Source organism: Rhinolophus hipposideros (assembly GCF_964194185.1).
Source record: "Rhinolophus hipposideros genome assembly, chromosome: 7".
NCBI classification, from domain to species: Eukaryota; Metazoa; Chordata; class Mammalia; order Chiroptera; family Rhinolophidae; genus Rhinolophus; species Rhinolophus hipposideros.
Window position 1 is genome coordinate 71,355,817 of NC_138053.1, and position 144,179 is coordinate 71,499,995.

Consider the following 144,179-nt stretch of genomic DNA (forward strand, 5'->3'; position numbering starts at 1 on the left):
TCTACCATCACTCACTGGATAATTTCAAACTATACATTACAGCACATCTCATTCTCGGTGAATTACTTCAAGGCAGAGTTATATTTCCACCGTATCTTTTCCTTTGGATTTTTCTTCCTTTCTCTTTTGTGTTTACCATGATACTTTTCAACCTTTATCAATTCTCCCTGCCCACCCACTCATCCCCCATACACTGAATATTTTAAGGGAAGATATTTTGACATGTTCATTTGGCACAATGGAAGCTAAACAAATATTCTGAATAGATAAATGAGCCCAGAATTTCTTCAACCCTCTCTCTATTCATTAAGAAATCCTTTCTCTTTCTCATCAGTGTGTCTAGATACTCTATGGATCCATTTGTAGTTATTCTACTTTATAGTTCAAAGGCCAACTTTTTTGCTATTTTGTTTTAATCAGACAATTCGTTGTCTTCAAAGTTGATATTTATTTAAAAGCTACGGAAAGAACACGTTAGAAACATATTTTTAAGGTCCTGTTGGCCAGGATTCATAATTTTTTTTAAAACATTCAATGCAGAAAATCAGTAGGCAAGGGAATAAAGTAAAACGGTTTCATCCTATCAAATGTCTTCCCAACAGAGACCTTTGGTTTAGAGTCTAATACCAAACTGTACCTCACAGTAGTGGACAACACTTGCAGTTTCAAATGAGATTCAATAACCACACAATGTTCTTGGCTAGAAGTACATTGCTGTAGAAGACATATTGACATATTTGAGAAGGAGAGACAGGTTGTCACATTTGAGAATGAGAATAAAATCGTCCCATGTAGCATTGCATTTAATATTTGTTTAGTAAATATTTGCTTTAGAAAATATAAGCGTGACAGGTAATAGGCACAATTCTGGACATAAGTAATATTTTTTCCTTAGAAAGAATTTCAATGTAATTATAATTTCACTTGCCAAATTTTTCTGCATTGAATATCTCAATTGATTATACTGGATTTTAATATTCTACTCAGTGTTTAATATGGATCATAGAATTTTAAGTCAGAAAAGAGAACACAGCTTATCTAGTTAAAATTCTAGTCTTTAGATTACATTGCTAAGGCCCAGACAGGCTAAATAACTTGTTCAAGTTTATGTAGCTATTGGGTGGATGGAGAAAGATTAGAACCCAGATTTCCTGCCTTCATGTGAAGTATTCTTTCTATTTTACTGTATTATCCCTGTTGAAAGGAAAATCCAATAATGACAACAATTAAGGGTAAATATGCTCAGCCCTTATCACACAAAGTACACCAGTGCACCATAAACTATTTATTTTACATAAAAATGTAAGCTCCATATTCTACATGTCACTAATCTAAAATGATATTAGCTGTAATAAACAGTGTACATACATTTGAGAAATATGGTTTGCTTGGTTCATGTCTGTTTTAAAAAGTTATTTAAAGTAGTTTGAAGTACAGTGTTTCCCTCTCAATGTTCATATAGAAAGTAGATGCTGCAAAATCATTTCACTGACTATACTTTTATAAAACAATCATTGTGGAATATAAATATGTGAAGGCAGTTCCATATCTGTCACTGACAAACTATATTAATAAACTATACCCTTTGGGGTACAATCAATAAAATTTCTTCCAATCTCTGCTTAGATCATCATTCCACATTGATTAATGATATTTTGATGAAATCCCTTGCCTCCTAGGCTTTTATGTGATATAAAAAAAAGTGTTCCATTCTGGTCACTAAGATTCATTTTTCTATTACAAAATTTAGTCTGATCCACTTTATATGTTAATTCTCATCTCATTTCCAAATAAAAGTTTCTACCTGCCTGCCAAGTTCAGGCCTGAACCACGTTGTAGAGGAGAAAAGTGAGGTATGATCTTTGCTCTTTTACTTTTTCTAGATCTTTTATTCTTTGTTTCTGACTCATTTCCCTGCCTATAGACATCCCCCTTTATACTAGTGTTCTGGGGGAGAAAAAAAATGTTGGAGGAAATAAGTCTGATATATTTATCGTCTTGACAAGCAGTCATAAACTCCTATGAGCAGGTACCCAAATTCATGCTCAAGTATGTAGATTTTTTTAGAGGCCTGCATAGAAAATGTCCATACTATTCACCCACTGATGTCCTTTCTGGGTGACTATATCTGTCATATTTTACTAGGTTGTGCAGTGACAAACAAAGAATTCCATAATTTAGTGGTTTACAAACAAAAACTTATATCTAATTTACATTATATGCCCTCTGCTGATTAATGTCATCTTTTCTCCCAGTTTCTTCATTCTGTGACTCATAACAAAGAAATAGCCCTTATCTGGGACCCGTGGCTGCCATTACAAAAGAAACATAAGATGGCTCTTAAAGCTTTAATTGAGAACTATGACATGCCACTTCTGCTCAAATTCCATAAACAAAGTGAGTCACATAGTGAAGCATAGAGAAAATGGGGCAGAAAGTATACTCCTCTCATGGGTATGAAAAGAAATGTTTTAAACTACCTTCCACCGTCACCCCTTGTATCCCAATCCCATTGATCTTCAGTTCCAGGAAACACACTGCATAACCTACAACTGTTGATTGAGGCAAATTTACACTGTCAGTAGGAAGGAATACTGTTTTTCTGCTGCCATCTCTTCTACCTTGTTATAGAGAGTTTCTTTTTCACCTCATTCACACAATTAAAATTATCCAGGAATCATGGTATATGTTCTGTCTGCTCTTGATCTCAAATTGTCAGTTCTCCAAAGCATTTTCTTATCATGATCTACCTTGGTATACCAGAAGGTAGGCCTAAAAGTCTACTGCTTAGCAAACAAACAACTAGGGAACGAGATGCCAGAGTTCCCTTATTGAGGAAACTCTCACTTTATTATTAGGGATTGTCTTGAATCCTTTCTTGTGTGAGCAGGGAAGCAGCCGCTTTCTTTAGAAAGGAGAAAAGGTGAAATGGTACTACCCTCCCTACGAGGCTGAAAACTCATGAAATACAGAACTCCACTGTTCGTTAAGCTCTAGTCTTCTGTTTATATAGCCTGAGAGTCATCTTGAGGATGAGAGGTGAGGGACCCTACTGCCCACCTCTTCATTAGTCCTAGAGGTGATATCTGACATTTTCTTGAAATTCTTTAGAATATGAAGATTTCCAATGCCTATTATCCAGAACTTTGGGAATTTATCTGAAATGGAAAGACAAATACACACACATATGAGTATACACACACCTTTCACTATCCTTATTACATAACCATGGACAAGTAAATTAACCTATACGGGACATAGTCTTCTTATGTGGGAAAGCACAATGTTAACTGTAGAGTACGCTAAGTGGTATCAGAACCAACAGGAAGGGGATTAAGAGACACAAAGTAAGTCACGGAGATGTAATCTATAGCATAGGGATTATAGTTGAAAATACTGTAATATAATAGCTCAGTACAGGGACAGACGGTTACTAGACTGATTGTAATGATCAACTCATAAGTTACATAGATGTCCAATTACTGTGTTGCACACCTGAAACTAATGTAATATCATATAATTTTAACTATACATAGCTAGAATTTTAAAATAAAAAATATATATTTTTTAAATAGGAAAAGTGGAAAAACACTTTATATAGAAGTTGGGTCATTCTGATACTGAATTAATAAAATACTAGTAACTAAGGGTAGGTTTTTGCTGTTGTTGTTTGTTTTTTATTAAGTGTGTTTTCCCAGGACCCATCAGCTCCACGTTGTTTCAATCTAGTTGTGGAGGGTGCAGCTCACAGTGGCCCATGTGGGAATCGAACCAGGAACCTTGGTGTAATGAGCACCGCCCTCTAACTACTGAGCTAAACAGCCACCCCTAGAACTTGCTTTGTAAAGCACAAAACATATTTTTTGAACAATTGAACTTTTGCCTTCATTTTAGAATAACATTTCTTACTAAATGAAACAAGCCTCCAACTGTACCAATCAAATACGTAGGTCCCCATTAGGGCAATATTAAAGCATTTCCAATTTTGTGAAAACCATAGTGCTTATACTTCAGAATTTTCCATTCTCAACTTCTCCTTTCATGTCATAAGAAATTTACTTAAATTAAAATAAAGAAAAGATTTTAAATTAAGTCATAAAAGATGCAGAGAACTCAAAATTCAGTCCAGTTTTTTGAAACCGCAACTGATGAAAAAAAGTTCTTTTGCAAACTTCAGTCTGTGTTACATTCTTAATTTTACTTAAGTGTAGGTATTTTGTAATTTCTGTTTCCTTTCATATAAAAAGAGAACTGTCTGAGGGGAATTATGGATATAAAGCTTCATGAATTAAATGTATCCTGCAGAAGTTGGTTTGTGCATCATGCTTATTGATAATAAACAGCACAGGGTACATTTTATCTGACGCAGACACTCTGGAGCTATCATCTATTTTCAAGTTGTGTATATAGCACCCAACTTAAAGGACTTCATAGCTTACCTGTTACAAAGGCTTTCATAAAAGAAAGAGAAGAATCAACTTCTCTCTAGAAATTTACATACTTTGTAAAGCTTATTTAATGTATTGGCAATCTTATTTTTGATTTTATGGATTATTTTCTTTTTTTGAAAGAAAATATTACAGTAAATTAGTCTCTCAGTAAATATTTGTTGATTTTAACATGCCCCCATGGCACCTTCTGTACCATGTGAAATTCTCTTTAAAGTATCTGTCTTAAATTGAGAATATGCAATTTTCAACCACATAGTAGCTTAAGTGGTTCATAGACAGGAACCATACACTAGAAAGTAACACTCAAGAGTTGGGTGGAATTTTAGGAGTCAACTAAAAGTTCATGCAACAGGCATCAGCAAAGAAGAAAGAATAAAGCAAGAGGATGGAACTAGTATTTTTTTAAAGTTGATTAACTACCTCTATTTGCTGACTGCATTTAATATTTGATAGTTTAAAAGTTATCATACTAGTGGTAGGTACTGATCAAATTCACACAGGAAGTTCAGAAGGTAAGAAGGCAGTGGGATCACCGTAAAGAGCTTCACCTCCTATTCATTTGCTCATATAGCTTTCGTAGGAGTAAGGAAGATGGGTAATTGGTATAAAGACTGCTAGTCTTCTTTCTACAAGTAATAAAAAATTAGGTTGGTAGCTGCAAAGTGACAAAATTAAAATTAAATTAATGAAATTAAGAGACAAGAGTTAATGGATTTTTATCCTTTGCTATAGTGACTGAAAGAGAAAATTACTTCCTGGATAACATAAAGAAGCAGCCCAAGTAAGAATTGGAAAGGTAAGGGGTCTTGGGAAGGCAGAGGGGAATCAAACTAGATCAAGGACAATGGAAGAATTACACAAAAAAACAAGGGAAGAAGTAGGAAATTTGATCCACTGGAGGTATCCTTTGGGAAGAGATTTATAATTTCTGGAAAGAAAGCAATATACCACATTTCTTTGAAAAGACAGACGGGTCCTCTAGAATTAGGAAATGTGAAGAACTTAGCTATTAGATCTACAAAGAAGAAATATGAGAATGCAGATAGCTGTTTATATAACTCACATGGACAGTCAGTAGTTTTAAAATGAATATTATCATTTCAATGCCAAGTTACTGGGACTTACCAATTTGCTGGCCAGTAGTGTACCTGGAATAAGGATGAGTCAATAAATGTAATTTGAAGATGAATAAACAAACAAATAAATCCTCTGGTTCACCTTCACTTATAATGTTGAGTTACAAATGAAATAAACAGAAGAAATTTCAGAAATGGCTCTAGGTATTAGAGCTCTAAGCACAAAATTAAAGGATTTGCTTTCTATGTTTTTTCTATGCTTCCGTATTAGAAGAATTGAGGATTTTGTAGCTAGAAAGAAGATTGGAAAAATAATGGTTAGCTAAATAAATAGAGGTGTAGAACAGGATCTTGTTGCTGAACGAGCAGTTATTCTGCTAGATTGATGAACACCTAGCTATCGAGTCATCTGGAAGCCTGCCAGGTTTATATTAACTTTAAAATCAAAATCTAGGGGGAGGAAGAACATTATCAAATAAAACTATAAAACTGGATATAATGAAGGACATCAGCCATTACAATAAAACAAGTCATGTAATTGTAACAAAGTGAAATGCTCATTCTCTCTGACTTCATCTTGTTCAAACCTGCTTTTTTTCCATGGCCTTCAGGCTAATAGCTTCTGCTTAGTCTTGCATATAGACATCATAATCATTGGAGGAATTCTGCTTGCAGCTTGGAAAGATCAGGAAGTATGTATTATTTATCAAAAATTTGCAGCAATCTCGTGACTGAACTCATATCAACTAGCCCAATCTTCCTTGGACTCCTGCTGGTGACCAGATGTCTGGAGTGATCAATCACTCTTGCCCCTCCCCTTGACATAACAAAAGCCTGAGCTCTGTACTTTCTTAACATGGATTTGAGGTATAACTAAGGCTCCTATCTTCTTGTTTGGAGTCTTCTCAATCAATAAACCTTTCTGTACTCCAAACTCTGATGTTTTGAATTTTGGCCTTTCAAAGCATCAGGCACATATACTTTGGAATGGCAACACAATTGTTACAAATAAAATAATTAATAGTTAAAATGACTTTAAAAAGCATCAATGGTTCTACTGTTGTACTCAAAGCCTGGAGCTTTGAATATTTGGAATTTAATTCAAGATAGTAAAGCATTAAGATTTGTTGTTTGACAGAGGCAACCAATTAAATGGGACAGAATATTTGCACAACACCTCTGATAAGGGTCTAATATCCAAAATATATAAAGAACTCACAGCTGAACAACAACAAAAAAACAAACAATCCAATTAAAAAATGGGCAGAGGACCTGAACAGATACTTTTTCCAAGAAGACATACAAACGTCCAACAGATATATGAAAAGATGCTCAACTTTACTAGCTATTAGGGGAATGCAAATCAAAACCACAATGAGATGCCACCTCACATCTGTTAGAACCGCTATTATCAACAAGACAAGTAATAACAAATGTTGGAGAGATTGGGAGAAAAAAGAACCCTCTTACACTGCTGGTGGGAATGTAAATTGGCAAAGACTCTATGAAAAACAATATGGAGGTTCCTCAAAAAATTAAGAATAAAATTACTACATGACCCAGCAATACCTGTGCTAGGTATCTACCCCCCAAAAAATCTGAAAACATATATCTGTAAAGATATATGTACCCCGATGTTCATTGCAGCATTATACACAGTGGCCAAAACATGGAAAGAACCAAAGTGTCCTTTGAAAGATGATTGGATAATGGAGATGTGGTACATATATATAATGGAATATTATTCAGCCATAAGAAAAGATGAAATACTGCCATTTGCAACAACATGGATGGATCTTGAGATTATCATGCTAAGTGAAATAAGTCAGACAGAAAAAGTCGAGCACCATATGACTTCACACATGTGGCACATAAAACTGAAAGCCACAAATGAACAAGACAAAGAAACAAAAACTCATAGACAAAGACAACAGTTTAATGATTAGCAGATGTTACAGAGGTGGCCATAGTAAAATAGGGTAAAGGGTGTCACATATATGGTTTTGGAAGGAGAACTGACTCTGGGTGATGACAATACAATAAATAGATGATGTATTTTAGAATTGTATGCTTGAAACCTATATAATGTCACTAACCAATGTCACCCCAATAAATTTAATAGATAAAAAAATAAAAATAAAAGGATTTGTTGTTTGAAAACATGATTATAACAATGAAAAATTATACTTTGTTCTAGTAAAATCTTGGAAGAAGACTTAGAGGAATTCTACATGTCATGAAGATATAAGTTTGTGGGGAAACTCTTTAAGTCTGCTTTTGATAGTACGAAGAAAAAGAAAAAACATCTCAGTGAAGGTAAAAGAAGACAAGACAAAACAAAGTGTTAGAGAACGTGCTACAGTCTAAGAAAGATCTTGTTCCTACTCTTAGAACTAGAGTGATTTTGGGCTCTGGAATGGTTCCTACAGATGGCCCCAAGGCAGGAATCCAGGGCTGGTCATATCAGCAACGGTGTTTACCTAAGGAGTTAAAGGTCTTGTAACTGGAGGGAAAAACTGGATCTTAGTTGAAAGGAAAACAGTATTGAATAGCAGATTTAAAGATCAAGACAAGGCACAAAATAGGAGTGGTCAGAAGCCGGAAGGATTAAGGGTGAGCCAGTGTGTTATGGAAAAATTTGTGACAAGCAATTCACAAATAAAGCAATAGACAGAGAGCAAGAGAGTGTTTGGATTACCCTCACCGAGGATGTTTAGTGCATGAGAGGTGGGTGTGGGCAGGAATACTAACAGGTGGCAGAAGCAGCAGCTTGAAAAACTCAGAGAGCATGAACCTGGAAAGGAAGACAAATATTATGGTGTGGGGAATTTTCAGATTTTCTGCAATCTGTTAAAAGTCTTATTCTATCAAGAGGAAACGCAGTTTGACATCATCATGTAAAGCACAGATTTTATAATCAAATAGGCTTAATTTGAAAGCTAGCTCTCTTTGTAGGGCTCCGTGATATCAGGCAAGAAATTTATCTCAACATTGGCCTCAAATTCCTCATGTGTAAAATGGATATTATAATAATGGTATCTACATCACTGTGCTATCAGGAAGATAAATAAGATGATAAATTTAAAGAGGTGTACCATGTGCATAGTAATCCTTATACAAATGTTAGTCTACTCTTATTAATATCACGTTTCCCTGAAAATAAGACCCAGCTAGACCATCAGCTCTAATGCATCTTTTGGAACAAAAATTAATCTGAAACCCTGTATTATATTATGTTATATAAGACACAGGATTATATTATATTATATTATATTACATTATTATTATATTACATTATTATTATATTACATTATTATTATATTACATTATTATTATATTATATTATAAAGACCGGGTCTCATATTATATTAAAATAAGACTGGGTCTTATATTAATTTTTGCTCCAAAAGACGCATTAGAGCTGATGGTCCAGAAAGGGCTTATTTTCTGGGAAACACAGTATGTATCTAAAAGTAAACTATCTAATAAATTCTTTATTTACCATGAAGTAAAATTTTTCCTACCTGAAGTCCATCAGCCTAATTGTTGAAGTTTTGGTCAGAGGGGTGGGTGGAAATGAGAAGATCTTTGGAGGAAGTGATCTTGCTCTGTCATCAACAGTAATTTTTTAATTCAATATACTTATAAGTCACCTGAAATTTTTTTAATATGCCTATTCTGATTCAGCTGACCTAGCATGGGTGCCTGATCTTGAGATTACTTCTGATCACAACTTAAACTCTAGAAAGTAGAGATTAAAATTGGTACAAAGGACAAGACGCTGTTAGTAGTGGGACTAACAGATATCTAATCGAGGTCTAAAAATAAGATAGCTCAAATTTAAAACCAATGATATAAGATGTCGTTTTCAAAAATGATATTCTGACTCTATAATCTCAAATAATTCTAAAGGGGATTTCTATATAGCCACAAGTATCAATTAAAAAATAATATATACAGAAAGTGAAAGAAAAAAATAACTAAGGAATAAGTTTAGGCTTGCAAAAATAATATTAGTAAGTTGATGAATTCTAGAATTTATTGAGGTTTCTAAAGCCACCTAAAATTATTTTTTAAAGATATTTTTATAGTAAGAAGAAACAACAAAATAGGCCCTCTATAAAGATTAATCTGTCAACAGATTATGGAGAAAACACAAAATTCCACAGTTTTCAGCTTACTTCTGATCATAATCTAAACTCTAGAAAGTAGAGATTAAAATTAGTACAAAGGACAAGAAGCTAGTTAGAGGTGGGACTATCATATTACATTATAGGACACAATTTCACTAAATAAATTCAAATGTTTCTGCTTGAGTAGATTACACATTTCATACTAATTAGAGTGTGCTGAACAAAATCCTTGTGAAACCATGAGAAATATAAAAGTTCTAAAAGACCCTAAATGACCAAATGTTATCCTATTTTTTTAAACAATGGTTTCTGTGAAGCATTGTCTAATGAACAAGACACTAATCCTTGTCAGGATTTGAGATGTAGGTTTTAAACGATAATTAATAAAGACAAAGTACTTTTTTCCAATATTTTTCTTTTTTGTCCAATGAACTCCTATTTATTCTTTAAGAACCTATCCAAATGTAACTCCCTTGATGAAGTAAGTTCTCATTCTCTTACACAGAATTAGCTGCATTCTCTGTGTGCCCATTAATCTTAGAATAAACTTCTTACTTTACCTAACAACTTAACTGTACTTAACATTATATTTTGATATCTTATTTGCATGTCTGTTTTCCAACTTGACAGAGAATGTCTTATTTTTATCCTTAAAATCTTTAAGTTCTGCACCATGTTATGATATACAGTAGATGTTTAATAGAGGTCTCAAAATTGGAGTCTGCATACAGAATATATAACTTAATTCAATCTTAGGTTGTATTCACAGAAATTTAGAAGGGAGATATAAGTCCCAGTCAACTGAGTGGTGCATAAACTGTATCTCAAGTATAAATTTTAGAAAATGCAGCCTATCCCAGTTACTAGCAGCATGAACTCTGCAGCCCAGATAACCTGAATTCATTACATTACCAGCCATGTCATGTACTTGGTTGGGACAGTTGCTTAACCCTCTTGTTCAGTTTTCATGTAGATAATACTAGTACTACTGCATAATGCTGCTAGACTGATTAAGTATAATTATACATTATATAATTATATATATTATATATATATATGGACAGTGGCCAGCACATAACAAGCACCAGACGTTAGCTGTTGCTGTTATTTTTGTTATTTTTTCTGGTTGCCAAACTTTAAGAGCACCGTTTGTAAGTAACTCAGTCCAGAGACAAGTGACCAAGAGAGCGAAAGAGTCATAATCATCTCATAAGGAAAGTTAAAAATAGCTCAAGCTGTTAGGTTGAAACTGAGATTTGAGAAGGGTAGAAGGGACAAGAGACAGAATAGTTCTGTGCAAAAATGAGAGAATGGGTACCCTGGATCTAGGACACTAAAGAGGACAAAAATGGGACCAAAATTGGAAGCCACACAGAAGACAGGTTCAAATAAAGGAAAACTTTTCTTATACAGTGTAAGTAGAATGGGATGCCTCTAGAGGTATTTAAGCAGGATTTAAAGAATGTACTGGTAGAGATGATAAATATGAGATTGAGTCACTGAATGGCAGGGAGGGTTGAGCTAACTAGTTCATATGGTACTTGAACTCTATTTCCTTCATCTTACAGTTAAGAAACTGAGGCCCAGAAAAATGAAGAAATTTGGCCAGAGGCACAGAAATAATTAACTACAGATCCTGGGCTAGAACCCAGTTTACCAAATTTCCACTCTAGAGCTCTTTTTTATGAAGTCTTCTTGCTTACAAAAAGAAAGAATTTTCCAGAATAGGTAGGGATGTGCTCCCAAGTACAAGGACAATGTACAAGAGGAGCTAAGAATTCTTGAGAAAGAGTAAGTAGAGCAAGCCATGTAGAATAAAGTCACTGAGTCTGAGATTCGTAATGTCTGGGACATCTCTGGTCACTTTTCGTATGCTATTCCCAGACACAAGTTTATTTGTATATATATCTGACCATAGAGCATTCTAAAACGTGAAAGATAATGAGTATAAACTACATAAACCTGAGAATGTATTTGCTAATTTTGCTTCATATGTCCCAAAGTTTCATTTGAAATAAATGTATGTATGCTAGGCTTCAGTGCAATGATAATATAAGTGTATCAATTGATTTCTCTCTATTTATCTATATGTGTGATATTTAAGCCCTACAGGAAAAACATTTTGAAAAACATGAACTTTTAATACAGAGACTCCCTAACAGAGATGATAAGTCCTGATGATTGATCTCCAGCAACTGGGGGGTCGAACCTCCCTCATTCGTTCCCTGAATTTAGGAAAACTGCTGAACTCTCTCAGTTTTCACTCTTAAAATCTCTCAGCTTCCACCTCTGTAAAATGGAGATAACAACAATATCTATATCACAAAATTGTGAGGATTAATTAAAACAATTCATGCTGGAGTACTACTTAATTTTCAGTTTTGTTTTATTCTATTTTTTATGTTCAGTTTTCATGTGGAAAATGATTCAAAGACAAGAATATGCTACTAGGAAAACTTGACTTAAGCTAGAATGGAACGTGTAGTTCCTTTCCTGATGAAGTGTGTCGGGTCCAAGGGAAATATGAGCATAGATGGTTTTTCTATAGAAGAGGTTCTCTCTATGTATTACAGAAACTCATGATTGAAAGGAAGCTCACAGGCCATTCAGGCCACCTGCCTCTCTGATGCTCTAATCACCTCTATGACTCTCTCACCAGGACATCAACAAGTCTATCCTTGAATATCTCAAGAGATATCACATCATTTTAACTATATTTCACAATAATAACAAAACTGAGTGAGAGAAAAAAAGAAATTTCCTTTATATAAAACCCAATTCGTTTATAGAAGAGTTTATTCCACTTTTTGCAGGCATCAATCATATGAAGAACAAAATACAAGACTGATTCATGGGTTGATTGATAAAATATAATATTAGATAATTCAATTTTATTAGTAATAAAATATCTTATAAATTTTAACTGGGCAATAAATCACATGTTCCAAGTAAGTTTTGGAATCAGAGATATGTTTTTCAATGTGGGGTGTGGAAAAGATGAGAATGTTTTAGAGATTATTCTTATCCCCACCTTCTAAAAATGTTCAGTATTATGAATTCTCTACTTTGTCTTTCCTTTATAAGAATGTCATATAAGAGTAAAGTCATTATCTGTTAATAAATACACCCCCAAGTGCCTAGAACAATACTTGACATATAATTGGTACTCAATAAATATTAGTTAATACATGAATAAAAAGTGAATGAATTGACAAATAAATGGTAGTGGAAAGATAGCTCATGAAAGTGGCTTTAAGTTTGCCAGATTTAACAAATAAAATGGAACTTCTTATGATAATAAAAATAAATTGTTATTTACCTGAAATTCAAATTTGACCAAACATCCTATATTCTATCTAGCAAGTCTACACTTAGAGGAAAAAAACAAAACAAAACAAAACTAAGGGCAAACATATGTGAAATAATCAATATTTATGTATAATAAAGAAATACATTTTTCTCCCAAGACTGTTGATAAATATAAGAAAACTATACTACATACGTTTAAAAAAATTTCTTTTCAAACTTAAAAAGAATCAAAGGGGATAAAGGCAAAGCCTCTTTCAAAACACAGTTGTTGTTGTTTTTTCAATCATGTCAGGCTCAAAGAGACATTATAAGCTATTCTATCATGTGTGCATGTGGGTGTGTTTTGGGATAAATCCCAAAACAGCTTTTAAGTGTTCTCTGTACTTTGTCCTTCTCTACTTGGAGGTCATTAGGGATGAGTTGTTGCATATTGGTTGTAAGCATAGCCTTACACTTTGGGTTTCATAGTAAAGTCTTAACAGAATTATTACATTAAAACTAAAGTAAGTATCGATGCACAGTGCCAAAACCTCAAACAAAACTTTTATTCATTGACACTGAAAACTATACACTTGACAGCTTTCTAAGTATTAAGCAAAACCATGATTTCCTAGGCTGGAGACTCTTACTGTTCCTTCGAGACTCAATATAGAAATTAAAAAACGTGAAAAAAATATTAACTACTTGTAAAAATGATATATCTCTCCAATAATATCATAAATTCCAGGAATATTAGGAACCATATCTGAATTGTCCACCTTTTGTGAATCTGAAGTTTTTTCATGGATCTTGGTATATAACAAGTACTCATTTATTCCATGAATGAATCCAATTTTAGGACAAAATAAAACGTAAATAGGAGCGTCACCATTTTTTCTATCTTTTTTAGTTGACTTCTCATCAGTATGTTTTTCTGTTCTCTCACACTTTCTCAGTATTTATTTAATAATTTATTTAGTAAAATAATGAAATAATGTCTCAGTTTTAAAATCTGTAAAATGGAGGTAATAATGTACATATCCCACAGTATTTTTAAGAAGATTAAATGAGTTATTGTAGGTAAAGGGCTTAGAATAGCATGCAGCACATAATAAATGTTATCCTCCATCTTCATCAGTAGCAGCAGCAGCAGTTACAACTGGACCTTTTTCCAGTGAGCATTTCATACTCTTGTTTTTTTTTTTGTTTTGTTTTGTTTTGTTTTGTTTTTTGTCTTCACAATCTGGTTAGAAGCCTGGTCTCAAGCTACATAGACTCCTTTAGAGTTTTAAGAGAAATATCATCCCTTCTGGAAGAGCCTGGCCTAAAGGTTTCCTTGAAAAGCAAAGTCTCTGATGGAAGGAGAACTGATCCTGAGTGGTGAGCACACAATGTGATATACAGATGATGTATTATAGAAATGCACACTTGAGACCTATATAATTTTACTAATCATTGTCAACCCAATAAATTTAATTTTAAAAAAAAGCAATGTCTCCCCTCAGCAACCCATTTCTATAGAAGCTTCTCTTGGAAGTTGATTATAACAATTTAACTGTTTAACTGTGCTTCCTGCTCCCCACCCCCAATTTTTCCCCTTTTACTCTAAAAGTCTGCTGTGATGTCTCAGGTGCTCTTAATCAGACTACATCAATTCAAAAAGGAGAAAGATCTTACAAATTGTCTTTTACAGTCCAGATCTGTTTAACACAGAATAGCATGTTTTATATTATGTTGGCTATTTAACAGTTACATTAGAACTTCCTATCATTTATTGCTTGAACAGACGCAGATTAACAGACCCAAATTAAATTGTTTAGTATATGTTATGGCTTGAAATATCTAGTGCACCAAGCTATTGCTCTTTCTGTAATACAATATCTTTCAAACTCTCTTAGAACAGTTATAGTAATAAATGTAATTAACATAAAACTGCATAGCAACACTAATCTGTGGTTGCTATATGAAGTTGTTAAAATTGCCTTCCCCCACATTGCCAAAATTGCTATCCTGCATCACCTTGTATAGTGGTTAAAGATGTAAACTACTTCTATTGGGCCTTCTTGCTATAGGAACACAACTTTCTGATGAGATCATGTTCCAAATCTGGCAGAAACCAGTGTTCAATTCCCTCCTTGCTGCCTCCTGAAATCCAGCCGCCATTATGACTCACTCATTAGCCAACTTCATTTAATTCATTTACACTGTAATCTGTTTCACTTAGTATTATCTCTTGCAATGAATATGTAAACATATGTAATTCACTTTAAAAAATATTTTTCAGTGCTAATAAAATTTTCATTTTTACAAAAATATGTATCTGTACTCTTCCCTCTTTTTAATGATCCATACTCTAGATAATCTAACCCAGTGGCTCTCAACCTTGGCTGTGCAACATTTTAAAAATGCAGATGTTCTACCTGACTCCCAGAAAAGTGAATGAAAATTTTTCTGGGTGAAAAACAGGCATTATATTTTTAATATAAGCTTTATAGGACATCGTGATGATCAGCCATGAGATTCTTGTCATTCATCCTATTCAACAAATTAGTAATGTTATTGTTGTATTACTGACAGAAAATATTAAAGATAATTATAATAAATTAATAAAGAAGAAAACCAAAATCTAGAAATGAAAAGGATGCACATTCCAGCCTTATTCCTAAAGGACATCATCTTATAATTGGGAATATCTTCTTCTTGGAAAGTTGGTCTTTAGTGAGGAATGGTAGAATGGTAACGAAAAATTGCCTGTGGTGCTCTTTAAAATATCCTCTACGTGAATTACATTAGAATTCTTTGCTTTTCAAATACAGTCTTTTTTTTTTTTGGCATAAGTATTCCACTTGATGAAAAGGAACAACCAATGTACAGTCACATTATGTAAATTAAGTTCTTTGAGTTAATTATTAGTAATAATTTGCAATGTGATGAAAAGATGTATTAATTTGAATTTTAATGATCAGTTTTTATTTATACACTTAAAATAATTTGCAGCTTATAGGAAAATAGAATAAATAACTGTACTTTAGAATCTTTCTCTTAATCCCAAACATATTGCATACATTTTAAAACTGCTAGACAGATGATACCATATCATGATGCTTCAATTATTCATTTTAATCTTAATAAAGATTCAGAGAATTTGTTGATCAATATACATCATGATTAGACAGACAAATATCCAAGTAGTTTTAGAGCCAAACTTTCAGAAGAATCTTAGTAGGGGGGAATTATCTTTTCTTGGAAAGGTTGTACTCCTAAGTTTAAATAACTGTGACTTAGTCTCTGAGTCATATAATGTACATTAATATCTATGTGGCTTGTTGAGAACTCAAAATGAAAAGTGGTCTGTTGATTTCTAATATCTATTCAAATATGAGTTATTAACTCAATTATTTAGGGTCCTATTTTCCAGTTTATGAATTATTTATTTCCTTTGTTTAGAAAAGGTTATTATAGCTGTCAGGGCCAGGACAATCTTAAAGATCCAGAACTTGATGAGAATGCTTATGAGATGTTTAAGCATGGAAGGGAAGCACTGATTACCAGAGCAAATGATTTTTAATTGAATGAAGAGCATAAGCAAAATGTTTCAGAATTTCGAAGACTCATTCTCCATGGATTATTGAACAACAGCATAAAGTAAACTATCCAAGAATCCCCATGTGCTTTTAGTTTGAAGTGAAATACAACAGATATGATTTTTGCCATTACATATAGGAAAGGAGCTGATATCAAAAATTATAGCCACAACTTTTATTTGGTACAATTAACAAACCAAACCAAAGTTCTGGTCATTTATTGGGCTTGGCTACCCTAAGTCCACCAAATTCCAGGATGATTTAGTTTTTTCCAAACAAAGAATATTCTATTTGTTACTTCCCATGGATTAAAATGGGGAATAAGCAACAGATGTAATAAGATTTAATCCATTATGGGATAGATAATTTTGAACTTGGTGTCAAAATAAGTTTCTAAAATGTAAGAAACTCATATCACCAAAAATAATGACCAAATCACTAACTATAGCCACTACTAACTGTCATTAAAATATAACATATTGCTTTATTGATATAAGGCAGTATACGGGGAGATATCATTAATGATATGTATCAACTGATTCAGGAAAATTCTATGTGACTGAAACTTCTCTAAACAATGTTCACCTAAAGCTATCATTAATATAACTTTAAATTTTTTGAGGTTAATGGATAAATTTTATTGCCAAAATGGCAAGTAATTGTCAAATAAAGAAACTGCCAGATTTGTAACTACCCAGAGTTTACATTTTTTTCATAAAGCCATTTTATAAATATCACCTCTGATTCTCTTTAAACATGAAGAGTGATTTAAAACCACACATTCCTAATGAAAATGAATTTTCTATTAGATAATAGATGTGATACATTCTTTATTGCAATACAATCCCATCATACTTATATAGTAGATGGGGTGTAAACTAATAGCTGACACAATCCTGTTTTGGAATATTCAACACCTTCTCCTTCATCATCATCAGAAAATATCTTTATGGCACTAATTTAAGTGTGCCAAATAGCTACTTTAAATGATCTTGCAATCCCTTGTATTTCAGTAAATTTGAAGTGACATATTTCATTGTGAATGATATAATGCTATTCTACCTCATACAATGCACTCCTTCATGAAAAATAGCACAATGACAATAACAATAGATTGCTCATGAGATGAAAGGAAGAGATCAGGTCACATACCAGCCACCTATATCATATTTTATTTCTGGACCAACTTAAACCTAGGAAACATCTGTGAAAACTGTCCAATGCAATCTGGACTCCTCATAAAGAGCTTGATTTTTAAAAAATTCTTATTCTGGTATTTCTTCTTTTAAAGTTCATGGACTGAAACTAGAGATGAGTTTTACTCCTTTTATGGTTCTATTGTCCCAACAAAAGTAGATACTTAAAGTCAAGAGTCAGCTATTATTTAAAAAAATAACTTAAGCAATAAAATGTCAATGACGTCATTGCTCAATCAAACAATTACCAAAGTTCTCTGAACATTGTTACTGGAGCATTTAGTAAACTATATTGTGACTATAAAGCTAAAAGTTCTTTCTTTCTCTCAAATTTCAAAAACAGTGAACACAGAAATATTTTGAAAGGGGAATTATAGATCCTTATGATAACAGAAGAATCAAATAAAAAATTAACACAGTCTAGACTAATTAAGATATTTAAATGTTAAGAAGAATCTACTAACCTATATTTCAAGACACCTAAACCATCACGTATCATTCTGTCTGCTCTTCTAACTCTGGAAGAGAAGAAATTTATTGTCATCATTTGGATGACAAATGATTCTGTTCGAAGTCTTGCCTTTCAAATCAAGTGTTTTCCTCAGTGCCACCCTGCCTGGATTTGGACATGTTCCTTGTGAACTGCTGCTGCCAAATGCACTTCCCAACTTTCATGTCCTTATTCTCAGTCCCTCCACTTAGAGTCTGAATATATATTTGATGATGACAGTTTATGGTATAGAATTCAGGGATCATGAACTCAAAAGCCATCAGAGATAGGGAAGGTAATGTTAATTTGTAAGGCAGCCAGGAGTAAAGTCATAGAAAGGAGCGGACCTACGGTGAACTGCACAACAGATACTCCAAAACATTCAAATTCAAATTATTTTTTTAAAATAAACCCAGAACTAGCCCAAAAAGACAGGTTAAGAGGCTGGGTTTAGCCCAATGGCTGTTTTGTCACAAATTTTAGTTTAGATCAGTGGTTCTCAAGACTGGCTGCACATTAGATTCATTGCGTGAGTAAAAATAAAACAGAATTGTACATGCCTAGGTCCCTCCCGCAGAAATCTGTATCAGTTGATCTGGGGCATGGCTCAGAGCACAATATCTCTTAACAAGTTCCCAACATGATACTAATCTGTGCCAAAGTTGAGAACTTCTGGTCTAATAGATTTTAGATCTAAGAAATAATTTTATTCAATCAGATGAAGAACATTTATATTTTTCTGTTGAGATGTTAATTCCTACCAGATTAGGCTGATAATTTACGTGTTTACAATAAAGTCAATTCACTGAGCTGTTTTTAAAATACCACTGAGAAGTTTTCCTACACCATATCTGGTCACATATAATTTGTAATCCTAGACTTCCCCCTTTCCTTCAATCAGCATAACAAATCTTGTTGAGTCTACCTCTAAAACATTCTTTGAATCCATTCACTTCTCTGCATCTCAACCATCTCCACTCTACGTCACCATCATTTTCTGTTTGGTTTATGGCAATAGCCTCCTAACTGGTTACTTCACTTTGTCTCAGATTATTTCACTGCTCTGCTGAAAACTTTCATTGTCTTCTCATTACCTTTAGAAAAGAAAAAAAAAAAAAACTCTTAAAACAAAAACAAAAAAAGCCCTCAGTATCCTCACCATGACCTATAAAGTTTTGATTGATCTGGCCCCAGCAACATTTGCAGTCTTATCCAAAGCAGCTCGACTGTTTATACACTATGTTCCAGCCATAGCAGCCTTTTCCAAGTTCCTTGAATTTTCCAAACTTTTTCCTGCTACAGTATTTTTGTGCTTGCTGTTCCCTTTGTTCAGAAGACTCTTCACATGTCTGACTCCTCCTCATTTTCATGTTTCCTGATATTCTATATTAAACAGCTATTTTTATGTCCCTCATACTGCTAATTTTGATATTTATCATCTCACTCATTAATTTTTATGCTGTCTATTTATCCTACTGGCAATTAAGACCTAGGCAGAAACGGAGATCCTGTCTGTCCTAATCTTCCATGTATTCCCAGTGCCTAGCAGTATGCCATATACAGAACAGATGCTCAACGAACATTTTTGAATATTTAAGTGATTGAATGAGTACTTCAAGTTCTGACACTTTACTACATCTGTAAATAATAGAATGATCTGTACGCCGAGATTTTACGAAGAGCCTGTTTCTATTGCACAGTGCTGATCTACTTAACTAGAGCACTCTCAATAAATGTTTTCAGTTGTCATCAATGCAGCTCTCATTCATCTATTGATTCAAGCATTTGTTAAACGTGCCTGATTATAGAATACCATAATACAATGCACATATGCCTCAGCAATCTATGACACATCCTAAGTCATATTAATATTAGTACTTGAATATTTCTATTTCTAACTTCCCACCTGCTTATTCCAGAATTCAAATGCCTTGACCCTTCCCTCCACTTCAGCAACAAGAAGGGTCTTCAATGAACTTCAGCGTCAGTTTGAACTGTAATTCCACAATGTACTCTGCTACTCCAAGCTCTACTTTTACCAAGCTGGTCTGATTGTCCCACACAAGCCTCTGATCTCATTAAAGTGCATATCTTTACATTTTTAAAACTTACAGCATTAATGCTCTCAACTGTAACAGTACAACAATACATCAGTAGCCTTTGCAACATTCCATCCCACTACATTAAGCTCAGCTGGAAGCGAGTATGGTTCTATAGCAGGATGGGTTGGGAATCTATACTACTAAGAGTAGACTCACAATTACACCAAGTAGATTCAACACTGTCACGCAGGGTGTCATGTGAGGTCTCTGGTCCCGCTCCCCACATAAGAAACACAGGACATGGTGAGGCCAAAAAGGAAGACCCATGGAGCCGTAGATAGGGGAGTCATACCACTATATTCTCGCTGGCGGCTGGGCTGGAGAACCAGGAAGCAGGAGCCACACTATCTGCAACCTGCTGTTCACTTCTCTATCAACCAACCCACCCCACTTGCTAACTGCAATCCGCGCTTGCTAGCTCAGCCACCATCTTCTTGCTAGCCCCCATTTCCTTCTGCTAGCATAGCCACAGCAGTTATATTAGTGGCCAATGGCTCTCTGGTTACAGCTGACGACCAACTAGCCACAGCTGATGGCCATACAATCACAGTGGATGGCCATTTACTACCTGAGCCAGCACCTTTCCACGTGAGGCTAAGAGTCTGGAAACTGCACTCCTGGCTCTGTCCCCACAAACACTGTATTAGGCTCCAAACAAGAGAAGTATATTTCTTGATCATGTGACAGTACTAGAAGGGATAACAGGTTGGTGTGGCATCTATCTCCCACAGAGTCATTCAGGACCTAGAGTGATGAAGTTTCTGCCATCTTCAGCATTTGGCTTCCAAAGTTCCCTGGGAGAAGTACGCATTATAGGTAGCAGGAAGGCAAAAAGGGCATGGAGGAGCACCATGTCGGAGTTTTATGAGCCAGGCCTGGAGGTAGCACTATCACTTCCTCTCATATTCCATGGGGTAGAACTCAGTCACATGGTGATAACTAATATCAAGGAGAAGTGTGATATTCACTTGGGACATCACTTTCTAGTAACAGTTCATAAACTTTTGAAGGATAATTTGTTATGCCAGCCACACCCCATAGTTTTTTTAGAATATAGTGGACAGATCATCTAGTCCACACAAAGAGCCCTACATGTCTCTAGGATCTACACATGCTTCTCGGGTGGTTAGATTTGAACTGCTTTCAGGATTTGGACACCATACTATACCCAGACCTATAATTCCACGTTGATCTTTAGTTCATGTTGCTGAATGTAAAAAATTATTCAAGGGTTCAAGATTTTTCTTGTACCTTTGTAGATTCTTCTATTGAAGCATAGGTTATATCTGTATGTTTAATATTTTGGACGAAGTACAATTTTCCACCCCCAAAGAAATTCCCCAACCCTCTAAAAATCAATGGGAGCAAATATATATGGTAATTATGTTGCTTAAAACTGTTCTCTAGTCATATCTTAAACCTTAAGTCCAACCTTTCTGGGATCCTTGTTAGGAATTTGAGATGAGACTTAGACTTGTTGGAATTTATGTAGCCATAGGAGCTAAAGAAATAATTCTTAATGAGAGATAAAATTTGAGCAAACATGGACAAACACAAGCAAATAAGTGAATAAGAATTCACTTATTCATTCATTCATTCTTTCATTCATTCAATATATATAGATCTGAAGCTCAGAGAAAGGGACTTTGTGATTTATAAACCAGATATAATATTTTTTGAGTAACTATAAACTGCCTTTTGGTAGGTCCTATTTGCTATTCTCTTGGTAATCTTCATAGATTTGACTACAAAGCCAATTTCACTAAAAATTTAAAAGTACATCTTAGAGTCAAAAATACTTGGAAGCTTTATACCCTGATTTCATTGATGAAGATCTTCTCTTAAAATCAAGATCAGAATTAAGATTGGAATTAATGAAAACAGATTAAAAGTATTTTCAAGATGAATTCAGGAAACAAACAACCAAAAATAAGGCTGAAAATAAGTATTTTTTATAATTGTAACCACAGGCAAGAGTCCATGCTTCATAAAACCCAGCCTTCAGAACACTGGTTAAATAATGACATCTGGGAAAGTCAATAAACCGCAACTCTCCGGTTCTCCCCTGAAAGAAAAACCTAGACAATCCCGGCCGAGCTGGTTGGAGTTTGAGGAGCCACCTCAGAAGGTAGAAGTACATGGCTCCTGAGTCCAAATACCACTTATGGTCCAAGAAGAGAAGCCAAGAGTCACTTTGCAGAAATGTATCCAAACATACTGTCAAACAAAAAAATTCTGAGAGCCAAAGCCATGACAGCCACGAATTCAGACGAGGCTACATCAAGAAACAATGGATCAGAATCAGGAACTGAGACGTAATAATCAGGATCTAATGCCTTTGGCTATCCCTGTTCTAGATGGGATATAAGGTGGGACAAACTCGTGTACTTAAAGGACCTAGGACAGAGCAGACAGCAAGTAAATTGGCTTTAAAAGTTAGCTAAAATTGAAATTAATTGTATCAGAAAAAATTTCTAGGAATGTGAAGTAAGTGGTAACAAATGTAACCTGATTTGATAAAAGCTGATAGATCTTGGCTCTTCCTAAACATATTCTCTATTGACTCAATTTTCAAACAGATTTTTAAGTTTTAACCACTAAAATCATTGGTGAAAATAGCAGTTAGCAGAAGATTTATATAAAATCTAAGAACCTCAGCAGAATGCTCAGTCATTAACCCCCTCTGAAACAATTAAATTTGTTATTACCTAACTAAGCAGCAGCCTAAAAAGTAAAGGTTTGCTTATGACCAAGTGAGAATTTAATAGAAGTATTTTTCTTAGTGTAACTTGCTTAGACTGGGTTTCCTTGAAACAGACTCATTGACAACAATTCATGTGAAAGTGATTTCTGAAAAAAGTGCTCCTAGGAAAAACAAGTAAGGGCATGGGAGAAGCAAGACAGGGAGGGGAAAAGCCAAATAAGAATGCAATTTCTGCAAAGCACCCTTCCCTTGGGGAAGCTGCAACTTGACTGCACCAGGCATCTCTGGAGTGTAGGCTACACCTCAGAGTTATACTGCCCAGGGCAACATATCTGCCTTTCACACCCGTGTATTGTACTAGACCAACATTAGCTAAGAGTCACCCTGAGCAAACACCAGGCACTTCTAGTTCTCTCCATAGGCAACTGAATATAGTCTCTCTTTTGAAAAGAAACATGGCTGTTGGAAACAGAATTACAACAAACCTAGAGTCAGGCTTCAGTGAAGGAGTAAAAGACATGTGAGGGAATCTAGGCATTGATAATTGTGGTGCTGTTAAAGGTGATTTTAGTTTCTGTATGTAAACTGTATTAAAAATACTTTCACATGATAATATGATTAAATATTTTGTAAGAAACAGCAAGTGTTTCTTATCACAACGGAAGCAGTCCAAGGATATAAAAAAGGGAAAAAATGGAAATCTCCCACAAATTCTCCTCCATTTCTACTCCCTCAAGTCACCAATATTACAGTTGCTAGTTGTTTATTCTTACCATCTTTACCCATATTTACATAAACATATGACATACACGTAAGTTTCTTAGTTCGCTAAAAATGGTAATATACACAATGCTTTTTATCTTTCTTTGCCCACTTAAAAATATATTGCACAGCCATCCTTCCAGATAAATAAATATGTAAACATTTAACTTGTTTTCATATAAAATAAAATATTCAAAACATGGATAATTTAAAATGTATTAAATTATTTCCCTATGAATGGTGAACATTAAAGATAATTCTTTTCCTTTGTTACTGTAAATAATGCTACCCTAAAATATGTTGTATGTATGTCCTTATATGTCACTGTTTTATTTCTATAGCATAGATACTGAAAAGTGGGACTTCTGGGTCAAATACATACTTGTAGATTTGTAATTTTAAAAGGTAAAGAGAAATTCAGTTGATGTTTTTGCTTTCTCTTTCACTGAGAAAATAGAGGCAATCCAAAGAGAACCTTCACAAACTGCCACAAAAAGATTTACCACTGGCCAGGATCGGTATCATGTACCATATCTTCCCTCCCAACATAAATGATCTACCCATTCTCCTCTCTCAATCAATCTCTCTCTTATCTGTATAATAGATCTCATTCCCTCCTTGCCTACTCAAGGACATTTTTTTTTCCAGCAATGTTCCCCTCTTTTTCCATCTCCTATATTAACTCAATTGCTCTATTTCCTCAAGACAAAAACATCTTAGTGCTGTCCCCAGCTAGACCCACTAAGGAAAAACAGAAAAGGCACAAAATAACAAAATCAGAAATTAAAGAGAAGAGGTTATAATGGATACCACAGAAATACAAAGGATCATACAAGAATACTATGAAAGACTATATGCCACCAAATTCAATAACCTAAAAGACATTGACAAGTTCATAAAAATATATAACCTTCCAACACTGAATCACGAAAAACTGGAAAATCTAAATAGACTGATCAACAGTAAGAAAGAAACAATCATCTAAAACCTCTCAAAAAGCCAAAGTACAGGACCAGATGAGTTCATTAGTGAGTTCTACCAAACCTTCAACGATGATTTAATACCTATCCTTCTCAAACTCTTCCAAAAAATTGAAGAAGAGGCCTTCCTAATTCATTTTATGAGGCCAACATTACCCTGATACCAAAACCTGGTAAAAATAACACAGAAAAAGAAACTACAGACCAATGTCTCTATGAATACAGATGCAAAAATTCTAAACAAAATACTAGCAAATCAAATATAATACATTAAAAAGATTATACATCACAGTCAAGTAGGATTCATTCCAGGGGTACAGGGATAGTTCAATGATTAATGTGATACACCAGGTAAACAAAATATAGGCTAAAAATCATATGATCATATAAATAGATGCAGAAAAAGCATTTAACAAGAAACAACATCAATTTATAATTAAAACAGTTAATAAAATGGGTATAGAAGGAAAGTACCTCAACATAGCAGAAGCCATATCCAACAAACTCACAGCTAACATTATATTCAATGGTAAAAATTGAAATCTTTTCCTCTATGATCAGGATCAAAACAGGAATGCCCTGTCTCACCACTGTTATTCAACATAGCACAGGAAGTCCTTGCCAGAGTGATCAGGCAAGCGAAAGAAATAAAAGACACCCAAATTGGGAATGAAGAAGCCAAATTGTCACTTTATGCAGGTGACATGATTGTTCATATAGAAAACCCTAAAGACTCCACCAAAAAACTATTAGAAACAATAAATAAATACAGTAAAGTTGCTGCATACAAAATCAATGTACAAAACTCCATTGTATTCCTGTATACTAACAATGAAAATTCAAAAAAAGAAATGAAAATTCATTTTGCAACTGCAACAAAAAGAATTAAATATCTAGGAATAAACTTAACAAAAGATATGAAGGACCTATACACTGAAAACAATAAGACATTATTAAAAGAAATTGAAGAAAACACAAAGAAATGGAAAGATATTCCATGCTCATGGATTGGAAGAATTGACATAATTAAAACGGTCATATCACCCAAAGCAATATACAGATTTAATGCAATCCCCATCAAAATCCCAATGGCATTTTTAAAAGAAATATAACAAAAAATCATCAGATTTGTATGGAATCACAAAAGACCCCAAATTGCCAGAGCAATCCTGAGAAAAAAACAATAGGGCCAGAGGTATCACACTCCCTGACTTCAATTTATACTACAAAGTGGCAATAATCAAAACATCATGGTGCTAGCAGAAAAACAGACACACAGACCAATGGAATAGAATTTAGAAACCAGAAATAAACCCACATATATATGAGGTGTGATCAAACAATGTGGTGAATATTTAAAGAAAAAAAATTACAGTACAAGACACATTGCTATTAATCCCCCTGAAAATACTCCTCTATGCTTCGAATATACTTATCCCAACATTCTTGCCAATTTCTGAAGCAGTCTGGAAGTCCTGTTTTATGAGTTGCACTGTCCTGGCTGCCTCAATGTCCTGAATCATTTTGACTTTGGGGAAGAACCAGAAGTTACATGGTGCCAGATCCAGTGAATAAGGTAGATGCAGACACATCAGAATATTTTTATTTGACAGAAATTGCCATACCAGAAGCGATGTGTGATACAGAGTATTGTCATGATGGAGGATGATTTATATCTTTAAAACATACCTTTCTCAACCGTAGCTCACACCCGACTGACTACCAAACAAGCTGAAACTTGTCACACACTGTTAGTAAGGTTCCATGAGCCACTTCCTATATTAAAAATCCCTACCTTTCGTTGGATGGCATTCGGCAGCAGCATTCACCATATGTTTTGATCACAACAGAAAGGCTCCATGTCACACATCACTTCTGGTACGGCAATTTCTGTCAAATAAAAATATTACAGTGTATCCTCATCTACCTCATTCACTGGATCTGGCACCATGAGACTTCTGGCTCTTCTCCGAAGTCAAAATGACATTGAAAGGAAAACATTTTGAATTGATTCAGGATATTGAGGCAGCCCCGACTGCACAACTGAAGACACTCACAAAAGAGGATTTCCAGAACTGCTTCAGAAAGTGGCAAGAACTATAGGATAAGTGTGTTAGAAGCAAGGGGAGTATTTTGAGGGGGATTAATAGCAATGTGTCCTTTTCTGTAACAAATTATTTAATTTAAACATTCACCATATTTTTTGATCCCAGCTCATATGCCCCTGCCTGGACTGCTGGCTTCACCATTCCTTCTTAGTTCCGAACTCTGCTGTACTAAGGTGAAATAGGATGGCTAGAGGGAGTCATATTTGAGTATTTCCCTTTCACTGCATGGAATGCTAGAGCTAGCTTGAGTTGAATATTTCCTTTCCCCTGTTTAGATTAGGTTGTGATAAAACCTAGTAGGTTGGGCTCTGCTAAAAGATTTTTCTGATGGAGGGTTTCATTAAGAAGACCAGAACGCTCTAGCATATTTTAAAATGGTTCCTTTTTTTCTCTCCCCCTGCAGAAACATGAGGAGATTTTCCCCCCCAGTATTCGCTGAGGACCTGTATTCACTGAGGCTCCTGCAAGTAAAATTCACAGAAGTGTTGGAGCCCTCCTATGACTGGGTCCCCACTGAGTTTTTAACTCTCTTAATTTTCTATACTGAGCCTCCTGCAATTTGACAATTACAATTCATATTTCTCTACCCTGGTACTGTTTCCTATGGATATTTTTGCTCATGTATTTCTGCTCTGGTAAGTTTCTGGTAAACTTACCACAGCAGTTATATTAGTGACCAATGGCTAACTGGTTACAGCTGACGGCCAACTAGCCACAGGATGAGTCTCTGTATCATCCTGTCTGTGTCTCCAATATTTGAGGTAGTCATTTGACCTGCGACCTGAATTCTCTAAGAAGAGATGTTGAGTTTTCAATTTGTTCAGCTTTTAACTTTCTAGAATGGAGTGGTGACTTCTAACCTGCTTGCATGCTGGACTTAAGACCCTCAATCCCAATAAAGTTACTTTTTTATTTTTTAATCTGGATACCCAGTTATTGCAACATAATTTGTTGAAAATATTTTCCATTACCACCATATTGCTTAGGCAACTTTGTTGAAAAACAAATCGTCAATCAAATATGGATCTATTTCTTAGATTTCTGTTTTGCTTCACTGTCAATTTTTCATCTGTCTTGATTACGCAGCATTATAGTACATCTTTAAATCCTCCAATTTTGTTCTTGAAGAGGGCTTTGAATATACACGATCTTTTTGCATTGCTATATACATGTTTTAATCATTTGTATATTTCTACTAATAAGTTTGCTAAGATTATAATTGGGATTGCATTGAATCTATAGATCAATTTTGGGATAATTAACATCTTAAAAATACTGAGTTTTCCAATGCATGAACATGGTATATCACGCCATTTACATAGATCTTCTCCATTTATCTCAAGAAAGTTTTGTTGTCAGTGCAGAGATTTCATATATCTACTGTTTAATTTATCCTAAAGTATTATATGTATTGTGATATGATTGTAAATGGGACTTTTTAGACTTATTTTCCAATTGTTTACTGCTAGTATATAAATGTACAATAGGTTTTTTACACATTAATTACACATTAATCTACACATTTTTTACACATTAATCTAATATACAGCATCTGTCAAATTTAGGTACTATTTCTAGTATTTTTGTAGATTCCCTAGTATTTTCTTTATAAATAATCAAATCACCTATGAATTTAAGGTAATTTCATTTCTTTCTGATTTTTATATCATAAATCTTTTATTTCTTGTCTTACTCCAATCACTAGGACTTCCAACTAATGTTGAAGAGAAGTGATGGTTGTTGGTATTTTGGGCTTGTTTCTATTACATGGGAAAAAATAGTCAATAATTTTACTAATGTGTATGAAATTAGCTGCAGATTTTCACATATGCCCTTAACAGATTAAGGAAATCCCCTTTTATTTCTACCTTGCTGAGAATATTGATCATAAATGGGTGCCGAATTTTCCCAAATGCTTTCTCTATATTTATTGCAATGATCATATTATTTTTCTCCTTTATTCCATTTATATATTTTCTCCTATATTCCATTTCTCCTTTATATCATTTATATTGTTTTCCTTTATTCCATTTAAATCTATAGATTTATAGATTTATTTTAAATGTTAAAACAAATGGGCATTTCTAATATAAACCTTGCTTAGTCAAGAATATACTTGTTATGCTAATATTTTGTTATGCTAATATTTTGCTAGCTATTTTTGTGTCTATATTCACAAGGGACATGGTCTTTAGTTTCTTTCTTTCTTTTTTTTCTTTTTTTTTTTTTTTGCAATGCCTTACTCTGACATTCTATTAGTCTCATAAAATGATTTGGGAGCAATATAGAATCCTCTTTTTCACAAAATGTTTAGTGTAACATTGGAATTATTTTTTTATTAATGTTTCTTAGAATTCACCAGTGGAACCATCTGTGCCTGTACTTTACATTGTTGTGAAAAATTTTTATAATAATTCTTTTTACTTAAGAGATATAGGGCTATTATTCATATAAGTTTGGGAGTTACTGAGCTTTTGTGACTCTATAAACTTATGTCTTTCACAATTTTGGCCACTTTTTTTCTCCTTCTCTTCCTCCTCTTTCTTTTTCTTGCCATATTTTCTTTCTTTTACCCTTTGGGACACAATTACACATGTACTATTGGTATTTGCTGATTGTCCTTTATCTTGAGAAAGGGTCACATGTTCCCGATTCTTCATATGTTGAGTGAATTTGGTTAATATACTAGACATTGTGAATGATATGCTGTGCATTCTGTTATATTCCTCTGACTTTAATTTGACTGGATTCAATGTGCAAATTCTTCGGTAGCTCAGTTATTTTATCTTAACTAGTGTGTGTTTCACGCATTCATTCCAGTGGCTAGCCAGATAATGTTGTGAAGCTTACATAGATAATTTGGAACTCCCATTTTCTGGTTTTCCACTTTCCGGTATTGTTCCTCAGTTTCCAATGGTCAAGGTCATCACTAGGCATTCTGGTGTGTCAGATCAGAAAGCCTATGTTTTATTAGTTTCAGGTGTACAAAATAATGTAACAGACATTTCAACTTAAAAAAAAAAAAAAAGAAGGAAAGACAGCCTGTGTTTTTCCATCAGAGTTTCAGTCATCCCACATGGCTGCTCACTGTAGTTTATTCCTCCCTTCATAAACGAAAACTGCCACAGTTTCAGTGACCACATCTGCATATGACAATGGCTGGCATAAGAAAAGAGTCATCTTTATTAGTAAAGTTGCCATAAGCCTTCCCCTATGCCAGTACTATGTCACATGCCCATCCTAAAACCAATCACCAGTAAAGACAATGGTATATTACTTTGTCTCAGGGAGGTATATGGCCAGGAGGGTGGGTTTACCAAATAAATTAGAGACAATGTCACAAAGCAATAGGCTGGTAATAGTTCTTGGATAGACAGCCAATAGTGCATGCTACATAAACCTCTGCATTGCAAAATACCAAGAGACAGTTTTCACATATACTAACACAGGAATGATGAGCCCCAGGATTTTGCAATGTGGTATTGTTAAAATTAATTACTAATTTTACAAAAACAGAATTGGGAAATATATAAAGTGAAATCAGTTTTAATTCCATCTAACTGCAGAGCCCCCTAAAAGGGAATGAGATATGTATTGGTTAAGAATTCAAGGTATGAACACCCTAAGTATGGACTTTAAGAAACAAGGAGAGCTTTCTAGGAGTATATAGAGTAATATATAATCACACTGAGAAAGTGTATGGACAAAAAGAAACTATTAGACTAAGACTTTCTAAAAAGTCTATGGTAAGTTTTCTAGAAAAAAAATAGCAAAGAAAGTGTATTAAAAATAAGAAGCACTAGGTGATAATAAAAGCAACATTCTTTGTTTAAAATGTATTCCTACAAGAAGACAGGTCCAAAATGGGCATGGATGAAGTCCAGTTAGTTGTAGAGTGAGACTGATATTTAAAATTAAGTCAGTTTTCCACCCAGAAGAAAGTAAAGCCAAAGATTATTTTCTTGGGATAAATTCCTACAAATTACCTGGTGAAAGGTACTGTTTTTCTGTTTATTCATGCAGTTTTTTGATAATTCCTTGTCAATTAATTCCTATTGGCATAGAATTTCCAACAGCCCACCATTCCAGTGTCACTGAGGATGCTCAATATTACAAATATAAATAATCAAATAGACTGGTCTCATCCCATCAAGACTGTCTCTTGATTTCTTATCTTTAACCAAGTACTGTAGACTTGACTTCCAACTTCTTCCCAGTCTAAAGTACCCATATTTATGCCAGTTTTCACAGAAACTTGTATAAGATTTTTAAAAATCCATTTAGTTGGAGTTTCCTTTATCTACGTTTGTATTTACTCACTATATTTCTCACTCTATTACTTACTATCTTTTTAAAACAACAATTTTACATTCTGTTTGCTGTAACAGATTGGTATAATGAAAAACAATATTGGAAAATTGTGCACACGGCTTCTATAGGTTCTGTAACTAATTAGCTGTGTAATCCTGAGCAAGGGATTTTCTCTTTATGGACTATACTTGCCAGAGTTGCAACTGTAGGGGAAAAAAATGAAAATAGAGTTTGGTATTAGATGGACCTTTCAGTTCCACCTTCCACAAATCTACAATTATCCCACGAAATAGTTTAAGTGATAAGAACAGACTTTCAATGCTAAGTACCATCTAGTTCTACTACTGCCATAGTACAATGCTAGTAAAATACATTTTTCATTATTCTGGGCCTCATAGTTGGAATATTTTAGAACCAAAGCTATCTAAATATTTTTGCCTAAATATTAGCCTAGGCCACATAATTATTAGTGTGTCAGAACCAGAAATCTAACCTAAATTTCCTAACTTCCAAGTTTAATGCTCTTCCCTCTTTTTCCATTCACTTGAAAATGTAATACTCACAAACTGTATAAGCCTGACAAATATTTTAAATTATTCTTTCCTCCCTCCATGAACATGGTAGACATATTATTAGTGGAGATAATTCAAACACAAGTCACCAAGCTTTTGTCATTCTGCATCTCACTGGCATCCTGGAATAGATTCAGTATTCTCCAGTAATGTGAAAGTCTCAAAAGAGAAGGCTGAGAAATTGTATATTTTCCTATAAGAACAGTTCCAGGAAACACACTTTCATCAGAAAATGAACCCAAAATAATATTCAATGGTACATAGCACATGCACCGCCTGCTGAGGCAAAGACGATTGGAGTTTAAAAATACTGCTCGATCTAAAACACATTACCTTCACATTCTATAAATTTTAAAACCTTTTAAAATGAAAAGTCATGAAAAATCTACTGGTTAAAGATTCTCTTCCTTCTAAAACAAAAGCATGTTATTTTCACTCACTTTAATAATAGCCATACAATAGCGCTGAAAATAAAGTGATTTATGTAAGTGGTCTTAATGATGATGTCACTTTGGGAAAATATACTCAAGAGGTCAACCATTCTCTTCTGTCCTCTTCCTACCTAAGCTTCCACAAGAACCTCATATACGCTTAGAATTGAGAGAAGGTCCTCATCCAATTATCCCCACTAAAGAGGAAGTGGGTTCAGGCCCTTAGTTGCAGCTGCTTTGATGAAAGGCAGGGATCTCTCATCAGAGCCCCCTCCATTTGCAAGTCAGCAGAGCTGCTCTCTCCTTCCTGTCTTCACTGGGTCCTAGTAGGAAGCAGCCTATATGACAAAGTAGCCCTTCATCCTCTCTCAACTATAATTTACTTTCAGCTTCTTCCCTTTTCTGATGGAAGTTGGGGCACACAGAGCTTTCTCTTTTCCCTTCACCAACATAAAATTGGCCACAAATTTCCAATTTTTCCTAACAGTCAGTGGAATGGCTTTGGAAAATTTACTTGGTACTAACGACAATTCAACAGGAATAAAAGAATCCCCTTCAAATGACAGAAGCAAATATTTTTAAGACAAAAAAGTGATGTAAATGAAACTGGCTCCCAAAACTTTATACAACAATTAATTTCTTCCTGAAACATTTATCTACTGTCATGTGGATATAGCCTTGTGTATTTTCAGTAGGCCTAAAAGGGTAGTGTTTATCAATAAAACGTTCCTAAGTACTAAAACTAATTATACTTTATATTGCTAAATCTGGAAGTTGCTTTATTAAAAAAAAAAAATCTGAGGTTTCTATCTTTACCAAATATGTGGCTTCCTTGCTGTCTGTATTTCATTTGCCTTGCTTATTTACCAAAAGATAAACTAGTCACTTCCCTGCCCCCCCACACACGGCTTTGTTAGTTATAATTATTTTTTAACCTCACTACAATTTTATTTTGGACTTTGATAACGGAGATCCTGTTCTTAGGTTTACTTTGTGTTTTCTAATTTAAAAGTTTACTTAATTTAAAAATACATTAACAAAATCAACTGACAATCTCAAAATATTAAGACAGAGTTGAAAATGGCAGCAAAATTTGCTGCCTAAATTCTAACTCTTTAAGCAATGACTAAATAGGAATTTTTTCCTTTCGGCCCTCATTTTTCTTCTTCTTTTTTTAATGACTTGGCATCATGCCTCAGGGTTTTAGTGGTCAAATTGGGATATTGTGTTAAGAATTCTCACGAAGGAAGCTCCAAAAGCTGACTGGAAATCTTCTCAAGTAGTTTGAAAAGTTCTTTCCCCAACTAATTATGGAGAACCTATGTGCAGCCATGCAGTCTTCGGTTTCTAAGCAAAATAACCAAATTATTTTTTATCTTGGCACAAAACTAGCTCAGGAGTCAGGTCTCTGTCCCAAGGGAAAGAAAGAAAAGGGTAACTTGACACAGAGCACAGCCCCCAAGTTAGAAAAAAAAGGCTCTCTTTACTGTTACTGTTAAAGTATCAATAATCAAGCAGAAGACGCAGTTTTGCAGAACAAATGTCTGCATTTAGGAAAGAAATAAAGAAGCAGAGGACATGCTTTTATTTGAGTATGTTTTCAGAACCCAGAACTTTCTGGAGAAATAATAAAATCAGGCACCTGAAAGAGAAAAAGGCATCAATGAAAAGTACCACTGTCTTTATCCTTTATAGCCTTTCAACTCAGATACTTCCCGACTTTCCCAATTGGCATTTCTGAACTTCAAAGTACTCACTTTGAGTACCCAATGCTTTTCTATCCACAGGATTGTGTCAAAAGATGAAAATAAGTCCTGGCTCTGACATTTGGTCAGGTTACTTTACCTTCCTGGACTTCAACATAGAGAGGGTGCCAAAAAAATGTATACACATTTTAAGAAAGGAAAAAGCTGTATTAATATATACCAATAACAAAAGATGAATACAAGTCATGTTTGACTTCTGCAATTACAAAAGGTACTCAAACTGGTTACAGTCGGCATCCAGACACTTCTGATTATGGCAAACTACTGCCTGAGCAACGTTGACCAAAGTGTTAACATCTCTTAAAATATGTATACCTTTTTCTGGCACCCCCACCCACTATATATCTAAGGTTAATACTCCTCCTCTATCTTGCTTGCTGATGACAAAGCACTCACATGTATTCTTGAAACACTTAAATTTCTTTGATACATCAGCTATTCATAGTTGCTTTCCAATAACAATGGGCTACTTTTCCTGTTCTACTAACCAATTCTTTTATTAGACTTATCTCTTGCAATCTAGAAGTTGACCTCCAGAAGAGACGGAATCTAGCAGAATTCAATAAGCGAATATTGAAGTGCAAAAGTTGTTTATATATTTGGAGGAAGATGGTCAAAAAGTGCAAATTTCCATTTATAAGATAAATAAGTACTAGGGCTATAACGTACAATATGACTGTAGTTGACACATTAACAGAGCTATATGATATATAGGAAAGTTGTTAAAAGAGTAATCCTAAGAGTTCTCAACACAAGGATAATTTTTTTTTTAACTTTCTTTTTATTGTATCTATATGAGATGATGGATGTTAACTAAACCTACTGTGGTAACCATTTCACAATATACGTAAATGTAGACCTTAAACTTATACAGTGAGGAATGTCAATTATATCTCAGTAAAAATGGGGAAAAAAAGAGAATAATGACAATGGACCACTTTAGCTCTTGGCCATCTTCTTAATACATGCTTTAGAATTAAAAAAAAAAGATATATATATATATATATATATATATATATATATATATATATATAAATATTTTTCAATTAATTCCAAATGACCTGACAGGATTTACTTTTCAATAATTCAAGACTAGATATCTAAGGAGAGGTGCTTGAAGCTGTGTGTGTGTGCGTGTGTGTGTTTTATGACAAGAATGGGAGAAGTACGGTAATTTCCCACAATTAAGTTTCTAATTGTAGAAAATATGAGAGTTAAATATTTCTCATATGTATTTCCCTATTTTTAATGACACCAAATATAGATAAAACAGTAAAAACAATAATAGCTAAATAAATAAATCCAGAAAACGTTAGCTGGCATTGGTGGCATAGTGGTGAGCATAGCTATTTTCCAGAAATGTTGCTATCTTGTGCTATAAAGTAGGAATAATATACCCTAATCCCACCCACAAATGAGTGTGACTTGGTTAAAGGCAAGACAGTGTTCCTTTCTCATAAGTCAGTCAATGAAACATTTTTAAGTTCTTTCTTACTCTGCCTATAAAATTCTAATATATTGAAACCAAAATACCCAAACTGCCACTGATAACTGAAATAAGAATGTAAAAGCCAGAATGGTATTGGCAAGAAGGAGTCACTACTGATTCTTGAGCAGAAGTTAATTTTAAAATAATGTTATCTTTGAACTGTTATCCTGACAGCAGTCTCCTTATCCCTTAGCTAGAATTCTAGTGATTTATTGCTATGCTCTACTAATTCAGGGAGAGCCTAACACGTTCTCAAACACAAGGGCATGCTCCTCTAAAGGCATATGTTGAAACAAACCCTGAGAATTTTCCAAACAGCTTGCTAAAGGCACCAGAGATTCTGACATCTTCCCTTTCTCCCTTCCTGTTCCACAGCCTCACAGGGGCCACTGTTGTATTTGCAAGTGTATTGCATCCTTGAAGCATGTGAATGCTGAAATTCCTGTGATTTGCTAGCTTAATGCATACATAGTAGCTCATCTCTGTTAGCCCTGTCATCCTGGGCAGCCTGCTTTATCTTCCAAGGCCTTTTTCCTCCCCACCTTTTTAAAATTTATTTTTCATGTTTTATTTCCAACTATAAAGTAAGGGCAGTAGAACTAAGGAAGTTAAATTATTTTCCAAAAGTTTATCATTGTTCAGGGTGATGAGGTGAGAGGATAAAAGAGAAAGACTTGAGATTTGAACTCCATAAATTCTAGGCTATATTGATTTCTGTAAGAAGTTATTTGTCTATGAAATCTGTGGAATTGTCTAGACAGTAATCAAGCCACAAAATTACCTCTATATGTGTTTCATCTTAGCAGTTTTGGTACTATACCCAGCTTTTATGCCTAATTCAAGGCTCTCTGCATCTTCATTTTTAAAGAATTGCCTTTAGATGAAAACCAATGAAGTAGGCTAGAAAATAATATTATTAATTTCCCTCTTTTTTATACTAAGCTATAAACAAAGGTCAAATACAACAAATTTACTCACAAAAATTAATGATTTTAAAGATTAGTAAGGATTTATATTAAGAAACATTTAAATTTTTCATAGTAAACTGAAAAGAAAACTAATTTTAATATAGAGCTTCTACTACAGCTTTCGACAATATATATCATTTATGAACATATTTCTACTTTACTAAATTTTTTTCTGAATTTTTCAGGTAAAATTATTGCACATTTAGCAGTGACAATGTTTTACTTTTTGATCTTCAACCTCAAAATTATTCACCAAATAAAAAAACCTCGCTGTAATAATCAATCAAAACTCAATACTAGATTATGTAGTTTTGAGGGCAAATGCCGGGTGTCATGCTCTTTGTATAGCACAAGGAATATAGCACATTAAGCAAGCACTAGACTTTTATTCAATAACACTTCTCTGTTCTCTTGCATATATACAGAATCCATACTATTTTGCACTGGTTACTTACTACAGAAGAGGTATACTGTAGTTGGTGTCCTGACTAGGACACAGAATTTACCAGGATTGATTCAGGTGAAGAGACTTGAACAAAGTTACCAGTTACAGAGGTGTAGATAAGTGAAAGGAACAAACAAAGGGATGCTGAGCTCACCAGCAACAGAGAGGAACTGTTACCACTCCTTGAGCTTAAGGGGCAAGGGGAGGATTTATTATTGCAGGGACTCCAGTGGGAAGTGTTGATCTGGAGATAGACAGCCACTGCCAGAAAAGGGACCCTGAAACAAAGAGGAGAAGGCCAGGAAGGAGTACCCAGAGTTCTCTCTCCTTCTGTGCTCTGATCTTCTGAAGCTTCCATTTTTCCACTGACAAAACCAACTGCAAGTCATCTGTCCAAGGGACACTGGTGACGCAGAGATGTCACCACAGAGCTGAACAGAGAAGGGCAAAAACTGGATCTGGGGACCAATCCAAAAAAAACCATTACCACAAATATTGCATTCCCCAAACACAATAATATTTCTGTTAATAGTAATTTGTAGATAATAAATCTTTGTCAAAGTCTATTTAACAGTGGCAAAATTTGTCAAGTAGGGAAAATGGGTCTTAGGTCGAATTATATTTAACCATATGTACGTTTTAACAGGAGGCACAGGGGAGAGCCGATGGATTAGGAAAATCATTGGGAAGTAATTAAAATAATAAGCTAGAAAGCATATAACGTGCATCCAGGAGTCTGAGAGAAGAAAGAAAGAAGAGTAGGTCAGGTTGAGTTGGCAGAAAGGACACAGCCAAAGTCCCCAGATTGCATGAGAAACTGTGAGGGATTGTTCCAGGGACACAAAATAGGAAAAGATCTAGTCTTGATCATTTATGAAGCCCGAGAATAGAAGTCAGTTTCTTTCAGCTCATTTTATAGAGTAAGATAACCAGAAAAAAATTTCAGGGGCTCTTCTTTCTCCTCCCAAATCTCTCCATTTGCTTTTTGAGTCCTAAGATAGCCCTATTTTGTCCATCATTAATAATAAAGTATATAAAATTACTCATTCACTTATGCATTCATGCTCTTTACAAGGTAAGTTGGTCTGTCTTATTTATTAGTAAAATCGTGCACCATGCACACTGCCTAGCTGGCACATAATAGGTATCAATAAACATTAGCTGAATAAAAAACACTTAAGTGAATAGATTTAGAAATGGACACACTATAAATGCCTATTGTTGTAAGACACTGTTACTTTAAAGAAAATATTATGACCTGCCCATTAAATCACAAACATAAATATTGTGACTGACAGAATGTTTAAAAGTTTGATCTTGGATACAGGACTGAGAAACCTAGAGGGCTTGAAGAGGAAAGAGGCACAGCTCTACCAAGGGACAGCTGGGAACACAGAAAACAAACAGAACCCTTCAAAAAACTTCACAACTTTGTCAAAGGAAAGTTCTGTTTACCATCAGTTGGGAGGAGACAAACAGCAGCTTTGTGGAAATTTGTTTGTTGTGTTTGGTGCCAAGATGCAGAGCTCAGTTTCCAGGAATTTTTGGTGATTTCTTGTATGATTTTAACATTCTTACATAGAATTTTTTTTTTTTCCATCGAATGACCCTTTTCAACATCTAAGCCATTTTTTCTTCTCAATAATAGAGCATTAAAACTGTTTGAATGCTAGGGAATAGAAAATTTACCTTAGTTTCAAACTTTGAAAAACAAAAGTTAAGCCAGTACCTATGCTTTTAAATATTACACTGCTTTATGAAAGTTTAATATTAGAATATAGAAAGCAGAATCAAATTATAAATCTACTTTGCTGGAAGATGCCATACATTTTCTGTAGAAATTTATAAATTCAAATTATATAGAAAAAAATCCTTGAATATGCTGAAAGTGTTATGCACTGCCTTCTAATCGTGTTCATTTCACAAGCTTTGATAAAATAGCCCCCTTTGCCAAATATGTATTAATATTTATTTGGCTAATCAACTGGTACTTAATAATGCATCACTAAACTATTTTATTACTTTTCTATGCCTAATTTATTATAGCAAAGATACATTTGTTTTCCTTAAGTAAAGACTTCTAACTCTTTTTATCATGTCCACCCTGGCATCTAAAGAGTGGTCAGGGCTAAGAAGAGGAGCAGGGAGGGAGAAGTGAGAAAATAGACAGAACAGGCATTAAAAAAAAGAAATTAGGACAACAGCCTTTCTAGTCTAGTACCCGAGTTCTAAACTCTGTTCCACCACTGAGTGACTTGGGCATCAGCTCATTGATCTACAAAATGAATGAGCCGGATTGAATTATTGCTAAGATTCCCACTGGCTATGAAGTATTGCTCTCTGTGAGGTAAGACCTCTTTTCCTTTCACTTGTAACCCCTTGTTATATAGTAAGATATCACCGTTTTATTTGCTGCAATGTCACTGGCTGTAAGCATCACCTCTAACTGCATCCTGGGAAGAACACAAGCCCCGACAATGCCTTAAAACTGGCATCTTCTGTATCCAAAAAGGATAATGGATTGCACACTCGGACTCACATACTCATAAGTGCTGCAGTGCAGATTTCAAAAATGAGGCCTGCCCATGTCCATTTGGTAGAATAGCCTGGCTGACTTTTGACCTGACTTAGCTATTATTTGAAGCAGCTTATTGACACTGCCAATAACATCCTACATAATAGGACACACATCTTGTAACTGAACCACAGAGAGTGCCCAGTAGCATAAAGAATATAGGAAACAACTTACTTAAAATGTAAACTGCTCAAACCGAATAGCTAACGAAGGAACTAGAAATACATATGCAAACTGCTTTTCTGAGGTTAAATAGCCACGTTTTAGGATTCTTCAATGTCTGCTGCCATGGTCTTGCTTTTAAAAGCCTCAATAATTTCTCAAAACATCATATTAAACAAAAGGCCACACCTATTCCCCCCCATCAAGATTTAGCCTAATATTACTGGATTTGTTTAGAGCGTAGAAATAAATAAAGCATGCCTTCTAGACGTTAGAAAAAAGGAGAAAAAACAGCCTTTTAGAATTAGTAGGTACTACTCTAATCTGAAGCTTGTACTGTCCTTTTCAATCGCTGCAGAGAAACAATTAATAAAGGAACCCATTAAGACCTGATTATTGCTGCTAAAAAAGGAAGGTAGAATTTCAGTCCTTTGAAGTAACTGAGAATGATTCAGGCCTCATTACAGAGATATAATCTACATTCATACATTTATGTTAGTGATTCAAATCTATTGGGAGAGATTGAATTCCGTTAAATAGTGCATCTTTCCTGTGGAACTTTTCTCAGGCTTTCTCGGGCTAACCTAAGAGGTGACCTAACAATGCAAAGCAGTGAAGTATTTAGGGATTCAACTGCGCTATAAAAGAAAGGCTGTGCAGAAAAGAAAAAGAAGAATGAGATATAATCTAAAAAGCTATGTCAGCTTTTCCTTTGGGCTGTTTTGTAAATGCCCTTCCTGTCATCACGCTGTACAGAAAAGCAGAGAAAGGGCTCTAGAACTTTTAAACACTGCACCTGCTGCAAACAGATTTTAATACGGAACTTTTGAAGATGTGTTTTTTCCCATTTCAGACAGAATAAACAGAAAACTTAAAGATCTGAATAGCTTTTTCCACTGAAGCAGAAAGTTGGTAGCGGCAGTGTGTGTGTGTGTGTGTGTGTATGTGTGTGTGTGTGTGGAGAGGGAGAGAGAGAGAGAGAGAGAGAGAGAGAGAGAGAGAGAGAGGAGACTTTCTTTGGGGTACGGGTGGGGTCTCTTATGAGTTAAAAAAAAATAAAACTATCTCAAGCTGGCATCAATGGTGTTGATGCCCAGTGTAGAGAAACCTCAACATAATAACTTCCTGTGTTTTGTAATTTTTCACGACAGAATTTTTATTGTATGGTTTCATCAAACATAATTTTTAAAAAACATGTAGTTTTAATTAGTTGTCAATTCAAACATTTGGATTCTGCTGAAAAACTGGGCTGAAACTCTAGTCCCTTAGAAACACTATACTCTCTTTTAGGCATTTGTCATCTTAAGTATAAAACTGTGAACTAGAAAATTGAAATTAGTACTGTGAGTTCATTTTTAAATACCCATGCTGTAATGAAAGAGCAACATTTGTTTGACGTATGCTCTTTATTTGCTTAGCTCTCCAATTAATAGCTACAGAAATCAGAGCTAATTATATTTAAAATTTTAAAATGTGAAGGATGTTCACCACATTGTTGAAATCTTCAGAATAAGCATTGCAATGATTTATAAATAATGCAATTAAAATCCCTGATTCTAGTATTAAATGGTTCTATCTCAAAGGCTCTGAATGCAGAGGAAAATATATGAGCAAGCATGTAAAGTCATTTTTCAGGTCACTAAACAACATAATTGGGCAATCATTCCTGATGCCCATCTCAAAAGCTAGATTTTTAACGTCTTTGTATTTTCGCCTGTTCACATTGAAGACTGAGGCCAAAAGCACATTATAGGGATTCTGGCTTGTTGTATACACACAGCTCTTGTGATTAGTTCCTTCCAAATTACAGTTGTAGAGGTCAAACTCCCAAGTTCACCTTGAAATCATTCTCCCTCTTAGAATAGCAGCCTAAATGTTGGGTTGAATCATGTGAAATTGCCACTTTTGAAGGTGAAAACCATAAAATATTGGCAATTGCGTATGTTTAAACATAACACAAGTGTCCAACCACTTTGCAGAACATAAATATTTTACACCAATACATCTTTAGGCACTCCTTCCAGGCAAGCTTTCCCTACTTTAAATTAATTCTTAAAGAAGTGCTCCCGTGGGAACTCTTACTCAGATTGGAACGGATTATCACAGTGTTTCTTCTTTGAGCCTCTTAATTCTTGGCAAAGGCTACCCAGCTAGTGACATGGTTCTGTCTATACCTGGGTTTCAAGCAAGTTTCTGTTAGCGAGGAGGGTGTCGAAGGGTGGTGAGTATGAGAGGGAGACGAGTAGTGCAGTTATATTGTAAAACAGAGCCCTTTAAACGTTAAATTTGAAGACAGAAAAAAGAAAATGCCCCTTTATGGGAAAGTGCAAGGAAATTACATAGAAAATAAAACAGCAGAATATTAGCCAAATTGTGTGGTTAAATCTTTGCAATCTCAAAAAGTGCGTTCGCTTTGAAGTGCACGCGTAATTCCGTAAACGACTCATGTTAGCAATTAGAAATCCGTCTTTGGGTCCCCGATTTCATTTGCGCCCAGAGAGGCAACTTTTAAGGGTGACAATAAATCTCCCTGAGCTTAAAAGGCAGAGAGGGCCAAAGTGTGAACTTTTTACTTCAGCAACGGAAGGGAGAAATCAGTGATTCATTAAAGCGCAGACCTCCTTGGAAGCTGGCAGAAGAGGAGGAAAGGAAGCTAATTATGTCTCCCTTTTTTGTGTGTGCTTGCTCGGACCAGTTTATAATCTTCTGGTTTGGAGGGTTTATCCTCAGCATCTTCTGCTTTCTCCCCCAGCTCTCCCCTCCTTCTGGGAGCAAGAGGGAAGAAAAAAAGTCAGCTAAGCACCAGGCTCCAGGTGGCTCTCAAGTACTTCACTGCCAAAAGAAAAAAAAAAAAAAATCCTACGCTGGAAAACAAGTGAGAAAGGGGCTCCCCAGAGGGGATTGGTTCAGGCTGGAAGACAGCAAAATTCAGAAAGCCTCAGGATACAGCTGTCGCTGGTGGCCTGCGCAGCAGCGAGCACAGGGACGCTTTTGCAGCAATTAGCTGGAGCTGGAGGCTCAGCGGGGCGGAGGGTGCGGAGCCGTGGCGCAAGAAGGGATCAGCAGCCCCCCGGCTCCGCATAGAGCATCGCGCTCTCCTCTCCTCGCTCCCCTGCTCTCCCCACTCTCGGCCCCCTCCCTCCTCCCTCTCCCTGGCGTTCCCAGCAGCCCAGGGTTTCAGATGTCCCACCGCAGTTTGACCCCCTCCCCCCGCTTCTCCACCCCTGCAAATGAGGTTTGACCAGCAGAGGCAGAGCCCACCTCTGGCTTAGAATCACTGACATTTAGACTCCAGGCTTCAACCTGTTTACAAGCGGGCTTTCCAAAGGGAAGGAGGGTGGGGGGAGGGAAATAGGGCCAAACAAAACACCAACCGCCATCCCCCCAAACAAGAAGTGACTTTCTGCAGGCTTCAAATCAACAGGCACCACCAAAAAGAGAAAGCAAGAGAGAGAAGAAAACAGCGCTCGAGCCGGCAGCTGCCTCCAGTTCTGACAACTCCGAAGGGACGCACTTTTAGAACTGGGTAGCCGGCTGGGGCTCTGCGGAGAGGGACCAGAAGGTGCCAACCACAGCCCGGCGCACATCTCTCCCGCAGTCTCCCACCCCAACCCCTTTGGGTTTTGTTCACCGTGCTGTCATCTGTTTCTCAGACCTTTTTTTTTTTTTTCTTTTACATCTAACATGGTGAAGAAAGGGGTGAAGAAGAGAACAAAGTAACTCCTGGGGCAGTGAAGATCGCTGGTGACCAACCCCACCACCTCCACCAAACAGCTCCTGCTACTGCGGCCACCCACGTCCACGATTCACTGGGAGACTTGAGAGGCTCAGGGTAGCAGATCCGCGAACGGAGCGAGGAGAGGCAGCCGGCCCTTCCGAGGAGTTATGGATGTTGGTGCATTCACTTCTGGCCAGATCCGCACCCAGAGGGAGCTAACCAGCGGCCACCACCTCCAGCTGTCTCCTTGCCTCGCACCAGGTCTTACCCTTCCAGTATGTTCCTTCTGATAAGACAATTTCCAGTGCCGAGAGTTTCAGTACAATGTGGAAATGGATACTGACACATTGTGCCTCAGCCTTTCCCCACCTGCCGGGCTGCTGCTGCTGCTTCTTGTTGCTGTTCTTGGTGTCTTCTGTCCCTGTCACCTGCCGAGCCCTTGGTCAGGACATGGTGTCACCAGAGGCCACCAACTCTTCTTCTTCCTCCTCCTCCTGGTCGTCGTCGTCGTCGTCGTCCTCCTCCTCCTTCTCCTTCCCTTCCAGTGCGGGGAGGCATGTGCGGAGCTACAATCACCTCCAAGGAGATGTCCGCTGGAGAAAGCTATTCTCTTTCACCAAGTACTTTCTCAAGATTGAGAAGAACGGGAAGGTCAGCGGTACCAAGAAGGAGAACTGCCCGTACAGTAAGTAACAAATGTGCGCTCCCCTCCTTCCAATTATCCACCCCCACCCCACAAGGGGGGGAAAATCTGTTCCAGATGTGGCCAGCTAAATATTTACGTCCCCAACCCCTGTAAAATGATTAAGTGGAATACTTTCACACTAAGTCACCCCCCAGGCCCGTGTATACATTGTGCTGCCGCACCCTCTTCTCGCAGCCTCCTCCCTTTACACCCCCAACTCCTTGCCACCCTATCCGCCTTGTCTCTCTGGCTTGTCACTCTCCTGACCACGCAGGGCGCCCAAGAGTTGTTGCAATGCATTGATGCCCCTCTCTGTCTCCATCACCCTTCCCTACTTCATCCCAAGGTCTCCTTTCCCTCCGTTCTGGAAATGTCTCAAATAAACGCATTTTGTTTCTTTTCGCTAGCAATCTTATTAATAGTTGGGGACAGTTTCCTCAAGCTGAAAATAATTATCTGCTGTCAATTATAGGGGCTTTATGGGAACTTTATTTAAGAAAGAAATGTCAATTCCACTTGCTCACTTCCCGTACCCCTTTACCCCACCACCTCGCTAGATAGGAGTGAAAGTATTTTTCTGGTTTTAATTTTTTTTTTCTGTGTGTGTGTGGAGGGGGCGGGAATCCCTCATTTTGGCTTGAGTGATTGCAGTGCATGAAGTTAGCTTTTCCGGCATCACTGCTGCTATTTGTCTTCTGCCTGTCTTCTCTCTTGGTAACATGATGCTCATGTCTGCGTTGTCAATAGCATATGCGCTGCTTTGTGGTGTCCTGTTGTACTGGTTTCTTCTGAAACCTCTCATATTGCAGAGCCATACTACTACAGCATTGTAAACATCTGGGACTGGATTCACACAGACCTCACACAAATTTCATTGTCATTCTTTTATTTTCAAAGTAAAAGTCATAAGTCTGTTTCCATGGCTATAGTTTATCCCATAAGATGAGGTTTTCTTCTCCGTACAAATTATACCCCAGATTTATGGATTTCTTTCCTTTTTCCTTTCTCTCTCACTTTCTGTTCTTCTTTAGCACTTTTTCTTTCTTTCTTTCTTGCAGGAGTATAGGTTGGGGAGGAGGAGGGAGAACCAGGAGAGGAGGAGTGGATATTGTGCCCCTCAAATCTGTCCCGCAAAGCCAGATTACTCTTTTGGCTTCCTTTCCTAGTTACTTTCAAGTGGTGAGACTTATTCATCCTCTATTGATTGCTATTTGAAAGGATCCTGAGGCTATGTAATGGCACACTGAAGATAGTAGACAATGACATTTAAATATCTTTAATGACCATTTAGCATTACCTCAATGGTACTTTCAAGTCACCTTGTAAAGGGATCTTTTTGTGTCAGTTTGGGAATTTGAAACATACATTTGCCAACTAACTTACATCCATGAGTCATACTTTTCAAGATTCCTTGGCGCTGAAAGTATCTGGTACTAAGAAAGACAGTTAACCGGAATTTAGCATTTTCTTTTTAAATAAAGATTGACAAGAATTAAGACTTAGTTTTCTTATTTGGGGACTCACATTCAACATTAACTTTGTTCCTCCTCAGCTGCTGCTTCCATTTACTAAAATTACAATATATTCACAAGTAGTAATATTTGTAGAAGGCTGTTAAAGTATTTCATTTTATGTTTCATATTTAAGATGTTAAATAACCAATCAACTGTACTTTTTTCCATTCTGATTCATTAAAAGTGGCTGAAATAATGTCATTTATGATCAAGATTTTTTCAATTGTTACCTGAATTCATTAGGTACTATGTATGTATAGATGTTACCGTGGTTGATTAAAACTTTAATATCTTTGTTCACTTCTAAAACAAAATAGCTGTGGTATCATCCAGGTAGGACGATGGGGAAGAAATTGTCCAAATACTGACTGAAGAGTGAACTGAGAGTTTAAAAAAAATAATTCCCATGGACTAAAATTCTTTGTAGTTTTAGTTCATGGAGATTACTCGAAGAAATATAGTAAAATTTTAGAGTGTTAACCTTGAGCAAACTATATTCGTGTTTTTGTTTGACACTAATTTGATTTTGCTACTGCTATATTTCAGGTGTCTTTAGGATATGAAACAAGGACTAATCTACACTAGTTTATTTATGCAACTTGAATTACTATTTTCTAAAATAATAGTCACAGTGTGATTAATGATTTAGCAAAATGATTTTCAGGGTACACATTGGATTATATTTTTACAGTAAGAATTATCTACAAACAGAAAAGTATACAACTTTTATTGCATACATGCAAGTGTGGAAAATTTCCATCCTAATTGTCCAAAATATACTAATATCTCTTCCATATAAAGTATACGAAGAGTTCTTGTTAAAATTACAATATCTTACATAGTAATGAAATCTTAATCAGTGGTTGAGAATAAAAGGGGGAGGGTCTTACTCTGTTAAATAATGTCAAGCCATAAATAATTTAAACTTTCAAAGAACATCTGTATGAAGACATAGCAAGTGAAAAGTAGAGGTTGAAAAAGCCTTGATTTCACATGTGGCGGGGTAATCAGAACGCTGCTACAATTTCCAGCTAGACTGATTCAGCTGAACTACATGGTATCATTAAGATATTGTCTAAATGTTGTATAATTATATGTGAACAAACTTTTGCCATGCCTACAGGGTAACCAGCCAGCCAGCCCACCAAATGGTAGCCTGTTAAATATTAGGGTATCTAACCTCTGAAGAGTGTCAGTTCCTTGTCCAAAAACCACATTTCAGTAACATTTTCCTAAACAAGTTATTAATTATTCTCAATCCACAAAGCTGTTCTTTTGAGGTTTGCTTATTTGAAGCTTAATTTTCTTTGTTACTTTTGACCCTAGTAGTATTGCTGCTAAAATACAGTAACAGCTTATCTAAGAGGATAGATGTTTGTGATGTCCTGGGTAATTAAACAACTGTTTTACTGGCTTTTTGCCAGCAAAATTCTAACAAAAGGGAAGTAAGGAAATCACTCATAAGTTCTGTGAAATTATTTTTAACTTCTACCTCCAAAGGTGGTTCCCAGAAATTGGATGGTTCTAAAAATATTACATTTGTTAAAGAAACTTTTCTCAATTTGGGTGATTATTATAATTTGATTTTTGGTAGGGAAGAGGTATTTTTTTCTTCTTAGTCATTATGGAAGAGTAGAATAAAGGGAGCAGAGATGAATTATGTTTGTCCTGTTAGAAGTCTGAGAAAGCTTGAATAATTTAGAATAGCTGTGGTGTATCTGTCACTAGATATGCTCAGGTTCATTTAGGTTTGTTTTATCATTCTTTACATCTAGAGCTTTGCCCTTGAAACATTACCACTTGGCTCCAGTTCTGGCCTCCTAGAAAGGCTGGATACAGCTGTTAGGTACCCTTGCAACTGGGACTGGTAGACTTATTTCTGAACGTAAGTAAAACAGCTGTGGGCTTCTCCCATGGTTGTCACTTGCACAACAAGGGAGTCCGGTGCAAAGAAAATGTATCCCTAAACTTGAGACAGCCAAGGATGGATATTCTCAAAATGGAAAAGCCATCGTGCTTATGAGTCTTTCTGGGAAAAGAGTACGGGAGACAACAGAGTCTCACAGAGGTAACAGTATGCACTGAATATGTAGTATGTGCCTATTTCTTTAAATATATATCTCATTTAATACTCATAGCAGTCCTATGATTTAGGCACAACTATCACATTTTTCAAATATGAAAACTAAGCCTGAAAAAAGTATGTTACCCCAGGTCATCAACTAGAAATTGGCAGAGCTGGGATTCAAGCCTAAGTCTATTGGGTTATATCACTCCTTATTTTTTCTACCTCTTTGCTACTGGCAACACTGATACCAACAATTAGAATTAGACATCTCAAAACTCTAAAACACGAATTATCCAAAAACATAATTGCTTCCAGCTATGAATGCCAACAGTTCTTCAGAATGAAGGTGGCAGAGTAATACAATGACAGTGGAACAGAAGCAGAAATATTGCAGGTGGCTACATGGTGTCAGACTCAGTGCATTCTCTAGGTGCAATATCTCTTTTGATATTATGATTGGGAATATAATTGCTTATGGATACACAACATACACATACATTGATCACACTCATTTTAAAAGAGGGCATTAAAAATACATGACTATTTAAGAAAAGCCCATGAATGCCATTATACATAATAATTGTTTACAGCTGAGGGACAAGTTTAATTATTCCCAGGTGTGATAAGATAATTTGATTATAAATACTAGTGTGAAACTGAGATATTGCAGATACCTCTGGTCTATGACTCTAAAAGAGGTAAAAACTTGGAGACCTAAAGATAGATGATAGGTAGGTAGGTAGATGGATGGATGGATGGATGGATGGATGGATGGATGGATGGATGGATGGATAGATGGATAGACAGGCAGATAGATAGACAGACAGATAGACAGACAGACAGACAGACAGATAGACAATAGACAGAAAATGCCTTAACATGAGTAACATGAGTCTGCAAATCAAAAAAGCATTTCACCACATAAAAATGAAAGATTATTGGCTAGGATTAAAGGTTTGTATTACTACTTTTTAACCAGGACTAGAGCTTATTTTAGGAAGTTACATTACATGAGAAAGTAATTGTTGAGGAAAATAGGGACTCAAATATTATCTCCTAAAAATAATACAACAGTCTCCTGGCAAGAAAATCAATGTACAACTATGGCTTTCACTGGTGTCTTATTTAAGTTGTGGTTGTTTCTAGAGTTTGCATAATTTATAACCGGCAGCATTTAATCATGAGCATTGAGGATTTATGAAGGTGGATTTAATGTTTACGTGACACTGGGCCTGTTACCTTTACTGCATTCCTACCATATGGACCCTCCACTTTGATGGCTTTATCATAAATCTATTAAAAATACACAATTACAGAGAGTTTCCTCTTCATAAACCTGATTTATAACCATCTACTAGAAGAAACCCAAGAAAACAGTTGGCAGAAATCACATGCCAATATTGGAGTATCAGAATTCAGAAATACTAATCTCTAAGTCTTGGGTATTTCAGGAATCTATTATCCAAAGATATGGACCGCTTTTTGAAGATGTTTTTCAAAATGATGCTCAAGCACAGAATTTAAAAGAAGAATTATATCTCATAGAATAAAGGAAACCCAACTGTATGCTTATTTCTTCTACATTTTTACTATTCAGTTTAGAGTGAAAAGCCTTATTAGTTTGTGTGTGTGTGTGTGTGTGTGTGTGTGTGTGTGTGTGTGTGTTTAGTGTTTAATGAATTTATAGAAGAACATGAATGAGCACTTTAAATTCCTGTACAATCACCTTAATGTTCAGAGGCAAACCCCATTTATTATCCAAATGTCTGACTTTCCACAAGCCAAAATGTTGGAAAAAAGTTGACAGCTCATTTGAAATGGAGCTAATGTTCCTCACATTTATGAGCTGCCTATGAATATCTACATCTTTCCTAAGCCTTAGACGTCTGTATGCTTACCAAAATTGTAGTACAAATGATATTTCTTTATTATGCTTCAGAAGGAAGAGTAATGCATGTGTATTAGTTCAAAGTGATTTTAATCTCTCTTAACATTAATTCTGTGAACTTTGCAATGAAGAATAATTCAGATGACGTTTTTAGTATTACTGTTCCAACATTTGTCAGCATTAATAGTTGATGTTTGCTTAATGTGAGTAAGTAGAATATTAGCATTTCCCTCCCAGAAATTGAAGTTCTCTTGTAATTTTCCAGTAAGTTGGCACATAAGATTCATGTTTATGTAATTTTAATACAGTTTAATCAGTCTCAAAAAGTAATGAATCTCTTTCTGTCTCAAGTCCTTTATGCAGAAGTATCTCAATTTTTCATGGTATATTGCAGTTATTTAAGATCACTTATTTACATTGGCCATTTGACCAATGGTGTTTGTTACATGGTTTTACAGATTAAAACTGTTTACTTTTCATAATTGCCCCTCTTTCTTTTCAGTGCCTATTACCTTTACATATGCCTGTCAGTCAGTATAACAAGTGAAAATCTGGTAATGTGCAAACTTTAATATTAGTGACAAAAAATATAGCTGCATCTTGGGAAGCCACCAACTACACTCTGATACGGAATTAATGAATAAACAATGGTTATGCTTTACAGAATCAGTTTAAAACTAAGTATTTAATGAGCACAGATTTTTATACAAATAGAAAATTTCAAGATATCGAAAAGGGAGCTAGTTCACCCAGAAAATAATGGCCTTAAAGGCTCCCTTGCGTTTAAATCAGGTCAGTTGTGTTCTTTCTTTGAACATTGTGTTCTAATTGGAACAATAAATCAAAGACGACACTCAGAGTAGATTCCCATGTAAGGTGGACAACTGGACAGTGACTTTTTACTGCTGCTAACACGTGCATCCAATTACCATTTGATAGATTCATAGTTCTGGCAGTAAAGCATTGCCTCATTTTATAGTTCACCTAATAATTCTTCAACCTAAATCTGTCCAACTTTACCTATATCTAATCTGTCAGTATGTGTGTTATCATTAATGAGGAATTTTCGAATGTTTGGCATGCTTCTTACAATGAAGAATGGCATTGAGATATTAATGAATCATTTAATTAATCATAATAAAAGAGGTAAAGTATTGATTAAATCAATGTCTCCCCAACTTCTAGTAATTGTCAACTAAACATAATCTAATAATTAAACTACAACTATAACTTAATTACGAACAGTGTAGGTTAACAGCAATTTAATTCCAAACAGCAACAGTTAACTGCAAAATTAGAAACTTTTTTTAAAAAAGGCCTTTTTCTATAATCATTATTATTTTCTTTCAATGGCCTTGTGTTAACAAGCTATACTGAAAAACATACGTGTCCATCCTTAGCCTTTTTTGAGGATAACTTGGCATATTCATAGAGTCTTTATAATTCAAGGCCCATCAACATCTTTCTAATAGTTCTGCTTTGAGACAATCATACATCTGAAATATCAGCCATCTGTGACAAGCCTGCCTCTGAAGCATTGTGAATGCCTAATACTTTACCACCCCTTCACCCCTCCATTCTTTTCTCCTCCTTTTCTTGTTTTTGTTTTCTCCCTTTCACTGGCTTCTAAACCCCTTGTGTATCATCAAGGCCAGAGAAAGTCATCCATTATGATTGCTTAGCTTCCTATGTTACAGTTAGAGTAAGTGACTTAGACCTTTTTGGATATGTAGCATCCTAAATAGATAGTTAATAAACTATGCATAAAAGTCTCCAGCAATGTAAAGTCAACATATTTCATCAGGATCCTTTTCTCATTCTGAATCTCTAGTGAATGTTTCCTTATCCCAGCACTCAGGCCAATTTCTTATAGCTTTGTCTTTAATGAAGTCAGCAAACCATAGATAAGTACCTTCTGAGAATAGATGCTGACTGTCCGATTACTAAGTCATCATTCTGCATTTTTCCTCCAGGTTAAATATTCTGTTCCCAATAACTCTCCTTGAGGGTTCATTTTACCTTCCTTTCCAATTGTTTTAGTACATGCGACACTTATCAGCTACTTTGTCTATTTCCTTATCTTTTTGCCTTTGTCTGGACTCATATAAGAGAAAAAAAGTGAAGATGACTTAGAAAATCAAATAATTATTTCTCTTCTATTTTAGTCATTATTTATTTTAGAGAAAATGAATGCTAATTTGGAGGTCTTTAGTATTTCTAACTTCCAGAATTTTACTTAGATCATAAAGCTTCACTTGTACACCCCTGCCAAATAAAGCTCTTTAAAATGAAACCCATGTTCACGTTAATAGTGGTTATCAAAGGGGAAAAGTGTGAAATGTGCATGCATGTATACTCCAGGCTGACCAAATATAGAAATGCACATACCTTTTTTGGAAAGATATAGAGACACTGACAGAAGTTAGAATTTGACTTAATAGCATACCTGGGTTCACATCTTTCAAGGAAGAATTCTTTGGCACTAATTGCTGAATTATTATATGCAGGACCAGACTATATACATGTTAAATTGATGTGTTATTGTGATAATAAAAGCTAAGCTTCTTTTTACAATTGGTTTCAAATGATATAGATACATAGATATAGATATATTTCCAAAGCCTAAATAGCTTTGATTTATTGATAGAATAAAAGAAAAATTAATATTCTGTAACACGGGGAAAATGATACCATGCGGATGTTAATTCATATACTATTGATGATCTATAGTGAGATATATTTACAATGTTATTAATAACAGTAATTACCATTGTCGCAAAACATTTCTAGGGCATTTAGGGGAACATTTCGGTAGAAGGATACGATTCACAAATAATGGAAGAAGAAAAAATGCTAGGGACGTTAGGCAGATTATGGTATAAAAAGTTGATGAACAAAACTACAGAAGTGCTTTAACGCTGAAGCCAGAGAGATAGTAAAGAACATATAATTAGAATGTTAGAAGCCAGAGGAAAAGCAGAAGAGGCCTTAGAGCATTTGGACAGACTATGAAAGGAGGAGGAGAGGTTTTGCTGGAGTGACGAAGACAAGGGTTTTGAACTCCCAGGAAAGAAATCAAGCTAATGAGTAGTGCTGCAAAAGGGCTGACATGACAAGAAAGGTGTGAGGGAAATACAACCCAAGCCCTGGCATTTGACTGGATGTTAAATTAACTGAAATGAGAACCTGTGGTCTAAAAGGAATCCCACAGAAGTAAGTAATCGCAGCCATGGTATCAAAGTAAGGAAAACTAAGTCCAAGAGTCTTCTAAAGAGGCAGTATGATGGAGGCATTAAAAGTGGAGACTTTAATGAAAAGTGATTACAAGTATGAACCTAGATTGAAAGTGAGTTTTGAAGACACAGAAGTGGGTGCATTTGAGTTTCCAAACTTCCAGACAATAGTGTGTGACTTGGGCAAGTTGTCATCAGTAAAATAAGGATATTAACAATATCCTTATTTTTGTTTTAACACAACCACCTCTTTCCTACATGGTAAAGATTTAATGAGATCATTCATTCATTCAGCAGAAATTTACTGAGTGTTCTGCTTTGTGTCAGATACTTAAATACAGTGGTGAAAAAAACAAGATGCTGGTTTTGCTGTCACAGAGCTTCATTCTACAGTGTCAAAAAAATAAACATGTAAACACAGAGATAATATGAAAAATTGAGGTAAATGCTATGGAAGAAACAAGTAGGGTACTGTAACAGAAAACAATTGGGAATAATTCCAAACCTCATAGCTAGAGAAGCCTTTTGAAGGTGGGAGGAAGGGAACAGCCTGGGGAGAGTTTGATGCCTTCCCCAAGAAGTACAGGAAAACACACTGAGCTTGGGGTTTGGTGAACAGTTTGAAGAAATTGGAGTTATGCATGTAATAGCTTAATGGTGCCTGGTACATAATAAGCCCTCATCAAACGGACACTATGAATAGAAAAATATGATGTTTCCCCTCATTTCAAGGGAAAGTGTCAGGAAAGCAACTAGCAGACTATTTGATGAAGTGGGAATTAAAAATATTGGAGTTGAAGAAAGAGGAAGGAATAAGGAATACAACCTAGCATTTGTAGAAAAGGGAAATATTAAAACATCTGAAATTATTTAAGATTTGGAATTTTAGTGTTCTTAATGTTCTGAAGTTTGGGGGAACAAGTAGAAACTTGGTTAAGAGACTAGTAGCAGATATTTGAAAGTTGAAGATAACTTGGGGAGAAAAGAGCTGAGAATAAAGAGTAGAAGATAACAAATGTGTTCAAGGACACAACTATAAAAGAGAAAGAAAGAAAAAAAAATAGGGACAAAACAGGTAACTGTGGAGATTGGGAGCATAACAGGCAAAAGGAGAAGTGACTCAATTTTTAAATATTTCAAAACAAATCTTATATTTCAAGTTACCATATGGTTTTGAACCAGGATTATCACAGATGCTCAGCTTTCAGTAAATTCTGCAGTTAAGTGTCTTGTTTCTCATCCCATGACTGTGACCTTTTTGGCCCTTACCCTCCAAGAGTTTGCAATCAAGAGATAGAGACAGGAGATCTTTCCAGGGACTTGGAAGATAATATAAGGCAGTTTATACTAAATGTCAAAAAATAAGCAGGGCAGAAAAACAGCAACCTGTAATGAGGGAGGGATGGATGACTTGATGAGGGTCACACTGAGGATACAGGACTTCAGCTAGACATAGACAGATTAAAAACTGAGGAGTAAGAATATTCTAAAAGAAAGCCCAGAAGCCATGTGGGAGCACACGTGCCATGAAGCTTTCAGAAAACAACAGGAAGACCAACAGGATGAAGCAGAGTTTACAAACCAGTGGATATCTTATAAAACACAAAACAAACTACACTAAGACGTGCTATCACGTGAGAGGGAAATATGTGAATATCAGATTTGAGGATTTAAGTTCTTTTGCTAAAATATTATATTTAAACAGTTTTAATTTAAAATTGACCTTTAACTTGTTTTGCCTTTTATAGAAAAGGGGGCAAAAAACAAAGAAAAAGCAGAGGAATATGTTTAAAGAGTATAAGCCATAGTACAATGGACATAACCTAAATATATTAAAATTGTAGTCTATTTGGCAAAAACAAACAAAAAAACACCCCAGAACTAATTTTATACTAGAGGCATGAAAAAGTAGTTCTGCTCTACACCAAATGTCATCATCTGTAGCATTCCTGGTTTACTAAATGATTATTACTTAAAAATTTAAAACAGTCCCTCCTGCAGAAGTTCTTAACATAGATATATATATAATCACTGGGAAGGCGATTGTAATTTCACAGCAGATTCCCAAAGAAAACACTAAGGCATCAGTAGTACTTGCTCCAGTTGTGTATTTTTTCTTGTCATTCTTGTTCTAAATTGCCTTAGATTTTCGTGGTTTAGGTGAGTAGAAAAAGAAACAAAGTAGACTACAGCTGTTTATCTTGCAAAAGAGTATACTTAAGTATTTTTCAAACAAACTAGGAGCAGGACACAGACAGCAGGTTTGCAACCGTGCCCACTATTAAAACTATGAGCTTTGGAAACCAACTTCTAGATGTAGAGGCTGGATTCTAAAACTGTGTGGCTGTGTGGCCTTGGACAAATTACTCCCTGGGTCTTGATCTCTGCAACCATTAAGTGAGGATAATACTATTACCCACCCCATCATTGTTGGAAGGATGGGTTTGTAAATTTTCAAATGAGACTATAAATGTACAGGTCTCAGTAGAGGGCCTCACACATTTTAAGAGCTCAAAAATGTTAGCTTGCATTACTAGTCTATGCTATGACTACTGTTTTTTTGTTTTGTTTTGTTTCGTAATGATTCCACTTGCTGAAAAGAACCCCAAGTCATGGGATAATAAAAAATTAGACAGAAAACTGATATTATATCACCTTACTTTATTTTGATTCATAAAGCATTTCAATGTTTTCATCAGTTGATTGTCAGAAATAATCTGTGAAATGGGTAAAATAATCATTGTTACCTTCGTACTCTATTTAGATGAAAAAATCAAGTCTCAAAGTTGTGGTGCCAGACTGAAGTTATATAGTTGGCATAAGTGAGTCAGGATTCAAACCTAGGCCAGACTTAGCTGATGTGATCCTCTGTCTGGGTTTGCTTGGTCTCTTGTTCTAGCATATTATTAATAGCACCCTATTCCCTCTCAAAGTATCCCATTACAAAACTAACCCTAGTCTTAGTCAGTCTGGTCTGTGTAAGGCACACATCTAGCCAGTTTCCTATTAAATACTGAAATTTCTTCCCAATGTCCTCAAAATAATACTACATTTTTTTTTGCATGTTATGTAAGGCCCTCATGATTTACTCTCTACCAACCCCCTTCCCACCCTATTTACAACTATGCTCCCCTTTATAGACATACTGAGTTGATTTTAGTTGCAGAACATGCCTTGTCCCCTCGTGGGTAGCATTTGCACACACTACTAAGTCTGGCTGGACTGATGTTTCTGCCCTCAGCATTCCCAGCAGCACTCCTCCCTTTCAGGTTTCAGTTAGATGGCATCTCTAGGAAGACTTCCGGACCACTCCATTGTCCCCACAAAACCTGTGCTCCCAAACTTAATCTCACATTTGAGTAATTTACCCATGTAGTTCCCTCATACTCAGAAAGCTTGTTGAGGGTGAGGATGGTACATCCGTATGACTTTGCATGCAAGCCCTTAATACAGTGTCTGGTGTATGATGGATTCTCTTTGTATACAGAGGGTACCAAAAACATGTATACACATTTTAAGAAAGGAAAAAAACTGTTAATATATTCCAATAACAAAAAAATGAACACAAGTCACGTTTGACTTCTGCAGTTACAAGAGGTGCTCAAAGAGGTTACCATCAGCGTCCAGACACTTCTGATTACAGCAAACTACTGCTTGAGCAACGCTGACCAAGGTGTTAACATCTCCTAAAATGTGTATACTTTTTTTTGGCACCCCTGGTATTTATTAGGTAAATTGCTCTTTTTAATTGCACGGCCTTGATACAAGTCACCTAGACTCTCTGGTTTAGTCACCTTGCCTGGAAAGTATGATTAATACACTACCTAACTGAACAAAAGGTGGTTGAAGTAAATTATCTCTTGAAAATTCCATTCAGTTCTAAGTTCTACAATTGTGAGAACTTAGAAAATAAGTTAGGACCATCATTACTTAAGTGAATGTTATAATAAGTACTTAATTATATACAAACTTCTGAATGGAAATATTGTGTAATCCTTGAAATGGATTGTTTCCCACATTTTTCCAACTTGCCTAAGGTTACTATTAACTATGTTCAGTGGAGATAAATGGCAACTCCTTTTTAAAATTGATGCTGGCTGTGAGATAGTTATTTATGGTTTCAGAGTTGTATTTGGGTTGTGGGATAATTTGGTAACAATTAAGAAATGAGCAATTCTTGGTAATTCATTTAGAGAAGAAGAATAATGTACTACAAAGAGTAGAAACACAGGGGTCAGTTCATAATCTTAGCTGTATGGAAACATTTGCTGTGTGGTCCTAGGTAGGTCTTTTACTTTATCTTGCCCTCAGAGTCTTAATCTATGAAATGAGTGTACTAAATGAAAATTAATATTTTCTTCAATACACTAATTTCCTAGATTAAGGACCCAATTCCAGGAGAAATAAATATTAGGAGAAATAAATATAGCATGCTGAATAATAGCCACCCAAAGACATCATGTCCTAATCCCTGGAGCCTGTAAATGTTATTTTATATGATAAAACTTTTGTGAATGTTATTAAGATCTTGAGATGAGGATATAATCCTGCATTATCTAGGTGGCCCTAAAATGCTATCACTTGCTCTTATTGTAAGAGAGACAGAGAAAGATTAGACACACACACAGAAGGTAGAAAGAGAGTTGATGATGGAAGCAAAGAAAGACAAATTTAAATTGCACTATCCATATTGCACTGCTATGGCTTTTAAGACAGATGAAGGAGCCATGAGCCAAGGAATGCCGCTGTAGAAGCTAGCGAGTAAAGAAACAGATTCTCTCCCTAGAGCCAGTGGAAGGAGCTTGGCCCTCCTGATGCCTTGATTTGGGCCCAATGAAACTGATACGGGGCTTCTGGACTCCAGACCTGAGAGAATACATTTCTATTATTTTAAGACACCAATTTTGTGGTAATTTATCACAGCAGCCACAAGGACCTAATACAGATTTTGATACTCAGGGTGGGGTGCTGCTGTAACAACTACATAAAAATGTGGAAGTGACTTTGGTATTGGGTAATGGGTAGAGGCTAGAAGAATTTTGAGTCATGTGATAGAACAAGCCTCCATTGCCTTCAACAGTCTACTGGTAGAAATACGGACTTTTAAAGACACTCTGATGAGGGCTCAAAAGGAAGTGAAGAGCACAGTAGAAAAAGCCTGGGTAATCTTAGAGAATACGTATATCTTCATAAACAGAACTTTTGTAGAATATAAATATTAAAAATGCTTCAGTTGAGAGCTTGGGGAAATAGGGAGTATGTTATTGAAAACTGGAGGAAAGGCAATCCGTTATAATGCGGCAGACACTTAGTTAAACTGTGCCTTACAGTTGCTTGGAAAGCAGAACTTGGAAGTGGTGAACTAAGTAATTTAGTTAAAGAGATTTCTAAGAAAAGTGTTGAAGGTGCAGGCTGGTTTCTCCTTGCTGCTTATGGTAAAATGGGAGAGGAAAGAGATAAAGTGAAGACAGAACTATTAAGCAAAATAGAACCAACTTTCAATGATTTGGGAAATTCTCAGTCTATCCATATTGCAAAAGATGCTAAATTAGATTTACTTTCAGGAAAGTGTGCTCTAATAAAAAGGCCAAGAGTATGGCTGGACAGCCTTATACTACTGCTGAAGAAATTAGGTATATGAGATAGATGGGTTCCCTTAGCCATCTCAGCAGGAGCTAGGAATAGAGATTATCAAAGAAAGATCTGAGGAGGACCCCTCTTATCTACTGACTTGAATGCCTGTCTCCTGTGACATACACAGGAGACTCACTAAGTTTTTGAGAATGTTATATCAACAGAAACACTGCCAGCTTGGACTGAAAGAGCAGAGATAGGACAAAATGAAAGAAAGCTGTCAGACTTCCAAAATTCTACAGGCCGGAAACAGGCTGATAAAACTATTCAGCTGCAAACACATGCTATCTTTCAAGCAAAAGGAAGGATCATGGTGAGGGCAGATCCTTGTACACAGAGAGCAGAACCACAGATGTAGAGGCAAAGACCCTAACTACAGGTCCAGAGGCAGGACCCTCAAGCCACAGAGGACTATGCCCCATACTTGGAACATAATGGAATTTGCCTTGCTAGATTTCTAAATTTGGTTGGGACCAATGATGCTTTTCTTCCTTCCATTTTTCTCTTTCTGTAATGGGAATGTCTATAATTGTACTATGCCTATCCCACCATTGTATTTTGAAACAGATACCTTATTTTCTGTTTCTATGTCTAGATCCAGAGATATAGAGGAATTTTGCCTCAAGGTGGATCATACCCAGAGTCTCACCCATGCCTGATTTAGATTATTTAGATGATGAGATTTTGGATTTTTGAGCTGACTATATTTAAGTGAGATTTTGGATGGGAACTTATGCTGTGTAATGTGTAGTAACTTCGGGGGATATTGTGAGAGGATGAATGCAATTTACGTAGAGGATGGATGTGAATTTTGAGGTCAAGGTGGACTATAGTATGATGAATAATGGCCATCCAAAGATATCAGGTCCTAATCCCTGGAACATGTGAATGTTATATGGCAAATTTATACTATATAAAATCTTATATAGTAAACTTTTACATGTGATTAAATTATGGAGATTACTCTAGATTATCCAAATAAGCCTTAAATAGTATCACAAATGTCTTTATAAAACAGGCAGTGGACAATAAGACATACACACAGAGGCACACAGAGGCAGAGGGTGATTTGATGATGGAAACAGAGTGAGAGATTTGAAGTTACTATGTGGTTGGCTTTGAAGATAGAAGAGTCCTGAGTCAAGGAATGTGGCTCAAGAAGCTGGAAGAGGGAGGAATGGTTTCTCCTCCAGACAGCCTTCAGAGGGAATGCAGCCCTGCCAACATCTTGATTTCAGTCCAGTGAAACTGATATTGGACTCCAGCCTCCAAAACTGAGAGAGAACAAATTTCTGTTGTTTTAAGCCACCAACTTCATGGTAATTTGTTACAGCAGCCCTAGGAAACAAATACTGTAACCTATGACAGCTTTATGTGGTCCAAATTAAGGATAATTTGACAAAAACAATATTTTATTGTAGAAGGCACTAAGCAGTGAGATAGGTCTCTGAGTTTCTGATTCTTCATCTGATCAGTGAAAATTAAAATAACTTATGTAAAAATATGTAGCAAAGTATCAGGCTCATAACGGAACCTCAAATTTTAGTTGAATCTAAATTGATAAGTTTAAATGACTATATGTGAAACATTGTTTCAATTAGTTTATTTCCATATCCTACCTTGACTGCTGGGCACTATAAGAGCAAAGGAACGACTTTGATTATTTAATGTAGAACCCAGCTATAAAGTTGGTCTGTTTTTTCCACTGGGTTATAAATTCAACCTGGATTAAAGGGTAGTTTGTACTCTTCCTTCTCATCAGTCCAAGAGCCACTTTCCTGAAGATGCATGCTAAACCCATGGGAACCTTTCCAACTTAAAGAGAATCCTTTGCAGTTAAGGGTGATAGAAGAGCTATTTAATAATTAGTATAATGAAAATGTAAGTACACTTTCTGAAGTATGTCAGTGTTTAAATATGTTGAAGTTAGTGTCCATTTGTTGCTTTCTTTGAAACTATGCCCTGCGTCATCTATCCTCTTCCACTGTGGATAGAATTCATATAACATCCCATGTTTAAGCTTTTCACATCTCAAAATGTTTCCATAATAGTGCAACCCACTTAAAATTTATTATCATGACTATTTATATCACTTGAATTTTTAAGGCCCCCCAAAAAAGATGATTCTAGAACTGGCATTTCCTCTTACAGAAAATTAGCTGTACAGTAATAGGGGCTATGAAGCTAGAGACAGCAGATAAATGTTTTGTCATTTCTTAGGGTAATGGGTTTTTTTTCCAAGCTGAGGCTGACAGTGACAGCTCCTAATTTAGAGTGTTATGGAGCTCACTTACCTCTCTCCTTAACTTTCATTGTTAACTGAGTGCTGGGGCTATAGAAATTTGAGAAGAAAGGTAACAGTGGTGACATTGATATTGAGAACGGCGGGTACAATTAGGAATAGGACCCTGGTGCAAGGGAAGTGATTAAAAGATCTGACACAGGATTAGCATGAGCACAGTGAACACGCTAGTGGTGAGGACCAATCCTACTAGCCATGGTGGCATTTAAAGATTTTTTACTTGTAGTCTGCAAGGTCAGGCAAATAGCATCGGTCCATCCAAATCTACAAGAGGCTTTTGGAACTTTCTTAGCAATAGAAAGGCTACAGAGAGCATTGTAAATTCTGGTTTGAGATCCAGCCCCTACCCATTCCTCTTAATAAAAATAAGATTCCTTCTAACAAGTACTTAGAAAGGAGGTTTGAAGCAAAAGGAGAGAGAGGCCAGATTTGAAATAACTGATAATAGGCAATGCTAAGTTTTCTCAAATTTGAGCCCATGGACCACATCATCAGAATAACTAGAGTACTTGCTCAAAATACAAATTAGAAGAGTCCTATTCCAGAAGTACTGCACCAGGGAAGAGGGACAGGTAAGAGGTGCATGCACAGAAATCTGAACTTTAATAAACTCTTCAAGAAATTTTTAATCCCAACAAACCTCTAAGAAACAATACAGTTAAGGGTGACACTCAGTTAAGTGTGGATCAGATGGGATGAAAGGCCAAAGGTGTTTTGAGGTTGGGATAATCTGAAAATTTTGCAGAATGAATTTCTTGTACATAGTCCATGTTTGCAGATTTTCCATTTTTGCATGTATTCGGGCAAAGGAGAAAGTGCCAGTATATTCTATAAAGAGGAAGTGATTTTTTAAGTTAAAACATATGCTAATGTTTAAATACTCCTTGGTTGGTGGAAGATTTTCCAATAAATCTGAGATTAGGTCAGTTTTCAATTCACTATGGTAAGTGCAAGTTGTGTTAAATCTGTGTGCTAAATCTGGGGTGAGGAAAGAGAAGATGTGATACCCATCTAAAAGCTGGCTGTTTCTCACCATGTCAGAGTGTCTTCCACTGCTATTTATGAGGAAGAGTTGGGATGCTACACCAAATGACAATCGTATAAACAAACTTTTTGAGATTCAGGACTCCTCCCTACTGTTTTTTAAAGCCACAGGAATTTGTGCATAACCGCCTCTGACCCTAAGAGTGTTGGCAGAAACATAGCCTTCAAAGTGATCACTTGAGTTTGTAGCACAGCTTCCAAAGCTGGAAACATGCAAATAGGAATACTGATCACCTTCTATACTTTCCTTGGGAACAATCTTTTGAACTCAAGCAGCTCCTTAATGTCTTGTTTTATTAGAGGAATTCCTCTTCATTATGATAAATTACTCCTTTCAGCTGTGGGAATTATTTTTGTTTCAGTTCTTGTATATGACCCTTTTTTCAGAAGAGTGGGACAGGCAGTACAGTAAATCTATGACTATGTCCACCTTGGGTGTTCCATGAGTATGCAAATTCTAGGGTCCTTCCTGGTGTCAGTGATATTTCATGATATCTATAAAAGACACTGAAGGCCAGATTTACAGCCCATATAACTCAGAGACTATCTCCTGCAGAGTCACAGGGAATATGAATATGGAAATATTAATAAAGAGTTGACAACACTTAGCACACCCTCTGATGTATCTTTTTTCTGTTTTTTTTTTCCTTTTTATATATTTCTTCTTTGTACTGAAGGCCTCAGAGTTATTTAATATAATTAATCAGAATAAGTTCAGCTGAGCTTAACAGTATGTAACCACTGTCATTGACCATAATTTTTCAGTCTGAGATGGTTATTGTACTGACCAACCTAAAGTAGTGTGATTGGGTTTTTCACAATCCAAAAAGGCTTTATGGGGTTTGAAATTATTTGTTATATCCTGTTGTGCCTGATAATGCATTTGGCCAAAGGTATTTTGTTCTAATGTTTTGTGCTCCAAAGAAGGCATCAAATTATTTCAGTTATTAAAGAATCTGAAATTGAACACCACTGATTTTATTTACCAGAAAAATGCCATCCATCAATTGTCATATTATTTTCCCTTTTGGTGACAATGATTATAGAATGAAAGCATGCTGTTCTAGACCTTCCTACCATCCCATGTCTTTATTTAATAACTGACACTTCAATTGAATTAACAAAGTTTTCAACTAGTAACAATGACATTTGTGATGCAGTAAAACTGGATACTAGAAAAAGAAAAATTACAACTTGGAATAAGTTATATTATTAACTTATTTTATATTAAAATAAATGAAACATTCAATAATATTCCTACAGTCTCATAGATTGACTACATAAAAATCTTTGTTTTCCCATGTTGATCATGGAAAATGTTTTGAGGCAGTTCAGTTTTAAACAACACATGGATTCTTCATGTGCCATTGTTTATCATTTTGTATATTGGCATAATTCACTGAATAAACATATAAAGGTTTAACAAAAACCACAAATCCACTGAATAAACATAAAAAGGTTTAAAAAAAACCAAGGATTTTATTAGGCAGCATTGAATGATTGATGAAAACTGGGTGAATGGTCTCAACTATTGATATCTAGCTCCATGGTTTTAGATATTGAATCAGTGTTTTTAGAACGGGATAAAATAATAATAACAGCTATTGGTATTAAGTGCTTACCGTGTTTCCCCAAAAATAAGACCTAACTGGACAATCAGCTCTAATGAGTCTTTTGGAGCAAATATTAATATAAGATCTGGTCTTATTTTATTATAATATCAGGTATAACAATGTAATACCAAGTCTTATTTTACTATAGACTGGGTCTTTAATATAAAATAATATAATATAGTATAGTATAATAAAATATAACATAATACCGGGTCTTATATTGATGTTTGCTCCAAAAGACACATTAGAGCTGATTGTCCGGCTAGGTCTTATTTTCGGAGAAACACGGTAGTTAGTTCTAAATACATCACATGTGCGCTCATTTAATCTTCAAACAACCCTAGGGTCTGGATACTAGTGTCAACCCAATTTATAGATGGGAAAATCTGAAGCCACTAAAAGACTGAGTAACTTTACAGAAGTCTTACAGTTACTAAGGGGTAGAACTAGGATTTGAACCCAGGTAGAGTAGCTTCAGTGCACATGCATTTAATCACTTAAATATTGTGCCCTTCAATAAGATAAAATCTACACCAAGTCTAATATGAAATCCTTTAGTCATGCAGAGGCAAACGGGGCACTATGGTATGTCAGCAAATTAAATTTTATAGCTGGAAGAGCCTTATGTAGTATTTTATGCTTTCTTCATTCAACTTCACCTACATCAAGACCAAAGAATATCACTATTGTCATCTATAAATTCGTACCTGAAGCTGAATAAGTTTGGCTTCTGATCACTTTTGTCTTAATACAATGATTTAAAAAAAAAAAGAGTTAAAAAATATGTATTTTTCCAGTACCAACCATTTTAAAGAGTGATAAACTGGACATTTTTTTAAAAATAAAGTTTATCAATTCTTTCAGCTTTAAATCCTTTATGTCATTTATTTAATATCAGAGATGATACTTTTGACCTAATCACATATGAGGAGAAAATATTTGTTCTGTTTTCTTGCAGTTTGGGAAATAATTGTCTTGATGCCAAACTGCCCAAAGACATACTCTTTCACTTAGAAAGCAAAGTTTTAAGAGTTTACTTAGAATTGCCGATCTTTTACCTTTTATTTAATATTCCCATAGTTTCCAAGTTCAAAACTTGAAGTATTCTCTTTATTAAAGAAAGTCATTCATATTATACTCCTACATTTACATGTAGCCATTTCTAAGTCCAAAGGAGAACTTAAAAATGACCCAAATATTGAATCAAATAAAAGATTTATTTCCTCATTTTAGCAAATGTCTTTCCTAATGAATTTCAACCAAACTAACCTAGAATCTGCTTTTGGCATACTTCATGCTAATGGTAGATTTGCTTTCTGCTTTTGAATGGGAATTGATATTCACAAATCATACGTCACAAGCCACTAAAAGTGTCAGAATCCCACAGCAGGCCCACGGTGGCTTGTTACTCTCTCCTGCTTAAAGGAAACAGACTAATTCACTTAAATATAATGAAAGCCATGCCTACTCTAGTCCAGTACCTCAAAGTGTGTCAGCCCATGCGAGTCCTGCCTTCTTCCTTCACCTCCTTTCCTGGCTCTGACAATTAAACATGAAACTAAGAAGCAATACTTTCCTTAATGTTGCCATGTCTGAGTTATTTCAGATATTGCATATGTACAAAATATAGCAACCTTCTTTTTTTTCATTGAAAATATATACAAGGAGGTATCCCTGCCCACCTTTCACCATTGTTTTCAACAAAGCATAAAAGATAAACCAAGATGTCAAATGGAGGGACCAGATGTATATATAACCTTTTGCCCTCATTATTCTAATTGGCCTCCATTAAGGAAAGGGAGGAGAAAATAAAATAGTACAAAATAGGAAATAATTGATACAGAGATGTGAGAGTGAACTTTTATAGTGGATTGGCTAAAATCTGAACATACTGTGATCAGAATGACAGAAGAGAAGTTTTCAAAAGGATCGAATCAAAGGTGATTGGTATAATACTAACAGAAGGGAAGAAAAAAATTTATCCTCTTCTATGTACACAGAAATTGTTCAACTGTAATAAATTGTGCCCAAACTACATTATTTTTAGCATTTCTCATATTGATATTTAGTTTTATACTTTGAGGAAAGAGTCAAATGTTCTCTGACTTTTGCCCAATACTCACAGTCTACACACTTTTGGCTAATTATGTTTGTAGTTAGTTTTCCCCTTTTAGTCCTGTGTATTTTTCCTTTTTAAAAGCGTTATCTATTTGTGGTTCTTCATACTGAAACTAACTGCAACATGTAGTGAGGTAGATCTTCTTATCAGATACCTTAGTGACAAAGGAAGGAACCCAAGACGGGGATGAAAACTTCCTAGGATGAAACAGACTTTTACTTTTAACATGTCTTAATCAAGGCTTAGAGTCATAAGAATGGAAACCTAGAGTTAGGATATTTAGGGGGAAAAATGATTTTCATTGCAAGCATACTGTACATGTTAGTCATGGCTCAGTGGAATAGAAATTTTATGGAGCAAGAAGGGGGAGGTGCAAGAAGAAGGTTTTGAGTTTCCTTCCAAATGTATTTTTAAAATAGCATGACAGAACCAGGATTTATGAAGAAAGGAAGACAATAATAAAAAGAAAGGTTTTCCTCTGGCAAATTATTTGAGAACTGAATTGACCACCAGGAAAAGGGCATGAAGAGACTACAAGGAGATGATTGATTCAAGAGCTCTGAATGTAGCAATGTCTGGAATCCAACAAGACAACCTGCTAGAGCCTTGGGATGTAAAGTCTGAGTGGAGGTTGTAGGTATGGAAAGAGCTTTCCAAAGTCATTTATTTAGGTCACCTCTATTCTTTGTCCCCAAACCACACTCTTTGTCATTTTAGGTATCTCACACCCACACTGATATTTGACAATAATCATCATAATTGGAAAATCTACAGTACTCATTAATAGCCAATTTAGCGTTTGGATATAACATTTAAATGTATGTATAGTAAAATTTTTACTTAAACCTTTAGTTATCTAATTTTAACTTATTTTGTCTTAGTCTTAGTTTCTCCTTATGAGAAATAATTGAGTCTAAATAACCTACTTAAAACTTTACATTTTTTATTTCTGTCTTAATTCTTGTGTTAATGCCTTGAGTTTTCAGTTGTTCATCTCCTTGGTTAGATTTATTCCTAAGTATTTTATTGGTTTTAATGCTATTCTTAATAGGTTTGTTTTCTTTATTTCCTCTTCAGATAACTGGTTGTTAGTGTATAGAAATGCAACTGATTTTCTATGTTAATTTTGTATCCTGCAACTTTACATTTTCCACATTAAAGCCATCCACAGAAAACCATCCACAGAGATTATATTGCCATATTTCTACCTTAATTTCCTTAAAAGGATTCATATTATGATTAAATTTATTTGGATACTTTATTTGGTTTATTGGATCCTTTTATATATATGATCTTATTTGGTTTTCACAACAGCTCTTTCAATTAGGCAGGGTAATGATAATATCTTCATTACCTGAGTAAAAATACCAGCCATACTAAAAAACTAGAATCCTCTTCCCCGATTTCTAATTAGTAATCTTTCTGCTTCATTGTTATATTCCTCCTATATCAAGGTATCTTAGCCACAGCATTACTGACATTTTGGATTGGATAGTTCTTTGTTGTGGGAGGCTGCCCTGTGCTTTGTAGGTTGTTTAGTAGTATCCCTGATCTAGATGCCAATAATAACCCTCTCCCGGTTGTGAAAATAAAAATATTTTATTGTCATAGGCCATGGGCTAAGAGATTGACAACCTGATCACACCTGGAGAATAACTATACTAAATTACTGTTAAGTACTATGCAATTTCCTAAATGTAAGGTGTACATTTTCCTATTAACATACATAGGATTGTTGAGTTTTCCCCTATTTGGTAACAAGGCTGTCTGTCCACCCAGAGAATATAATCTAGTATATCCTGTTAATACTTGTAAGGCCTTCAGTTTCCCATTATAAAGTAATTTCCTATCTTTCCTTCAGAAGAAGTCATAGTAAGACATGTTATTTTTTTCCCCATAAAAGTTTAAATTGCAAAAGCAGTAAATGTAACTTATATGAGTTTGTACTCTTAGCCATCCAAGTCTTGGTCTATAGCCAAGGTCTAAGACCTGAAGTCTTTTGTTTTTTGGTTTTTTTTCAGTACTCTCTAAAGCTGCAAGCTTCTGAACTATATAGTGAATTCTACAATATAATTCAAATAATGGGAAGTTGTGTTTATTACCAGTTGCTAATCTGTTGCCTCATTACCATCTGATCCAGGGCTAGCGTAATTTGTGTAGTTGGGGTGTATGAAAGAGATGGAGAGACAAATTAAGAAGGAAAAATTTATCTGGGGAAACCAAGAAGGTAACTAATGAGAACAAAAAGAATAATTAAGATTTCCAATAAGACCAAAATTATGAGTAATTTCATGTGGATATGTAGACAGTGACACTCTACCTTCTAAGTTAATAATAAATTTCCTAATGACATAGAACAAATACCAGGTTGCCAAAAATTACTTTCCTGATATTGTAAGGAGGGTCTCATTCATCAATGAAGAAAGATATTGTCAGTGACCTTACCAGAAAGTCACATTTTAAGGGGATAAATTCTTCATTTCTATTTTCACTTTTCTACAAACGTCTTTTTTGGTACTTCTTGGGTGTGTAAGACTATTTGTGTGAAACTCCAAACTTTCTGAAACTTGCTTGTCCAAATTCTCACAGGAAATTTATAGCAGTCAAGCTTTATTTGAAATGTCTTTAAACTTTCCAATCTGTACTCTTTTTTCAATTGCTATTGATTTTAAGAATACCTAATGGCTGAATCTTGCTGGTTCACTGTAATAATTTTATTTCCTTATGAAAGGTTAAACAACCATTTCATTTTCTATTGATCTAAGTTTCCTGATGACATTCACAATTAGATTTTAAAAGAAAATTATGTTTAATTGAGATTGAAGAGTTATTTTAATGTAAGTTTTCACTTGAAGAGCCATAATCTTTTGCATTACAAATTGAAAACTATTAATAGTGCACGAAATGATGGATATTTAGAGGTCTGAGCAAGAGAAATAAAACTTTTTTTATAACATGTAATTTTTAGGTAAATTATATTCACCCATTGTTTTTCCCCAGAATGAACTCCAGGAAGATTGATATTGTCATGGAATACTGGAAAAGTTGCGGAGCACACTTATTCAGAAATATATTGATTATGCAATAAATGTTTATTGAGACCCTATTATATTCCAGGTCCTATGCAATATTTTGGGGACAGCAAAATTAGTCCCTGCTGTGTCCCACATGGAACTCACAGTCTAGAACCAGAGCTAGACACCTAAACCCATAAGCATATAGAATAGTAAGTGCAAAAACACAGTGCAGTAGAGGCACAAAAGAGGGAAGAGTTTTAGGCAGGAACAACACTCAGAGATGAGTGATGTCAATTCAGGTTTCTTCGGGGATGGGGGGTTGGGGGTGTGTTGTATCTCTTTGGCTAAGGGGAAAGAATATGTAGAGTGTCTCCAAGAGATTAGGGCAGAGAGAATTGAAACAATTTTTCTTATTAGGGAAGCAAAAGACACTTTACTTAGTGTTTATACTCTAGCACATAGCATCCATGATACTAGATGATATCACAGGATAGAAAATATGACAAAATGCCTAAAGGACCAGCTACTGTGAATACATAAGTGCTGTCAAATTTGAGGAAATATAAAAATAGCTGTTATGCTATTGCTAGGTTCTTTAAGCTTTACATATGTCTTGGCTAATTATATCAAAAACATTATGGAACAGGTGATTTTTTTCCCATTGTTTAGAGGAATTAAGGAATAATTTGTCAAAGTTGACCAAGACAGTGAGTAGCAGAGCCATGATGCCCGCCTAGGTCTTCTTGAATCCAATCAAGAATATTGTTCCTCTTCCACGTGTGTTATCTGATTTGGTAAGATTTTTTAGAGTGTATAGTCTCCTCAAGGGCCCTTCAAGAACAGAAGCAGAAGGCATAAAGGCAGGAGATTTGTTTGGGTAAAACAAATACGGATCACCTTTCTGGTAAAAGGAGCAACTGAGAGAGTGTTAGGAGGTGGCTTTGTGTGTATGTGTATTTGAGAGAAAAACTTTTTTGCAAATGCAGATGAAAAGGAATGAGGAATGGTATCCAGGTGCTCAGGAAATGGAAACTACAAAATTGCTGAGCAGACAAACCAAAATCAGTGAAAATTTTCAAGTAAACTTACAGAAAATATCAAATGCAGATTTATTAAGTGTAACATAATAATGAGTTTGCAAGGCACAAAGAATCTGTAGAAGCCCAACGTTTCTAAGTCTTGCCAGACTATGCAAGAGAGGCTTTTCTCTCCTCCCTGGCTCAGCTCCTAAACAGAGTTATTATCTGGAGAGATAATTCCAGATGCTCTGACCCCTTCCAAATTCTTATTTGATGATCCATCATCTGGAGTGGAATCTTACTCTCCATTGGGTTTTCAGAATGATGCACCAAGCTTTGCTCTCCTAATTAACACTATGGGTCATCTCCATGCACCCAGTAGTTCTTGGAGACTGTCAGAATTCTCAAATCTATGACACTGCCCTTGGGGAGGAGAGGGATGGGTGGACCTCTTGAGTGGCCTTCAAATGCCTCAGCATTAAAATAGAAGTCTCTCATGAGTCTCTGAAAAATCTCAGCTGTTATTTCTCCAACTTAAAAAATTTTTGAACTCAGAAAGCAATAAACTACTAACTAAGAAGGCCCAGAGTGCTTCTGTGGGACAGCAGAAGCTGTTTTTAGCTGAACTAGCAAACTCTCTGATTGTCATCATTCCAGTCAAGATTTCAACACTGAAGAATAATCTTAACAAAGAGTTGCCTGTGTAAGGCAACTCTTTCCATTTAAAATTTTTATTATTGTTTTTAAGTACATGGAGTAACTTTTAATATAGACATTTTAGGGCACTTTGGTTGTGTTTTATGTTGGGTCAATGAGATAACTAGGACATTTATTTATTTTTTTTAATAGTGGTTTAAATGAGAAAATTTAGGAATTCGACCATGTTTTCATCAGCAGCAGGCCTCCTTAGAAGATCCAAATCTTGAAATATAATTAAAACAGAATATTTTCTATATAAGTCATGCCATTACTACTCTTTGACAATCAGTCAATTGGGAATGAGATTGCGAGGAGCATCTTGCTACTTTTAATGGTAGTGATGATGATTGTTATCATGTGCCACAAACATGCTACAGGCATGACATAAAGAGGCATAAAATTCCAGCTCCAAGTTTAAGAGTCTTGCAATCTAATTTAGGAGACATGTATAATGATATAGGTAGTACCTACATATAAAGATTCCTAATTATTGAGTACAAATGGAATGGTATATAACATCAATACAGAGGCAGGCATAAAGAAACCATGAGAGATGCTCTTTGAAGGAATTATGCAATCTAAAGAAGTGGCTGAGATGACAAGGAATTCAAAGTGGAGGTCGTGGACTAAATTAGAAATGTGGCTAGAATGTTCAGGGATGAAGGACCAGATTCGTCTGGCAGGATAAATGGTTGCCACAGAGAAGGGAGCATGGGATATTAGCAGGAAATACTAAATGGACATATCAAAAGCCATTAGAAAATCTCAAATGTCAGGCTAAGTAGGAAAGTTCAATTAACACATAAAATGTCTTGGTCTTCAAAACTACTTTTCCTGATGGAGTATATTTTAAACAATTAAATGAAATCTGTTTTAATTAAAGATAATTCTTATGTGGTTAAGATAATGTCATTTTATAGTGGAATAATGAATTGTAACATTTGGACTTCAAAATTCTCCAAATGTGTTTTGGCAAATGACATCTCATTAAGTCACGATACGTTATTATGAGCCAAAACATTGAATGAGCACTGGTAGATGAAAGGATTTTTCTGGTTTTCAGGACACTGAGGATTACAATGATTTGAAGAGCAACTCTTAGGGTACATTAAAGGATACAGGTATTCCAAGAAGGTGATTCAGTTCAGGAAGACAGCACTTTCTAAACAACCACAAGGCTAAATATAGATCACATATTTTGAAGATGGACTCAGGTTTTCCAGTCCACTCAAATTAGACCACCATTACCTAGCCAGTACAAGCTACCTTGGGCACTAGGGGGCAAAGTATTCAACCATTAAAGAGTATATGACATACATGTGATGTTGTATAGGTCTCTACTGAGAAGTCCAATGAACAACATTCTCCCCTTTGATTCAGTCTGCAGGATTGGCCCAAAAAGATTCATATAATTCAGACTTCCCCTCTCCCCGATAACGTGAAAGGTTTTGTGATTTTCTTGGAAAACTGTACAATGACAAAGGCTAGGTGGAATAATAAGGTTTATTTTCGCTAGGAGATCCAGAATCATACACCAGTGTCTTTGAATACGCATCTGATATTTGCAATACTATAATATTTTTTCAATGTGTGTCAATATAATTTTTCTTGGAAAATCCCTATGTAAAAATATGCAGATTCAGAGTATACCTAATAGCACGAAGGAAGCCCTCAAGACTTCACTAGCTCATAAACTAAATGTAAGCATTCTGTAAGGTACTGTGGATAGTTCAAAAGAAGTGCAAAGTCTTGTAAAGACTGTGAATCTTGTCAGGAGGCTTTCATTGGGGTATAAGACTGCATATAATCAACTGCCGAAAGACTTGAGCCTTTGTGCATACTGGGGTTTGGAGGTTTCGGGCTGTGTGTATTGCATCACACTGAAAACAAATGTGCCACAAAAGAAGAGAGTCTTTCTTGGAGAATATCATTCTGAAATCTTCTATTTGGGGAGGCTAATCCTATTAATTATATAATATCTATTTTTTTCTTGGTTTTCAAAATCCATATATCAATTTAAGATACAGTGTACTAACTTTTAGTGTTGTCATGGGTAGAGCATGTACCACTAAAACTGATGTGTGGAGATAATATGCACCACATGGTTTCTTACTGTCTATATGTCTGGCTTTAATCACAGATTCTTCATGAAATGTTGCAATCCTGGGGTGAGCTAGCTGTGAGATTCTTCTGGGGTACAGGCTGGGCTGGGATTATAGGTGGACCTGCATTATGAGGCTACCGAGGTTAATTACGTCTGAAAGTTTCCAGTACAATCCACATCAGTTGACACTGTGCATACTACATAAACAATCTCTGAAGGGAGTTCTTTATTAGCAGAGCAAGAAAGCAGCTAGCTGTCTGTGTTCTATATCCTTTTGTTTTTTAGAGCTTCTGACTCAGCCCTTCTGTTTGCTTATGTATGCTTAGTCAAATGTGTGCTTATTAAGCTAAATAATTAAGAGCCAAGAGGATTAAAATGATGAATACAAATTCTCTATCAAATGCAACAGTTCTTATTTTAAGTGTATGTGCCCCAGGACAGTAATCTACTGCATTCTCAATGTTTACCCAGAAAGTACATGATGTGGTGCTGAGAGTCTTCCTAACCTGCAGAAATTTTATAAGGAATCCAACAAGAAGAGGTTGAAGGTCTCCCTTGAGTATGTGGTACCTTATCTGTTGAAACTTTTGCCGTGTAGAAGCCTACTAATTCTCAATAAGTCGCAATCCTCCTATCTGTAACACCCTTTCAGTCTCAAACAAAGGAAGGGTAGAAAAATGGGGGTGTGGGGGCATCCCAATAGTCTAAGCTGACCTGGAAATACCTTTGCTTTCTGTCAAGCTTCCTGACTTTGAAGTCACTCAGCCTCTGAAGTACCAGTTCCACTTTTCCTTACATAGGCTCTGCCTCATCATCAAATAATTTAGTGGGTATGGTAACTTCTGAAGGAGATAGAGGGAAATGTATAATTGCTAAAGGGCTCCCTAAATTCCTCCATGCCAGAAAAGATTAGGAAGCTTTAGGGTCCCGATAACCTTATAAGCGAAAAGACATCATTTTAGCTATAAAGAGAAAGATAGATTCATCAAGATGTTGAGAAAGCAGGAGAATTTTGCCCCACATTGGCATGTCTGTCATTAAACTACTTAAGGACCTTACAAAATAACATAATGATTAAGAGTAAAGACACTGGATCTCATACTGAGTTTGAATTCTGGCTTCACCATTTAACAGGCTACGAGGCTTCAGGCAGGTTACTGAACCTCAGGTCCTTGTTATTTCTCAGTAAAATACATACTAGTAGTATCTCACTCATACTAATAGAGATACTAATAGTATCTCACTCATACTGCTGTTAGATGACTTGATATGTGTCTCCCGGTAAGTATTAAACAAAATTTAAACTGGAAATTCTGAATTGCATCCATTTCTCTGATATTAAGTTCACTGTTAGTCATTTACATATACATCAATTTTTATATCTATTAACTAATAAGAAAAGAGAAATACACAAATTCCAAGACATCTAAGTTTTTGCCCTATCCATGCACTGGTAAGCTATGTAACTGTGCAATTATTTGATCTTTTTGGGTTCAGGTTCCCTCCGCTGTAAAATGAGGAGGGTGAGGCAGATTACTTCTATGGCCCCTTTCAGGTCTAACATCTAGTTATTCCAACTCTAGAGTTTTTTTGTTGGTGACAAGCCAAAATAACTCATCACGTTTCCAAATTGCATTAGAATGTTTTTTTTTTTTAATTTTTTAAATTTTTCAATTGTAGATGACATTTAATATTATATTAGTTTCAGGTGTAGAGCATAGTGGTTAGACATTTATATAAGTACTTAGAATGTTTGTTTTTAAATAAAATCTTAGGAAATTACAGGTAGTGTTAGTGATCTAAATGGCATCCCTCACCTACACACACTTTTTTTTTTTCGGGCAATTTTTTTTTCTAAAAGTTTTGGCAGTTGGAGCAGGAAGAAGTGAAACATTAGATTTTTGAAAGCAAAGTATATTGCAGAGAAAGGGTTATAAGGTCACCGGTTAGTCTGAAGTGTGTAATTCTTTTCTCTCTCACCTCATTCTTGCTTCTTCAGAGTAGCAGTTGAGTAATATTGCATCAGTTTGATAAGGCTCTCTTGCCCTTCCTAACAACTAAAACCATCCTGGACACCTTTTCATGGACACTCCCTCCATTAAAGCATCAGAGAACTTTAGAACTGCTTTTAAAAACATCAGATAAATTAGTGATTTTCTTAAGAAATACTTTTCACAAGAAGAGTTTAACTGAGAAACAGTTGATAATGTCATATAAGATCCTTATGCTGAATAAAGACATAGAGCATTTTTGTCTTTAGAAAGTATCTCTGGGACATAGATATTAGAAAAGGAACAGACACAAACTCCACTGCTTTTGGCTGCCAGTAAAGAGCTCATTTTGTTTACATTATTACTCTCCAAAGAGACAAGATGAGATTGCCATTATCCAAATGTTGTCCAGTGTTTTCCAACTCAGTTCCTGAACTAGAGTAAAAGATTGCCAAAAATCATGTTTACAACATTGAATACATTGTGTAATAAAGTGTTAGGTAGATCAGCTAATAAAATTACTTATTTTAGACTTAGATCTAAGTTGAATTTGGGTCTAATTCCCTTCCCCAAAGGGGGCAAAGAGAGTTGACTTTTTGATAAATGGAAACATACCCAACTTTTTGTTGATAATAGGGAGTGAGATCCCTCATCCAGATATTGCCCATGGGAATCATTCCTTTTCAGTGGAAGAAGTTGGCCAATCTCAACTGAATTGCTAATGGTCATCTAATTGATTTTGATTCTCAAATTTGTTAAAACTAAGTTGGCAAAGAATATTTTTTATTGTCCCTATTGGCTGACCTATGGACTCTGAGTGGGAATGGAGTTGGTGAAAGTTTAGGAATGGAGCTGAAATTTAATCCTTAGATTCCCATCATTTATTTCCTAGGGGAATTGTAACAACTTCACCTCCCACCCTTTCCTGACACTGAGAGTTGTATGATCAGCATTCCCTTGTTAAAACATTAGTGGATCAAGCCTCTTGGGAAAGACAGTGATGTGGTTTGAATATTTGGCCCAAAGTACCACTTAAGATCATTTATCTCTATTTATTCTACTTACAAAATACAGATTAGGAAAACTGAATCATGATGCTTTAAATATAAATGCACCCTACTCCTAAAATATCCACGCGGAGTCATATATAAGAAGTCTTCTATGCTATATTGTACTTAGAGTTGCTATTTAGTGTTGCTAAAGTCCTGCAGAAAATATATGGGCCACTGGATTCTCCTTATGTTTATGATACCTTTGTTTACTAACACCTAATCAGTCATCCTTTGTTTTGAGCTCAGGAATCTGAGATGCTTGTTAGTTCTCTACTTTCTTAGTAAATGGTACATTTTCATGTAGATTGTAAATACATAGCAGGATATATACACACTTGAGTTCTTGACAAGCTTCCTGTTCTACTTGAGTTTATTCATATCACACCCTTATACATTGTTTTCTCTTTCTGTTCAATCTTTTATTGTGTTCACAGCAAAGACATTATTAACCCAAGTAGAAAGGGAACACACTTTGACTTTTCTATAAATGACCCCTTTAGAAGATTATTTGTAATATTAGGTTGGCGCCACATATATCAGAGTGTTTTGGTAAGATGAGGCTTTTGAAGAGTCCAGATGACAATGGCTATGCTTCCTGGTCAAATGTCTTCTTTCCTACTCCATTTTTTTCAACTCTAAACACAAGTAAAATACACGTTCTTGTAAGTCCTATTTTCCTTTCCATGCCAATGAGGCCACAGTTTTGCACTATATAGACACACACTTTGGAGACTGAGTACATGGATAGAGAACCAAGTCACTGCCTTTGCAAGATCTGAGTTTACATCAACATTGCCTAGCCGGACAGAAAGCCCAAGGAATAGAAAAGAGAGTTGGTATTACGAGAGTGAATCATGAAATCTAGTAAAACCAAGACCAGACCAAAGCCGCATCTGGGAGTGAGGTCTTAAGGAGCAGGCAGGAATGTGCACTAATTATCAGATTGTTAATATGTTACTTGTGTTTTGGAGAGGAGATGGTATGACTCAGGGCAGGCAGTAGCTGTACCAGTAGCCCTGGGTTTTATCCATCACAGATTTAGTATTAGAACAGCAGCTGCATTATAACTTTTCTAAAGGAGCAAATTCCCATACATGAACTGGTGCTACAACCAAACATACTATCACTTTCAGAGATTTTTAACATTTATATGAAGACCTGGGTCTATTTGTACACCTTTTAAAACAGGGTGGGAAGTTTAGATATATCCATTAGGTGATGGTTACAGCTCTACCAGGAAAATGAACAAAATTTGAGGGCTCTCAGTGTCCTCAGATGCAATTAGATTTAAGAGTAAATTATTTGACTTAATTGCCTTTCAGTAAGAGGTAGTTGGTGAGTCAGGGAGAGTCAACTTGCCCTGGTTCTCATAATTACGGAACCTAAAAATGCCCCAGGGTAATGTCCAAACCATGTACTCCTGGTGATCTAAATTAACATAGGGGTGTCTCTTAGAATACTGTGATAGATATTCTTGGGCTTTAGACTGCTGATCTCAAAAATCAGTACCTAAAGCTATAATAGGAGCTGTGTGTAGGAGTCGGGTAGTTTCTGAAATGCACAGTTCATATTTTGTTTCCAAAATGTAAGAGCTTTGCTTGTACATTGGCCCAGACAAGGGCCATGCTACCTCTGCATTGGTGTTGCTTTTCGGAAGCACAAAGGGTCAGGCATGAATTCCCTCTGTGGCAGTTTTTGCATTTTATATACAAGCAGGTCTTTTACTAAACCCTTGAGTTCCGATAATAGATTTCAATGCACCCTGCATTTGTGCATCAAAAGCTTCAGAAAACCCCCCTCAAAGTGAAAGCACTCACCCTGCTGAGTTAATGGCATGGTGTTATCTTTGTTCATTGGTCCTGATGTGACCAGTGCTAAATGACAGTCACCTTTCCACATGTCAGTGCATCCCCAAACATGCTCCTCTTTCATGGACTCCAATTAATTTTTGGCCCTCCTTAGCCTGAGATGGAATCATTAATAATAGAATAATTGATTTATTCTACAAAGAGCTGCTAATTTCTAAATTTAACACTGAATTCAAATTAAAAAATAGTTCCTAGTTACTGGAAAATTCACACTTTAAATCCTATCTACAAAAATGGAAATTAACATGGTTCAATCCAGTAACTCCAATACCAAACTATTAATAGTAGCAAAATATCAACAGAAATGTTAGTACAGAAATTAGTCAGTGGTAACCTGGAAGATTCCAACAAAGAGCTGGCCTGGAAATCATATACTTCCGGTTTTCAGAAAGAAAGCACACATTGTATAGCATGTTTCCCTGTTTAATTAATCACATAGTATTTGTGATCAACTAATTCATTTTTACCTATAGTTCTCAAAACCTCTGAGCTTTTTCTCTTTCTAAATATTTGGAAAACCACTTAACTTTAAAAACAAATTACTGTGTTTCATTGAAAATAAGACCTAGCCAGCTAATCGGCTCTAATGCGTCTTTTGGAGCAAAAATTAATATATAAGGCCCGGTCTTATTTTACTATAAGAGCTGATTGTCTGGCTAGGTCTTATTTTCGGGGAAACACAAATGGCATAAATCAAAGAACATGACCTGTCTTATAGCAAGCACAGCCTCTAAGCAACAAGAACATAAGAATGAATCACTGACTCATTTTATCTATTTTCTATCTATCCATCTGTCCATCTCTATCCATCCATCTACCTCTCTCTCTCTCTCTCTTTCTCTCTCTGTCTCATTAGATGATAAATTAAGCTATGCCTTTACATAAGAAAATTGATAAATACCATCATGTCTTTAAAGTATGACTTGTGCAGCTGATTAGTGTATTTTTAATAAGATAAATAAGAAACTCATATCATGAGAGATTATTATCTTCTCTCAAAAGAGAGACTAAGAGATTTTAAAATCCAAGAGAATTCAAATTCTCTTGAATTAGCTTACTTATACTAATTTAACTATCCCAAAGTAAGGAATCTGACCTGAGAAGATTAATTTCAACAAATGGATGTTTACCTATTTCAAGTATTTTTAAAATTCTTAGACAGGTCCAATCAAATACATATAACAATTTTCATTTTGCCTTATTTTCTAAACTACCTAATGATGCAAATATAAACAACTTTTCTCAACATGGAAGTTACTAAAATCAACATTCTTCTAAAACTAACAGCACTGCCATCTAAAAGCATGAATCAAAACCAAGAATGTCCATAGTGATTTCAGAAGCTCTTTTCTAAACCCAGATGCTGATATTTTATCCATAGTAATGAACTATGGATAGAACATAAATATCCTTCTTTCACTTTTAAGAATATTTACCGATGACTGTAAACTGAATATATTGCAAAAAAAAAAAAAAATAGGTTCCTGGTGTACACCAAAGAATTCAAGGATTCATCGAACAGGCCAAGTAAGCAGTGTTTTATTAAAGAAGGACAGTACACTCTCAAGAAGGTGAGTGGGCAGCCCAGAGAGGAGCAGCTGCCCTGAAGCACAATGAGATTTAGGAATTTACTAAAAATGGAGGCGCAAAATATTCAAGACTTAGGGATAGTGTTATAGGCGTTCCCAGGCAGGTCCTCACTGACCATTCCTTCCCATCAGGAGGAGACATTTCTGTCCTGATTTGCCTCAGTCAGAACTGTCATGGCCAACAGGGATGGAGACTGTCCCTAAGCACAATGCTAATAATATCATAATCCATTGTAATGAGCTAGAGTTCACCTTGAGGCAGAAGATGGCCACTGAAATCTAGTTCTGGCCTGTCTGGTAGCTGCACTTTTTCTTAAGGATGATCTCATGTCCTCCTTCCTTTGTCTCTCCTCATCTCCTCCTCCACCTCCTCCTCCTCCTCCTCTCCCCATAGCCATATTCTCTCTGCCTATGGTAACATCCCCCCCTTGTAATCTTACAAGGGATTTGGGGATAAAGGTCCATCTTCTGAAACTGCTTTCTGCTGAAGAGGGGCACCATCACTACCTGTGGGCACCCGTTTCTTGAAATTCTATTTCAGTGGGATGGGGGCTATGGAGTACCCAGGAAGTGGTGGAAGGGATAGATGTGAGAGAGCAAACAGACCAGGCCACTTGGTCAAGCAGTTACTGACATGGTTTGTCACCCTCAGGAGGGATGGATTTGAATCCTCAGTGGATGAACATCTGGAGATGAAACTGCTGAATCTTGTCTGTTTAAAGAGGAGCTTGAGATCTTCAGTCAGTTCACAGGAATAGGAAGATGTCTCAGCGTTATCTGAGTGACAGCCTTCCTCTCTGGGGGAGTCCTGGGGAGACTTAAATGAACAGGTTTGATTCCAGAGAGGTGGATCCAGCTGCTGACTCCTTGCAGCTGGACAGCGGTTGGAGTGCTGGAGAACTGTATGAAAGAACTCCTTTCATTTAGAGTTAACTCGTCCCCTGCGGATCCCTCTTTCCAGGTCTCTACAATACTTGGTCACCCGGTTCTATGAGGTTACAATGGGTAGAGCGGTGGGTCTGGGGGAGGTGCTGATCCCCATATTCCCTTAGTGCCCGTTGAACCTCTCCCAAGTTAATGATACAGGAAATACAGAATTGAGGTCAGAGTCTACAAGTAGATCAAACGTAAGAAGTGTCCTCTCATAGAGCATTTCATAAGGACTAAGTTATAAGGGCTCTTTGGGAGCAGGGTGACAATGAAGGAAAGCAATGAACAGTAATCGGAGCCAGAGCTCAGAGGTCTCCTGACAAAGCTTTCCCAGAGTCCTTTTTAAAGTTTGGTTGGCTTTTCCCAAGGATTGAGGTCTCCAGGAAGAATGGATTTTGTAAGTTATCCCTAGGACAGATGTCAGGCTTTGGGTGACCTTACTGACATAGGAAGGTCTGCTGTCACTCTTGAGTGACCTGGGGAACCCAAATCTTGGGATTATCTCCCCTAACAAGGCCTTAGAAACCCCTGTAGCTTTCCAGTCCTAGTAGGAAATGCCTCTATCCACTCGGTGATGGTGTCTATGAAAACAAATATGTACTGATATCCTGGCACACCTGGGTGAAATCAAACTGCCAATCTTCCCTGGGGTAGGTACCTTTGTGCAGGACCAGTTTTAATGGTGGAGGTGGCCTGAAACCTCCAGCTGAGTTGTTTACGGTGCCGAGGGTACAAGCCTTGGTCACCTTTTTAATGACTGTAGGGAACCCGGCCCCAGTGAAGAGGCGATGCGTGAGAGAGTACGGCATCCCTCCCAAGGTGAGTAGAGTCATGTAGGGATCTAAATATGACCCACTGACACTGCGCAGGTAACAAAATCTTCTTATCACCATCCCTCTGCCGATTTAGATAGCCCTTCTGACAAGGCTCTTGATTCTTCTGAGGGAGAATAAGAAGGAGTAGGTGGGGGCACCTCTCCTCCAGGATACAGGCTGAATTGTCCAGGAAGCTCTAGGAGTGCTGCTCTCTTGGCTGCCCAATCAGCCAGTCTAGTACCTGTAATCTGGGTGAAATCTCCTGTTAAGTTTCCTCAGCATTCCATTACTGCAACTTCAGCGGGCCCCAGGACAGCCTGAAGTAGACACAAGATTTCATGCTGATGTTTAATGAGGGAGTTTTTTTGTAGTTTAAGAGCCCCATTCTTTCCAGATAGCCACCTGAGCATGGAGGATTAAAAATGCATACTTTGAATCAGTGTATTCATCTTTTTCCTTTATCCAGTTTCAGGGCTCTGGTGAGGGCAATAAGTTCTGCCTTCTGAGCCAAGGTGTTAGAAGGTAAAGGACCATAGTCTATAAGGGAGTTGAGGCTTACTATGGTGTATCCTGCCCTGTGAATGCCATTGTGCATGTAGCTACTGCCATCTGTATACCACCCCTTATCCGTGTTGTCTAAAGGAGTATCAGGCCTGCTAGAGTAGACCTATTCTGTAGACTTAGCACCAAGTCACAATGAGGCCCTGTAGGAATCAGCGTAGGTGGGTTAAGAGTTTGGCATGTCATAAGGGTGATATCTGGAGAGTGTAGTAGGAGTGCCTGATATTTGGTAAGGCATCTTCTCATGAGCCAATGATGGCCTTTAGTCTCTAGGACTCCTTGTACCTAGAGAGGAGTCCAAAGCTCTAGTGGCATTCCCAGGGTTAAATTGGTGGCTTCTGCCACTGCCTTTAAGCATCCCAGCCATTTCTTGGCTACAGAATCCATCTATTTAGAAGAGTATACAACTGGCTGGAGATCTGGTCCCAGTGGCTGTGTCAATATCTCTAGTCCTATTCCCTGCCTCTCTGCAGTGAAGAGTATGAAAGGTTTGTTGTACTCAGGGCTGGGGCAGTCATTAAAGACTCCTTGATGTCTTCAAAGGCATTTTGTTGTTTTAAGTCTAGCCTAACTTCGGTGTCTGACCAAGCTAGGGCCTTATACAGCAGCTTGGCCATGACACTGAAACCTGGATCCATATCTTACAGAATCCCACCATACCTAGGATAGTTCTAAGTTGTTATTTGTTTGTTTTTGTCTGAGGAGGACCAAGCTGGGAAATGGCTTCCTTTCTTTTAGTAGTTAACACCCGGTGTCTGGGAATTAAAATGTACCCAATGAATTCTACTTTTTTGCAAAGAGATTTGGGCCTTTTTCTTGGAGACTTTATAATCTCTAGAGCCCAGGAAATTAAAAACATGGATGGTATTGGTGTCTGAAAACTCCTTAGTGGTACTACAAATAAGTGTATCATCCACATATTGGAGGAGAGCCCCATTTGGGAGGCTATCTCTAAATCCCTAGGGCAATACAGTCCAGGTAAGCTGTTGGGACAGACCAGAGTCAGAATCTGTCCATTCAAAAGTGAACAGGTATTGAGAGTCTGGGTGTGAGGGGATACCAAAGAATGCGTCTTTGAGGTCCAAGACAGAAAACTAGCTGGAGTCCCACGGTACCTGAGTTAGAATTGAATATATGCGTTTGGGACCAGCAGGTGAATAAGTACAATGGCTTCATTAATAATTTTCAAGTCCTGGACTAGATGGTATTCTCCAGTTGGCTACAAAACTGGTAAGATACAGGTGTTACAAGGAGATTAACAGGGTACGGAAAGTACATAAGTTATAAATTTCTGTATCAGAGGTTGGAGCCCCTTATGAGCTTCAGCCTGATGGCATACTTCTTTCGAGGATATGAGAGGATCCTTCAGAAAGACCTCAATGGCATCTTCCTTAAGGGCTCTTCCCAGGATTCCCTGATCCCAAACTTCAGGACTGATGCTGTTTAATATGTCCTGGGGTATCCCTGAGGGGGTTTCTGAGGCAGAAGAACTTAAGAGGGCTGGGAAGGATCCCTCAGGACTCTGGAAGGCCTAATGTCTGAGAGCAGATCTCTTTCCAGTACTGTCTAGTTTTAAGGGGGCCCAGTTCTGAAGAAGGCAACCGAGAGGAGAGTCTCTAGGAACTGAAGAAGTATTATCTATTTTGAGTCTTTGGGAGGTATCCTGAAAAGGGGGAAATGGAGTGCTTAGGGCTCTCTGGAGAGTCCCACAAATGGTATAACTCCTGAAGAGTTTAGCCAACTTAGGGGAGGTTGTGAGCGTCCTCAACCTCTCCCTTCTGCTGTAAGCCTCTGGTCGCCATGGCTATGACCAGTTGCCGTGTGACCCTGATTGGCTTTGGTGTCCCAGAATTTATAGTCCCATCCTGGCTGTTGCATTCCTGGTAACTGGGAGCCCTGCCTCGCCATCTACAAACCCGAGGGCAAGTGTACTGTGAAGTCTCGAGGAATTTGGTAGATTTTGTGCCCTATGATGGGGTGTTCAACACTGGGGCAGATTCCCCAAGACGTGGCATCGTTAAAGTTCCAGGACCTCTGTAGTTCCCATTCCCCTCTGGCCAGAATGGAGCCTCTGAGTTTCAAACATGCCAAAGAGGGGAAAAGGAGAGCTCCCTCCTCCTCTATTGAAGGAAAGCCTCCATTTTCTCCTGGAGGAGATAGCTTATCTCATTTAGTTTATAGGCGGTCTAGGTAAGACTTAATTTCATTGATTCCCTAGGGAATTGAATGGTGTGGACCTTATGACAGTTAAGCAAATGACAGATTACACAAACCCATAGTCCAAATTCTCTTTCTTTGGGGTCTCTGGCCCAATGGTGGAAAGGTTTGTACCTTATCTCAATATGACCCTGACAGAGACAGCATGAAGAGCAGGTCCCTTCAGAGAATCAGCAGAAAAGCAAGAGAGATTTCATCCCCCACCAGCAGGGAAGAAGAGTACTGAAGTGTGATTTTCAACTGCAGAGGCAAGGCAAGGAGTCTGTCTGTTGTTCATAACTTACCCAAGATGTACTTATCTGCCAAGAGAACAATAGATATAGGAAAACAAAAACGATTTGGACAAGAAACCAAAAGCACTTGCTCTCAGAAGTAAAGGCAGAGATACAGTTGAGAGGACTGGCTCTGGGAGACTGTACTAACTCTAAGACTGGAAACTGCCGCAGGAAGGGGTATGGTGTGATTGTGAAACTGTATTTTGTTGCACAAATACTGTCTCGAGACTGATGAGGGAGCGTAGTGACAATCTACCCAGATCCGTGACAAACTCATCCTGTCATTGGAGTCTTCAAGAAGCCAGCACCCTATGGGCTCTTAAGTATTCAAACCATGACCGCAATGCAGCTAATGCCTTTCCAGAGTGGTCTCAGAAACAGAAAGAAAACGGACTTCCATTTTCCATTGCTAGTAGATAGTGAAACTATTATAGAATTTGAACCCGGTGGTGTATGATTCCAAGCACTATGCTCTTATGTATTCAACTTCACTGTCTTTCAAAGATGACTTTTTAGGTCAAAGAGTATTCAAATTTTTAAAGTTACTGACATGTATTTCCAAACAGCTTCTCAGCTTATTCTAAAGATATTTAACTAGAGCTAAATTAGAATATCAAACAATTTTCAAAACCAAGTTTGAGTCAAACTGATATGACACATACACCAATGCCAAGTCTAACTTAATTTAAAAATAAGAACATTACATTCCAGCAAGGGAAATAAAGTAATAAAATGTCTTCACCAAAGATAATGGTTTTTTTTCAAAAGTAGATTAATAAATTAAATAAGTAAAATGATTTTAATTCTATTTTTAGAAATATAAAATAAGATGCTGTTCTAGAATTATACCATTCAATATGGTAGCCACTAGTACAGTAGTTATTTTAATTTAGATTATTTAATACAAATTCAATAAAATTATTTAGTGTTTTAGTATCATTAGCTATATTTTAAGTACTCAATAATTACTAATAGGATAGCATCGATTATTGAATATTTCTGTCATTGCAGAAACTTCAGGATGGAGCTATTTTAATATACTTCCTTTATATAATTTTCTTTCTTTCTTTGTTTCTTTGTTTATTTATGAAATGATATTTGTACTGATGGGATACAGTCAGCCATGTAAAAATTAGGGGAAGTAAAGCTTAGGCAAAGGACACAATTGCAAGAGTCCTAAAGAATTTAATCAATGTGTTCAAGAAAGAGAAGGAAGGTCACTGGTGCTGGAGAATGTTATGTGAAGGGGAGACTGGTGGGAGAAGTTTAAAAAGTAGATTGTGGCTCTCTAGACCATGCTTGGGTGTCCGACATTTATTTTAACTTAATAGGAAGCCAGTGAGGAAATTAAGATAGGTGAATGACATGACGTGATTTATGTTTTTGTCTTTTGTTTTTAATCACTTTATTTTGGGGACAAGAGATAATAAGAGGTTAAAATAAAAGCATTATGAAGGTGAAAAAAGGATTGCTTTGGATAGCACTAACAATAACATTGCAGAGAAGTGGTAGAGCTAAGAAACATTTTGGAGGTAGAACAAACAAATCTTCATGTTTGATGGTAAATAGGGTGGGACATGAAGAAGTGAGTGGAAGAATGAATGGTATTGCTTTGTACTGAGATAAAGAAAACTATGGGGGCAAGAAAGAACTTTGGTAGGAAAATCAATTGTTTAATTCTGTAAATATTAAGATCACTATTACAATTTAAGTTCAACTGGCAATTAGTTAGTGATTTATGAACTTAGGTTAGAAGTCAAGGCTAGAAAAATATATTTGGGCATCATTTTATGCATGAAACTTACAGTCATGAAACTGAGAGATCCCTAAGGAGACAGTGTAGAACACCTGGGTCTGAGTTCAAAATCAACCCAATAGTTCCATAATGAGTAGGGCAAGGGGAGAAGAGAGAAAAGCAACTTAAAAGAGTGCCAAAAAGATGAGGGAAAATCCAAGGAGTATGATATCTCAGAAGACAAGTGAGAACTTTTTCCACTTTTAGTACTGTAGAGGAACAGCTATTTCAAATTCTACTGAGAGGAGGCTTAGGACAAGAAGAGACAACTAGAATTTAGTAACATGGAGATTGTTGGTGCCTCATGAAAGAGTGCCAAGTAGAAGCCCAATTTTATTGAGTTGAGGTAGAGAATGAAAAGTGAAAAAAATGGGGATATATAGACAACTTATGTTCTGTTGAGAAGGCGAGGGAAAAAATGGAGGGAAACTCAGAGAAAAACATGAAGTAAATGGAAGGTTGTTTTTAAGATACCCAAAAATATTGCAAAGAATGATCTTGTAGTAATATTTGGACAGACACTGATGCTGGTAATGGTCATTACCATTAACTCAACTCTGCTTGAGTTAAGATGAATGGAAGTTCAATAATAACAAAATTTTTGATGTATTCATATGCTTATGAACAGAAGAATTAAAAAACCTGGTTGAAATCTGATGCTCTCAGAAAGCACGATCTGCAGTTTTATTTTATTCATTTTTTCCAAACATCCCTTCAAATCAAATCTTATTTTCTCATTCTATCATTCATTATTTTTCAATAAAACAAACAATATACTGTCAGTAATTCCCAACCTTTTTGCATTTCAAGACCATTTTTAAGGTTCAGATATTTTGCAGACTCCCACATGAAATTGTTATACTTACATAATGATAACAAGCTAGTATGAAAGTTTTAAAATTTTTTTATCATTTTATCACTACAAAATATCCACATGTATTTGAAAAATTACATACATACACAAGATATGACGTCTATTCAGATTATAGGGAATGTACAATGTGACCTTTCTTCATAATAACTGAAATCCTTCAGGCATCCAAGGCCACAGACTGGAGGTCCATACACAATGTGAAGAGAAAGGAGCCAGCAAATAACTGTATGTACTACTGTAGCCTGGATCAGGGAAGTTAGTAGAAGTATACAAGTGCTTTTATCTAAACTCAAAAAGTTATTTTTCAAATGAAATCCTTTGAAAATCCAAAAACTTCCTTTCCTTTACTGACCCCTAGAAACCACTGACCCAGTACATACCATTAAAATCAGAACAATGCTGAAACTTACTGTTATTATTAGCAAATGTTTCAGAGAAAAATCATCTTGAAAAAAAACTTGTCCTCTCTCAAACTTGTAATCTCTCAATCCCAAGTATTAAAAATACAAAATATCTGTAACTAGAAGTAGAAGTGAGTAGGGAGTCAATAAAAAAGTAAATAAAATAAAATACATAAATAAAAAAGGGAAAGCTTAATTTTGGTAAAAAGAAAAAAAAAATTTAACTTTTGCCAAATTATAACTCAGCTTAAATCTAACATTTTTACTGTTTGTTTTAAATTTAGGAAGCAAAAAAAAAAACAGTCATTTAATCTTCTTGAATTTTTCAAATAACGTATTCTGCAGTTTTATAGCAACCTAACAAGAAGGACAATTGGGCCAAACGCTATCTTGCTAACAGTTGGTCTTTAATTGAATATGATATCATCATCTGTCGGAATTTATCCCCATGCAGGGACAAACTTTGGTTAAGCTGCAAAACTGGACCATGACAATGGAATACACTGATGTACTGGGGCTGGGAAAGGAACTTGCCTTGGCCTTGGAGCTGATATGTTTTCTGTGTTGTCAATCTCACCTGTCTCCTTGCTCTTTATGGATGCCCGTTATTTGCTCTCTGTCCAGAGTATTGACAGAAATCTCTTCCTCTTGGTTTGTCTTCTTGGTCCCTATGTCTGCATCCAGATCTGTCCATCACTCTGGTTTCCGAGTCATTGCCTTGCCCTGATCTGTCCACATGCAGCAGGATTTTTTTTTTTTTTTTTAACTCATACAGAGTAAAAAGCGACTTCTTGAAGTTTGCCGACATCACTGAACTCCTCTAAGGAGAAACAGTCCCCAACCTAAGTTATTGAACTATCTCAAAGGTGTAACTGATCTTTTAAAAATGTAGATGAATTTTACCATGGGGAAGATTATAAAGAATTTCATAGTATTTTCATTTCCTTTACTGTAAAGTTTCCTTGGCTCCCTCCTTCTTCTGCCTGTGTTTTACTAGAGTGCTTGACCTAGAGCTGACAGTCAGTAAATACTTTGAATAATGGATTGTTTTTTCCATAAAATCTCCCATAACTTTCCTAATCCAAAGTCCTTGTTCCCTTGACCTCCTATTGAAGTTGTTGTTTATACAATTTATTTAGCAACATATATAATAGATTAATTTGTGACATCCATATCTAACATTTATTAACTTTTCTTAAATGTTTTGCTCCTTGACAGAATGTGCCCAATATCGTGGTCAGTGCATTTCAGGGGCTGAATTAAGAGGAAGGTCTAAATGCTACAGTGTGACTTCCACTTCCTTGTATCCTGTAGGAAATAATATGTATGTGGTACTTGACAAGTGGTCATTGATTTGTCTGTGATGCGTATGAAGATCAAATTTAAGACTAAAATAATATAATTTTATACAAGAGACAACTAATTAAGGAATAAATAGCGATAGGGGGTATAGACTGAAAAAATAAATTCACTAACTTCATATTTGTATGGGTGTTGATAGGAGCATAAAAAGAATGAGAGCAGATGACCTAAAGTTGGAGTTCCCTGTTCAGTGTAATGAGGCTGTAAAAGGGGGAGAATTCAGTCACAAGTGAGAAGGTGAGGAACTAAAGAGCAGAGAAAGAGCAAAAAGCAAGATGTTAAAGATAGGGGTCAAATGGTCAGAGGAAACGGTTAAGATAAGAGGGCACCATTCAAAGAATTTCAAAGTGGAAAAAGAATAAATAAGTGGAAATTTCTCAGCAGGGGCCTAAAAGGTTGCTGTTTCCCCTATATAGAGAATTGATAGGAGGTTATCACTACATTTTAGATAATTAGCAAATACAAAACATGAGAAATTCTCGTGCTACGAAAGAGCATAGCACACTCATATAAAGGATAGTTTTGCTTACAGTATGCCTTATACTAAATTTTCATTTTCCGTTTTGTTTTTTAGTTTCCTCAACCACACATTTCTCTAATGTACTGTAAGGACAGTATGATTTGTACATTTAAAAGTTAAAAATCAATTAATTATAATATGTAAACATTTTTGAGGAATGGATTAATTTACACTTATATTACTGAATTCTAAAATTATTTAACTATTCTAACCATCACTTTACATTTAGAACCTAAGATGTACAGGTTTCAAATAAAAATAAATTTTTTAAATGTTCTTTGTGCTTGGATTTTAATCTCTGTCTTGAAACAGTAGATATTTTGGAAATTTTTTTTAATCCTTTTTAAATCATATTCACTATTTGCTTTGATCACTTTTGGAAAAGAAAATAGTAAAAGGAAAGGAACTTTTTAAAATTAAATATATTTGGTCCTAAATAAACAGGAAATTAGATTCATTGATTGGCTTTCTATGAACACACTTCCATGTTCTAACTAATGTCCGTAACATGCTTTAAATTCGTTAAGTAGCTGGTTAATCTCAATCTAAATGTAGTTTGCTTTTCTACATTAATTTTCTATGTGATCTTCTTACATTCCTCGCTGAAAAACAATAAAATATCTCTATTATTTGTCTTTGATAATTGAAACAGAGCATATAAGTCACAAATGCCTAATGAAATTAAAGAGTACTTTAATTCAGTTGTTGGAGTATTTCTGATAAATTTATAAACTTTACGTTGTAATTCAAAGCTGGGGTAGGTTTTGTTACAATTTAGCCTCTTCATAATAAATATTTCTTTGAACTTGTGCTACAATGAGGGAAGGCAAGGAGAAAGCCTTGCTGATCTTTTAAACACATCAAAGCCTTAGGAAGCTAAACATGCTGGACAGATGCTTTTGTCAATCTGAAATGGTCCTGTGCCCCATCTTCCTATGGAGATAATGGCATTTATCTCCTATAAATGGCAAACAGGAGTTCCTGTCATTGAAGGAACTCTAAGGAGATCTACACAGAGCTTCATAATTTCTATTTCTTTCAGTATTCCTCAATTTGGGGTATTAAATCATCTTTTCTGAAAACCAATTTTGTACTCAGAAAAAAAGTTCTAAGTACTGGTTGTAGAAAATACAGAAGTATATAAATAACAATACAAACAACCAATGAAGCCACCACTCAGAAATTATCAATTAATTTAGATTATCTTCCTCCTTTCTGATATATAACTATGTGTGATATATCAGGTATATGTCGAATTGTAGCTCGTATAGAATTGTGGTCATTCAGTATTATATTTAAAGCTACATTAGCAGTTCTTCAAATTATTAAATAATGTTATTTCTAACATTTTCTATGATTGTTCATGGAAATATAACAATCATTTGTTAGAATAATTATTTACTTAAAACATACTTTTCCTTGGACAGTAAAATATTTTGTCAGTATTACACATAATGATTTCAATATTATACATAATGATTTTCAAGACATAAATCTGTTTTTGACATTTTTTCCATGTAGGTTTCTAAAAGTGAAATTATTTGGTAAAAAAATACAACAGTTTGAAGGCTATTCTAGCAAGTTGTTTAACTGCTTTAAAATGTTACAATTTATAGGCCTATCAGCAATTCACCAAACATATCAACACTGGCTATCATTGGTTCTTTCCATCTTAACTAATTTGATAAGCAAAATATTTCTTGTTTTAATATGGATTTCCTTTACTAATTAAGGGATTAAATATTTTGTATGCCTAAAACTTGTATTTTTCTTTCGAATTTCATTTTTGTTCTTTGCCCAATTTTCTACTGAGTTTTAGTCTTTCCTTTTTCATTGATTTATGTGAGTTCTTAATGGACTGGCGTTGTTACCTTGTTAAACTTGTGGTATAAAATGTTCTCTTCTTAAAATCTTTTGTTTGTTTGTTTGTTATACATGTTGATATACAAATCATTATTTTCATATTCAACTCTATCATTTTTCACTTTGAGAGTATGTCCTTGTGCTTGTTTTCTTATACCCTAAGACTAGATTATTTCCCTATAGTTTATTTCTGATTATATTTTGGAATTATATTTCAAGAGTAATGCTTTCATTAACTTGGAGTTTATTATTGATTTGAAAAAAAGATATACTCACAACTCTTTCTCCCCCACCCCCACCCCCAAATATTTAGGTAATTGCCTAGTAGCCTACACTGAATCTTTTTCTGATTTTTTTATGCTATTTTAATCATAAACTATATTTGACATACTAAATGATTTGTTATTTACACTGTGTCTCACTACAAATTATTTTAGAAAGCATATAAAGATAATGAATAAAATAAAGGTAAAATGAAACAAAGAAAACATAATAACTGAAATTATAGATGGAGTCAAGAATGGGTTAACACAAATTTTCTACCTTCAAATGTTACAATAGGCAAGGAATAGATTTTAAATAGTGTCCCTTAGGTTTTCAGGCAGCTAATGAGAAGAGACAAGTTTGGAGTGTTAGGAGATTCAGGATTCATAGATATAAAAAATTAATGTTCTTAAAAATCACAAATTATCTGCTCTATGAAATCATAAAGGAGAACACTGTGTAATATGGTAAAATATGTTATTTACTATATTTTTATAACAAACAGAGCATCACTAAAAAAGAAATCTGTTTTGTACTAACATGTTTTCAAGCCCATGGATTTTGTTTTTGGATAAGTTTAATTCAAGTATATTTTTAAAAATTATATTTATAAGAATGGATTCTATATACCTCTTAATTTTTAATATTCATATACATATTTTTGGACTATATTCAGTAGGCATAAATTCAAGAATATTCAACTTGAGAGTCCTTGGGATGCCACTAATGCTATACAGCCAGTTGAAGGCAGAACAATGATTAACAATTTGAAGAGTTAAGATAGAACTGACATCCTCTTGAACAAACTGAGGGTATTATAAGGTCATGTCATGTTTCTGAATAGAAGTCCATTCACCCTCTGTTTAAAATATATATATACATATATATATATATATATATATATATATATATATATGTATACATATATACATATGTATACATATATATATACACCTAAATAATTATTGTCTCTTTGACCACTTTCACACTGTTTAAATTATTACATCTGTATAATGTATTTTATATCTAAGAGTAAAATGTTTTCCCCCAAATTACATGTTTTAAAGGTGAGATATGACTATTTTAACTATTTTTCCCAAGGAAATATAAGATCCCTTTACCAAATTAAAATTGTGATTGAAATTGCATTAAATACATATAATGAAAACCTGAAGTGTTTATAATATTCATATCTCCTTATATACTAATCTTTTATATCTCTCAAAATGTTGTTTCTTTCTATAAGTCCTGCATATTTGGCTTATGATTGTTTTTATTGATGATTTATAAAGGGATTATTTTCTAATAATCATTGACATATAGAAAAACTTTTAATTTTAAATATCTTGTATTGAAACAATTTAAAGAACTATTAAGGTTTTCAGTAGATTATTTTGGTGTTTCAGATAGGTAAGCCTATTATCCAAAGATAATAATAGTATGGCCTCCTCTTTTCAATACTAATCCTTTTAATTTTTGTTTAACGTTGAACATTAACTTCTTGGTTAATGTTAAATATTAGTTGTGTTAGTGGGTGTAGTTTACCTTAAACTATTTTTCAATTGCTGGGTAATCTCACTTGATCATAAGTACCTTCCTATACTAAACTATTAAATTAATAATTAATTAATGGAATTAATACTTTACTACTAATTAGTATTTAATTTAGGAGTCAATGCTAGCTTTCCTTTTGTTTTATTTTCATCATATTTTAGTGTCAAGTTTTTTGTTTGTTTTTGCAAAATAAATTCAGATCATTAATACAGCATGTATTTACCTAATTTAGAAAATTTAATAACATTCACAAGTATATTCATTAGATCCTAAAATCACTTTTAGGATTGGAGAAATTGTTTTATAATAGTATTGGTAGTAATGATGGTATTTTATCTTATTTAAGATTTTATCTTATTTAAGATAGGACCTTCTCTCAATTTGAGTCAGGTGATGAAGAATATAGGTTCTCAAGACACTTGAAGTCATTATCATTATTAACATTCTAATTATATTCTGATGTTTTTAATATTCAAGAATATGAATAGTTACACGAGTTATTAAAGTGGGTATTTCATTTGTAATATAGCACATTCATAAAGTTTGTTTATAGAATTTTTTACTTTCGTAATCTGTGCTTTCCTAACATGTATGGTCAGTAGGGAGGAAAACAAAATTAAAGCTAGACATATAGGCAAAGTCTAAGTACATAGCTTTACTGCTATGCGATTCTGTAAAAGAACTTCTTTTCTATGATTGCTCTCCATGTATTAAACAAGGAACTAAAACAGGGACCTAAATAAACAGAACTTTATTGATCTCCATGAATGACGCTCAAGTTGTAAATCAATGAATACATTTAGCATGCCAAAAATTATATTTGGCATGTAGCTTTTAGATCATAAACTCTGAATGTTTCTTGCCAGTAGAATTCCCAAGAAGACATTTGTTTAAATTTTATTTTGATAAAATAACTTAATATGAAAAGATATGTTTATAATATACTAAGATATGTAGTAAGTAGAACATTAGCTATGAACAGGGTTGGAGAATACAGCCAAAATTGAAGCTTTTTAAAATTATCAAAATTTCTTGATACAAAAAAAGAAATCTGGGGACTTCTCCAATACAGCACTTGCTTAAGGGAAGGTTCAGTAGGTCATTTCTTCTCATCATTAAGATTCCTGTCTCTTGTGAGTGACCATTGCTATACAGAATCATTGTGATGCTGTGATTCACCTAGTCCCACCCCACCCGTGGGTATCAGTCCTTACAACTGATGGTTAGAAAAAGACAAATTATTCAGATATCTAACTTACTGTTGCTCTTATTCACCATTCTTGATGTTGCACTTAAATTCTGAGTCTGGCACTAGGTAAAAGAGATTAAACTAAATACACCATTAGATCTTTAAAAATCATATAACATTAGTGGGGGGAGGGTGTTCAAGTGAGAATGTGTAGGAGAGAGAGAGAGAGAAGTTCTTCTGTGCTAGGGATTTTTCTTATGCCCAGTTATGATTCCCACCCCCCCCCCCTAGCATTTATGACCAGTTTCCACTGACTCTTCCTGGGGTTTATAACCAGTGTATTCATTTTCCAACAGACTGAGCAATATCAAGCATCAGCTCTCTTGTTCTGCTGTCATGACTGTCTCAGGTGGAAGCTACCTTGCATAGCATCATTTTCCTAGAGCTAATGGAAAGAATATTAAGCTGGGATTGAAAAAACCTAGGTTAACTACCAGTTGTATAAAGCTAGGCAATTCATTTAACTATTGATTCTGTCCAATCCAAATTATTGACATTCTTTAATATGACCTCTAAAGGCAATTCTGTTGATAAGCTTCTAGGGCATTTCTATATTCAACTGTTTTGTGTGAAGTAACCATATTCCTCTTTGTAGTTGGGATGAGAAGGTGGCAGGCATTTCTTTTTAGTGAATTGGGAGAATACTTATGTTGGTATTGCATTTCAAGAAATCTTTGTGGAAGAGGCCTAGAAATAATCCAAACATGCTTGAAGAGAGGTCTAGAAGAAGTATTTTTCAAATGGATTCTTACTCTAGAGTTCAGGGATAATATGGTAAAATGGAAGGTGGAAAATCTAAAGTTATAATGATATAAAGGACATACGATTGGGCATTTATATTCTCATACAGAAAAATGACTTGTGGCATTACAAAGTTTCAAGGCAACTGAGGCTTACTGAAGCAGAACACTGGGAAGATAAATTCAGAGTAATATTTACCATTATTGTAAGTAAGTCGTGCCCATTCCTAGTTGTTGAAGCAAAAGAGACGAGAATCACATTTTACACCTTGTCACCATTTGTTTCTGAAAAGAAACAGAGTGAGGCCCAGTATCGTATATGGGAAGGAAAGCTCTGATGATGGAGTAGAGTAGGAAACCAGATCTAAAATTCAGATGAGAGTGTCAGGCACTGCCTTCTCTCCTCCTGCCAGCTTCTCCTCCTTCCTACAGTCCCTCTCCCCACACATAGAATACAAATGTAAAGAGAGATAGTGGGATCCAGACACACGTCATTTATTATTCAAACTGGCAGCCTCAGCACCCTCTCCTTTCATTACACTAAAGAGGCAGCTGTTGAGAACATGGAAATCAAATCACACAGAGGGAAAGGATCGCCCTTCACCTGTTAGTCAACTGGAGTTAAGATTTTGAAAAACAATGAAATGCAACATAATCTAGTAGTTAAGAGCCTACACACGTGATGTCATATGAGTTTGGAAGTTGACTGTAAGCACTTTTAATTTCAGCTTCCTTATGTATATAATGGGCCATCAAGGTAACGACCACAGTGAGTTTAGGACAGGGTCAAGTACATAATGAGACCCCCTAAATTGGAGCTACTATTCATCTCTTACTCTTTAGCATATTTATATAGCCATTTTCTGTCTTCCCTTTGGTGAAATGAATGCATGATAAAACATTACTCTTATCTTCCTTGTTTAGATCTATACCCTTAGGTCTTAGCACAGTGCTTTGAATATAGACAGAACTGGTTTTTTGTTTTTCTTTGGTTTTCTTTTTGTTTGTTTGTTTTTGCTGCTAAATTTAGACCAGGTTGCTGTCTGGAAAGAAATCCAACTATGCAAGAGTTCAGTGCATTTGGCCATTTGTACTCATTGTTCCATCAATACATCTTACTTCTGTAATAAATTATATACATATGGTATTTTTTGGTCTAAAGTGATTTTAACGTGGGTTTTTACATTATTATAGGAATTGCAAACTCCTGACTTAGGTTTAACTAGTTCTAATTTTTTTGGCAGGCCTATCTTTTAATTAAAATTTGCTAAAATATAATAAGTTATTAGAAGGATACTATATAAGTCCAAATGCATATACTGTCATGTTAAGTCTAGACTTAGAAACTGTCTAACGATGGCCACTGGTCATGAGCAATGTGGCTTTGTCACATGAGCCCTTTCAACCTGCTGGATTGATTTCCTCCTCCTCCTTCTTATCCTCCTGTTCCTCTCCTTCCTCTCTTTTCTCCTTCTTCCTTTTCTTCTAACTAGAAACTTACTTCTTAGCACATGCTGAATATGTTTTCTTTCTTACTGGAAACAAATATGTACCAAAGAACCCTTGCTACTCCAAGTATGGTTCTAGGACCAGCAGTGTTGAAATCACTTGGGAGTCAGTAATATGGAAGGTGAGACCCCATCTCCGGTGATTTGTGTAAAGCTTGTGTAGCTTGATCTTAATCATATAAAGGGAAGATATGGTTTCACCCACTAGAGGGCAGTAGGACATACACACCACTAGGTGTTGCATTGATTTCCCAAGTATGATGAAAGTTCTTTTAAGAAACCACCCACAGTTGCCAAAGGGATAGTATGCTTAGTTCCTTTAAAGGAAAAACAACAAAGTCAAAGTAGGCATAGAGAAAGGCAACATATGAGATTAAATAAGCAATTCCATGGCACTATCATAGTATAAAACCAGGTGCCAAATCCTAAATTGTAATGTTGGCTCTCGTTCTTAGATCATAGAATTGTAAAGCTGGAAAAGGCTTTGATAATCACCTCTGGGGCAACCTCATTATTTTACAAATGAGGAAGGAGATTCAGAGAGGTTAGCTGGTTCTTCCAAATTCATACAGCTCACGATTTGCCAAGCCAAAGCTGATTCCCTACCAAGACTAGAAAGAGATTTTAACAAGATGTTACACATATCCCTATAGTATTCCTTGGTAAAATGGAGTTCATAATTGTGTTTAATACCTACGGCAGGTTTAATACTGTTAGTGGTTGTTTCTTAAGAGGGAGAGATAGAAACAGAGGCATTTGTTGTTGTTGTTTTCTTCAGTTATTTATAATCAACTGCACTCCTGTCAGAACACAAGCCGAGATGTCTCCAGATCTAGCCCCAAAGTGTCCACATGTAGATATCAACGAATCACTAAGTATTGAGTAACCATAATATTTATGGCACTGTTTCACATTCCTTTTAGCATGATGCTAGCTAGCTAGCATGATTTCTGCTCTTGGTGGTCTTCGGTTATGTGTGTTACAATAGCTTGGCTGTTAACTGCTTTTAAGTCTCCATTCCATATGTTTTTTTGCATGCAACACGGGAACAGCAACATTGTGTCAGACCCAAAGATACAAAAGATGATGAAAACTGAGCTGTGGATCTTTATTCATGGAAGAAGCTGTCAAGTCTTTACAAAGAAAGGAACCCTAATTGCATATATGACACCCTTAGTACAAATCGTTCACTTCTTCAAAATGATCTTTTAAAGAATGTTTTAAATGTCAATGCTGTTTTAGAAAACACTGAACCAGACATGGAAATCACATGAGAAAAGTCTCTAAATTTTCCATTAAGGCACAAAGAGCCACATTTTCAATTTCGTCTTCCTTTTTCTTTCTCTTACTTATCAATGCAATTATTTAATAAAATCTAAAATCACACAAAATTGGTAGGCATAAGCATTTGGATGCTGATGTAAGCACTTTCTTAGACACAGTCCCAGTTGTTGAGCAAAGCTCCAAGATGAAAAATGTAGCGAAGCAGAGTCTTTATGGAGTGACCCCAGCAACAAAGAAACTCCTAAAATAAGTGCATAAAATTTTTAAGAAATACCTAATCTTGTTTAATTTCTACCTTTCCAAAGAAATTTAAATCTAGCTCCCAAATACATTTTCAGAGTCACTTCCCATTTACCCATCTTTCCTTTTACTTTTAGCTGTAGTGTATAAATGATGTCATAACCAGCTGTCATAATTTTACCAGCCATAACTGTTTATAATAAGAGTTACCTACAAGCCAACTTTTAATTATCAAGAATATAAACGCAAAAAGACAGTTGCTAAGATTTGGTGAGACTCTGAAGTGAAAGATCTAGATAGGGTTTTATTTTTTTTATTTGTTTTTGTTTTGTTTTTCTATTTTAAAATAAATAGGCAATAATCTTAGCAAAACAAATGATGTCTACTCAATTGAGCTAGTGATCCATAATCTAATATTTAAACAATTTAAATTATAAATTTGATTTTCCTAAGGGATAGACCAGATTATATACTATTTATATGGGGTATGTCTTTTCTACCAAATCAACAGTACAACAATCATAAAGAAAAAAACAGTAGCATTTAATAAACTTCATTTTTTTAGTATTCACATAAAAATGTATATGCAGCTATTTTAGGAGAGTAATATTGCCATTTGGACTTACTTTACCTATTTCATCTGATAATATTCCTTCTTTTCCCCCATTATAATAAAAGAACAGCCCTCAGTTATTGCCAGTAATATTAGTGGCATATTCATGTTTATATCTCAAATATGCTTTTAATTTTCTAAAGCAGAGGTAAATTGCTGGTGATATCTTAATGTTTTGAGGTAGTTAATGCCAAAAGGTTTGGACCTGATTTTCAACTGAATATTTCCCAGATGTGTGTTAGGGTGAAAGGTGGAACAACTAACAGAAACCAACTTCCTATCCATGTTAGATTTACTTAGGTGAATTTTAAATAAGCATTAATTAGGCAATGAGAACTTATAAGCAGTCAACTTCACAGCTCCCAGAGATAAAAGCATGGGACCTGCTCAATTGTAACATAAATTGTAACACATGTTTAGAACAAGAAGTATCAACTACTAATGTCTCTTTGCACTTTGTTTACAAATGCCAACTTTCTTTCTAGAATTCAATACTTATGGAAATGCTGAAAAGCTGTTTACTGAAGGATTAAATAACTTACACTTTTTGAATAAGTATCACATAGATATGGAAGTAGCAGAAATGCATGCAAAATATTTAACTCAGGAGGATGAGCCCATAAATATAAAAAAGGACGGCTTAAGAATGACAAGAGGAAACTGCTATTTATGTGGCTCATCCTAGACAAGCTTTGTACTGGCAGGTACCCCTGGGGAAACTATGGTTCTGAAATTCTATGTCTCTGTAGGAAGCCCGGCTACCAATTTAATAAAGAGGAATTGGATGCAAATTCACAGTTGTTTGTCCAGATTCAGTAGAGACTAAGGATGTATCAGAACAAGATCTTGCCAATTATCCATTCTTAAGGGTTGGGTGCTTTAGCTTGGCAAGATTTTGCTACCTAAAATGGCTGCTTTTTGTTTTTTTAGATGGTAATTTTGCAGAACGACTTAGAAGGTCGGAGCCATAAATGTCAAAGCGAATGTTTCTGATATTGGATAATTCATTTTTCATTTAAATTATCATGTAGATATGGGTTTAGATTGTTTAGATTGGAGGTGTGGATGAAGGAGAAGACAGTGATGTTAAGTTAAAAGCTAATGATCAAAATACACCAGCCAAGTGAGAAGAGATCTGCTTCCTCAGATGTAATGAAAACTAGAATTGGTAAAGTCAAAAGAGCTGTACCTATTTGCTAATAGTAAGAGCAAAATCTTCATTAGTAATATCAATTCTTCAATTATCTCAGGTTATTCTGGATTGAAATCTACTTGAGATAATTTTCCTCAAAATTTTTTTTGACTTTTTAAAAGTATTTAATATACGTGAGATTGTCAGGTTATGGTGAGGAATAAGGGAAATATACAGAATCTGAGAAAATATCTTGCAAAGAAAATAACTGGTTATATATTTTTTCTGCCTGTTAATAAATTTGCCAGAAAATTTTGTCTACCGAAAGAGAAGACAAAAGTCAAAAATATCTCTGACTTTTTTTCAATGTTATTACCTTGCATAGTAGTTAGCTAGCAAGGGCAATTGAAAAAAGAAAACTATCAGATTCCAATGAGTAGTACAATCCTCACTCTCCGGAGATGCCAGAATTTTTGGAGGGGTTGAATGAAGGTGAAAGGAAAAAAAAAAAAAAACCCATGAAAACAATTTTCAAGTATAACCATTTAACAGTAGTGTGCATATCCCTTGAAATTTTGACTGTGAAGACAGCTAAGAAAATGTCTGTGAAGCTCTCTTTTTGGAAATCAAGTTTGTGTAACTGGATAAGACATGTGGCACAAGTCTGTGCAATTAGATCACATAGCCTAGTACCGCAAACATAATTATTAGCGGCTGTTTTTGTCAACGGGCAGGTTAGAGAAACAATAAAAAGAGGAGCTGATGATGATGAAAGAGGAAGGGTGTGAAATGGTTGTACTCTTCCCAGTAGCTTTTAAGTCTCAACATAAAGAAAAGTCTTTGTCATCCTCTCCGGACTTAAAGTGTTGACTGAAAAAGCAAAGAGGGATGAGAAGGCTGTTTCTTGGCTACAGGAAAAGATAGGATCTTTCACCACGTCAGAAAGCTGTTAAGCACTCAAGATGAAAACACCCATCAGGGTTTTAGTGTCAACAAACAATTGTTTATATTTGGACATTTGCAATAGACCTCATTACCTCAACATTCTTGACCAAGTTTCTGAAACAAAGATCATCCAGGGTGTGGACTGAGGTATTGAACTCAGTGGTTAGAGGACTTTTTTTTCCATGTTTTAAAACAGGTTCTTATGACTGTACACAGACTATGTACGGAAAGGAAACAAAGTGGTCCTTCACTTTTATTGTGGTTGAAGCACATGAAACTTAGCTGGAAAAGATTGAACAGAATAATTCTGGATTTCATTTTATTCCTTATCTATACCATGCAAGTCACAGTGGCCGTTTTATGCTTAGTTCCTGGCTTTCATATAATGTGATTTTCATAGGGTTACATTTGGTAATCAGTCCTCAGAGTACCTGTTACTTTGAGTTGAATATACATGCATGAAACAATGTAAGGAATCATCCTCCAGACTAGAGATCATGCTGAGGATGGAAGACAAATTGGGGCATGGGGGTGGGTGTGTGGGGGGGGAGGGTGTGTTCCTCTATATTCCTTGGCTTCGGATTTTACCCAACTGAGTATTCTGGGTTAGGTTGGCACACTCAGATAAACAGGGAATACCTGCCAATGGAGATTAGCTTTCCTTTCCTCGTTCCGAAGGAAAGTAAGTTTGCCAAAGTTGGTAAGTTACTTTGCATATTACTTTCTTCGGATAAACTAATTATTTTTGTTCTATGATTTTATATTGAGTACCTGCCATGGTCTAGGTACTGGTAGTACAGATGTGGCTCACAGGGAGAAACAGAAATCTGTTTTCAATAAAGTAGGGGTAAATTGAGTCTCTTCCTACCTCCAACCAAATTCACTTTTCTCGTTCTTCAGCATAGCTCTCATTTCTGCCAAATGATCAAAGATCAAACTTTTGAAAGGATCTGAAATCTGCACTCTGAACATTTCTCCTTGATATGAAAATATAACCAGTTTTTATATCAATGCATAAAGAAATTCAGCTACACTGTAGCTGTAACCTGTCCATAAGTAAAAATTGCTTAATAGAGTTGTATTCCTGAATTCCATTCCCACGGTCTGCCTTTTAAGTTTTTTAAGGACATGTCTATTTTATTTACTTATGTTTGATTAAGGTTTTTTAATTTTTAAAATGTTTTTTCTAAACAGTTTGTATAACACAAATGTGCATGTTTCTATTCATCTATTTAATAACAGTGACTATGAAATCTATGCTGTATTATGGGTCTTGTTTCTGAGTCTGTTTTGGTAAAATATTGAAACTTCAAATACATACCCTTCTAAAATTATATTATCATATTAAATTTGACATCTACTTGGACATCATCTATAAAGACCATTGTATGAAAACAAGTAAACAGTGTTTACTTTGAATCTTATCCAAGAATAATCTACACTGAAATGTTTCAATGTTTCTATTAAATTAAGTTATATTAAAATCACAGGTTTTTTTTCTGACCTTCTTGAATTAGTAGAGAAGGAAATAGTAAAACCAGAAATGAAATAGTATAAAACTACTGAATGTTGCTCATTCTTCTTTTATAGATGTTTTCATTAGTTTATTAACCTGACTTGCTAAAAAACCAACCACTTTACCTAGAATTATTTTTGCTATTTTGAAGGCAATTTGACAAATTATTATAAATTTTTATTTTATTACACTTTAACTTAATTTTTGACATTACAAGCTAGTCAGAATTGAGTAAGTCAATTCAAGCTCCTTCTTACAATTGATTATATGAATTATCAAACGAGTCTTTCTTTGGAGGGAAATGCTTTCAGATTTTCACCAACAGATGTAAATGGAAACATTTTTTCAAAATGTAAGTACTGTTTTATCCAGCTGAACTGAGGTGTACTACAAAGAAGTTTATGATCACTTTTTTAAAAAGATTGTTCGTATTTTCCAAAGTTTTAAAGATTTTAACAATTTTGGATAAAATTTGAATTGAGTAAAATGAGGCATTTGCAATTAGTGTTGTTTGAACATGCGTTTTAAGGTAAGATATACAAAATCAAATCAATCCAATACTTTTATTTCTCTTGGTGTTTCTTTCCTGTTAACTTTTAGTTTGGGGTTTCCTCTTTATCTCTTTTTCTTGTAATTGGGGTACCAGAATGTCTTATATGCATGCGAATTCAAGTACATAGTAGTTGTAATCTATCATACATTTTAAAAGGTGAACTTTCAGCTTTTATTCCGAACAGTTTACTAAGACTTGCACCAAGAACATTTGTCTGAAACATGTATATACAAGGTATGATCACTAAATATGGCGAATGTTTAAATAAAAAAAATTATTATAGTAAAAGACACCTTGACATTAATCCCCCTCAAAATACTCCTGCTCGCTTCACACACACTTATCCCATCGTTCTTGCCACTTTCTGAAGCAGTTCTGGAAGTCCTCTTTTGTGAGTGTCTTTACTTCCTCTTCCATCGTGAAAATGTTCCATGTCACACATCACTTCTGGTATATGGCAATTTCTGTCAAATAAAAACATTATGGTGTGTCCTCATCCACCTTATTCACCGGATCTGGCACTGTGCTACTTCTGGTTCTTCCTCAAAGTCAAAACGCCCATGAAAGGTAAACATTTTGAATCGATTCAGGACATCGAGGCAGCCACGACAGCGCAACTAAAGACATTCACGAAAGAGGACTTCCAGAACTGCTTCAGAAACTGGCAAGAACAATGGGATAAGTGTGTTCAAAGTGAGGTGGAGTATTTTAAGGGGGATTAATGTCAATGTGTCTTTTACTGTAATTAATTTTTTTCAATTTAAACATTCACACCTCATATATTTATATACATTTCTTCATTTATTGCCAGCTTTGTGTTGTGGCAATTAGAGGGCATTTCCATGGACTTGAGTCATGAAGAATCACTTCCGCTTTTTGCCTGGCCAACAAAGGGCAGTCTTCAGTTCACAGGGCCATGATCTTCATGAATATTTTAATTAAACTCCCCGCTTTTCCCCGGATTTCTTATTTCATTATCATGAGTTACAGAAACATATAGTTTTATATGTGGCAAATTAATCAATGTTTCACTTTGGCAAGTATATAGGTATCTTTGCACCATCAAATAAAAATACACATACTAATAGTAATATTTATATTTCTTTGCAAGTGTTATAATTACCACTCTCTAAGTAACTATGGAAAGAATCTTTGAAAGAGTTAAGAATTACATATTATTCCATACCATGTTGACAGCTTGGCAAAGTTACAATATACATGCTCAAAGTGAGCCTTGAGCTTGCACCTTAAAGCTTCTTCTACATTAAGTATTTTAAACTCCTTAGGGCTGATCATGCTTAGCTAATTTATGAACACTTCAATGCATCAAGAGAGTTTTTCTTGCCAGAAACTCAACATCAAGATGTGCTCTACTGACATATTTTATTCTTTTCACTACATTGACGAGCAAATATATTCTATATTATATTTAGTTATACTAAAGAAGTTCATAAAAACTTGAGTACATGTGGTAGACATGTTACAGAAACATTTTTAGAGTAAGTATCTGTATTGACTTGGTGATCATTTAGTGAGATATGCCAAGAAGTAATTCCTCTAACCATTTATGCTGGCTTTTAAATTTTTCTTCCTTAATAAACAAAATGCAGTTTTTGAGCTCAACTAGAATGAATTGTTTCTGTGTAATGAACAAGATAAATTAGCATATGAAACATTAATTAGATATAAAATCTTTGCCTGGCTGCCAACAGGCAAAGCACCTCATGGTACAGTATAAGAACATGTACTAACTATTTCAGGCTGTAAGTCATCTTCTAGAGGTGATTGGATCCTCAATGTCTCTCGGCCTCTACTTGTCATCTATTACAGAAGAGAATCAGAGATGAATCAAATAAACTCTCGATTTTGTCAAACTCATCTCTGATTCTACAATTTGTTAAAATCTACTTTTTTCTTAAGCGTTAAATGATCTGAACTTTTCTCACTAAGTAAATGAGATTAGGTTTTTTTTATTTAGTAATTTTACTTGATTCAGAGGCTCTGAAATCTGTGCTTTAAATGAGACTGATCACAAGTTTTGATTGAATATAGACTATTTCTCAAAGTAATTTATAATGACTTAGTTTTTTGTTTGTTTGTTTGTTTTTTGGTATGTGTGGGGGCAGTATTACAATCAACATGCTTCCCAATGCTTCCTTACCACAATAGATCTAAAAAATTTGGGTAGTTGTTGGCTTTTACTAGAGCATAACACATTTCTAGTATCATTCTGAATTCTCTATAGATGTTTACAGCAGCAATAACATTACAAGTGATTGCCTCAGTGAGAAGATACAAGCCACATTAGGATATGTGTGAAATGTAGGAGATGTAATAAGATTAGGGCCAAAGTGGGGTGTGGCCAGGATGTCCTGGCAAAAAAAAACTCAAAAACCAGAATTTCTAACTTTCTAGAATTTTTTTTGAAGAACTGACTTATTTACGAGAGAGTGGGGTAGGGGGAAAAGAGAGAGAGAGAGAGAGAGAGAGAGAGAGAGAGAGAGAGAGAGAGAGAGGGAAAATCAAAACTAATAAAGAGCTTTGTAAAATTTTATATACACATCTATTTTCTGATACAAATATAAGTTTATCTTTAAAAAAATATTGTTGGTAATTACTCTCTGCCTTGCTCCTGACCTTATTACCATTCAAATAAATTGTGCTGGGCTGTTTTGAGTGTATCCACATTCTCCTTTTTAAACTGTTCTGTTTCGTGCTATTTCTCACCATTTATCCCATTGTAAAATGGTATACGATGTCAATTATCTTGGGTCACAGCACATGTCTCAAACATGTAAGTATTTCCAGTATTTTTTTCCTAGATTACTGGTAGCTGGGAGGCGGTACGGTTCCTATCTTCAAGGGGCACACAAGCTTTTCTAGTTTTTTTATTTCATACAAAATGAGCCATACAACCTTTTCTCATTTTACAAGTTAATTGAATTTATATCGGTACTTCCCGTGGGTAATTCTCAAGAATTTCAAATAAATTCTCATCCTTAGAAACGTAAAATGCATGTCTCATTGTGATTATAGACTGAGAACACAGAAGGGAATATTTGAAACATGACACTATTGTTATAATATTGATAATTATCTATTTCGTGACATAGTTCAATAAAAGTTAAAAAATATCTCTGCTGGTGAGGAAAAAAAAGTTTAGTTTACTAAATTAATTGATCTAGCAGTGTCATAAAGAGACCCATGAGATGACCATATTAAATAATGATCAACATGGAAGAACTCAGTCACATTTCATTTGTAAAAAAATGCACTAGGATATTAATCTTTAACATACATTAACAATTAATTTACAACTGAGCAATATTGTCCATAGATTAGGTTGTTAGTTTCTGATACTTGTAATACTAGGCCAATGACAATGGTTAAATTACAATACTGGCCAATTAAATATAGCCTTTAAATTGAGAAATTCTCCTAGAATTTGTCACTGTGCATGTCAATAAGGTCAAACACATATTCTTTTTTGTTTGCATATATTCTACAACTTGAAGTACCCAGTGAGAATATAAAAGGTCATTTTTTGGTCTTAGCATATTGAGGAGGATATATCTTCTTATACAGAGATGATAAAGATATTCTGCAAATGCAGGTGCTGTTTCTATCTGCAATTCTAAATGAATGTCAAGGATATCTGAAAGAACTGTGACTAATAGAGAAACTAAATAGCTCTATTGCATTATGCTGAACAGGTCACCAGAGTCTAATAATACAAGGTATACCACACCCAGATTAATGATTAACCCACTTTAGTATCCTCCTTTTAAAGGTGGTGAGATCATTCTAGAGCAAACATATGCCTTTAACTCTGGGTAGAGGGTAGAGGATCAAGCGAATCCCTACTCATTTGTAACAATTTCTTGGCCATGAGAGTAACTTTAAAGAGGTCATATAGTTCTTTAATTTTTAGAGTATCAACACAATTAGTCCTATCAGAATGCCTATAAAATACTTAAAAGAGTGGTTAAAGGTGCTTACGTTTCCTCCAACATTTTCTTATTAAGGAGAAGAAAATAAAGATTCTGATAATAATCTTATTGAAAGTCTGACAAATGGGCTATAGACAATATGACAACAATGAAGTATATTTGTAAATGAATTTCAAATCCACATATTACAGTTATGCAGATATTTAAAAAGTACCACACCTATTTTTAAAAAGCAAAAGAAAAACCCAGTACTTATTTCCACATTCTCTAAAAATATTTCTTTGATATTAAGCTGCTACCATTAGTCATGTGTATTCCTGCTTGTGGTTCTTCCTTTCTGCACATGTTTCCGTCAATGCTTTTTTTTTTTTAATATAGCAAAGCCCTGCTCTTTCTCTGAATCATAGTGCATAGAAGACAGTATGTGGTCCTTGGACCAACAGAATCATGATTGCCTGGGAAATTGCTAGAAAATCTAATTCTTTGGCACCTTCCAGATAATCCTGATGCATGCTCAAGCTTGAGAACCACTGGTATAAAAGACTGGTTAACTTGCCACCCATTCTGATTCAGCAGACACTAAATGCCTACTCGATATCCATTGTCTGAGATTCTATGTAATCCTTCGAGCTACAGGTAATTAGCCCCAAGGAAACCAAAACTTAGGGAGAATTATTGATTTATCCAACGTCACACAGCTAGTTAAGTAGCGAGCTGAGATGCTGAAATAAATTCTTCTGCTCCACTTGTATCCCTTGCATTTTTACACCCCAGCTCTTCCATTAATTTCATCACATGAAATGTGAACTTGCTGTTTCTTTTAAATTTGTGTGTGAGGTTATTATCAGCCTCATTGTGTGTGTGTGTGTATGTGTGTATGTGTGTGTGTGTGTGTGTGTGTGTGTGTGTGTGTTTGAGAGAGACAGACAGACAGACATGGGGCAGCAGGATGGAGAGAAATGAGACAGGAAAATAAGTAGGTATTACAAAAATTACTTAGGTACATTTTCACATTCTCTCAAGACAGTTGAGTTAGATATAGATGTACTTTTTGAAATTGTTGAATCAAGCAACTATTCAGTCCCAAACAGGTTTAAAGCATGTGGGGACCCTTAAGCTAAGAGATATGAACATAGTTCTATCGCTCTTCCAGTAGGTGCTTTCCTTTCCCAGTCTTCAAAAACTCATTTTTTTTTCCATTTTGCATTCACTACTTGTGGAGTATTTTTCTAGACACGTGCTACCCATGAATTTGGTGAGAGTTTTCTAATTTATAATCTCCATTATATTTTTCGATGTCATGTAATTGTCAAGCAAGCAAACAAACACAGCAAAACCAGCATCAGATGTTTGTTAAAGATGACAGGCAGATTTTATTCAGACTACTGCAGTAAGGGAGAGAGACTACAATCTTAACAGAGCTCAATTCCAATTAAGACAAAGGTGACTGAGATTTTTAAGAGAGCACAGACAGGGAACAAAGGGATTATGGGAAAATGAAAAAGATGGGACAAAAAAGAGACTAGAGGTTATATATAAATGAAAAATTAGAGGAGAAAGTAAGTGGAGAATTACCGAATATGGTTTGGCAAGGTGGGTTGGAACAATGTACAATTTGCAGTTTGGCAGCATTGAATTTTCTTAAGTAAAGACTCAGCCCAGGGGCTGGAGTCACCTTTAGGGATACAACCCAGTGCAGATGGAAGCCAGGCTAAAGTTTAGTCAAGTCTCTTAACACAGTATTCAGGAAGGTTTTTTGACCTGTGTGGGAGTTCAACAGTTCACATTAATTTTTTTGAGGCTTTACTTAATTTAGCTCTTTCACATTAAAGAGAGGTGTAAATGTTGTTATTTGAAATAATTCTAATTGTTATGATGGAAATTATTTAGATATTGAAAACTACTATGTATTTTTTTTCTAGACATGATCATATAAACCTAGAATCTATTGAACTTCCCAGATGCAAAGTAGCATTTTACTGTGAAGAACCATGAGTGGAATCATGTTTTCTACAAATTCAAGGCTATAAATGAACTAAGTACCAGCTGAAAAAATAATTTCTGTATAATTTTTTTCAACACTGGTGTTTATGAAACAAAATTAGACCTCATGAGATCATTTACAAATTACCTATTGTAATTCTTACAACATAGGAAAAATTATTATATTTGTTTTATCGTAGACATGAAAGATTAAACTAATGTAGTTTGTGCTAGACATAAAGCTAGGTATTTTTGTTTCCTCAGTATTTTAATACCACATTTGTGATGTCCACCCTCTGGAATGTAACTAAAAACCTATAAAAAAGAGATACTAGGGCTTCTACACAAAACCTCATATCCTGTACTCAGAAAAGAACATCGCAAAAATTTACTCATATTTTTGACTCAATTGTAACAAGATTACATATTGATTTATCATCTCGTTTTGATGTAGGTACTCAGGAGTTCCTGACAGCATTCTACTTTCACAGCAGAGAAAGTCATCAGAGCTAATGTTGATGACACTGATTCATCAAGAAAAATAAACATTAAATTTTGATTATAATTTCTATATATGAACAAGGAAATGAGTGAATGTGAAGATGTAGTTCCCAATTTTTTAAAAATAAATAAAGTCTAAGAGCTGTAACACTTTAGTTACCTAGAAAATTAATCTATATGGAAGTTAACCCCGTTGTGTTGACTAAACCATATGCTTCTTTAAAATATTTTGGAAATTTTAACATCAAGTGTTCGCTAAAACTGGAGAAAAGTATTTAAAATAGGTAAAACTGTCATTGCTTTTGCTATTTTGTTTTTTTTCAATTTTATTTAACAAAGCCTAATGTACTGGAAAGATAATGGGCTTTGGATCCAAACACCAATTTATAATGACTTAGTTTTGAGTATGTGTTCACCAATTTATTTAATTTCTCCAAGGCTCACTTTCAACACTTAAAGAGCATGATATTTACCCGATATATTTTGTGAATATTAAATGAGGCATAAAATCATATGACAGATGACAGTCACTCTGAGTTCTTGATTTTTATGCTACAACTGTCTTTCAATTCAATTTACCCCAAATGGTGCTTTTCTTAACCAAGGATGTTGCCATGACTAGGGATTTCACACCCTGGATGGCCTTTCTATCCATGTTTGAAACCTTTTTTCCCCCCACAATTTTAATAGTAAATAGTCACAGAGCCATACATATATTGTTTTTAAAATTTCAAGGAATTTCAGATTTATAATAATCGACATATGAATAATAATATATTTATACTTTGTAATGCACTGATTTTTTCCCTTTGAAGCATAAAGCCTTTAGACATTTTCTTTTATCTTCAGTTTTATTTTATTTAGATGTGGAGTTATTAATTTACCTCAATATTTTATAAATATGACTCTAGTGTCAAAAGGAAAAAAATCTATATTTAATGAATACCCAGTTTTCCTTTACTCAGCCCGTCATTGGACTGACCACTCATTGACTTATTTATTTAATAAATATATATTTAGCACATATTATGAGCTATGCAATGTTCTAATAAAAATAAGTAAAGACCACTGCAACTGCTGTGGTTCTTTGAGAAAGATACACGAGTAAGGAGATAAGACCCACAGTGATTCTGAAATGAAGGCTACACTTTTGGAGCCATGTAGTAGCCCCACACTCCTGGGTATGTTCACATAATCTCTGAGGTATATAGTATAAATGTGACAATGAGCTCAATGAGCTCAGTAAGTTTTTCTATATTAGAACATAATAGATCTGTTTGGGACACTGAAAATTCATGAGAGAGAGATATACAATTTAGAGATCTATGTATTACATTATACTAATCATGATATATTTTACCACATAGACTAAAACTACAAACCAAATAGCATTATAATCTATTTTGGGTTAAAATATTTAGAGAATAATAACAGACGTGACTGATTCTGAATTCATGAGGCTCTGACATTTATTGAGCTGCTTCCAAGTTTCACAACTAATTTTTTGAAAAGTATATTCCTCACCCGGGAAAACACCACTGCTTCCCAATGAAACAGAAGCCTTACTTTCACAGAGAAGGTGGCCCCACAAAGTGGAATTCGTGGGGAGAGCCAGGTGTAGCTCAAACATACAATGAGCTCTCTTCTCTCCTCCATGCCTTTCTTTACTCATTTATGTTTCTCTGCCCAGAATATTCCCCTCAACTTTCCAAATTCCCACCTATTAATATCCTACCCGTGAAAGACTCACCTCAAACACCAACATCTTTTTCAGGATGACTTCTTTACTACTCAAGGCAATGACAACACATTTTCTCTCTCATATAGCACTTAATATATTTTCTTTGAGTTCTAATCACTTTAATTATTAATGGCATTATCCTACCCAGGTTTAAGACTCCTTAAAAGTAAAGACTGTGTTTGTCCCATAATGAAAGTTAACACAAACCCTGCACATTTGTGCTTAAATACATTAGCTGAATTAATTTACTCAAGTAGTCTCTAGGATTCCTTTATATATTCATATTCTGTTTATCTAAAAGAGACTAATGGGATTTTGAATATACTTTTACACCTTTCCCCATCTATATCCATTCTATTAAAGTTTTACTTTCTCTTGCTGTGTCCATGAAAAAATATTTAAGGAGAAAGCTACCATCTAGGCCAATAGCTTGTTTATCCTAATATCCCAAAAACAGACGTAGTCTTGATCCAACATTATCTCTGGGGAGAAAATGGGTCAGATATTTCTCTTCTGGAAAAGGATGAGAATGATAAACTGGGAAAGATATTTGTGAATGGCCACCTCCTCAGATTAACTACTCAATGATTCATCAAAACATGCCATATCTGTAAGTTAAAAGATGATTTACATGAAAATTGTGACTTCTAAGTTATTTCCATTTGGAGTTCATCATTTTGCAAAATCCTCTCATTACTATGGTGATGATGCATCATTAGGTAGAAATTGTCCTTTAATAGGAGCTGATTTATGTCATAATCACTTTTATAATATTATCAAACTTTATTATTTAAGACTTCAAATATAATTCAAAATAATCTTAACAGATTGCTATTATTTAATTAATGAAATCTGCTAAACGTTGGCTTTTTCTAATATGTTCTTTGAAAAGCTATATATTTTTAGATAAAAGACTTTCGATTTGCCTAAATCTTTACAATCCATACAAGATGGTTGGTAACTAGAGTCTGACTTAACTCCCCAACCTCACTTCTTACTACTTCCTGCCTTGTTCCTGTTACTCCAGTTGGCAAACCAAACTTATATTCTTTTCTGAAAACACCACACTGTTTCACTTTAAAGCTTTCACTCAACCTACAAAACTCAGTTCAAGTCTCATTTCTAATTGATAGTCTGCCTTGGAACCTCAGCCAATATGAACTGCCTTTATCTTTGCCTCCCTTGTCTTCCATCTTAGCACTTACTATCACTTGATATGTTTTATTGAAATTCTGTCTTATGTTCCCAACATGACAAAGGCTTTACAAGAGGAGAGCTACAACTTGACTTTATATTTCCATTTCCTAAAAGAGTGCCCTTCTCCTCATAGGTCTTTGTATGTGTTTGAATTAAACTGTCCAAAAGCCCTTAAACAGATTTACAATACCACCTGGTATATTCAACTTACAGTGGTATATTACAACTTAATATAAATAATAGAATTTCACTACAAGAATTTGTCTTTAAATTTATAAACTATCTAAATCATACAAATGGGAAACATATAGTTTATGTTTCCTTTTATTGATAATGTAATATTCAGGTGCCAGTTCCTTTGAGGAATAAATCAGTGCCTTTTTTATAACTTTAATTTTGAGATAATAGTAGAGTCACGTAAGTTGTGAGAAATACAGAGAGATCCCAGAAGCCCTTCACTTACTGTCCACTATGAGGCTGTCCTTCAATTAGCATTTAATTTTGCATGAAAGTATACACATAATAGAACTATAAGTTATCAATCTAACAATTGTAAAAGAAAATTCTGGTGTCTCTTCCCAAAAATACTTGTAAAGGAAAACTTGATCATCCTCACCAAAGAACAGAGAACACTGGAGAGATTTTTTATGAAATAAAGAAGTCCTCCAGACTTGAGCTTCTCAGAAAGTCACTCCTCATTCACAGATATTTATAATAAAGGCAGTCATTGTCCATTACCCATAAGATTATCAAATGATGACTTATTGGCACATGATATATCCAAAAAATTATTTTCAGAATTCGAAAGGACCTTTAATCACCTAGGTCTTCCATTTTTCTATTTTGAAGCACACAGAAACTTTTCAAGCTAGTCTTAAATAATTGAAGAGTGGGACAGATGGTTAATAGACTGATGGATTTTTTTGAATATTGAGTTTCTATTTTGTGCCAAGCTGAAAGAAACCCAGGGATTCCGAAGCTAAGTATGATCTACCATGTACAGTACATTTTTAGAAATAATCAGCCAAGGATTTGGTAATATTTATATTACAATATTTTTCCTTTTCCCAACTTAGTTACTACAGCTTAATCCTACTACTTGTTCACCTTGAAAAAAAATCTTGGTTTATTCTTTGCTAAGAATTCTCGTTCTTTTTCAATCTAACAATTTCCAGTTACAAAAGCAAACGTAAGGAACACCTTGCAATTTAATTGCCTCTTGGGCAAGCAAAGTAAATAGCAGCCTAAACATTTTACCCCAGATTTCTGCCACCTGCCCTGCTCTGTGTCTTCTGCTTATGACATAAATATATTAGATTTCCTTCTCTGAGACTCAGGCATTATCCTCCGTGCCGTGCCTGTTAAAGACCATTATCTTGATAAGTCATTTTGTCAGATGGTTTTCCAACAGGATTCCCTTGTAGGAATGGGAAAGAGTGAGGAGATACGATGCAGAGGCAAAATAGTCAGAGATGGAGAGCAAAATATTCTGAAAGTAAAAGGCTTAAACGTTCAATCCATCATTGCTCACCTATGTCACGTTATCATCTATTGTGTGACTTATACAATGTCAGTATCCTCCATTTTTTCATCTATAATTGAGAATAGCAATACCTCCTTAGAGGACTGTTGTAAGAATTAAAGAAATAAACTATGAGAAAGTACTTTTTACAATATGCAAATACATGTGTATCTATTCACACCTTGAGGGCAACCACCAGCTTAAAGAAAATAGATGTTAAAATTACAGATACTGTCTCCTTCACCCTTCACAATCTTTCCTTGATTTGAGCTTGCCAATTGAGATCTGTCTCACTCTATTAATGAGAGGATGTGCTGTGTTAGGTAGGAGGCTTCCTATAAGGTACATGGACAGAATGGTCCTTGGCATGTAGCTCTGGCACACATCTCTCTGGTTATGTTGACTTTGCATTGGGGAAATTTAAGCATTTCTATTAATCTCCACATGGCATCACCTTGTGAAGGAAAGGGAGGTGTTAATGTCTTGAAAACAAGACTCTTTTTTCCAATGGGAAGAGTACAAACACACAATTTGTCAACCACATTTAGGATGATACTTTTTTGGATGACAGGTAATATATGCTAAATGATAACATATAATCAACTTCCAGATCTTATGGGCTGAACCAATGGGAATTGGTGTGTCCTGTTCAGGATTATTCAGCTTGGTAAAGAAGTTCCAAAATCTAAAACTTGGAGGAAAACTTCGTTTTAATAATAATTAAGGAGTCACTATGTTCTAGACAACTTCTAATTATTTTATATGTATATCTGATTTTAATCTTCACAACACGACTCTGAGGGAGGTACTATTATGTTGTCCATTTTACAAATGCAATTGAGACATAGGCAATTGAGTGACTTCTGCTGTGGTCATTCACCAATAAATGCAGAGCCAGGATTCAAACCCAGACACTCTGGATCCGGAGGCCTTTGATAATCACAACACTTCTCTACCCTGAGAAAGCCTTCCCCAAGAGTTACAAGATAAGAAGTAGTTAGTATCCGAGGTCTTCTTAACCTAAACTAGGTGGGAATTTGGAGTAGAGTATCAAACACCTTTCCTCTAGCTACCTATAAACTTTTCAGAGAAAATTATCTCTAGATGCATCAACTGAAACTTGTGTACTAGTGGGAAGTTCTCTTGTCTATCAGTTACTAACTCCCTCAGTTTTCTCTTCTGTCTAGAAAAGAAAAAATAAAAAGCTTTAAAAAATGCTGATGGATTTTATCCCAACCCAGAGTAACTGATAAGACAATGTGGATGTGGGATTAGTCTCTCTGAGTCTCAAAATGTCAACACATTTGCCAAAAATGAATTTATCAGTTAAATGTAGCCAAAAGATTGAGTTTATCTAAGTGTCCTACAAAGAAAGAGTTTACCACTGTTTTCACAGATTGAGGTAAATCTGACGTATTATTGACATATGCTATAAATTTAATTTAATACCATAGTACAGATGGTGTGCTCTGATAAGTTTTTGTGAAATCTAGACTAAGATGAGTAGAGTTGTTTCAATATTTATGGGGTTGAAAATGCAGAGTTAGCAAAGGAAGCATTTTAATTGAAACAGTATTTTCCCTATATGCTCAGAGTAAAATTCAGGGGAATTTTTTAAAAGACTTACTATTTGTTTCTATATAATTTCTGGGTTTTTAGGCACACTGAAAGAAGTTGGGGCTTTTTTCCAATTTCTTTAATGTTTTGACTTTAGGACCATCAAAAATGAACTCAGTAATTGTTCCTGACTTTTCTTTCTTTCAACTAAATTTATGTGACTCTGTAAGTGTAGCCTTTTTTAATTGTTATGTTTTAGGTATCCTGGAGATAACTTCAGTGGAAATCGGAGTTGTTGCTGTCAAAGCCATTAACAGCAACTATTATTTAGCCATGAACAAGAAGGGAAAGCTCTACGGCTCAGTAAGTATTCTGTTTTTATTTTCAAAATTCACTTCAATAAATTACTACCACAGTTTTGGAATGTTTCCACCAGACATTGAATAGCTTTGTTATCGTTCCATTGCTAGTAAATAGAGCCATAGTGGGCTGGTCACCAGAGTTTCAAGGACTGACAGGGCAGCTCTTCCAACTCTATAATCTCTTCTGTTGTTCACCCATTAGTCTACCACACAGGCTGTTGCTGGCATTCATCAGTCACTGTTCTGAATTGCTAACGTGTCAGACTCTCATAGAAGCATCTGGTCAAATTGGCATGGGCACTGCAGACAACTTGGAGAAGAATTATTGAAAACAAAGATCCTGAATTGAGTAGAAAACCATATACTGTACACATATTACAACTGAAGATAAAACTGTTTGGGTGTTTTGTTCTGTTAAAATCTGAAATGGGGAGACATAACCAGAAATTCTTCATTTTGTGTGCCACTCAATCAACTCCAGACTTTATTTACCTAGACAATAGTGATTAATTCAGTTATGGAGCTGGTATCCAGCCAGTGCTTTGGGTACCTACCTATTCCCTGTGTTCCATACCAACTATTAAGAAATGTCACTTTAAAATGTGTAAATAAACTTATTTTGTTGATTAATATAAGGATGATTATAGTTCCAGCAGCTCTCAAACTTAAGGATGTGGCAGAATCACTGAATTTATTAAAATATATTCCCAGATTTTCTGGTTCAGTAAGTCTGTGGTAGGGGCTAAGAATTTGCTCTTTTGACAGGGTCCGAGGTGTTCCTAATGCTACTGGTTTGGTAACAATTTGAGAATCATTGGAACCCAATTGTATCCATCACTGATCTGGATATAGAATAGCTTTGTATTTTATTCATATTGGGTCCATTTATAATTGGAGAGTCAAACGTACTTTCACTTGGTCCCTTTGGCTAGGGTAAATGCATTTTGGGTTGAGATGGTCAGAGGAGTTTTAGTTAAAATTTTCTAATATACATTGCACTAATAATGAGCCTAGAAGAGAATAGACTATTTTAAAAAGTGGTTCCAGTTAGGGGTTCTCAGCATGATCACTTTTGAGGCATTATTTTCCTTTTCCTTTTCAATGAACACAACCATGTCCATCCTTATCTGCTATATCAGAATCGCTGGGTAAGAGGATCAGGTATATATTCTTTGAAGAGCTACTGGTGCATACACACAGTCAAAACCAATGCTTTAAAGTAAAGCCAGCTAATATGAATTTAAATTGAGGGAGAAAATGTAAAAAATTTAATTGTAATAACAGATTGAATAATTTTTAATTGATAAAGTACATTTCTTTAAAAAGGTGACATCAAAGAGAAATAGATACCTCTCAAATTAACTGTGTCCTAAAAATATTTAATACTTTTCCTCCCATTACCCCACACTTATTTCTATCCCAACATTGCTCATGTACGGTGCCTACGCCTTCTGAGGTCTAAGATCTGTGAATTATTTCATTCTCTCTCTAGAGCTAAAGTAGATACTCAGTTGGCTTCTATCACATCCATCACCCCATTTCAACGATCTGCAATGACTTGTCAGATATTTCTCTTATTAATGTGTTTGTTGTTGACTGTCTTCTCCCGGCAGATTGTGAACTTTAAGAGGGGAGGTTCTGCTAGTCCTCCACTATTTTCTCAGCGCTTAGAACCATAGAATCCAGAGTTCTGCAAGGCATAAACCTAACTACCTCTCCAATTAGCTCAGCTCATCACAGCCTATACTTTCCACTTCCAGCCTGTCTCAGAGAGAAACCCATTCTCTAACCACAGTGCACTGTTTTATGATTTTGCATTACCATCAGGAAAAGTGAAAAATTGTAACTTGTTGAAATTAAATGAAAAATCTACTCAGATTGAATGTCTTGCACAGGATGGAATAGGACTAGAAACTTTGCATCTAAAGGGTATACCATCAAAATTCATGAGTTCACACCTAATATAATTCTGTATATCAGGTGACAACCCTTATAATTCCTATCTTTATTTTTTTCAAGTAATTTCCGCCGATTTCATAAGCTTTCTTGAAAATATCAATTAGGCACTCAGACTGATTGAAAACTAGGACATGGATCGCCTTGCTTTGTGAATTACCATATCAAAGAAATTATAAATATGGTGACTAGTATTGCCTATATTGTATAAGCCTGATGGCTTTGATCTTGGGAAATTCCACTCTATAGCCATAGAGTTTTGGCTTTGTTTCAAGTGACCATGTGTTTTTAAGGGGATCTTTTAGGACAAAGAATTGATGTCTCATTCATTCCATAAATCCATGATCTCACTCTGGAGTTAATAATGAAGAGGAGGTACCTCACTAATCTGTAGACTCCGGCTTCAGAAATGTCCCACTTCCCTCATATCCAAACTAAAGCAGTTAAGAATCCAAAGAGTGGGGCTCACCATTTTCCTATAACTCTATTTTTCCCATGAGACATCCTAGTCATTACTCTGAAAAAAAAGGATTATAATGCTATTCTCTATCATTGACTCATCACAAACATTGTTAGTGGAATGTTTGCTTCTTGATAATCATTCTAGGCACTTCAACCGTGTTACAGTCAAGGCACACTAGCTTTTTAAAAGGGCCCCAATATGTGGTTATGATGATCAATTAAAATGAGCCACATGCCTTCACACAGAATCTGTTTTGTGGTTATGAGTTTTACTCTTCTGTTGTTGAGACTGTGTATTACGTGCACAACTCATGTACAAAAGTCAAAAGCAAACAAACCCTTGAACTGGAATTCTGTGGATGGTTGGGGTCACATAGAATCAAGTAGTATTGTCATAAAAATAAAACCACTTTACGTTTTCGTTGCAGAAAGACTTTAACAATGACTGTAAGCTGAAGGAGAGGATAGAGGAAAACGGATACAACACCTACGCTTCCTTTAACTGGCAGCACAACGGGAGACAAATGTATGTGGCACTGAATGGAAAAGGAGCTCCCAGGAGAGGACAGAAAACACGAAGGAAAAACACCTCAGCTCATTTTCTTCCAATGGTGGTACACTCATAGAGGAAGGCAATGTTTGTGGGTGCAGTAGAACCAAAGGCTCTTTTGCCAGGAATAGTGGGTGTTCTTCGTGAAGACAGTAACTCAAAAGACAAAGATGCATTGCAGATGTCTGCTTGCTTGAAAGAAAGGAAGTCTTTGAAGGTTGTTGTACTCACTGCTGACATATGATGTTCTTTTAATTAGTTCGGTGTTATGCCTTATAATCGAGATATAGGCAGATCAAATGGGATGGAAGTTATTCCTAAGTGAACAACATTGTGGCTGGGTTTTTGGTTAAGGTTTTGTTTATGTTTTTGTTTTTTAACTTCTGACATAGAACTGAAAGGACACGGAACAATCTGTTGAATGATCTTCAGAAAAGTTATTTATGGAATACGAACTCATATCAAAGACTTTCATTGCTCATTCAAGCCTAATGATTTAATGAGCAGTAAGACACGCAAGCATTTACTGGAAAGCACTTGGGTCATATTATATGCACAACCAAAGGAACTCTGGGCGTGGCATCATGGAAGCATTGGATAGGATTAAAAAATATAAACACATTAGTGTAAAACTGTTCTAACAAAACAAATAGTATGATATGCTTGTGCATTCTGCCTTCATCCCTTTCTATTTCTAAGTTATTTATTTAATAGGATGTTAAATATCTTTTGGGGTTTTAAAGAGTATCCTCAGCAGCTGCCCTCTGATTTACCTTTTCTTTTTCTTCAGCACACCACATGCATGTTCGTGACAAAGTGTTTTTAAAACTTGGCAAACACATCAAGAATAGGAGATGCAATGGGGGAAGCAGTGTGAATGCCCATGTACTATCAGTGGACTTTAATTTGCACTTCTGCAATAAGAACCATCAACAATAAATATGACAGTGCGTGGCATGGCTTGAGTGAGAGATGTCTGCCATCATTTAAAAGCATGTATCACTGCTAAGGCTTCCTTTCCTAAGAAATAGACCAGAAGGCTAAATTCTTCTCTTCCAATACATCAATGGGTCTCTAAGAATATACTAAAAGAAGGAAAATTAATTGTTAAATGCATTTTAGTAGCCTAGCCTCATTATTTACTAACAATTTTCTTAGCCATATGTCACAGTGATAAGTGATAAACAGGCTGCCTGCAAACAGAAGAACCCTTTATAAGTCCCAAATAGTGCATCTCCCCCAAAGAAACTATCAAGGAATTCGAGACGAAGTACAACTTTCCCAGGGGCTTAATCTGAGAAAATATATCCTGGTATATGTGTAACCATATACTGAAACCTGTTCAAGCTGTATGGTCTAGTCTTTACAAAACCAAATAAAACTTATTCTCTGTAAATTTAAAGAGCTTTGGGAGGTTCCATAACATAACCATATTAAAATTCAGTTTGTTAGAGCAGGTACAGGGAATAGTACGTAAGAGTCCGTATCACCTTGTATTCCACTAAATAAATGCATAAGCCTTATTTGCAGTGTCTGTAGTGATGTTAAAAATGTAGAAAAATACTTTGTTCTAAATACTTCAAGTGATAATTATAAGAGTATGTTGAGGCTGCAGTTTTATCTTCATATTTCTTGTTTTGGAAAAGTCTGGTTATTGTTTGGACACAGTATTTGGTTCAAGGAAAAGACTCACTAAATGTGTCCTTTTACTAAAGTTTAACCTCTATAAAGTCTGGTGTTTTGTGATCTTCTCTTATAACTTAATTGTGTCAATGCTTAACCAGCACTTTCAGTTAATATATTATTTAAGAATTAGCTTTATTAAGAAACTTTCCCATAACAGGTGATATTTTTCTCATTCCTTAAAAAAGTTGGGATTTCAAAACAAAATGCATTTGAGACAGTGTTTTTGGCTTATGGTTAAAGTCGCATTTCATGGGTCTTGGCTTCTAACTTGCCTTGTGACAAATGAGATACTAAAAATGTTTAATTTTTGTGGTTGGAATCTGTATGTTAAAATTTAATTGGTAACCAAGTCTGAGAGCTACACTGTAATGCATTCCTATCAGAACTAGATTATCTTTGTTCTCTGATTTTAAAATAATAATTGCACCTGACACATGAACATAGACCACCCACAACCAAAATTAAATATTTGATGAGACAAATATAGTATTAGATGACCACAGTAAAAACACATAAGGTACAAACTGGATTCACATTTCACATAGCCATTTAGATTACCAAAGAGACTATGTGTAAACAGTCATCATTACAGTACTCAAAACACTAAAACAGCTTCTGGCAAAATGTATCAAAGCTTGCAGAAGCCAAAAATAGAAAACATCTCCCTCACCTCTCCCTACTCCACACACACAAACACACACGCCCTCAACAGAGATACAGAAACAGTTTTGTAAGGAGTAATGAGATTCTCCTGCATTTAAAAATGGCATCTTTGCTTGATATTGAGAGAGAATTCTGGTCCCCTTTGCAGCTGGATTGTGCTACTGAAGGAAAAGCAGTTCCAGCCCTGAATAATGTATATTTTTTAAAAAGGTCATCACAATTTTGGGTGGGAATTTTAACTCCCCACCACAATGTCAAGGTACATAGCCACAAATGTGTGTCCATCTGAGTGCTGATTCTGAGGAGATTCCTCATAAAGATATAGAATCCCTTCCTCCTCCTACCTCCCAAAAGGCTGAACAGTGTATAGCATGTTACATTTAAATAAATTAATAAAAAATTTGGGAAAATAAAATAAAAATATTGTCCTAGTTTGTTTTATTAGCCTAAAACTATACCTGGCAATAAAGAGAGAAGCTCAAGTGTTGTGTGCATGGCAGGATGTGGTTAAATGCCCCACAGCTCCAAACAACAACAAAACAACAGGAAAAAAAATCACTCAAACATTTGTAAGGTTTATTTAATGTTTTACATGTGTGAGTCAGCTATCCTTACTCTAATAACAACCAAATGCTTTCGATTTTCCCTAAGTATTCAGGTCCACCTAGTTTACACAGTGGATAAAGAAGGATGAATTGAAAACAAGACGGCTTATGAAACAATAAAACTTTGGGAGGAAATCCAGGAGGCTACAAAATGTGATTTCAAGGGGACAGAGCAGACCAATAAATTTGATTTGAAAAGTAGAGAGAAAAAAATACATAGTAAGTTGGGTCCAGGGCCCAAGCAAGGTTCTGGAGACTATTTAAATAGAACAACATCCATGCTGCACATGTCTAATAATTTTGATGTTGTTAATTCAGGTTTTATGATTATTCACAAAAGTAAAATTTATCTTTTCCTTATCAGTGAAATCCAAACTTTGTTTAAATAATAGCAAGCCATGAAATATTTAAGAGAAGATACCTAGTGCATTAGAAGTAACACATTTAAATGCAAACACATACCATATTGATTAAGAATTCTTGTCTATTTCATTAGACAGGACTTATGCAACTTAAATAGTAAGGAAAAAAGAAGGATATTTTGGAAGGATACTGGAAAGAAAAGGGCAACTCTGAGTTCCACCAGAACTGGAACATGAAGCAACTAGGATCTGTTTCCTCTCAGGCACTCATTTCCTCTTATCTTTGATTGGCTTTATTTGCTTGGCTGCTGCTTATGTTTGTTCAATTTACTTTCAAACTCCAAAACCCAAAACATTTTTCTCAAGATACTAAAATGGAAACATCCTAGGTATGACGCCTCCTGGCCAAGTGTGAAAAACATAACCTCTGAGAGCTATGGGTATGACAAGGGATATGGGTATTGTGATTGACCAAGCTTCAGCCATGTGTCTAGAGTGACAAGGTATGGATTCTGGCAGGCTACACAATCAGAGCTAAGGGAAAACCGTGCACCAAGCAAAGGTCAGGGCTGAGCAGTGCAAAAACAAAACAGTACTTAGCTATATCCATTTAAATGAGACTACTGACTTAAACATACACCTTTTAATCTTGCATTTTTCATTAATTCGAATTAGCCTTCACCTATTTATTGAAACCAGAGAGGTCAGAAGATTTTTCTTGCACACAATTTTTTAAAAGGGAAAGATTGTATTTGTTTTGCTTTGTTTTAAGGCCAAGAGTAGGGCCCTGAATATAGCCGGGCTCACTGTAATTCTACAAACGTTATAGAATGATCATTGAGATGAATGCAAGTTTTCATTGAATTAAGAGGTGGTCCCTCTACCAAATATAAATCTATATCACGACATAACATTATAAGTATTTCTTTAAGTTTATCCCAAGAGTATGTACTAGTAATTTCAAGAATATCAACATGTAGAATAGATTCTGAAATTCAAATGCCATTTCTTTTTTAAAAGTTGTAAAATAAGAAAGAAAAAACCTGCTTTATACCTTTTGCTATGGCTGTATACATTCAATATCAGACAAAAGAAAACTGTATAACTTGCACTTCTTTTCTTTTGCTGATTAGAAAATAAAGCACAAACTGCACTTACAAGTGAATAATCTAAAACACCTTTACAAACACCACATATTAGTTAAAATGGAATAACCATGATCTGACTAATGAGATCAAAGGAATTGATTTCATTCCTAATTAGCTGATAATGAACATTTCCATGTGGTTGCTCCATGATAGCAGCTAAGGACAATCTCATACTCAAAGAGAAAAGCCATATGCCAACCATATATTCATGTGGCATGTATTAGCTTATGTATTTTTATTATTCTCCACAAAAGAGTCTATGTTCATTTTTTAATATAGGCCACTGCATCCTCTAGAGATGAGCACAGCAAATGAAGAATCAAAACATTCCATGTTCCTCATTACAACTGTAAATTGAACATATGCCTTCGTACAACTTAGGCAGTGACTGCAGCTGCAGAATAACCAAGTAGCATAAGGCCTTAACCCTCCTAAAGTTTGGTTTTAATTACCTTAGACACGTCTTAAATGCCTTAATAATCTTACAGTTTTCTAAATTATTTAGTTATCATTTCTGTGGTCAATGTAAGCTGCTGACAAAGCAAATATTCTCAGAGAGGTCTTTCAAGGAGAGTAAATTAAAATCAGTGATTCATGAAGTACTACCATGTTTTCCCGAAAATAAGACCCCAGGTCTTATTTTAAGTTTTGCTTCAAAAGACGCATTAAGGGCTTTTGATCAGGGGATGTCATCTGGAAAAATCATGCTAGGGCTTATTTTCCGGTTAGGTCTTATTTTCAGGGAAAAATTTCAGGTATAAATTTAAAAAAGACTGTTTTTTACGGTTACAGGAAGCATTCAGGTTAGGGGTCACTTATCAATTCAAAATTAAAAATACTTTAACATCTGGTATTTAAACACCAGATTTTTCGATAGCCATTTTTCTTCGGTAATATGATCAGTATGTGCAGACATCAATGGTATTAGGTTGGTGCAAAAGTAATTGCAATTGTTTTTAACCTTTTAAATAATAATAACCTTTTTTATTATTAGTTTCAAGTGTACAAAACAATGTAATAGACATTTATCATTTATACCCCTACCCCATCTACTATCCCTCTGACATCGCACACAGCCATTGCATTTCCACTGCCTCTATTCCTAATGCTGAACTCCACTTCTTGTAACTATATATAGTAACTATATATATATATATATATATATATATATATATATATGTGTGTATATATATATATACAGTTACAAGAAGTTTATATATATACATATATATATATATATATATATGTATATATATAAAACTGTAGTTGACATTCATTATTGTTCAGCTTCAGGTGTACAGTGCAGTGATCAGGCATCTACATCATCCCTGAGGAGGTCTCCCTAATGGGACAAGTGTCCATCGGATACCCTACAAAATCTTTACAACTAATTATTAATTACATTCCCCAAATTGACTTTCGTATCCCCGTGACAATCTTGAAACCACAATAACTTTTGCACCAACCTATATTTAAGGAAATATCTGTAAAAATGATGTAAGAAAATATATTTTGGGGGAACTTTCCTAAGAGAAAAGCAAAAGAGAAACATTGAAAAATGATACTGCATTATCAGTAAAAACAGAAACAATATCTTGTTTTCCTGAAAAATTGAATATCGATCGTAAATTGCATTTTAGAATGCAAGCTTACCCTCATGCAGGAAAAAGAAAAATAAGCTAAATAGTATTTTTTAATAATATTTTTAAGTCAGTATTGGTAATTATTCCACCTTATCTTACCGTAGGAGAGTTCTGTATGCCATCCTCCAACAGGCATATCAGCATATTTGAATAGCAACAATTTCCCTATCTCTTTCTTCTCATTTTTAACTCGTGATGTTAAATAGCTATGTGAAAGCTATTTCCTTTTTAAACTCACAAGGGAAAGAGAGACTGTATTTCGACGAATACCTATTCGAGCTATTTCATATGAATAAGACTCCACAGTAACATTGGTAGATTGTTGGAAGCAATTAATATTGAGTACCTGGAATTATTGTTGCAGTTGCCTTTCTATGTTTTTTTAATATGTTTTACTCCATGTATGTAAATATTCCATAGTGATAAAATTCATGGTTTCTAATCACTTAAGTATTCATTCCTATTATTGGGAAAAAAATAGAAACAGAATTTAAACATAGGGCCTGTTATGGGTTGAAGTCAAAACACCTGCCAATCATGGCAGTTTATCCCAGTGGTAGGTACCTGGACTCACACTAACTTACAATCTTAGCTTCCACTTTTTTATCTTAATTTTCCAGTAGAATTCCAGAACCAAATTTTGAATTCAAATACGTTACTGAATTGGTTCCTATGACCCTTCTGTGTGAAACCACAAGATGGGTAGATAATAAGGGCCCCCTTCTCCAAAATCTTTAGTAAATTCATTACCAAAAAAACCTATGAGGATTTCTTGTAAATATAGACACATTTGCCAAATCTTATCCCCTACTTTGTTTATTCCTCCTCTGATCATCTACTGGTGAAACCAATAATACCCAGGATTCTTTTGAAGCTCAGTATTTTATCCTTCATTCTTTACCATCTCAACTTCTATATTCTTTTGTACAACTAGTAGGTAAACAAGCAAGGAGTGCTGCAGCAGGACTTCAATAAAAGAGACTGTTTCTGCAAAAATAAAATTACTGTGGGATAACCCGATGCTAAATCAATGTTGCATGTAACCACAGGAACACTAAACATTCAAAATATCACAGATTGGTTATAGGACACAACATAGCTCTGTCACCGGAAAACTTGTTCAAGATTTGTCTCATATCTAATGTAATAAATTAGTCAAAATGTTGATCTCTATCATTCTTTTATATGTTAATTTTATAAATGATAAAATAAGGTTCATTTTCTTTCCCAGGGCTCACTGTTAGGTAATGAATGCAGGTCTCCTGACTCCAAAATCTCTCTTCTCTCCATTATATGGGCACTACACACACACACACACACACACACACACACACACACACAAATTGAACCACACCATTTATAGCCCAATGTCTTTCAAATTTTCAAAAATGTAATTCTAAGGATAATGAAGGTATTTCATTTTAATTACACATTTCTCTTTATGAATACTTTTTGGGAAGGAATATCACGTATTTTTAAGTCAGAGAGATCATTTTTAATCCTGGCTTTACCACTTTCTAGCAGTACAAACTTTGAAAAGTTGCCTCATTTAAAATAAAAACGAATGAACAAAAAACTTGTATGACATGCCTAATACTGGGTACAGTAGTAAAGACTGAATGTGATCATATTTATTAAGTGCTTTGTATGATAACTAGCAAGCAGTATGTGATCAATACATTTTAATTTTCTACCATTTTTTTTGGTGAACATTGAACATTTATTTTTTTAAAAAAGTCCTAATGGGAAAAAGTAATGACTGGTTCACCTTCAAAATCTCCACATTTACTCAAGATTATGTTTTGATACAGATTTCAGGTTTAATTTATATATGATTTCCTTCTTCTCCAAAAAAAAAACTAAAAATTTTTCTGATTATTGTCTAGGCCATCATTGTATATTAAAACCATATTTCTTCTCAGCACTGTGCATTACTGGGCTCTGGGTCAGTTCATAAGGAGGTACTTTGTTTCTGAACCACAATTTCTCCCCCTGGAAAAATGGGCTTTCTAAGGCATCAAAACAAAGGAGGCAGAGATACTGTAAAAGAACCTCAGCAAAGACACAGCTTTATTACTTCAGCTATGGAGGTGATATTGCCTGTGAAAAATTTGGTTTAAGAACCAAGAGGTACGGATGCTTAAAATATTCCCTTGGAAAGAAGGGTACACACTCTGAGCATAAAGGTTTCTAGAAAAGTTATATATGACTTAGTATAGCAATGATTTGGCAATAATTCAGCTTTTTTTAACCAATTAATACAAAGCATCATTTTCATATAAAGTGAAAGTGGTAACTGGCCAACCCACAGGGAACAGAGGGCACAAAAAAATGGACAAAGATATTTTGCATATTCTACACTGGGTTGCCACCCACCTTCTGTTAAATTCTTAATCCTTTTTAAAATATATTGAGAAATTATATATATATATATATACACATCTTTGTTTCCAAGAAAGTAATTCAGCTTTTAGAATCCTACATAGGAAATGGGTGATACACTGCCCAGGTCACCTTTTCAGGACCTAGGTACTCATTCCCCAGTTGCTGAAGGTAAGTCGCATGCCCCACATCCAATGACAGCTCACTATCAGGTATAAAAGCCTTGCCCTCTTGCTCAGTTGGGGATAATTCCATGGGGTCATCCCTTGTGGGATCAGCTGAGACATCTGGTGTGACTTCATCGCAGACCAACCTTTTCCCCTCTGCCTAACCCTGCTTCCTGCACCCCTCACAGGTGTCCCAAGAGCACTTTCCAATAAAAATCCTACGTGCAAATATTTATCATTGTCTATTTCCTCTGGAACTAGATCTAAGATATTCTGTATGCATAGTTTGTTTGTTTCCAACGTGGAGACAAAACCGTAGCAAACCAGCTACTTCTTCTTCTGAATGATGGTTGCCTCAGTTTTAATTTAAATAGCATGTGAGTTTACTGGAGAGACCTATGGACACACAATACTTCCTAGGAAGAAATTGATGAGGGAAACAGCAATTTTTAGGAATAGCTTGGAGCGTGCCAACAGCATAGGAGAGTAAGAATGTGTTCACCAATGTAGTTCCAGGATATGAGATAAAGCAATGGGCATTAAGCAAAGTGCCAAAAGTAAGCAGAGGCAAAATGGCAATTATCTAAAATCTTTCTTATTTTATTTTATGAAAGAACCAGCAAAGAGAAATTATGACACAATTCTGTTGTGGAAAACCTAAATGTTAGAAGAGTATACTCAGCCATTTCAAAAGGAACATTTCTAATTGTTTTCTTTCCAGAAAAAAAGTCAGTATAAAGGGTAAGTGAAAGATATGTAGGTATATTGACTTCACTCACTGCAAGAGAGTTCATTCCAATTTACCATAAGTCTATAAAGCAAACAATAATATTCTCAAAAACAAGAAAAGTTCCAGAGTATTCCCTCCAAACAGTTTCTGGGACCTAAGTATTTGTATTTCATAAAGAAAATCACTGATAACAATTTCCTATTATTTTTTTCCAATGTGCTATGGTGAAATTCCATTACTGGGAACCTCAAACGTCATTATCTAGGACAATTCCCTATTATTATGTTGGAAATGGAACTTAATTTTAGGTTTCCAATTCCAAGTCCCAAGTGGGAACTAAATGTCACAGAACAAAATGTCACGCAATGAGATCGGATGCTAAAATATGTGACAGTAACCAGATGTTTCCCTAACAATTACCACATAGCAAAAACCAGTCAAAAAAAATTAAAAAATGAGGTGCAGCTCTTGTCATAAGTCAAAGGACATCCACATTGTTATTTAGCATGCTGGTATTTGCCAGTTTTCATTCTAATGAGCATATCCTGGATGCCTCTGAAGAAATACAGAATAAAATGACAAATATGATTCTTTCTATGAAAGACATTTTTAAAGAAATTATCCAAATATGCCTCAAGGGGACAACTCATAGTATCAACAATATAATCTAGGCTCTCATCAAAATATGAAGTAAAAGGAAATAGGTCCTACTAAAAACCTCATCACCGTCATCCCTGCCCTAACACCCTGTCATTAACTACTTTGCCATCTGTGATGTATGAGAAGAGGCAAAATGAATAGAAATAGGACTTAGGAGAAGGATGGTCAGCTCAGGGAGAAAGACCTAAAATTAGAGCTGACCAAAGAACAAGAAGACCACTCCCCTTCACCTTGGATACTATTTATGATGAGATCCCTGAATTTTAGTCCTTGGATTGGTTCCTCAACATCAAATTGCTGATTTAAGGAAGCAAATGATTTGTTTCAGGGAAGATGTCCCTTTAGCCTCTTGACATACAGTTTTAACACCGTAGTAAAGTTACTATAGCCAGTAGTGAAAGCAAAGATGAAAAAAAAAAAAAACTCTTCAAGCCCAGTGGAGATGTCCAAACCGCCACGGGACAAAGGTAAATACTAGTTGAATAGATCAGAGGAAATATTTCAATAACCAAAAGTCAAAAATAGATATAAAAGAATTACAAAACCTTGTGATGCAAAAACAAACTTAGATTAAAATGAGTCTTAGGTATAGTCACATGGTATAACTAAGTTTCAATTAAGAAAACTTAAATATATTTAATTCACTTTATATGTGCAATGTTTCTCTTCTGGAGGATCTAAAATCGTATATGAACCAGTGTAGTTTTATATTAATATGTGTGAGTTTAACATAAGATAGGATAACAATTTTGGAAGTACTTTAAATTCTAAAACGTATCACTGATTTTTTTCAAAGACCTCTCCCTCTTAATTATATCTAAGATATTACTAGGCAGCTAAAATACAATGTACTATAGACAAGACTTTTTTAAAATTTTGAATATGCTAATAAATCTTAAAATACAAAAGTATATAGTAACCCTCCTTTTCTACTTTCACAAAAGAAATCTTTGATGAAATGTGCATTTATCTTTAGCAGCCTAGCATTCCATACAGAATGCAGGAAATAGGTAACCAAGTCAATCTGGAGAGAAAAAGGCCAAGATCTGCCTCTCTATGATTTTGTGCAAATTTTTATTTGGTGTGTGTGTTCCCCATCTTAATGTAAAGCTTTCTCATAATTATTTCTAAAGGTTCTGGAGATACCTTTCACATTTATATTTTCAATTCATATGAAATTTATTTTTGTTATAGTGTAGGATATTGATAAAATTTTATTCTCTTCAATATGGATAACCAGTTGTATTCCTATTTACTTGTAGGTCCACCTTTGTCACATGCATATATATATATATATATATATATATATATATACACATATATATATAGTCATTCTATATATATATAGATGTATATATATATATATATATATATATATACATATATATATATAATCATTTAAATTGAAAAGCTTTTGAAATTGAAAGAGGCATTGTGACTAATTGTGCTCATATGACAGGTATAAGTAGGAATATACTCCTAGGCAAATGAGGACATACAGCCATTTTACTCATAAATCAAATTTAAATATGTGTGTTGATCTACTTTTTGACTGCTTGGTCTCCTCTGTTAAAATTTTTATCTATTTCTACAGACACAACACAGTTTTACAACTAAAGGTCTATAATATCAGAGGGTTTCGGGCAAGTTTTAACAAAATTTTCAGAAAGACAAAATCTTATAGTGTAGAAACTATTTCATATAAAGTTCAGGCTGGGAAATGATATTTGTGGCATATGTCACTGAAAATCATTAGTATGCAGACTACATCAAGAATTCCTACAAATTTCTAAGAAATAAAACAATAAGAGACTATTTCATACCCATTAAAATGAGAAAAATTAGAAATTCTGATAACACTAAATGTTGGAGAAGATTTGTTGAAATGGAAAATCTCATTGACTGCTGGTTTCTTGGCAGATAGAGAGTGAAAAGAGAATGACTTAACTTCTTCACCAATTCTGCACCAGAATGCTTCATGGCCCTTTTCTATTCAATATGAGTTTTCAGATCACTGCATCTTATTCCTCTAGAAACTGTTGGTTCATTTGGATGTTTTTTCTGCTCTCAGCTGTGTATATCACAGCTTGCTTGCCTAGGAGAGTACCAACGAATTTAAATTATTAATAATGTTGCTTTATTGCACCAAGGGATAAATGTACTTTACCACACGAAGGGATAAACATGCCATAGACTATTTGTTGCCAAGATAGCCTTAGCCAAAAGATAGTAGGGGAAGTGTATTGTGAGTGAGGGAGTTGAATTGCCTCAAATTGTCTTCTAGCATTACAGTGGTCATTATTTTTTAAACTTTTAAACTTTATTTTGAGATACTCGTAGATTGATATGCCGTTGTAAAAAAGAGTATCCTGTATTACCCTTTACCTAATTTTCCCCAGTGGTAATATCTTACAAAACTATGGTACGATGTCACAACCAGTATCTTAGGATCAATAGAATCAATATACAGAACCCTGTCATTGCCACAGACATAGCTGATATTGCCCTTATAGAGCCACACCACTTCCTTCCCATCACTGACCTCCTTAATACCAGACAGCCACCAATCTTCTCCATTTCTATAATTTTGTCATTTCAACAATGAAATCATACTGTATGTAAGCTTTTGAAGGAAGGGGAGAGAGGAAGCAAAGATCAGTAAGAGAAGAGGAAGGAAAGGACGGTAAGAAAAAGGGAAGAGGAATTGGCAGCATCACTTTGGGATTTTGATTGAATTGTTCAAAATGCACAGCTTAATTAGAGGAAGTGAAGTTTTTTTTCCAATTGTCTCCTTCTCTTATTTAAACAAGCTTTCTACCTCTTCTTGTATATTTAGGTTTCCTCCTTCTTAATTGCATCCCTGACAATTGTCCTGACAAATTCCTTGAAGGAAAGACTCTGAAACTAAACTCAAATAGCAGAGACTTGCACTTGTACGTCTAAATAATGAAGGAACAGAACTATTTCAGTAAATGTGCTGGTTACTATTGCTTTCATATATAAGCATGTATTCTGGACTCAAGAATTGAGTATCTCTCTTGCTGATACTCTGAACACATCTCTTACCATTCTCTTTCATGCTTAGATCCCTCCAGCAAACTGTTCTCATTGCTTCTCAGACCCACAAGCATGAGGAATTTTGTATTTGCTAGTCCTACTTTGTGGAACTCTTCCCCATCCGGTCTCTGCTTAAAAGTCACTTTTCAAGGCCTTTCTTAACTACTCTTCCTGACAATAATATCTAACTTGTTATATATTAATTTGTTCAATCTCTACTGGAATTTAAGGTACATAAAAACAGATTTTTTTTTCTCTCACTATTATATCCCTAGAACTTAGACTAGTTCCTGGCATGTTAGTTGGCAAGCAAATATTTATTAAATGAGTGAATAAATGAATGAAAACAAGAATTTGCATGCCCTTAGAATGCTTGTGTATCTCTACTAATTGGGCATGGGAAGATCTTACTGCTGCATATTTTTAAAGTAGAAAAATTCAGAGGAAAAGCTTAAAAACAATTACGGAATTAATGGCAAAACAAAGAAAAGAACCTAAGTTTCAGGATCCAAAGCCTAAACTCATACCTCACCCCATGAAGCCTCTGATAATGCCCTACTTTTGCATTATTAATTACATGTTTGTTTTATTATCTGCAATTCTTGCATCTGTTCAGCCTACTGGAAGTTTTACAGACAGAGTTTTTTTTAACAAAAAATTTATAGCAAGAGTTAGCTTCCTCAAATCATGTCTAAATTACCCCAAGAATATACCTTCCCCATAGTATTTTGGCATTTCCTCTCCTGGCTCCAGTCAGATCCCAGAAGCCGAAAGGTGTTCCAAAGTGAAAAGTAACAGGAAGGAAAAATTAACCGAAGTCCTGAAGCCTCCAGAAAGGTTGGTTTCAAGTTGCATTTACATTTTGGTGTGGATTAGTCATGAGAGGTGAAGGGAAAGGGTTATTATTTTATTCAGTCTTAAGCATTCAGTTTTGAGATATTTCTCTGCTAAGCTATTCTTGGAGTTTCTTTGTTTAAATCTCTTCTGTTCCTTGCTGACAATTCATTTTTAACACGTTTCCCCTTCATGTAAATTTAGGGAATTTTCTTAACGGGAGCCAGAACACATTTAACATAACCAGGATGGACCTAATTAAATAGGGGACAGATGTGATCTTTCCATAATACATGGGAATCTTGGAAGATTTCTTTTTAATTGAGCATGAAATATACAACAGATTTGTTGCCACCTATGTAGAATTACAGATTCAAGAATAAATATATATGATGGTGTACACACACATGCACAATAGTCTTTCAAAAGTTCAGGAAAATAAAAAATAAACACCTGTAAAAAAATACTTTACATGTCATTTGTTACGAGAGTGAGCCTAAAACCAAATTTACCAGCCAAGTTTGAGAAAGAACTATCTTCCATTGCTTCCAGCAACATAAAAGTATATTATATAAGGAAAACCATTATCATTTCTTGTGTCTTCTCATTATTGGTCCCTACCAAACCAAAGGGAAAGTAGCACAACACATTTTTTTCCATTCTCTAGTTCACAGGCCTATTAGACATTTAATCTTAACTATCTCATATATTGGATAGAATATAGACATTAAGGTCTGATATATCTGCATTCAAATCCTGGCTCAGTCATTTATTAGCTGAATTTCATGTCACTTTACCTACGATGAAATAGAAATTTTACTTCTTCTCTTGAAGGTTGTTATAAAGATTTTAACACTATATATAAGGCTCCTAGCAAGGCTCTTGGCTTGTGGAAAAAGCTCAATAAATGCAAAACCAATTGAACTCTGAGAAGACGTAAAAGATTTCTTACTGATATTTGTTTCAAATGAAAAATTAATTCTCCCTGTACATTTTTCAGACACATATAATAACATTTTTCAGACACTTCCATAATGATAACATTGGAAAGGAGCTTAAAGATCAACTAAGTCAACCCATTCATTTTAGAGATGATAAAACAAAGGCCCTGAGAAATTAAGTCATAGAAGGGACGAGACCTCAAGCAGCCTAGCTTCAAAGTAATAATAAAATGTCCATTAAAAATGTAATTCACAATTTTATGACCTATTGCTTTCATTGTCGTGTTGTTATTCCTTCCATCTCATATCATATGGCTATTTCTTTGCATGTGTTGGAATTATAGCCTAAATATAATTTTGTACAGTTTTTGTTTGTTTGTTTTTTAAAAGTCTATGGTTTTATGACCCAGCAATCGCTCTCCTGAGTATCTACCCAAAAAATCTGAAAGCATTCCTCTATAGAGACATGTGTACTCCAATGTTCATTGCAGCTTTGTTTACGGTGGCCAAGACATGGAAACAACCAAAATGTCCTTCAATAGATGAATGGATAAAGAAGTTGTGGTATATATACACAATGGAATACTATTCAGCGTTAAGGAAAGATGACATAGGAACATTTGTGACAACATGGATGGATCTTGAGAATATAATGCTAAGCGAAATAAGTCAGACAGAAAAAGCAGAGAACCCTATGATTTCACTGATATGTGGTATATAAACCAAAAACAAGACAAACAAATGAGAAACAAGAACTCATAGACACAGACAATAGTTTAGTGGTTACCAGAGGGTAAGGGGGGTGGGGGGAGGGAGACGAGGGTAAGGGGGATCAAATATATGGTGATGGAAGGAGAACTGACTCTGGATGGTGAACACACAATGGGATTTATTGATGATGTAATACGGAATTGTACACCTGAAATTATGTAATTTCATTAACAATTGTCACCCCAATAAATAAATTTAAAAAAAAATTTAAAAAAATAAGAAAAAAAGTCTATGGTTTAAGTGGGGAAGGAGAAATGGAGTTGAAGAAACACAGGAAAAAAATATCCTATTTGGGAAATTAGTGCTGTTTATAGTCTTAAATTCTGGACAATCGCCTTCACATTTATACTCAGTTGGAATTTTCTTTTCCTTTATGTCAAAGTAAAAGACCACTAGACTCTAACACCATAGTTCTCAACCAGGGGTAATAGAGAAGAAGTGATGTATATGTGAAAATTGTGATTAAGTATCTTTGGTGATTCTTCATTCTCCCATCGTCCATTGACAATCACTAGATTAATTCATAGGATCAAAAGCAGGGTGCGCAAGCCACGAAGTTTTCTGTGTTCTGCATAAAAATTGTTTAAGCTAAAAAGTAAAATAGAAACTAAGCATTCCTAATATCTAATCAACACACATACACTGTTGACCTCTTGAAGTCCTTTTGTCCAATACTCATCAGCACTCCCATAGGTGAGGTGCCCTGAAGGAAGAGTAAGTTGTGCAGTTTGACCTCAAGAGTTGCTTGCTTTTAAGCATACAGTAGAATTTACACGTGGCCAGCTAAGTGGATTTACAGGTTGCATTATCTAGTTTTAATTAAACTAACTCTAACAAGATGGACAGGTGGCTTGAAAAGATTTCTGCAAGTATTCAGAATAATGGTACTACTACTAATAGAAGCATAAGCAAACAACTAGGAAATAGAACTGGCCCTTCTCCTAGAACAAGCTTTAAGCTGAATTACAAGGTGCAGAACAGTAATTTAGCAATCCCATCTGACATTGTAAGCTCACGTGTAGTTTTGTTTTTGTTTTTTTAGATAAATACTCTATTTCTTCAAAGTAAAGTTTTATCAATGAGTTTGAAAGTAAATCTTTTCAAAAATATATACTTTGTGTGTAGTGAGAGTACTTTAAAAATAGAGGTTTGGAAATATTTCTAAATAGTACGATCAAAGAAAGTAGGGGCAGGATATTAAGGGAAAAGAATATTGGATAGCCATTTTTCACGATGGTTTTATCATAAATGAAGGTATTCCAAAGCAACTTGTTTAGTTTAGCTTACTTTTGAACTTTATATGAATAAAATCAAACTGTATGTATTTTCTCTTACTTTTTCCCCCAAATCTGGGTTTGAGACTTACCCATTGATAAATTGGCTGAAATGAATTCACATTCATTCTCACGTAGTCTTATAAAAATATCACTATTTACTTATTCTAATATTAAAGGATCTAGGTTTTGTCTGATTATTTTTGCTTTTAGGTTTTGCTGCTAAACATATATTCCAGCATACATACATTCCTAGTACTGGAATTCTGGATTATGTGCAATTACTACTTTACAAGGTGATATGAAATGGACTTTCAGTGATGGTAATAGTTATATTTGCCTGGTGTTCCCATTACAACACATCCTCACGAACACTTTGCATTTTCAGAACTTAAAAAAATATTTTTAGCAACCTGGTAGTGTGAATGGTAACTGTTACTTTAACTTTTATTTTGGTGGCTATTAACAGAGATGAACATTTCATATGTTTATATGTTATAGCTTAAGGTCTGCCCTCAATAACTATTTCTTAAATTAACGAATGCCTGAATAGTCAAACAGCATTATATAAATTCTATTAAATTATGAATAATGTTATAGCAAGATTCTACTATTTTTTTAGGGTACCTAGAATTCTTAAAACCAAACTAATGTTATTTGGAAAATGTTGCCATACAATATTTTTTAGGGTTGTAGTTGATTCAATAAAAACAAAGTAGAATGGCATGTTTCTTATTCAATTTGGATTTTTCTTATCATTTGCACTGTATCTACAAGAATATTTGCTTCTAATTAGAGTAATGTCCAGATATCATTAGCTTGCTCTTAAATTTCTTAAACTGTTTGATAGGCAATTTAAGATTAGACTTACTAATCTTTATTTAACAAATCTGTAGTTACAGATCACATGAATATTTATAAGTCATGACGACAGATCATTTGTGATTATTTGCTCTATATCCGCTATAGAAATGCCCCTAATGTTCTGTTAAATCAAATAGTTTCTAACCATAGTGAACTTATTTCAGGTTTCTGAATGTGCCATGACCTTTGTTGTCTCCAGGTCTTTAAATACCCAGGTCTTTCAGTGATTAATTCCACGACCCGAACACATCTTGCAGGTTCTGGGTCCAGGATTTCCTTAGACTCTACGTATCAAAAAATTATTTTTCCAATACTGACATTAAACTACTGTGGTGGGTTCTTGCAATTACGTCCTCCTTCCCACTTTCACACAATCACATTCTGCTTTATCACCTTTCCTCATTCCTCTTTGAACAGATAAAAATCATGCAGAAAGCTATTATTTTGAATTTATATTTTTAAAAGAATCTTCATGTTTTTAATAATGTCCTCTGAGTCTAAGGAGCCATTGTATTTTTTTACTAAAGACATATTTTAAAATAAAATTAATGGCATAGTCATCAGAATCTTTTGTTTCTTTACACTTTGTTCTTTACACTTCTAACATTTGGGAACAATTACATTCTTTCACTACAAATTATATATACGTATATTAGGAATATATATTTTAGGAATACTATTTTCATAAGTATATATTCATTATTTGAATCAATCCCTTTTGCATTTTTCTGTTATATTTAATATATACAGTCTAAATAATGTGTTTAATTAACCATTTCAATGAAAGCAATAAAATAAAAATAGTAATTTACATGAAACAAAAGAATCAAGTCAACAGAATAATGCTGACACCAAATTAAATATTTTTACTTATCCAAGTGTGATTGTATCATTCTTTACATGCAAATGAAGATTCTCTTCTGAGGCCAAAGTATTTTTCTTGGTGAGCTCTTCCCACACATAAAATGCAGTGCGTAAGAGTGTTTCTTAGAGCTTCACATATTGGTTTGGTTTCATTTGCTTCCCTTTGAAATAGTGTGCTATTTTCCATACCTTAGATATTTCTATGCATCTGTATCTATAGAGTTTAATATTAAAAATATGCCATTTTGAAAGTGTTTGTATATAAATATTATTTTCAACTTACATTCTCTAGGCATAAAAGAAAGATCAGCTCTGCACATAGGAGGCAGAAATGTGTTTCATTTCCATGCTTTTACTCCCCTAGACTATAAGAAAGGCGGGGAAACCTCTCGGTACTTCATCTCCTGCTTCCTTTTGGAGAGCATGTTTTCTATTACTTCAAGTAACTGTTGGCATTGCCATCTCTAAGACACTAGCCATTGTATGTAAGGAGTTGAAACTAGGATTTTCATTCTGCTCTAGGAACACCAAAGTTCACCTTTACCCCCAAGAGTTTCTTCTCTGGAGAATAATTTGAAAACATAGGTATTGCTCCCTGAGTAACGGGGCATTAAAAAGAAGCAGATGAAAGAGAAAGCTCTCCTTGCCCTGAGTACCTAGTGTGAAGTGCTAATGTGTAGCACTGATGATTTCTTAAAATGACCACTCTCATGCCTTGTCCTCTTTTCAGTATATCGTTACTAACCCATTTGATATCTTCCTTATGTTTAATCTAGTAAAGCAATTTTTTTAGTCTGATTATAGCATCCTGCAATAGAACTCATGTTTTCAAACTTTTTAATGTTCTGTATTTCACCCCAAATTACTGAATACTACCAATTAAAGCTAGATATGTAATTAATTATTTTATTTAATATTTGATAATATGGGTATAGATATTGAAGAAGAGACAATATTCTTTGTACTTTTAAATATTAATTACATTAACATATCTTGTTAGAGAAAGTGTTTTGTTACTTCACGGTTTGATCTTCCTTTATACATGCGTGTGTAAATTACAATAATTTATACACAATTTATATACACACAGAAGAAAGCAAATCCTATTGGTTGGGAAAAATCTAATTTGCTACATGTTATATATTATCATAATTACCATTGAAGTGATTTAATTACTTGGATTTTACATTATTTTATTGTGCTGCTGTTTTTCAATGTTGTTATACAATTTTATGAATATTTTTGTTTCAAGTTACCAAGTAACTTTGGTGGTTATCAAATAATTTTGTGGTTTTGTTCTTATGTTTGTATTGAATAACACTCTTACCATGGATGACTTACATGTAAAATGAATTTAAAAATCTTACAACTATAAATCATCCCATGAAAATGCAGACGAATGGATCCCAGGAAAAAAGAGAATTCAGCTTCATCTCAATAGCTTATAGGATAATTAGGACATTTAAGATTTTGCAATTTCACTGGATCAATTCTATTTACTAGTTAAAATTCAGAAATATCATTTTTCTTGTAACCTCCCTCACACTGTGATGTGGAGTGAATATAGCGAGTCTATAATTAAGACCACCCACTATTTAGGGGCGAGGTGTCAATTGAGTACCTACTGCAGACTTGACACTAAGTATTTCTGTCTGATTATTAACCACTTCTCTCTTAAGGGTTTCTCTAACCATTCCTATTTAGAAATATGCCTAAATAAATCATGTTTTTCCTGAAATTGATTTATTCTACTGACACAAACATAGACTGGTAAACTGAATCAGAAAATTGAGAACCTACTATCTCATCTCAGACACTAGTTTGTGTTTGTTTTGCTTTGTTTTGTTTTTTAGAGGTTTGTTACTAGCAAGAGTTAATGCTGTGGAAAAAGTATATGACAGTTTTCTATTTTCATGGACCTACTGGTCTGGCTGGGAAGAGAGGGAATGGAGACAAGATTGACGCAAAACAGAGAACTAAATGTGAATTAGGTCTCAACCTAATGTTAGCACCCAAGCTAGAATGTGACATGGCCACAGGCTCCTTAGCTGTCTTATTGAGCAATATCCCAGGGCCTAGGACACTGCCTGGTAAACAGTAGCAACAAACCCTAGTCTATACTGTCCAGGCCATGACCTTGCTTGTGAATGTGGCAGCATGTGAAAGAGGGAAAGTTCACTTGACCTAGAGTCTGAACAGTCAAACACATCTTTGATCCTTACAGAGATGTTAACTGAGAACTAATGAACATTTTTAGTGATTGATAAGCAACTTTCCTCAACCATCCTCTAGTGACTTCCAAATCCTTTACCACATTTGAAAATTGTTTCTGGTTCTCTTTCTACCAACACTACTACTACTGTAATGCTACCAATAATACTTAACTTTTAACATGCTTATTTTTGAAATATTTTCCTTCATGGTCTTCCTATGCACAATAATTCTTTTATCTCTACTTAATATTTTTGAACTCCATTATCACCAGGTGTGTGATAATGTGCTGAGAGTATAAATATGAATGAGATGTGGTTAATTCCTCAAGGACCTCACCATCCAGTCTACCTAAAATATAATTGCCATACTGAATAATAAATACTACAGCAGGAAGTGGAAAAGCCAGATATCATCAGGGACTTACTTTGTTCAATGCTTCGGATCAAGTAATATGCTATTTCTTTCCACGATCTTGCAAGTCAGTTTCTATAACATCTCATTTTACATCTGGGGATTCTGTATTCACAGAGGCAGACTCTCTTCCCAAAGCAGGAACTTGTACTCCTGGGATCCACACTTCATTGTGCTGACTAGTCTATACCACAACTTAAACTTATACCTCTGGAACCCAAACTTCATTCATCATACTGATTACCCTACATTCTGCTCCCTCTTCCATCAGTCTCTTTGCTATCCCTCCTCTTCGTATCTCCTAGCATATCCTCCGGCATAGGTAAAAGAAACACATAATCACCTAAGCTTAGATACTCTTTGGTAAGATGTTTTTAACATCCCAAGTTTCTTCTCATGATCAATGAAACCTTACAATTTGATACAGTGACCCCATATTTTGTATTATAAGGAAGGCAGAATTGCTGTTCTGTTAAGGGAGATCTAAGGCACAACCAGCTGACTGAAATTGTGTTTTACTGAAGATGCAATTAACTCGACAGGAATATATTCCCATAGCTATTACAAGACTTCTGGGAGTTTCAAAACATCCCCTTTGGCCACACAACAGCCTTCACCAAAGAAATAATATCAAAGTGATATTTTTTTCCCGTAAATCTGGTAGACGGTTCAAACACTTAATTTGTAAAATCCTGTAAGTATTTATATGTATTCCTATTGGTTTTATCTGAATCAAGATCATCAGATTGTAGGTTTTTAATTAACGCACTCTGCTAACTAGACCCCCTAACTTAAATTGTGAGTTCAAAACAACCTTGTAAAAACTAATAGATGCCATTTAAGTGCCCTAAGTCTTGTCTCTGATTTCATAAAATTCTTTTTCCAATGGCATCATTCATCTAAAAGAAATTTGTTTTGAGTTTTTTTTTCTTCTCCACATTTGTGGTAACTATTTACTCTTCATTATTAATATTGTAATACAGAAAGTGTACTTCTCTGAACAATGGTGTGGCTACTGTGGCTGGAAAAACATGAGAAATTGCTTACAAAGAATTAGCCACCAAAGCAAATAAACTGGTTTTGAACTATACAAGCTTCCCACAAAATGTTTCTGGGCTTTTTGACCTTATTTTTCCTTTGGGTAAACAGAATTCAAGGACACGAATACTAACCATTGCTGACATAAAGTTCTTAGACTTCACTCACTAGATATATCCTTCCCTGTTTCTGAGCTGATGCTATGCTTCCAGAGGATAAAAATAATCTGATATAAACCTTCAAGGTCAACATCACTTTCTTCCAACTCCAGTACATTTTTAAGTTATTTTGACAGCAGCAGGAGGCTACATATCCTTTTGTCTATCTGGCAACATTTTATATTTTAAATGTTTCATATATTTAATTTGTCATTCTTCTCTCAAACAAAGAAGTAGGATATAAAGTTGGCCATGGAATTAAAAATTATAGAATAGCGATAGTCTTTGGCCACACGATAATTGTTTTTTGTATAGACTTTCCCCCAGACAGATAGAATAGAAAGATAACCTTACTTGCAAACATAATGAACTAATCTATTTCATTGCCTCTGGATTTGAAGATTTCATTTCTTCTGGATTAACTAGTTCTTAGAAATAATTCTATATAATCTTGTTTCACTTTGCTTCCTCTATAATTATTTATGTATCTTGGTTCAGTGTCTGACACATACTAAGTTCTCACATTTCTGAAGTACGAACATATGAATAAAATAATATATACAGGGAAATATCTGAGGAAAAACAAAATCATATCATTATGGAATATACAAAAGCCTCTTAAAATAACTATTTAACCAGCAAATGTGTGGCAAACATTCTACTAGAATAGTGGATGTAGAAATACCAGATGTTTTTACTTAGGTCATTGTGGTGGCCTGAAAATAATTATTTCCTCTTTTGAGGGCCTTGAGGACATGAGGCCAAGAAAAAAAATGTCAGTGCCTTGTAGATCTAGTGGAGATACATGGTACATCTATCACCAGGAAGTTTGGGATAAACACCTTGGCAGCTTATGAACATGGCAATGCCATATTATATAATGCACCTTGTAAAACATAGACTGAAAAATATATATAAAAGAGATGGAACCCACCATGCTTAAAATCAGTGGTTTGAAGAAAATTTAACATTTAAGTTAAAAGTAAACAAAAGCTGAACCATATCCAGACCACATCTATGCTTTGCTTTCAAGTTATTATCTATTAATAGGTTCATCCTGTAAGCAATTCAGAATGACACTTATGATTTGCATAGTGACACGTTGGGTTCCAACAGATCTGAAGTTCTTTTCAACTGACACTTTTAATAGTCCTGTTCAGGAAATCTTTCATTTTCTGTCTCTTCTTTATGATTTATTAAGCACGTGTTTTTGGGTCATGAGATGCCACCGTGCAGATCTATTGTTAAAAATAACACTTCTTGTCAATCTGTGTTGCATATATCTTCTGAGTTTTTATTGCATTATCAGAAATGTGAAATAACACTAAGAGTATGTTGAACCATAGGAAGCCCAACCTAATAAATAGCTTTCTTTGAAGAGCTCCAAAAATCTAAGTCAAATCCTGGCCAAACATCTTAATGACATACTGTGCAAGGAAAAATAAATTAAGTTTACTAAATTAATGAGTGGCCAGTCATTAAACTCCTTTCTAGGTTTTCAATTCAATTTCAAATTGTTCATTACTAATATATATCAATACAATTGACTTTTGTATTTTGATCATGTATCCGGGCATCTTAAACTGACTTTTTAGTTCCCAAACCCTTTTCAGATTCTAAAGTTTTGTGTTTTTTAATAGACAATCATATCATCTATGAACAGAGTGGTTTCTTCCTTTCTCTCCAATCTATATGGCATTTTTTTATTTACTTGCTTTGTACGTTTTTGCTTTTCTTCTGCTTACTTGCTTTACTCACTTTTCCTCACTTACTGTTACTCACTTGCCTTATTGCACTGGTTAGAACCACCACTGTGATTCAGAATAGCAGTGATGGTGAGAGCGTGCATACTTTCCTCTTTTCCAATTATAAGGAAGAAAAATTCAGTCTTTCGCAATTAAGTATTATATTAGCTCTGTTTAGGGGGGTATCCCCTTATTTGTTTGAGAAAGTACCCCTTTCCCTAGTTTGTCAAGAGTTTTCTCATAAATGGATGTTGAATTTTATCAAATGTTTCTTCTGTATAAATACGATCATGTGGATTTTCTTTATTTTATTGAGATACTTATCATGCTGATTTTCAATACTGGACCAGCTTTACTTTCCCAAGATAAATCCCACTCAATCTTGGTGCCACAAAATTTGTTTAATTGCCAATTTTTATTTTTGTTGATGATTTTTTGTATCTGTATTTGTGAGAAATATTAGCCTATGATATTCTTTTCTTGTAATGTCTTTGTCTGGTTTTGTTAAAAGGGTAATTCTAACTCATAAAATGAAGCTGTAAGTGTTCATTCCTCTTTTCTGTTCTGGATGAGTTTGTATAGAATTAATATTGTTTTTTTCTTAAATGTTTGGTGTAGTTTTTTAAAAATCTAAATCCATTCCACTCCACTAAACTTACTCTAAAGTCAACAATTTTACGTAAACCAACATGATTTGTACCAGAAATACTATGTACTGACCACCTTTCTGGGTAGGAACCCTTAATGTTTTAAAGATATCACTTTCTAAATTGACTTTTAGAATTATTTAATTTAAATATAAATTGTCATAGGGTTTTACAAAGAAACTGACAAGTTGATTCAAAGTTTATATAGAATAACAAAGAATAATCAAAGAAGGATAAGAAGATAGTGTCATATGCCCCACAAAATTTCTATGTTTACTTTAAGCTGTAGTATTTAAGACAATGTGGTATGGTATAAGATAGACAAATTGACTAACGTAACTAAATTGAGAGACCAGAAACAAATCCATACGTGTTAGAATATGAGACTAATGAAGAGAAATAGATTATAACTCCCCGAGGAAAGGTTGAGCTCTTAAAAAAAATCTTTCTGGGACCAATAATGATAAGACCATGTGGGAAAACTAAAATTTAATTCCTACCTTATGCTATTTATAAAAATTAATTTCTAATAAATTAAAGACAAATGTGAAAGAAAAACTTTAAAATTTAAGAAACCAGAAAATACCCATGATATCGATGAGGAAACAATATATTAAATTAGATACAAGAAAAAAATGCTGACAAAGTAGGTTACATTAAAATTAAGAATTTCTGTAAATCAAAAGATGATAAGTAAAAATACAGACTAAAACTGAGACAGGTTACTTGCAGCACAAAACTAACAAGGGACTAGTATAGCCATAATATAAAAAAATTGATAAGTTTAAAATTGGGAAGTATAAATTGATTGATATAATGATAACTATAAATTCATAAGTAAAAGATAGGCAATGAGAAAATCAGCAAAAATATGAACAGACATTCCACACAAGAGGGAATGTAAATGTGAATAAATATAAGAGAAAAGTCACAGCTTCAGTAGTAATCACATAAATTCAAACTAAGATTACGGTGACATATCAGTTCATATCCACCATATTGGCAAAAGTTAAGAAGTCTGATATTACCAAGTATTACAGAATAATATGGATCAACAGGAATTCACATATACTACTTGCTGGAAAGTTAATTGTTATGAACATTTTGGAAAATAGCTAGGCACTCCTTTGTAAAGTGAAACATTTTTATGCCTTAAAACATAGCAATTCCACTCCCAGAAAAATTTTGCAGATGTGCACCAGAGAACATGTATACCAGAAAATGTATACAAGAATCTTCAAAGCAGCAACATTATTTATAATTGCAAAACAAAGGAAACTAAAATGCCCTTCAGCATCAACAGGGAAATGAATCAATTTTGCTGTACTCAGTAAAACACTACAGAACGAATTTACAGCTACATGTATAACCACAAATGAATTGTAGAAATACAATATTGATAAAATAAACAAGTCCCAGAAGACTATATATAGACCATATATAGAGCCTGTATATAACAGTTTTATAAAGCTCAACTGTGTAATGATTCATACATAGTAGAAAATTTTTTATAGCAAGGTAATGATAAACAACATTCAGGATAGTGGTTTTAGGAAAAGCAAGGAATTGTGAT

The 144,179-nt window shown here is 35.0% G+C and overlaps 1 protein-coding gene across 1 annotated transcript; it reads left to right on the plus strand.

The window, feature by feature from the left end:
- The first annotated feature begins 42,560 nt into the window (after positions 1 to 42,560).
- On the plus strand, positions 42,561 to 120,497 carry FGF10 (fibroblast growth factor 10). The gene is made up of 3 exons (XM_081054068.1): positions 42,561 to 43,996; positions 114,672 to 114,775; positions 117,621 to 120,497. The coding sequence occupies exons 1-3, from the start codon at positions 43,636 to 43,638 to the stop codon at positions 117,816 to 117,818; spliced, it is 663 nt and encodes a 220-aa protein (XP_080910194.1). The 5' UTR covers positions 42,561 to 43,635; the 3' UTR covers positions 117,819 to 120,497.
- The last annotated feature ends 23,682 nt before the right edge of the window (positions 120,498 to 144,179 follow it).

What these genes read in the sequence shown, in the direction of transcription:
- FGF10 (XM_081054068.1), top strand. Translation starts at nt 43,636, where the DNA reads ATGTGGAAATGGATACTGACACATTGTGCCTCAGCCTTTCCCCACCTG. An exon ending in GAAGGAGAACTGCCCGTACA is followed by an intron (nt 43,997 to 114,671) that starts GTAAGTAACAAA and finishes GTTATGTTTTAG; the next exon opens with GTATCCTGGAGATAACTTCA. An exon ending in AGGGAAAGCTCTACGGCTCA is followed by an intron (nt 114,776 to 117,620) that starts GTAAGTATTCTG and finishes TTTTCGTTGCAG; the next exon opens with AAAGACTTTAACAATGACTG.